Source organism: Fistularia commersonii, chromosome 15, assembly GCF_037954325.1.
Source record: "Fistularia commersonii isolate RoL2024-O1a breed Wild chromosome 15, RoL_Fcom_v1.0, whole genome shotgun sequence".
Taxonomy (NCBI): Eukaryota; Metazoa; Chordata; class Actinopteri; order Syngnathiformes; family Fistulariidae; genus Fistularia; species Fistularia commersonii.
In genome coordinates this window covers 17,361,715-17,472,280 of record NC_141298.1, presented here as the reverse complement: position 1 = coordinate 17,472,280, position 110,566 = coordinate 17,361,715, and the positions used below count along the sequence as shown (strand labels likewise).

The 110,566-nt window shown below is 49.9% G+C and overlaps 9 protein-coding genes across 11 annotated transcripts in view; 5 read left to right on the top strand and 4 right to left on the bottom strand.

The window, feature by feature from the left end:
• Positions 1-2,239: 2,239 nt before the first annotated feature.
• dgat2 (diacylglycerol O-acyltransferase 2) lies at positions 2,240-10,983 on the bottom strand. Its single transcript, XM_086160662.1, has 8 exons — positions 10,686-10,983; positions 9,588-9,716; positions 8,802-8,909; positions 7,979-8,049; positions 5,961-6,165; positions 5,500-5,674; positions 3,717-3,919; positions 2,240-3,526 (listed from the first exon to the last, which is right to left on the bottom strand). The coding sequence occupies exons 1-8, from the start codon at positions 10,723-10,725 to the stop codon at positions 3,372-3,374; spliced, it is 1,086 nt and encodes a 361-aa protein (XP_086016788.1). The 5' UTR covers positions 10,726-10,983; the 3' UTR covers positions 2,240-3,371.
• A 5,644-nt stretch (positions 10,984-16,627) lies between these two features.
• Positions 16,628-28,842, bottom strand: mogat2 (monoacylglycerol O-acyltransferase 2). The gene is made up of 6 exons (XM_086160489.1): positions 28,596-28,842; positions 27,597-27,775; positions 19,654-19,858; positions 18,729-18,903; positions 18,347-18,546; positions 16,628-17,123 (listed from the first exon to the last, which is right to left on the bottom strand). The coding sequence occupies exons 1-6, from the start codon at positions 28,687-28,689 to the stop codon at positions 16,969-16,971; spliced, it is 1,008 nt and encodes a 335-aa protein (XP_086016615.1). The 5' UTR covers positions 28,690-28,842; the 3' UTR covers positions 16,628-16,968.
• Positions 28,843-30,203: 1,361 nt separating this feature from the next.
• map6a (microtubule-associated protein 6a) lies at positions 30,204-46,169 on the top strand. The gene is made up of 5 exons (XM_086161032.1): positions 30,204-31,143; positions 40,256-40,469; positions 40,633-40,850; positions 44,135-44,245; positions 45,728-46,169. The coding sequence occupies exons 1-5, from the start codon at positions 30,494-30,496 to the stop codon at positions 45,867-45,869; spliced, it is 1,335 nt and encodes a 444-aa protein (XP_086017158.1). The 5' UTR covers positions 30,204-30,493; the 3' UTR covers positions 45,870-46,169.
• Positions 46,170-49,939: 3,770 nt separating this feature from the next.
• umodl1 (uromodulin-like 1) lies at positions 49,940-65,792 on the bottom strand. The gene is made up of 17 exons (XM_086160404.1): positions 65,778-65,792; positions 65,322-65,484; positions 64,952-65,110; positions 62,482-62,609; positions 62,223-62,406; positions 60,578-60,718; positions 59,616-59,738; positions 58,602-58,859; positions 57,790-57,902; positions 57,505-57,724; positions 54,821-54,958; positions 53,790-54,658; positions 53,581-53,723; positions 53,278-53,514; positions 52,536-52,695; positions 52,383-52,467; positions 49,940-50,567 (listed from the first exon to the last, which is right to left on the bottom strand). The coding sequence occupies exons 1-17, from the start codon at positions 65,790-65,792 to the stop codon at positions 50,380-50,382; spliced, it is 3,324 nt and encodes a 1,107-aa protein (XP_086016530.1). The 3' UTR covers positions 49,940-50,379.
• Positions 65,793-68,709: 2,917 nt separating this feature from the next.
• On the top strand, positions 68,710-78,252 carry zbtb21 (zinc finger and BTB domain containing 21). Its single transcript, XM_086161029.1, has 2 exons — positions 68,710-68,823; positions 72,553-78,252. Exons 1-2 carry the CDS (start codon positions 68,712-68,714, stop codon positions 75,624-75,626), a joined length of 3,186 nt encoding a protein of 1,061 aa, XP_086017155.1. The 5' UTR covers positions 68,710-68,711; the 3' UTR covers positions 75,627-78,252.
• atg101 (autophagy related 101) lies at positions 76,980-80,239 on the bottom strand. Its single transcript, XM_086161033.1, has 2 exons — positions 79,509-80,239; positions 76,980-79,437 (listed from the first exon to the last, which is right to left on the bottom strand). The coding sequence occupies exons 1-2, from the start codon at positions 79,758-79,760 to the stop codon at positions 79,033-79,035; spliced, it is 657 nt and encodes a 218-aa protein (XP_086017159.1). The 5' UTR covers positions 79,761-80,239; the 3' UTR covers positions 76,980-79,032.
• An 87-nt stretch (positions 80,240-80,326) lies between these two features.
• Positions 80,327-92,337, top strand: c2cd2 (C2 calcium dependent domain containing 2). Of its 2 annotated transcripts, XM_086161031.1 has the most exons (14): positions 80,327-81,106; positions 82,049-82,144; positions 83,051-83,164; positions 84,730-84,831; positions 85,007-85,123; positions 86,891-86,999; positions 87,893-88,001; positions 88,091-88,155; positions 88,227-88,342; positions 88,424-88,592; positions 88,665-88,906; positions 88,977-89,244; positions 89,395-89,422; positions 89,983-92,337. In XM_086161031.1, exons 1-14 carry the CDS (start codon positions 80,816-80,818, stop codon positions 90,065-90,067), a joined length of 1,911 nt encoding a protein of 636 aa, XP_086017157.1. In that variant the 5' UTR covers positions 80,327-80,815; the 3' UTR covers positions 90,068-92,337. The 2 variants fall into 2 exon arrangements, with proteins under 2 accessions (XP_086017157.1, XP_086017156.1); XM_086161030.1 differs by lacking the exon at positions 89,395-89,422.
• A 539-nt stretch (positions 92,338-92,876) lies between these two features.
• prdm15 (PR domain containing 15) lies at positions 92,877-102,497 on the top strand. The gene is made up of 24 exons (XM_086160280.1): positions 92,877-93,138; positions 93,638-93,677; positions 93,761-93,854; positions 93,986-94,139; positions 94,578-94,730; positions 94,799-94,907; positions 95,267-95,335; positions 95,426-95,596; positions 95,696-95,926; positions 96,006-96,100; positions 96,179-96,266; positions 96,341-96,508; positions 97,834-97,928; positions 98,035-98,166; positions 98,359-98,508; positions 98,597-98,760; positions 99,083-99,162; positions 99,236-99,355; positions 99,443-99,574; positions 99,666-99,749; positions 99,837-100,012; positions 100,074-100,154; positions 100,236-100,457; positions 101,601-102,497. Exons 1-24 carry the CDS (start codon positions 93,040-93,042, stop codon positions 102,150-102,152), a joined length of 3,459 nt encoding a protein of 1,152 aa, XP_086016406.1. The 5' UTR covers positions 92,877-93,039; the 3' UTR covers positions 102,153-102,497.
• Positions 102,498-108,344: 5,847 nt separating this feature from the next.
• The window catches only part of ripk4 (receptor-interacting serine-threonine kinase 4), a 7,920-nt gene continuing 5,698 nt past the window's right edge, over positions 108,345-110,566 (top strand). The window contains exon 1 of one of the 2 annotated variants that reach the window (XM_086160142.1): positions 108,345-108,632. In XM_086160142.1, the coding sequence (XP_086016268.1) occupies positions 108,451-108,632 (182 nt within the window). In that variant the 5' untranslated portion in view covers positions 108,345-108,450. The remainder of the gene's footprint in view (positions 108,633-110,566) is intronic. The other variant, XM_086160141.1, reaches the window with a different exon arrangement.

Here is a 110,566-nt window from a genome sequence, read left to right as displayed (position 1 = left end):
AACAAATCTCTATTCTACAAGGAATGGTTTGAGAAAGGTATATGGTTGATAATTGACTCGATGGGTGACAATGGCAGTCCTCTAGACTATGACAGTTCTGTACTAATCACAGCTTTAACACTCCCACATTAGAGTTCATTAAGTTACGTAACGCACTGCCTCGACAATTTGTATTCCTGACCAGAAATATAATGACGCACCAAACCGTACAACCACAGTTACACCCACTATCACCCAATTCTGGATAGAAAGTGCAGCAACTCCTTTACTGGGAAATGTTTTACTGAAAACTTATTCCCTGGATGTCAAAACAAAAATAGTATTTTAAATAAATTCAATAAGGAATCGATCGCCACGCTGCCAACTATGTATCTGAATCTACCCATAATCCCCAAGGCAAAAGAGACCCACTTCAAAATGATGACATCTACCCATCTAAGGAATTATTGAGGGTACGCTTTAATATTGACGACAATATTTGTACCTTTTGTGAGGAAAACATTGAAACCACTGACCATATATTTTTCTCATGCGAAAAAGTGCAGGGCTTTTGGGCTAAAACTCAAAATGGGTTGAGGACAATTTTTCATCGTCACCAGTTTCCTTCTCAAGAGATGACATAACATTTGGTTTACTTTTAAGCAACAAAAGAGATGAACTATGTGTCAATGTTATTTTAGGCCTGGACAAGTTCTTCATTCACAAAAACAGAATGCAAAAATGTTCCCCCAATTTTACGTTCTTTATAAACGATTTTGAATTATATAAAAAAATCCTTAAAAGTTATTGAAAAATCAAAAAAACAAAAAATATACAGTTTGATGTCTGAGATTTCTTGTGAACCACCAATGTAAATATATGTTATATTCCCCTTGCGAGTTTTTTTTTTTTATTATTAATTGATTTATTTTTTTCTTTTATTTATCGATCTATTTATTTAATTATTTTCTTTTACTTTCTTTTTTGTCTAACATTTCTCACAAACCTTTAACACTGTTAACTTCTGATTACACACAGAACCAATGTCCTTCTGTCCGGTTGTTTCATTGATATTTGATTCAACCTTGCCATGTTTATTCTTACATATGTATATTTGTTTATACTGTTTATGTTCAATAAAGAAAAAAAAAAAACTTACAGTTGGACGCTGGTCTGCGGGCTCTTTCTAATTGACTTTCTCCATGAAATGAAAGCTGTGCACACGCAAAAAAAAAGTTCACACTTAAAATAAAATCTGTTACTTTTGTATGGTGTGAATACACACGTATAAACAATGAGGAGTAGCCTCTAGGTGGTGTTCAATAACAGTATATGGGAACCATCTGACAGTCAGTAAAACCACACCTGGCCAGTAAAACCACACCACAAAATTATATTTTACAGGATCTGGTGCAGCTTTTGAGAAAAGAAAAAAAAAAAAACACTCAGTCTGCAATGGGAACGCCCAAGTACGACTGCATACTAAGCAAAGTAATGACACTTTGCATTCAAAGAATTGCAATACTTGTTAAAGTAAAATCAAAACTGATAATTCACGTATGAGATAATTGAACTTGCTCCTGCAATAATACTATGTGTTATTAATCATATCGACCAATATTTGTTGTCATTCTATAAATCTGTAAAATCTGTGCAATTTACATTACTGTGATACCACCATATATTGTGAATGGTGTTGGACGTTAAGTCAGCAACAATGCATTCAATTTGTTAAAAATACGGTGATGTGTTTCATATATTGTTATGTAAATCCAACCATATTCTCGAATTGTTGTTGTTAGACTTTTCAATGGCAGCTTGAGAAGAACGCGGGGTGTAATTGCGTACTTCTACCGCTAGAGGGCGCTACTGCCGACTTTTCAAGCACCGCAAGAGAAAGGTGGCTGCAATGCGCCGAGCCGCCGCTAGGGGGCAGCACACTAGCACGACTTTTCACTCATTGCCATATTTGCTTTGCACTTCATGCTTTTAGAAATTAAAAAAAAAAAAAGGTTTAAAATAAGCGACGAGAAAGATTTTCTGTGGATAAAACATGAAAAATTGCTCTTTTTTTGGATGGACATGGACTTGTCATTTTTTGCAGGAAAAGCCACATCCATCAAATAATATCGATAAAATGCCGTAATTATTTAACTTCAATAATAACCGACGATACGCGTGTTCGAGATTGACTGTTGCGCAACTTTTTTTTTTTGCTTTCTCTTTGATGGCAAGACACACACCACACGCAAACATATCCTTCTGAAAATATACAAAAGTTTAATTTAAATACTCACAGGCTGACGTTGTCATACATCATACGGATTTCACTGTTTATTGCAAATTTATTGCACAGGGATCACTGCCGCTTACAGTCGCAATGGTCAAACCACAATTCACCGATTCGCCGTTCTCTCTCATGATTCACACCGCCGGGCATCTTTCTGTGAAATACAACGCTCGCTGAAAGGGACGCCCTCCGACGCGAGCCTCGCTTCATTATCTTGTAAGCTGGAACGATAAAACCGATACGACCGCTGGAATCAACAGGCGGCCACAAAACTACCGTCCTCTTGTCAGCGGCAGCAGACTCATAAGACTCGAGGTTCGCTTTTAGTCCGTGCGGACCTGGACGAGAGATGAAAATCTCTCTGGGAGGCGGGAGGGGAACCCAATCAAAAGCAAATTTTTCACTTTTGCCTGGAAACAAGAACCTCAAAAGGTAAATTAGCGCTAAAACAAAGTGCATCAGAGATATTCATTCAGAGACGAGCCTCGGTTTCCTCTCCGCAGAGCAAGAATTAATACTTAATGGCATTATGGGATTGCAGGCACGCATGGATTGTTCATTCATCGCATGAATCCGGGGGAGAATTCCTCTGTCGCCGTTGCCGCGTGCACGTCCGAGGACGACGTTCTGCAGATCTTTGGCTCAATTAACCTTTGGGCTGATCATCACCCGGCGTCAACGTGGGACCTTCCATTTGCATTGCTTGTGCTCGTAGCATATCTTGGGATCAGGCTCAGTTTAAGGGGGAGAATTACACGGGCGCGTGAAGTGTTACGCAAAAGTCGGCACTTGTTCGGAAGTCCGTCGTGTCGTGGGCCGGTCCCCTGCAGGAAAGCCGTCCAACCTTGATACCTGTACTGAGAAGATGTGGATGAGTTCAAAGAAAGGCACATGTATTGACGTGGGACTCGAAAGTATCTGCTGTGATGGTCCGGTCACCGGCGGCGACGGCGGCGGCAGGAGATGTCGCTCTTGCGTAAGATGGCGTGGCGTCGCGGGTCGCTTTAACCGACTTGCTGGTGTGAGGAGGGAAGTAGAGTCCAGAGATAACCAAAGACAGGCACCAAGATTGGACCGGCACTGATGTCCACGATGGGCTCTTTCACTCGATGTACAGGACGTCGCTCTCCTTCAGCCCGAATCGGGTTTTGTACTTGTCGAAAAGGCTCTGCAGGGACTTGACGTACATGGCGTGGTACAAATTGACGATATCGTTGTCCGGGTTCTCGATTTTTGGCACGGTGATCGGCTCTCCGACTGTAAGGAAAAGGCGATTGGAAGAAAGCGTCGGTCAGACCGACGGGAGGGACTCGGCGTTAAACATTAATGCGCTCAAGGTTGTGCAAAGCAAATATACATTGGAGTGTTGTCCCGTAGTAAACAGAGTATTTCTGGCATTTCAACCCCTATTCTGCGCTTCTAAGCAAACACACGTGCACAAACTTGCCTATGGTGGTGATGGGTTTGCTGTAAGGCACGATGCCCCAAGAGTTGCCGAAGAAGAGGCCGCATCCGTGGAAAAGGCACGGAGCGAAGCCCAACAGCTTCTGGAGCTTCTTCTGGAGAGCTCTCCAGTAGGTCCCCTCCTCCAGGATCACCTGCTTGTAGGCGTCGTTCTCCCCGAAGGAATAGACGGGAACCAGGTCGGACCTGAGGGAGCGACGGGCGGAGGGTCAGTCTTCACCATCACCCGACTCCACACCTTCTTCTTTTATGGGTTTACAGCAACCGCGTCATAAAACGGCAGAGTAAAGACGCGACAGAGGCGATGCTAACGCCGGCTAACGCCATGGCTCGTACCAACGGCGCTGACCTTATCACCGAACCGTGTGGCTCACGGTGTGCAGTGTGCCAACCGCCCGTAATCGCCAACCTGTTGCGTCATTTCTAGGTCAATAGTCTTCTTCTTCTTCTTTCGGCTTTTCCCGTCAGGTGTCGCCACAGCGAGTCAACTTTCTCCATCTCACCCTATTCTCTGGATCCTCCTCTCTCACACCAACTACCTTCATATCTTCTCTCACTACGTCCATAAATCTTCTCTTTGGTCTTCCTCCAGACCTCTTGCCTGGCAGCTCCAACTCCAGCATCCGTCTACCAATATATTCACTATCCCTCCTCTGTCCGTGACCCAACCATCTCAGTCTGGCTTCTCTGAGCTTCTCTCCAAAACATAACTTCTCTCCCATAGCTTCATTGTATGGCTCATCAACTTTATCCCTCTATAGTTGCCACAATTTTGCACATCCCCTTTATTCTTAAAAATAGGCACCATCACACTTTGTCTCCATTCTTCAGGCATCTTCTCACTCTCTAAGATCCTGTTGAATAGTCTAGTCAGTCATTTCTAGTTTCTAGTTTCTAGTCATTTCTAGGTCAATAGTAAACTTTGAATATTTATCTTGATGAGGCAACATATATATTTCTGCTACCCAAATATTGTACTCAAGTCACCTCTTTCTTGAACTGCCTTTAACCCGGGATTAAAAATGTAAAATGATCGTTTTTCCAAACAGGGACATTAAATACAAGTTTTTAATCTACAGCTGGACTTTGACGTTCCCCGTCACGTCAATTGAAACGCCCTGTTTGGATTGAGATTAATGAAAGGTTGAGAAAGCCTTTCGTATCCAACGACAATCCTCCGAAAAAATAAAGGGAACACCAAAATAACACGTCCTAGATGTGAACCAATGAAATATTCTCATGAAATACTTTGTACTTTGCATAGCTGAATGTGCTGACAACAAAATTACACAAAAATGATCAATGGAAATCAAATGGAGGTCTGGATTTGGAGTCACGTTCCAACTAAAAGTGTAAAAACACACTCCAGGTTGATCCCACATTGACGTAATGTCCAAGTCCAAGTGAATCAGTGTCGCTTCCTAAGTGGACACTTTGATTTCACACAAGTGTGATTGACTTGGAGCTCCATTGTGTCGTTTAGGTGCTCCCTTTATTTTTTTTGAGCAGTATATATACTCAGCTGTATTTCTAACCCAGTTGTTGTGGCTAGCGCGCTACATGAGCGCACGTCTTTTCCAGCTTTAAGCCTCTTTGGACGGTGTGAACCCTGAGCTAATCCCCCGGTGATATTTAAGGAGGAAAACAAGCTGGTTTGAGGTTGCAGCTCCAGAAGGTCAGCAGGACCTGGCGAGGCTCTAAGGGTGGAATCGCCGACCTTTCCGCTAGCGCTGATCTGGGGTCCCGGTCGCAGCACGTGCGCTCACCCTTTCTGCAGGGCCAGCCTCACGAAGCCCTTGCGGTTCTTCAGGATGACGGAGTTCATGCCCGGCGCGCAGCTCAGGGACTCCGCAGCGCCGCCAACCACGATGACCACGGCGTTCCCGGTGCCGTTACAGGACAGCAGGTAGTCGATGGAGTTCTTGTTCACCGGGCAGATACCTAAAAGCGACAAAACACAGTTTGGTTTTCCCTTCGAGTGCAAGGCTGCCTCTGTTTTGATGCCGTGAAATCCAATCAAGTGAGGATCGCGGTCGTCAGTGCTTCTGAAGTGAGGTGTACTTTATCTGCGCTGAGCAAACAGCTCATCTGTACAGAACGACCAACTTTCTGCGCTCAGATCAGCAGATCTAGGTAAACAGAAGCTATTTTAGCTCCGCGAGAGGACAAAGGTCCGGTCCCGCAAACAGACCTAGAAGGGCCGCGAGATGTCCCGAGTCCCCCTCACCTCCAGACATCAGGTAGTCCCGGAGCACCGGCAGGCGAAAGTTCCCCGCCAGGGTGGCCAGCGAGGGTCTGATGCCCGGGAATTTCTTGGAGAAGCCCGTGGCCTCCGTGCCGAAGTTGCAGAAGGCGCCGAAACAAAAGATGCCATGGGGATGGTAGCCGAAGATGTAGTTCCGGTTGGGCGGCAGGTTGTGGGTTTTAATTAGCTGCCGGACAAAAACACAGAGAGGCCCAGTGAGGCCGATTTCCATAATAAGGGGTTTTGGATGAGGGGGGGCAGGACTGCTGGAAAGCGTGAGGGCAGAAGATCTGCCTCAGATGAGGCTTTCTTCATTTGAACATGAAAACCATCTGTGCATCAGCGCCAACCGTTGCTCGACTAGTTGAGCGATGATTCTCGATGCGCCTTCTATTCATGTGTAACTATTGATATATAACAAGTCCTTCTTCTAAAAGAAATGCAGAAAAACTATTAAAATCAAGGCCCGGTGTGATTTCGCCTCGTCACCATGGCCGTATTTCAACGTTAAAGAATAAGAGTAAGAATAAGAACAACTTTATTTATCCCGAAGGAAATTGTTGTGCCAGAGTTTCAAGTAAAACATAACAATAATAGATAAAAGTAGGAAGGAGGGAGAATAAGAAATACAAATGAAATATAAAGTGTCAAAGTTAAGGCTAAAACGTTTTTTCCGACATTATTATTATTATTATTATTATTATTATTATTATTATTATTATTATTATCATTTTCCGATAATATCGATCCTCTTATATCCTCCGAGGGCCTCGTTCGGATGGATCGTATCTGAGGCATCTTATCGGCTCGAGCTCTGCATGTCTGTGCTGAAGGAGCTGTAAAATAACAGAGTCCGTAAAGCACAAGCATTGAAAAAATATATAATCGGAAGCCCGTCCGAGTCCGTCTGATCCATTAGCAAAAAAAAAAAAAAAAACAAGGTAAACACAGCGGCCGCCGGAGCTAATCAAACAACATCGTTGCATAACAGCATAAGTAAATGAGATCACTTTCAAGATCCCCATAGTAGCGCTGGGCTTCACCTGGGAAGCGTGACATTACGGGACGCTTCCCGCCGGCGGGGAGGGGGTGCGTCGCTCCTCCGTGGGTAACCTTTTCGTAACAGCCTCTCCTGAGGGCCCGACGCTGCTTTGGACTTTGTCCCGACCCTGCCAGCTCATATTAATAAGTCAAATGTTCATGCTAGATATGGAGCAGAACCAGCTAATTGCCCCGGAGATAGAGACGGCAAAGTCCGAGCGATGGGAGGACAAATCTGCCTTAACGCTCTGAGATGAGCCTTTTACTTTGACTCACAAACTAAAAGGCGACGCTGATAACGAAGTGCCGGTTTCGAGGGTCTGAGCGTCTGGGAGATGTCGTAATGATCTCATCAGCTTCTCGTCGTCCGAGCACTGAGCGCGGATCAATGTGACGGACAAAGTCCAGCGGCAGGGAGAGGGGTTTCACACCGGAGCTGGAAACCTCACGGACGCCAAAAAGGGATTCCACGAGGGTTAACGTTGGTTTAATAGGTGATATGACCTTCGATATGGTGAGGTTTTGAAGTTCGTTGCCAGATTTGTGAACAAATAGTCAAACAGAGGAGCGTGATCATCAAACTGAGTCGAGGTTCTTCTGTGTTAAAAAAAAAAAATGACAAGAGCAGAAAAAAACAGTGGGCCTATCTGATGGGACAAAGTCTAAAAGTCAGAGTGGAGGCTGCGTTCTGTGATCACGGGCTGGGAACAGAACGCAGCGCAGATCTGACCCTCCTCAGATAAGTTTATCTCCTGGAGACAGACCTTTATACGACAGGAAAGTGATGATCCAGCTGAAAGTCACACAGCGGTGACTCCCCTGGAGAGGGCGGGTAAGGATGTGCTGGTGTCTCGCAGGAACAAAACGTCTTCCACACCTCTAGTTGTTCTGTGAGCGTGTGTGTGTGTGTGTGTGTGTGTGTGTGTGTGTGGGTGGGGGATCTGCAATGATATGCCTACCCTGATGGGGAAATAGTCTCGGAAATACGTCCACACCGTCCAGCTCCTCACCCACGATGACCTCCTGCCACCTGATAAAACCAAAAATGAAAAAACAAAACACCGTTACATCACGGAAAAAGATGTTATTTCAAATTATTCACAAGTTGAGAGAAGAGTTCTGAAGGGAAGGACGGGTTTTTGAATTGCTACTTGACGATGGGATGGTTTTACGCATTATCTCTTGGTTCGTTTAGTTTTTAAGACATTTATTGACTGATAAAGCCACAAGTGGTCAAAAATAAACAGAATCCCTCGATTGAAATTCCCGTGGGGGCGTCGGTGGATTATCTAGGCTTTCATTGGTCGGCGCTCACCAGGCCCCGACTGAGAAACTCCACCTTTGGCCCGAGAGTTACATCAAGAAGAACTTGTGATTTATTCTTATATGGACGGCTCGGCATCACAATGCTGCCATTGTTGGTGCTAATCGTTACAAAAGAAAAAAAAAAAAAAACAGCAAGCTACCCAGGGCTTAGGTAAGAGTCTCAGAGCGTTCATTTGCATAACGTCCACACTGATATCCAGGACAGGACCGAGCTTTCATGCGAGCGGACTGATACTGTAGGCATGAAATGGTGAGTTATTTGTAGATACAACAAAACACGGCAAATTTGAGCGTGAAATGACACCCCCACTTGCTGACACACTCCAACTCCAGTCGAGCTGGACAGATGTTTCCAGAGCCACCGGCTTTGCCTTTCATCACATTAGTGTTTCCACCATTGCAAAAGGGAGGTTTTTTTTTGTCTATTTGTTTGGATAAAAGTGTCTAGTTCATTGCCTTGTTTCGGGGTGTTCCAGTCGAAGATGAGCCACGCTGTGTAAACAGCAGCGATGAACCAGCAGTCGGTCCAGAACATGTAGATGAGCAGGACGGTGCAGACAGCCCCTGCAGAGCAAGAGAGCAGAGAGACGCGTAAATCTACTATGAGGCACAAATAGTCCACCTCCATGCATTTAAAATGGCGTCAAGATTTTAAAGTTCCGCCGACGGGGGCGTGAAATCATTTTGCGTGAAGACTGGGCTTCAGTTTTGTGTCCATGCACTCGGAAGTCTAACTTTCACCTGCAGAAAAATCTCTAAAGCAATTTAAAATGGGAATTTTGGGGCTCTCCAAACATGTGCAAGTATATCACGGTTTAATTGCAAAATAACACAGTCATGCAGGATGAACAAATTTCAAATACAATCAAATAAAGCATCTACTGCTCACATTAGACCCTGGTATCACGAGTGCTGGACTGTCTCACAACATTTGTGGTGTCGCAAAAGTCATTCTCCTGCCTCTTCAACTCCGGGAAAGGATTCAAAGAACATTTAGACGCTGGCGAGTGGATAATTTTATTTTTCAAAAAACGCCTCGTGTGTCAAAATCTGCAGATCCATCACTTCACTTTTTTAACGGCGAGTAAATATGTTTACACACAGACGTCATGATTCTTCTCCGTAGACCCTGAACGGGCACGGCTTAGTGATCTGACCTCCTTATAATGAGACTAATGGGACTAAAGCCTCCTGCACTTAGTTTCCTGACTCTCACAGCTTAAGCGAAATGCAAACACTTACCCAGGGCTAGGAAAGTGACGACCCACTGCAGGACGGAGATGACCTGCAGCTGTTTCTCCATCTTGGATCTGCAGGGCCAAAATGCTGACGGTAGGTCCTGCAGGGCAGAGAGGATGCTGCAGCCGGTGCCTGGACACAAATTTAAAAAAGATATTTTAGATATTGAAATAGCAGGATTGCAGAAGGTACAGAGATCTTGGGGAATTATTCTGATAAGATGCAGCAGTTGCAGACCTCCTGGGGTGATATTATCTCTTCCAAAAAGCAACGACAACCGTCGCTGAAGAGCAACATGTGAAGAGCGAAACCGGTCGGAGTCTCGGAGTCGGAGTTCTCACAGCCAATTAGACCAAGACCTGAACTTCAGTAAATCACTTGGTCTAATCCTATCTGCGCGGACTGAAAATAACCCCTCAGCGAGCCGTCGGAGGTAAAACCCTGACTCCTTGGGACTATTGACGATGGAGTCTGGGCCCGATGGAGCGCAATCGGTTTGTTTGTGGTTGAATTTGACAGTCCTGGTCCTGCTGGGATCCGGATCAAACCGGTCGCCGGACAGAAAAGTAAACAAACGCTGCACGTCCAGCAGATGGAGCAACCTGTTGTCTCTCAATCGATACTTTTATACCTCCTCCAGATGTGGACAGATGGAAGGAGGAGATGAGGCTTCGTAGATTTGCAAATGAAACTTTCATTATTTCACTTTTTTTTTATTTTAAAGCAAAATAGTTTAGCATTGAAAGGTTATAAGACTCAAATAGTTGCATTTCATTTCAACAGGTGAAGTCAAATATTTCAGCTTGTGTATTCTATCTTTATTTCCCAGCAACCAAACATAATAAATAATCATTATATTAATAATCTGTGAATTAAAAAAGAAATGATTTCAATTTATTTTACTGATTTTGACTTCATTGCAGCATCACCTTGACGGCCTGATGCTAGCTTAAAAAATAAGACCACCGACTCTATGTGTGTCACGACTCATGACTTGGCATTTCTGTGGGTGAAGGGAGGAAGAATTAAATAAAATGAGATAAATCGAAATAACGCTTTTTAGGTGACAGGTAACCAAGAAACATCTCCTCCGCTTCTTACCTTTAAGGACGCCGGAGTACGCGGCTAGGATGGTCTTCATAACGGATCCTTCTAGAACGTCGAGTGTCCCGGATGTTAAAGACAACTATTAAATAAAGATAATTATTTTTAAAAAGTGGCGTTCTGGCGTGTGGTCCGTTGCTACAGCTCCCGCGTCATGACTGACTGTGACTGCGACGAGTTCCCCGGGCCGAGCGGCATTTAAGGAGCCGTGGGAGGAGTCCCGCGGGGCGGAGGGGAGGCTCCGGAGCGGACCGGGGGCTCGGAGGGAAACACCTGCCGGGAGGAGCGATGTGGCGCCGCAGGGGGCTTCCCTCACACAATTTATACGGCCGAGTCACGTGGGAGGGGGGATCGATCGAGTGCACCAATCAGGACTGCCCCTCTCCGCGCGCGCCCCTCCGTCAGGTGCAGTCCGAGAGTTGAGGCTCGTCGATCTCGCGAGATTCGTAATTTCTTTTTTGGGAGGGGGGGCCGGAATTAACACTACTTGTTATTGTGACGTAATAGAATACTGACGTTATTCGGTCAGTTTAGTTATTTTAGTATTTTTTAAATGTACTATTTTTTATTTACTGAAGTTATAGAATAGAATAGAATAGAATAGAATAGAATAGAATAGAATAGAATAGAATAGAATAGAATAGGGGTGGCCTCGACCTCACTCACAAGAAGGTCCCTGGTTGGATTCCCACAGATGGCTTTTGTATGTGGAGTCTCCATGTTCTCCTGATGTCTGCATGGGGTTCCCCAGGGTTACCCTTGTTCCTCCAACAGTCCAAACACCTGCAGGAGGTTCACTGGAGACCCTTCATCGTCCAGACGAGTGAATGTCTCCATACGCAACCCTGCGATCGGCCAGTTCACAGTGAACCCCCTCACTCGCCCGTGACAACAAGGATAGGCTGCAGCACCGACCCGCAACCCTGAGTGAAGGATAGGCAATGTACAAAATGAATGAATGAATAAATGAATAGAACTGCTGCATCATTTGTGCAATATACAGAGCAATATAAGAAAATGTAAAAGCATAAGTACAAAGTGTTTACAGTATGAAGATATCATGTAAGCATACATGTCATTTGTTCCCTTCCTTCTAGTTGGATGCTGGCTTGGGCTCTGCACCGAGAAACGGGTCTCCGCCTCGGTTTCCATGACAACGACGAAGGTTCAGGCATTGTTCGGGCTCGTGACAAATTTTTTGATTTTTCAGCTGTTATGGCCGGATAAGTACGTCATTCAACCCTTCGCTTCATGTTGCCAATTCCAGTGGTTCCACGGTGTCATTTTTCTCATTATATAATTCTCTGTTTCTTACATCAGACCAAAAGATAAATCAGGATTCGTTTCTGTCTGGCAGAACCAAGTAAACCCTGTTTGACTCCTGGATTCTCTGCGTGCCGAAGTGCCCTTGGGCAAGAAACCAAACTCCCCCCTTATAGCTCCTGATGGTTTGATTCATCCATCAGTGTGTGTGTGTGTGTGTGTGTGTGTGTGTGTGTGTGTGTGTGTGTGTGTGTGTGTGTGTGTGAATGCAATCCTGCATAAAGTGTTATATGAGTGGGACCGTTTACTGAAATGAAAATTCAACCAACACCTGTATAACGCCATGATTAGCTAAAGGTTAGCTTTGCTAGTTAGCACAAAGCTAATCGTGGATGTGTAAGGAAGTAGTTCCGCTTGCATAAAACTGTAGATATTCCACAGAATTGTGCGATATCCACTCCTGGCAAGTAACCATCTGCAGACTTCAAGTCTGCGTTGGAAAGTAGAGAAGAAAATATTGATAGCGCGAAAGAGGCGTGACTGGCCGGTAGCTAGTAGCTAAGGAGCACGTTGGAAATCAGATTCAGAGGCGTGAGCTTTTGCAGAACTTTTCATGACACAACTCAGAGGTTATTATAGGTTTTGTAAATGTCTCGGAAAAAGGATCTAGGATGACACGAGCTCATTGGATCGCATACAAATTGTTTTGAAAGGGCCATCAAATCCCCGGAGGCCCCGAGGGGACGAACTCGGACCCAAATCCGAGATCATCAAGTCTATGAGCAACGAGTTTCATACCCTGTCTTTCTTCACACAGGAGCTTTTTATGAAAAGTCAGACAACTCGCTCTGAGGTTTGTGTTCAGAACACAGCGAGGAAAAGGTCAATGAACTTCAAGCGGAGAAAAGCCTTATTAAAACACAGACCCGTTTTACTAACGCATTGGGTTTTTTTTTTAGAAAATACAATAAATAATTATGTGTTGCTTTTTGACCCAAATAAAAAATGTTTTTTGACTGTATGTTATTTCCAGTTATGATTAGTTCTCCTCAATTTGTTTTCTGAGTATTATTCATTTTTTACATTTTATTTTTGCTCATTTCTGCACCACGTGTTTGTAGAAATAATCATGACTTTCTTTCCTGCCGCTTTTTTGTTTTAATATTAAGGTCCAGTTTATCCAGATATTTCCATTTTATCGAATAAATGGATTTCGCGACACGGAATACCGATATTCAAATCCCACCGGAGTGGTAGCTATCACGGCTAACAACAAGGACGTGCTACGCATCTCCATCTCCTTGACAACACGGTCCTGGACCCTCGCTACTTCGCAGTTCAGCTTGGGCGCCCTCGCGACTTATTTGTTATTCAGTTCTCACAATTTAGCATTCTTTAGCATTTTTATGCAGTATTTGATTTTTTTTTCGTAACAAAATAGTCATATGTTAACCTAAGAAGGAAAAACAGTGAAAAATATAGTAAAATTAAACTTGTAAAATGTAGCAGGAACTATTGCTGAAAAGATAAAACTTCTCGATAGGTTTGGAAGGCGGAAGTTTTGCTGAAGTTGGCCGCCATAATAGCATTAACGAATCTACGGTTCGTTACATTAAGAAAGACGAAGCGAACAAAAGGAAGACGGCGACCTTAAGCGTCAGTAAAACGGCAAAACGGGCGGTGACAAGACAAAATTAATTGTAAAAATGGAAATCGGAAGAAGAGCGAGACGAGGGAGACGACAGCAGGGACAAACCGCAACTAACGCACAGCAAATTCATCATCATTCAAGTTTCGGCGCAGCAAAGTATTTTCAATGTTGAGTTTCCCATAAAATGATTTATTAAAAATTCAAAATTCGATTTCTTTCCATTTATAATGTCTATTGTGTTTCTATATGTTGTTGTTGTTGTTGTTGTTGTTTATTCGTGGATGTCTTTGCTATCTTCTGTCTTCTAACTGTCTCTCTATTTGTATTTATATTCATATTTATTTTAACATTATAACTGTTACTGTGAGAAAATAATTTCCTCTATGGGGGTCAATGAAATTCATCCTATTTACTTTACTTTTGATATAATTTTTAATGTACTCATTTACTGTATATTTTGTATTGTATTTCAATATTTGCGGGAGGTCGATAAAGGGGCAAGTGAGGTACGTTGAGGGTTAATATATCTGTAAATACCATCCATACGATCTCTACAGTTCTTCACCCGCCGAGGCGTGTGACTCGCTGCGCGTTGAGAAAGCGGCGTGTTGAGTCACCCGCTGTGAAATTACAGTTTGAAGTAACTTCTTACCCACGTTGTGCGACTACGTGCCCGTCGTCAGGTCGCGCTGAGTCAGCTTTTACGACTTGAAATTGATATTAGATATCAGCCACCCCAAATTGCGCAAATGTCATTTGTAAGTACATGGCAGCACATTTGCTACATGACGCTGGAAGCGCTTTTATTCCCGATTGACAGAAAAAGCTGAATAAATATGAGTTGGCGCCGGTAAAAGGGTTCAAATCTGCTCACTATTTACAGAAAGAAACATCAATTATTGAGCCCGTCGGGTCAACGCTCATGTGTTCATCTGATTTAGCGCCCGCTTCCAGACCGTCTGCACGGCCGCCTATGATTTCATCACGTTAAATATTACCGGGCCTTGACACCGGTTGAGAAACCGCCCCGTTTCACAGTTTGGAGCCATTACATTACATTACATTACATTGCATTTGGGGGATAGAGGACAATGGAGGACATAGGGACAGCAAATACACTTGCAAATACACGATGCACCGGAAATATACAGAACAGTAAGCTTGGGTTAGTGAGGGTTTTTTTTTTTTTTTTTAAATGGACAGACACACACAAACGTACACACACACACACACACACACACACTGCATAGCCTAACTTGCTGCCAACCTGATGTGGGGCATCAGCGCAGTAAAAAGTCCTGAAAAAGAACAGTTTTTACCTGTTTCTTGAAGGTTGAGAGAGATGATGCTAGTCTTGTTGCTTCCGGAAGTTTGTTCCACCACTGAGGTAGTAGAACTGAGAACAGTTTTGCCTGAGATCGCTTAGAGCGAGCAGAAGGTACTGCTAGTAGGTTCGTATTAGAGGAACGCAGCTCTCTGCCGGGAACATAAGGTCTTGTCATTTCGGTCAGATATGCTGGACCTATTTGCTTTACTTTTGATATGATTTTTAATGATTTTTAATGTACTCATTTACTGAGCCACGGTTCGATACGGTTTAAAACCAGAGAGAAGGGAACCGGGGATCCCACGAGCGTACCCCGTGTGCGAGCGCTCGTTTCCCCGTGTTATTTCACGTTGTCGTATCCACGGCGGCGTGTTTTCGTCTTCCATCGGGATTGAACTCAGATAACGTAATACCGCAACGACGGTCGCTTTTGCACTTTGAGACCCTTCGTGGATAATGTCCGTGTTCGTGTCATACATTCATATAATTTCTCCATCCATTTTTTTTTTGCATCACAAAATTGCTCCACGGTTTTTCCTGTAGTCAGCATTTCTATGAGCATCTAACACACACACACACACACACACACACACACATAGGCCAGGTTGTGTGGCAAGGGTCGGGTCATGGTCCAGCCAGTCGCACCATTTGGAAATATCATGCCTGCTGGCATCTCTCGCCGCGAGGTGTCTGCCAGGGTTCACGGTCTTATCGAACCGTGCCGTGGACCAGATTTGCGTGTTGGATTTACAGTGAATAAAACAATAAATTAGCTTTTACGGGGAGAGGATTGAAGAGCCAGGCCTGGTTCAAATAAAGCCGGACAGACGGTTAATATCTCAGACAGGCGTTATCAAATGTCTGATCGCCTAAAGGGTAATAAACCCCGTCTGGGGAGATGTTTATTTAATTTTATTAGTGAATATCCTGGTCCTAAATGCACATATGCATAAACCTGCTGTAGATGCTAAGTCACGCAGAGACGAGGTGGACCAGGAACAAATATCTCACGCTTGTCTTTTTATATCGCAGGCTGGACGTGGACGCACACATCTGAGGTGCTTCCATTTTAAACCTTGACTAGATGGTTTGGTCATTGTGTGTTGAAACTATGGGGACATTTGTCAAAGCGAGAAGGTCCACACTTTCTGTGTGGAGTCTCCTTGTTCTCCGAGTGTCTGCATGAGGTTCCTCCAACAGTCCAAACACATCTTCAGTGGTGACCCTACATTGTCCAGATGTGTGAAGGAGAGGGTGAACGGTCAGATGTGGTTGGTCAGATGTGGTCCTGGATCTACAGGTCCAGGGTGAACCAAACCTCTTGCCCGGTGACATCCTCCAGGCTCACCACCACCTGAAGGTCAAGGGTTGCCTGAAGGTCAAGGGTTCAAGACATTAGAATGTCCCCAAAAATCAGTTGGGTAGCTGGGACACCGGTCCGATCTTCAACAAAGTTTGCTTCTGAGATGAAGCTCCTGGGTCTGTGGTCCAGTGACCTTCTGCTTCAGGCCTTTGGCTCCCACTTTTTGGGGGAAAAGTCATTTCGGACGCTTCTTTAAAGCACCTTGGGAATACCAGGGGTCTTAAGACCGAGGCCGCTGACGGCACGAGTTCGATGACGATCAAAGTGACAAGAATAAACCCTTTGAAGACGTCAACCTTATCATCACGACGTATGAAATTAAGAGCACAAGATGATTATCTTTTCCCACAAAAGCATTCTTTAATATCCCCCGGGCGCGTTATCCAAGTCAAAGGATACAAGACAGTGTGGTCCGGTGATGCAAGAGGGTTGTCTGCGCGCACGACCTCGTCGGCCTTTGGAAAAAGCCCAGACAGATGCAACGGCGCGCTGCCAAAGTGAGGAAACCTTGACTCGTCAACTCCGCGCTACTTTCCCAACAGGCGGCGGGGTTGGAGGAGGACGAGTTTCAGTTTCCAGGATTGTGCCGCGTTGCGCCCAGACTACCGTTTTTCATTTCCGTTAAAGTGACGAAACCAGCGGCGTTGAGCGGCCGCTCGGGTCGACCGCGTCAGGTTCAGACGAAGTTCAGTTGCACGTCCTTGTCCACGCCGTAGTCGCACTTGTGCTCGTCGAAGAGCTCGCCGAGTTTGTCCATGTAGAGCTGATGAAGAGCGTCCAGCTCCTCGGCGGTGGGCCTCTCCTTCCTCTCAACCCGGATGGGCCGTCCCACTGTAAGGGCACAAGGTGCGGGAGTCACTCGAGTTGGGTGAGTTCACCTGAGACCCCGTCCACTAATACAGTAAGTGGTCTTTATCAATTTTTTGGGCTCGTTTGCCCCTGTCGGACTAACAAACCCCAGACTAAAGTCAGTCACGTGCACGGAAAGCAGCCCTGGATGGCCCACCAATGTCTGCCAAGATAAACATCTGGTGATGAAACTCCAAGGGTTCAGCTGCTATGTACAGTACCTCAGGCGTTAGCTTGCACGCTACTTCATGTTCACCTCGCTTTAAATTAAATGTATTTTGATTTCCTACAAAATAAAGCGGACACTCCGGATACTGCAAGGTAATTGAAGATGCCTCATAACTGTAGTGTTCTTTTAAAAACCTCTGTAACAAGTCTCCAAATAAAACATGCAAATCTCTGGTTGGAAATAATGTTATAAATGAAGCCCTATATAAATATACATTTATCTTTTTCTCTTTTTATAATAAAACGGAAGCTTCATATGCTCCTCTTCTGTTCTTCAACAAACCAGTGATGTGCGTTGAGGTTCATGGCCGGTGAGGCACGGCTACCATGAGGCAGGTGAACTGCGTGCCTCACTTAGTGGCTCTTGTTAGCGGTTTTATGATCCTTCAGCACAAGAAACTAGTCACACACATATATTTGTTGACAAAATGGAAAAGTAGTTCATATCTTGCAAAAGTGTTTAAACATTTTAATAGCGACATACAGAGAGACAGCAATGCGGTCTCAATGCAGAGCATGCCGGCAGTCGGCCGTCATTGAGGCTCAACAGTCGGCTGCCTCACCGCAGTTTCAGTATTTGAACAGTAAATGTGAAAATTCCAGCCATTTTTAATCTAAACCTTGCAAAGTTAAACAAAGAATACCTAAATAGTGCAAATCACTGACAAATATAATCATTTCATTCTTTTTTATTTTAACATTTTTTCCTTTCCCAGATTGGCAAGTGAGGCACAACCTCTCCTGCCTCCCCTGACTACAAACATGTTGCGCTAATAGAACCATCATCTATCAATCTATTTATCTAAAAGTAGTACAAGTCATAGTGGCCATAGTAGTACCTCTGTGGTGGCTCCATGCAGGTACTTGCCTACTATAGTCATAAAATGAATCCCCGTTGATGCTTCAGTGTTGCTGATTAACTTGAATCGATGACACAAACTGAAATATACTGTTTTCACTGTGAGAGGGGGACTCACCCACGGTGGTGATGGGCTTCCTGTAAGGCATCAGCCCGAAGGTGTACTGGAAGACGCCTCGGGCATGGAAGAGAGGCAGGGAGATGCCCATGATGCTCTGCAGACGTTCCTGAGCCCAGCGCAACCAGGTCCCGCGGGGGTTCCCCACCTGGTCGAACAACTCGTTTTCCCCGAAGGAGAACACCGGCACAAGATGGGCCCTGGACACGGTTACATAACGCCGTTTTATGGATTAGCACGTGTTCTTCTGCACCTTCTCTACAACGTGAAGGCCTTCAATGAGGCTCTGTTCCAGGCAGATGACTAGATCTGACGCACAAAACCTCGGAAATTGAGCCCGGCCGCCGCCGCCGCCGCCAAGCCCTCGGCGGCGCGCTCTCACCCGTGCTCCATGGCCATTTTGACGAAGCCTTTCTTCTGGGCCAGGAGAACATTGTATGTTCCAGGATGGGCGTCCAGGGCCTCCGGGGCTCCTCCCACCGCGATCACGACGGCATTGCCGCCCCCCCTCTGGCGAAGCGGGAAACTGGCGCTCTCCTTGTCGGACGGGATCAAACCTGCAAAGCGACGGCGGCGAGAAAGGTGACGTAACATCTCCGGAGACCTCTGGAGGTCCATGGACGCGAGGAGAACCTGCACACGCTCGTTGCGTGCAGCGGGACGAACCAAGGAAATCAAAGTTTGTATCCTTTCTCTGTGAGGGTTGGCAACCGCAAACCTCCCGCATCAACCCGGACATAAAGCAGCTCCTTTGTCCAGCACCTTCAGAGGAACATTCCTACCATCTTCTGTCATTTTATGGACCAGAGACTAATCGATTGGAGAAAGGACGTCTTATCAGCCACCGCGTGACCGGCAGGCTGCGCGTACACTTTGTTTAGGACGGCGGCTCGGGAATACCGCCGTCTGGGAAACTCTGGCTCTGGGTTTTCCCTGCGTTGAGCCTCGGGGCGAAGCCGTCTCCGGTTCAACGTGGACCTGACCCAGGATCTGGAGGACGTGAGGCCGTCGATCGGTCTGATTGACAACGACCGAGACCTGAGGGCTACATGCCCTCGATATCGATTGATAAATACATGATAAGTGATAAGTGACCAGTCTTCGTGTTCTCCACAAGTGTCTGCTTGGGGTTCAACAAACACATGCAGGAGCTGCACTAAAATTTCCAGTTGACAGATTGCAGGGTTCAATACTTGTATGCTTCTATATGATTTGAGAATGAAGGAGTGAATACTTCGCTCTATATAGCATGTGAATGCTTGCATGTCTGTCAATAACATATGAATGAGGGAGGTGAATGGTTGCACCTGCACACATGATGTAGTCCCTGAAGAAGGGTGCTCTGAACCACAGGGGCAGCATGAGCATGTAGCTGGTGATGCCCGGGAACATCTGCCTGAAGCCCGTGGAGTACGTGCAGAAGTTGGTGAAGGCTCCGGCCACCAGCACGCCGTGGGGGTGGAAGCCCAGGACGTAGTTGTGCCGGGGGTCCAGGTCGGCGGTCTTCACCAGCTGTGAGGAGGTCAAGGGGGGGGCAGGACATCGAGAACGTTCTCAACAGCAAATTAAAGTGGATGATTGGACCGCAGGACCAGCAGGTTCCACGAGTCCACGAGGACGATTGACTTGAGAAACAAAACAATGAAAGGGTTAAACCTCCTGGATGAATACAGGGTCACGCTCTGTGACAGGTGAATGAGTGAATGGTTGTTCTTGTCTACACCACATGAGAGTGAGAGGGTGAACACTTGCATGGAGGCTCCAGACCCTTCATGACCTTGAGTACTACATGTGAATGAACGGGTGAGTGAGAGTGTGAATGAGAGGGTGAATGGTGGGTGATATAGACGCACTCCCTCCCCCTACGACCTTTGGAGTAGACATATAGACTTTGAACGAATGAACGAACAAACAACAGAACGAACGAATCAGTAAACGAATCTTTTAGGGTCAGCTGTGTCTAAGCTGGCTTCCCTCCAAGCAGAATAAGAATAAGAATGAAAACAACTTTATTTATCCTGAAGGAAATTGTTGTTCTTATTCTTATTCTTATTCTTATTCTGCTTGGAGGGAAGCCAGCTTAGCCACAGCTGACCCTAAAAGATTTGTTTACTGATTCGTTCGTTTGTTTGTTTGTTTCATAAGGTTGTTGGTTCAATTTCCTCTGCGTCCGAAGTGCCCTCAGGCAAGACCGCCCCAACTTTATTTATAAATAAAGTTGTTTTTAATCTTATTCTTATCCTGCTTGGAGGGAAGCCAGCTTAGCCACAGCTGTCCTTAAAAGATTCGTTTACTGATTCGTTTGTTCGTTTGTTCGTTTGTTCGTTTGTTCGTTTGTTCGTTTGTTCGTTTCAGAAGGTTGTTAGTTCAATTGGGCAAGACGGCCCCAGCTGTGAACGGGCGAAGGTGACCCCGGTGTTATAAGAGCGGAGATCGGTGACGGTTCACCAGTTACCGGCACGTACTCGACATACTTGCGCCCGAAAAGAGTCGAACTTCTGCTCGGAGAGCCTCGGCCGGGTTTACGTGAGCCGGTGAAGCAACAGGAGGACGGCTTTGCACTGTTTTGATCATCACAGCACGCAGTCCAGATAAGATATCTCAACTGTACGACAATGTTTTCGTGTCCCCACAGGCCCGGGAAGGGTCAGCGGTGCCAAAGGTCAGGAGTGAAGAGGTTTGTTTTGCGGCGTACAGTGTATCGTTGTGCCCTCTGATTGGCTCAGCTCGCAATCTCACGCATCTCCGCCGCTCGCGAATGTTTTCTTCTTCGTCATATCTACATTTACAGTTTGTTCTGGGTGGGAACTGTAAGGCGCCATGTTGGACCTTGATATCGCCGCTGTGTTTTGTTTTTGTTCCTCGTCGGCCCCCGCCTGCAGCCCCCGGCCGGGTTACTCATTAGCCGGATTCCATTAATAGGTGTTTGTAAACACCGACTGTCCGTCGGCGGCCAATCAGAGAGCTCACCCGTGGGGTCGTCGGTGCGACGCAACGTGATGGGCCGGAGCGATGTGCGGCGCAAAGCTAACGGCTACAACAACACGGCCATAATCAATACCGTGCACGCATAAACCCCCCGGCCTTTCTCCTGATCATCAGCTGACAGGGAGGGTTTTACGCTAAAAGCCTGGAAACACAAAGTTATATTTAAACAAGACGAACCAAGTAGTTGTAAAAAATTGTTGTTAATTTAATGCCAAATCGGGCAGGATACATGTCTGGATGCTGACAAGTATGAAAAGGCTGCTGTCATGCAACTATATCACTTAATAAACTAGCATTAGCATCCAGCGGTCCGATTAGCACAGAGCGGTTGAAGCTAGCACCGTAGCTGACGGTGTGGCGGGCGCCGTCCAGTGACGCTGACAGGGATTGGACGCGATTGAGCGTTACCGCCGGTTTTAACATGCTAATACTGCATGCACGAGTTTGCGCTCGTGCTAAAAGGGCTAAACGTGATGACATCAGTAAACTTCTTCAGCTCTGAGAGACGCAGCTTGTTCTGATCGATCTTCCTGTTCAACGACTATTTAAAGTGATAATTAGCGATGATTGGAGTTAGCGAGCACTTGGAGCTAGCGTCAACAGTACCTTCCTTTCCTGGAAGGATTGTTTAAGGTATTTTACTACATTTCACGACATGGCTGTGGAGGTTCTCGGTGAATTTAGTGCCGAAATCTTCTTGTCTTGGCATCTGGACTTGAGTTTCTTCACTTGAAGATGTTTCACCCCTCATCCCAGAGGTTTCTTCAGTTCTAATGTTTCTAATGAGTTTCTGAATCTAAGGACTATATAGGAAATATATGGGGAAGCCTTGAGATCATGAAACTATCCCAAGTGGGCCTCGGGAAACCACGAGATGCAGGAACGTAGAACAGGAGGAAGACGACAACAAACGAAAGAACATTGTCATACCGTTTGTTGCCGGTGTTTCGGACACTCCGAAGGGTGCTCAACAAGCGCCATATACCGGTACCTTTTAAACTCCAAACAACCAGGAAAGACCCACGACCAGAAGCAACCCCTGGAAACTTCCACCTGGGCCTCAGTTCATGAGATCCAACAGGTTTCACTCCTCTGTTTAGCTTTACCTTTTCACAGTCCAGTCCAGGTAATCCCACAAAGTTGCACATTTGTCCCAACGAACGACACCTCCATTAGCATAACAACCCCCTTACGCCTAGTCCAGGGGTCGGCAACCCGTGTGGCCCTTCCATCTTTACACTGCGGCTCCGAGCATTGGGAAAATAAATTATAATATTTATTTGAAGTGTATTTCATTTGTGTTAATCCTTGATTTAACTTTTAGTTCTAAGTTGGAAGATTATTTTGATCTTAAAATATGAAATAAAATTATATTTATTATTTTTCGCCGCTCAAAATAACGTCACACTGGCGGAAGCCGGTATACCCGCCAGCCGGTAAAGTCCCATAAACCAGGTAAAATAAATATTTATGAAGATATTTTGCAAATACTTATTTTTTATTGTTTACTGACAGTGATTTTTTCCGGATTTATTTTTAAAATTCAGGTCAAGGCTCCGCTACACGCTCTGAAAGCCCAAAATGAGTTCATTACATAAATAAAAATTAATTTTCTCCGTAATACTTTGTGAATTTCAGAGGCAACACACTACACACTTGTTTATACAAAGTGTAAAGGTAATAAAAAGCAATATATACAGTGGTACCTTTATTTTAGACGTCAAAAAGTAATTGCGGCTCTCAGCGTTTTCTTTTCCGAGGAAACCGGGTCCAAACGGCTCTTTGGGTGTTACGGGTTGCCGACCCCTGAACTAGTCTCTGCAGATCAACTCTTCCATTTACACAACAAGCCAGCGTAACCTAGACCCGCCCAAAACCCTGGCAGCTATATTCAGAAACTCTCCATAGGCCATTAGAACTGAAGAAGCCTCTAGGAAGAGGGTTGGAACGTCTTCAAGACGTTCTCCGAGGCCTTTAGGAGTTTTGCCGAACTCCTGAGCCTCTTCGGGTCTTTCTTGGAAAAGACTCCTGGACTCGCCGGCACGTTTCTCGACGGGGAAACGCCGGCAAAAGCCCAACTGAGACTTTCCCAGAACTCAGCAGATCATCCAGCCACTCGATTGTCAGCGATCATGTGTTCATCTGCATGGAGTCATTTGTGATTTATCCGCTGAGTGTAATGTACTGCCTCTTTGTGCGGTCTGCCCCTATGGAGATTGTCCGTGCCCTCCTTCCACCACCTGACGGCGGTCGGGATTAGGGACGGTGGGTGGAATCGCACCAACGCCGGTGATTCGTCTCTGAGGAACACTGGTCCCCTTCACCCTGACATTGACTCTTTGTCTGAACGCTAATGGGGCGTACAGTCAGATGACGGCAGCCATGACTCGCGGTGAGCTGGATACGTGAAACCGGTTTGAAGTTGGCAACGACTTCGATCCCGCCGCTTTCCTTTCCCCGCTGCTATCTTATCTCCGTGAGCTAGTTTTATGACGAATGTCCGTGTTTTGAAAGTTATCTTATTTTTACCGGTGAAAAACACAAACACGCCGAGGTTATCTGGGAAACGCCGGCGTAATCCGGAAACCCCGAGGGGCCCGAAACGCTGCAGCTTGTGGTTTGGAGTGATACGCAGGGTGTCAATACACTATATCCCGTTGGGAAATTTCCTCGCTCCTAAATATTTCAGTCAACCGTCAGCTGGATTATCAGAATAATGTTTGGGGACGACACCACAAAGTGAAGGAGCGAGTCGGCGGATGCTGAGGCCGCCAACTTTCTGCAGATCCAATGGCCCCAAAGTTCATGTGGCCTTCAGATGAGATGAAGAGCAATGTGCAGAGAGCGTCACCAAGTGCAATGGGATTCGTCGGATGCAGCGCCGACACTGGACTCCAGAGAAGGTGAGATGCCTTCTCTGGAGGGACCGATCATGCTGCTACATCTTGCAATCTGATGGACGAGTCTGGGTTTGGCAGTCGCCAGGAGAAGGATACTTGTCTGACGGCATTGTGCCAAGTGTGAAGTTTGGTGGAGCTGTTGTTTTTCAGCAGCTGGTCTTGGCCTCTTAGCTTCAGTGAAAGGAACTCTGAAAGCTTCAGCATACCAACACATTTTGGACAATTCCATGCTCCCAACTTTGTGGGAAGAGTTTCCAACATGACTGTGCACCAGTGCACAAAGCAACCTCCATAAGGACATGGCTGATGGAGTCTGGCTGTCCTGCACAGAGTCCTGACCTCAACCCCATTGAACACCTTTGGGATGAATCAGAGCAAAGACCAAGAGCCAGACCTTCTCGTCAAACATCGCAAATGCACTTGTGAAAGAACCGTCAAAAATTGCCATCAAGACACTCGTGAACCTTGTGGACGGCCTTCTCAGAAGAGCCGAAGTTGTTCCAGCTGCAAAGGGTGGACCCAGGTCATATCGAACCCCTTGGATCAGGAATGGGATGTCACTTAAGTTCTCATGCGAGTCAAGGCAGGTGAGCCAATCCTTCTGGCCATATAGAGAAGATAGAAACCCATAGCGCCTTGTTAGCGCCACTGGGTTCCTGGAGGAAACTCCCGTCCTAGGACACCTCAAACGACAAGGTGACCTCCTTGCGATTTGGATCCAACCTCCAGATTCTGAACGTCCACTAGCCGCTTTATTTCTGTCCTTCTCTGATAGAGATGATCTCCTCCGGGCGAGGGTGCGTTTCTAAAGCATCCATCACTTCTGAAGCGTGCGTCGATGCTTCTCTGGTGCTGCAACGGCCTCGTCTTTGGAGACGTTTGATTTGATTTATCATCCAAGAACACCTGCTTGAGAACACGGTAACCTCGGTTTAATCGGGAAAGTCTGATCGGTGGAGGCGAGGAGGACAACGGGCGCTTTGTCCTCCTTGCTAAGTTCTTCAGAAGGAATCAGGATCAGGGGACTTTGTGGAAAAGGCCACAAGACTGTGGAATTCCACCGGCGCTGCTCAGGTTTCAACACAAGGGGGCAACAAAAGCCAGGAAGAGAGAGTGGCACTGGTTGGAAAACACATCTCCGAAGGTCTGAGCATCTTCTGAAAAGACATCCAGATCATCTGGAACACACAGTAACGCCAAACAATACCATGTAATCAGATTACTCTCTCGAAAAGACTGGGAGAGGTAAGGTGGAGGAGATGGAGGTGAAGAGCAACCATGGCGTTTGGTTTGGAGACACTTAGGAGAAGAGCTGGAGGCAGCAGGGATGAAGATGTGGAGATGGTGGGAGAAGATCAGGAGGGAGTCCATCAGAGGGACGGCACATGGTAGATCTTCTGGAGATAAAGTCATACCGAGATGTTTTGGACATGGACAAAGAAGGGATGGGGAAGATCAGGGTAGAAGGAGGACCGGAGAGTTAGTTGGTGTGAGAGGAGAGGGTTAGATGGAGGGAGATGATTTGTTTGGTGACCCCTGAAGGGAGCAGCTTCTGAGATGGTTTGACAGGGTCTCCAAAAAGCAACGTGATGGAACGGGATGAGAAGAAACCGCTGCTCCCAAAGCTGAATCATGGTGGACGTCATCATCGTCACCTTCTGCTGAAAGAAAAGCTTTTTATTCTAATTAAAGCGATGCAGAAAAATGCCACTAGATGAAGCTTGCTGACGACACCTCGCTGAGCGTCCGCCTTCAGCGAGGAGGATCTGCACCAGCCTCCAGCAAGCTGGTCCTGGACACCAACAACACCAAGGAGATCATGGTGGACTTCGGATGACTCTTTCCACATCCTTGGGATTGCTGGAGATCCACATCTAGGAACAACTCTGTTCTGGTCAAGAAGGCTCACCGGCATCTCTCCTGGACACTGGAGAAACAACGTCGGTCTCCAGCCAACCTGGGGAACATCTACGCTGGTGAACTCAGAACGCTGCCAGCGGGAGGTGGGACCCACTGAGGTCCTCCAGAGGATCAGTATCTGCACCCTGCCTGGAGACCATTTACCCCATGTCTTCCAGCGGCAGTTCAGGAGCCTCTGAGGACCAGCAGACTGAGGAGCAGCTTCTTCTCCAGCGCTGCCTCCTCAGTGGACCCTGGCTCCCCTGAACCCCCAGGTAAAGGCTGAGCCACAAGGACAAGGCAAAGTCCACAAACATGCAGGAGGACATTGGAGACACTGAACTGTCCAGATGCGTGAATGACAGGGTGAATAGTTGCATGTCTATATATACATATGAATGAATGAATGAATGACAGGGTGAGTAGTTGTATGTCTATACATATATATATGAATGAATGACAGGGTGAATGGTTGTTTGTTTATATATGATGTATGAATGTTGGTGAATGTTGCATGTCTCAAGATGGCATGTTAATGGTGAATATATGTAAATGACAGGGTGAGTGGTTGTATGTCTATATATATATATATATATATATATATATGAATGAATGAATGACAGGGTGAATGGTTGTATGTTTATATATATATATATATTTGAATGAATGAATGACAGGGTGAGTAGTTGTATGTCTATACATATATATATGAATGAATGACAGGGTGAATGGTTGTTTGTTTATATATGATGTATGAATGTTGGTGAATGTTGCATGTCTCAAGATGGCATGTTAATTGTGAATATATGTAAATGACAGGGTGAGTGGTTGTATGTCTATATATATATATATATATATATATGAATGAATGAATGAATGACAGGGTGAATGGTTGTATGTTTATATATATATATATTTGAATGAATGAATGACAGGGTGAATGGTTGTATGTCTATATATATACATATATATATGAATGAATGAATGAATGACAGGGTGAATGGTTGTATGTCTATATATATATATTTGAATGAATGAATGACAGGGTGAATGGTTGTATGTCTATATATATACATATATATATGAATGAATGAATGACAGGGTGAATGGTTGTATGTCTATATATATATATATATGAATGAATGACAGGGTGAATGGTTGTATGTCTATATATAGAGAGAGATTTATACATACATTCATTCATTCATATCTATCTATCTATATATATAAATATTTATATATATGAAGTACTGGGTGAATGGTTGTATGTCTCTGGGCAGGGATAGGCTGCACCGCTGAGGTACCCGTAAAGAAAATGAATGAATGAATGAATGAATGAAAGCTATTTTGACCGTGAAGATGGTTCTCTAGGAGGTGAGCTACCGGTCCTGTGAGGACCTTAGCGCCCGTTTCGAAGGCGGTGCAGGAACGACCCTCCGGAACCCGAGCGCCTCCGCCCTCACCTTGACGGGGAAGTAGTCCCGCATGTAGTCCCACAGCCTGAGGCCGCACAGGAAGGGAACCCTGCGGCCGCCGCGAGCCGGAGTGTCAAAGTCCAGGAACCACCAGACAGCGTAGCAAACGCTGAGCAGCCAGAAACGGCCGAAGAGCAGGTACACAAACAGGAAGATGCAGGTCGGAGCTGCAGAGAGAGAGAGAGAGAGAGAGAGGAGATATCTGAGATGCTGTCGGATGTTATACTCTCATCCCTTCTGCAAAAACAAAGGAGAAATGACAGGAAGCGTTACAAGACCCTCATGTGTTCAGCTAACATACATGGATGGAGGGATAGATAGATAGATAGATAGATAGATAGATGGATGGATGGATGGATGGATGGATGGATGGATGGATGGATGGATGGATAGATAGATAGATAGATAGATAGATAGATAGATAGATAGATAGATAGATAGATAGATAGATAGATAGATAGATAGATAGATAGATAGATAGATGGATGGATGGATGGATGGATGGATGGATGGATGGATGGATGGATGGATGGATTGATGGATGGATGGATTGATGGATGGATGGATGGATGGACGGGTGTAGAGCCGTGCTATGATGTAACAGGCTGTGTCTGATCTGGATTATATAACAACACTCAAAGCATATAAACCTGTTAGAGCTTCAAAAATAAAATACCATAAAGTTGCGGGCGCAGTCCTGTGCATGTGTGTGTGTGTGCATGCGCGTGTGTGTGTGTGTGTGTGTGTGTGTGTGTGTGTGTGTGTGTGTGTGTGTCTCCCTCTCCTGGCCAAACCATTTCTCCACCCCCCCCCCCCTTTCTGACATCTCCTTCCTCTCTGAAGGTCTCCAGCTTTTCAGCTGAACACCCGAAATCTTCACACACACACACACACACACACACACACACACACACACACACACACACTGTCCTTTACTCTCTTTACAAGTTATAACAAGCATACACACACACACACACGTACACTCACCGAGCGCCAGGAAGGAGAAGACCCACTGCAGCACGACGGCGGTCTGCAGCCTCCGCTGGAGGGGCAGGTTCAGGGGCGCAAAGTCGATCTTCATGTTCCTCCAGGCGAGAAGAAGACGAGCCGAGGAGCTGCAGGCGGCGGCGGCGTTGGCGGCGGCGGCGAGGAAGACCAGCCTCGGCCCAGGAGAAGGTCCAAAGTTCGACGTTCACACCTCCCCACCATCACCTCCCGCAGAGAGCCTTATCTCCTCACTCATGAGGCCTTGATTTGTCAAGACCTTTGACCAACACACACACACACACACACACACATACACATACAAGAGCGAGAAGACACAATGTGAAAAAAAGTTCTGATTGAAACATCTGGATGCTAAAACGAAGCAAAGCAAAAGCGAGGCTCCCGGTGAGCTCCTCATCTCCTCTCGGCCTCGTGGGGTTCCTTCAGAGGAACGTCTGAAGCTCCTCTCCGACGTCTCCTTGGATTCCCATGGATTATTCATGGAGTATTGACGCGAGAAGAATCCCACCCAGTGTGTGAAGCACTAAAAGACCTCTGGCTGCTTTGTTTGTCCATCAGTGACGGACGTGAAGGACGAAGCTTCTCCTCCAGGGTGGAAGCCCCAGTAAACCTGACATCATTCAATGCCAAGAAGAAATAAGCAGCTGGAGCTGTGATGGTTAAATGTCTTCATGTATGTGCATATGAGAGGGTGAATTTCATTGTATATCTATATGAATAAAAGAATTAATGGGTTTATGTCTGTATGTCATGTGAATGAGGGGGTGCATGTTCGTATATCTATCTGGTGCATGAATGAATCTATCTATATTACATGAAAATGAGAAGGTGAATATTTTTGTGCCTATGTTTGTATATGAAAAGGTTAAATGTCTCCATATAATGCATAAATGAGATGGTGAAAGTTGCATATCTCTATCATCTTTGTATATCTACATGGTGCCTGAATGAAAGAATGGATGTGTTTATATCTATATGACATGTAAATGAAAAGGTAAATGGTTAAATGTCTCCATGTATGTGTGAATGAGATGGTGATTTTTTGAATATCTATATGCATGATATAGGAATGAATGCGTTTGTCTATATAACATATAAATGAGAGGGTGAATGTATATCTCTATATAAGAGGGCAAATGTTTGTATATTTCTATATAATGTGTGAATGAAAGGGTAAATCTTTAAATATCTCTATATAACTTGTGAATGAGAGGGTGAATGTTTGTATATCTCTATATAAGAGGGCGAATAATTCGATATCTGCATATAATGTGTGAATGACAGGGTAAATGCTCGTATATCTCTATATTAGAGGATGAATATTTACATATCTCTACATAAGAGGGTGAGTGTTTGTATATCTCTATATAAGATGGTGAATGTTTTTCTATCTCTATATAAGAGGGTGAATGCACACACACACACACACATAAAGAACGGAAAAAAGAAACAAACATATCAACTCGAGGTGAAACAAACAAAGAAAAACGGACAAATAATCAGTCCAAGTACGCGAAATGTCATCCTCGGGTTCGCTGGGGTTGTTATTGTTGTTCTCGTCGTAGTACCGGAAGTCACGTGACGCGCACAATGACTCGCCTGCCGCACGGCTCGCGCTCTCCCGGTGTCTCCGGGACGCACGCGGGAGGGGCGGGGCGGCCGCGCGCTGATGCTGTCGGGGCGGCGCGGAGCGAAACACACCGGAGACGGAGCTCGCGGCTCCGCAGCCCCACCGAAGCCCCGACTGCCGCACCGCCATGGCGCCGCTGCGCGTCCACGCCTGACGCCCCGCTCCCACGGTACCCACGGCGCGCGTCCCCGCATCCGCGGAACACCGATTTTCCCCCACGTCCGCGCACGTCGGATCCCGCGCGAGCATGGCGTGGCCCTGCATCAGCCGCGCGTGCTGCATGGCGCGCTTCTGGAACCAGCTGGACAAGGCGGACATCGCGGTCCCGCTCGTGCTCACGCGACACGCGGACGCGCCCGACGTGCACCGCGTGCAGCCGCAGCCCCCGCAGCCGCCGCAACCGCAGCCGCAGCCGCCCCGCGTCGCCATAGAAACGCAGCCGCCCCGCAACGCCTCGCGGCAGGCGCGCGGGCCGCCGCGCCGCTGCGCGTCCGAGGAGCGCGTGTGCAGCTCGGTGACGCGCGAGGACTTCCGGCGCTGGAACGTGCGTCCGGAGCCCAGCTGCAAGCCCAAGCACGAGTACCACGGACCGGAAGCGCCCTTCAGCAGCCAGACGCAGTACCAGAAGGACTTCCGGGCCTGGCCGCTGCCCCGGAAGCACGACCACCCGTGGATACCCCGGACGGCCGCCAAACCGGAAGCGGAAACGGACGGCGGCGCGGAGAAGAGCGCCGTCGCCGACAAGGTGCAGGAGAAGGAGCTGCTGCAGGGCGGTGACGGGAAGAAGAGGCGGGCCGCGGCGGCGGCGGCGGCGGACGCCGACGGCCGGGGGCGGGCCGCCGCCGACGCCCTCAACCGCCAGATCAAGGAGGAGATTTCCGGCGGAAGCTCCTACAAGTGAGTCCCGAAAGTGCATGTCATGGCGGGGAAGGAGGTCAAAGGTCATTATATGTGTGTGTGTGTGTGTGTGTGTGTGTGTGTGTGTGTGTGTGTGTGTGTGGAGGTTGGAGCCAAAATGACACACACATTTGAAATCCTCCACCCTGTATGCTAACTCATGCTAATTGCAGATAGCACCCCTGCTGTCATGTTCAATACCTTATATGGGCATCACTTCCTGTACAAATATAAGCTCAAAAGGTGTAAAGCTGGAGAACGTTGAGCCTCCAGAACCTTAAAGGATGTTTCTCATCACTCCATCAATGATTGTAAGGGCACACACACACACACACACACACACACTCATCATGTTTACTGTTTCTTCTGGTCCACAAATCCCTGGAGATGCAGTTTTGGACCTGCTCCTCCTCCCTGGGCCGTGGTCATGTGATCCCCTGCTGCAGGATGGATGATCCGTGATGGATCTTCTGAAATTAGAGGTCACTTATTGGGTTGTTACCCTTTTCACGCAAACGTGCGGGAAAACAGGCGAGTGTTTTTCCTGCGGCGGCCATCGTGGAGGTCAAGGTGGCATCTTTGCCAGAGCGGGATAATCTCTGCCCTGTTATGCAATTTTTAGCGGGGATGATGATGGAAAGCGTTTGCATGGATGAGCATCAAGTCAAGCATATGACATGTGTGTGTGTGTGTGTGTGTGTGTGTGTGTGTGTGTGTGTGTGTGTGTGTGTGTGTGTGTCGGGCAGGTGGCTGTCAGGTCCCGTGGAGGTTTGTTTAGGCCGCCAGCCGGTGTTTGCGCTTTTAATACCTAAAAGTGTGTCACGGAGGAGGTAAGTGTCTGTTTGATTGACGCTGCAAGTGCTTGGATGCAGTTGGTGTGTCAGCACAGCTGTAAGGTGTGTGTGAGTGTGTGTGAGTGTGTGAGTGTGTGTGTGTGAGTGTGTGTGGTCGCCACGGTGACGCCCCCGGCACGCTCCCTCCACATGGCAGCAGCTCGTCCATCCTCGCTCTGCCAGTCAAAGCGGGTCAGCTGTGGGTTAATAACGTGGACGATGGGCTCACACACACACACACACACACACACACACACACACACACACACACACATGCTAAAAATAGCTCTGTGCTAATTTTAAAGTTCCATTTCAATGCAAACCCTTCCCATTCCCTGGAGTCGGATCACAGCTGCTGTTTTGTCTTTAAGGGCTGATCAGATTTTCCTGCTTTGCCATCCATCCATCCATCCATCCATCCATCCATCCATCCATCCTTCTATCCATCCATCCATCCATCCATCCATCCATCCATCCATCCATCCATCCTTCTATCCATCCATCCATCCATCCATCCATCCATCCATCCTTCTATCCATCCATCCATCATCCATCCATCCTTCTATCCATCCATCCATCCATCCATCTGTCCATCCATCCATCACACAGAGAGAACATGGAGACCCCACACAGAAAGCAACCCTGTGGGAATCCAAGAATCCAACCGGGGACCTTCTGGCACTCAGAAGCACTCACTGAATATTATTTGTGTGTGTGTGTGTGTGTGTGTGTGTGTGTGTGTGTGTGTGTGTGTGTGTGTGTGTGTGTGTGTTTAAAACTAAATAACTCCATCTCCATCCATCACGAGTCATCCTTCGTCATCCCCGTGGCTCCGAGGAGACAAAAGCTCATTCTCCACCTCGTTGCTGTCGCCTGTTCTGCAGCGGCTGACGTCGCATCCAAAGCTAAGCAGCTGTCAATCATCAGGGGCTGTGGGAGTCTGATGGGGAGGCGGAGCCTTATGTTGGAGGCGGGGTCTAATGGGGAGGCGGGGCCTTATGTTTGAGGTGGGGTCTGATGTTGGAGGCGGAGTGTGATGGGAAGGCGGAGTCTCATGTTGGAGGCAGGGTCTGATGAGGAGGCGGAGCCTTATGTTGGAGGCGGGGTCTGATGGGGAGGTGGAGCCTTATGTTGGTGGCGGAGCCTTATGGTAGAGGCAGGGTCTGATGGGGAGGCGGAGTCTGATGTGGAGGCGGAGCCTTATTTTCGAGGTGGGGTCTGATGGGTAGGCGAAGCCTTATGTTGGAGGCGGGGTCTGATGTTGGAGGCGGGGTCTCATGTTGGAGGCGGAGCCTTATGTCAGAGACAGGGTCTGATGGGGAGGCGGAGCCTTATGTTGGAGGCGAAGTCTGATGGGGAGGCGGAGCCGTATGTTGGAGCTAGGATCTGATGAGGAGGCGGGGTCTTATGTCAGAGGCGGAGTCTAATGTTGGAGGCGGAGTCTTTTGGAGGTGGGGATGTGACCTTCTGAGGCGGGACAGTTGCTGTAGCTCCGCCTCTTGATCCCATGGAAACACCTAATCCTCCTGCTGGATCTGCTTCTTGGACCAATGAGGATCCGGGGGGTCTGCAGGGTCCACTGAGGATGGGAGGCTGGAAGACCTGATGGAAGCTGTGAGGAGGAGGAGGAGGAGGAGGAGGAGGAGGACCTCCACCAACGCTCCGAGAAGAGCCGGCCCAAGAGCCGCCTGCACTCGTATGCTATCAGACCAGGGTGGAGATGAAGCCTGCTGAGCTCCTGTGTTTCATTGCAGTCGCATGGAGGAGCAGGTCGGCGTGGAGGAGAACATCTAACGGCTTTAGTTTCAGACCTGAGACGGAGATTTAAAGAGATTTTGGTCCTGAATGTCCCACAGCCAATCATCTACCTCCATCTCACCCTTTCCTCTCACACCATCCAACTTCCTGTCTTCCTCCCCTCCATCCATAAACCTCCTCTCTGGTCCTCCTTCTACCCAGATCTTCTCCATCCCTCCATGTCCAAAACATCTCCGTGTGACTTCATCTCCACAACATCTACCATGTGCCGTCCCCCTGATGGCCTCCTTCCTGATCCTCTCCATCCTCCTTCCTCCCAAAGAGGAACCACCATATCTTCATCCCTGTCTTCTCCTCAGTATCTCCAACACCATAGCTGTTCTCACCTCCATCTTCTCCACCTTTCCTTCATACTTCTGTCCGTTCCAACCTGCTTGTTCCTCCTTTTCTTCTCCCTGTGCTCCTCCTTCTTCATCTCCACCGTTCCTCTCGGGTTCCTCTCGGGTTCCTCTCGGGTTCCTCTCGGGTTCCTCTCATTCACCCACATGTATTCTGTGTTGCCGCGGCCAACCTTCATACCTCCACCCTGGTTCTTCATGGTGTCCGGAATTCCTGCCGCCGTCGGCGCCGACGTTGAGCCGTTGCCGCGAAGCCTCGGCTCTCGGCTCGCCTTCCGCCGCGGGGTCAGACGTCCAGAATCATCTCCGTCACATGGTGGAGACCAAAAGCTGGACGAGCAAAGCCTGCAGCCAGGGTGACTCAATGGGCCGGACGTCTTCCAAAGGACAGGAGGTTCTATGAAATAGAGCTAATAGTGAGGAAAAATAAGTAGCTGTGATTTATTCTCAGCTCAAATAACATCATGTTTATTACTATGTAATAGGCCTGTTATTACTATGTAATAGGCCTGTTATTACTATGTAATACGCCTGTTATTACTATGTAATAGGCCTGTTATTACTATGTAATAGGCCTGTTTTTACTGTGTAATATTCATACAGTGGATCAGCTTTTGCGCCCTTTTTTGTAATTCAGTTCTTGTGATTTATCATTATTTAGCTTTTTTTTGCAGTATTTGATTTTTTTTTCTTGATGAAATAGCCATATTTAAGCCTAAGAAGAAAAAAACAGGAAAAAATATAGTAAAATCATACTAAAATTCATGTTATAGAATAAATAAAATACAAGCTCTGCTGGAACGCATCCTTGGAGTCCTGAAGACATGGACGGCTTAATAGACCGCCGGTCGGATCGGTTGACGGACGAGGACCTCGCCGAGATGATGCAAGCGAGGAGAAGGAAGAGAAGCGACAAGAAGAGGAAGAAACCGAAGAGACAACTTGCAGCTACGACCAACGCTGCAAAAGCCCTGCAAAATATGGACGACGACACGATTGGGGCCGTCCACTTTTGTACTTTTTGGAACGTAACTCCCGCGAAAAGTGAGGTTTCACTGTACCTCTCGGGCCGTCTGTCATCGAATCTTTCCATTTCGCTCGGAAGATCTTCTCCGATCGCCTCGTCCTCCTCCGACCTTGTCGCTTCCTCCGGTTGTCCTTGGCAACCGTACACCGCGGCCTTCATCTCGCCGTCGGCTCGCACCCGCAGCGAAAAAGGTGCAGGTCATCGATCGGGCGAGCATCTTCTTTTTCGTCCAGGAAGGTCGGGGTGGGTTTTTTCCTGAAAAGGTCCAAGAAGTGTCTCATCTACTTCCTGGATTTCATTCCAGGAAGCGCTCGCCTCCTGGGGAACCTTCGAGTTCTGCGTTCCCATGTGCAGTGAGGGACCATGGTAGAGTTCCACCTTCAAAAAGAAGAAGATGATGTGGACAACATGGAGGTGGAAGCATCCGGTAGTGTTTTTTGCTTCTCCCAGCACGGCTTTGACCTGTAAAGAACCCCGTTAGCTGTTAGCCATTAGCTATCTCCCTTCTTATTGTGGCTAACATGTCGATGTTCCTCTGCAAGCCCTGGAAACCCGTCTGAGGCATTGCAGGCCAGAAGAGCTCGGCTCTTTTGGACACTCCGTTTCTTTCTAACATCTAACTGGTGACCGCCATAGATTTGGCGCTCCATAGTCTACCTGGTAATGCGTGTAGCTTATGAGCTCCACCAATCACCAAGCACCCATGAGTTCCTATGGAAACCCAAGAAGAAACCGCGGTCTAAGATGCTTCCAGGAGCCAAGATACCAGCTAGTTCCTGAAAAAGGTTGGAGGAACCGCAAGAAGTTCCTCCAGTGAGAAAGATGTCAGTAAGACTCGTTGCTTCCTGGTAAAATGGCTACTGTTCGGTTAGCGCTTTTCAATTAGCACGTCTATTAGCACGGCCATCGCTGACGGTGGCACAAGAGTAAACTACAAACTAGTGATCTACATCAGGTATATTTCTACCCCATACATCACATGCTGCAGTTATGTCTTAAGATTTTGTATTTTTATTGTTAATAGTTGCTATTTGTGCTAGCTGGTTAGCAAAGACAGAATTGGCTCCATTGGAAACAACACGGACGAGTCTACGGGATCCAGAAATGGTTTTGTTTTCACGCTCGCCCGTGACCTTTGGAGTGTTTGTCAGCGGCCCCGAGGAGGAAGATAAGGACGGTAGACGCGGTCCATCGCTAAATAAGCTATTTTTATTACTGGTGTGCTTTCTACTGCCCGAGGCCGACTTTGGAGCAGGAAACAGGAAGACAGGAATCAGATGCTCAGTCGTAGATGTTTCTCAACAATATCACCGTTTGATACGAATTTAATCTGTTCCAGAAGTGGGTTCGTATGCTGAATTTTTTCGTATCTGAAATTAATTTTACCCGTTTAATATAAACGGCCATAATAGGAACGCCCTTGGAAGGCTTCATTGATTCCTTTTGCTTTAGGATGGTACGTACCTTGTATGCATTGCTATTTTATTCACGTGCAATGTCAATCACACGTACCCCAGGTTTGTGCTTCGCTATTAATTCGGTATTAATTTCATAGAAAGCATCTTCTGTCTGAGTTCAACGCTTGCATAAATAATAATACATAAATAAGATGCTATACTAGAGAGATATGCGTACCAACTATCTAGACCAAGTGACCGAGGGATGCTGGACAAAGGGTATTCGAGTTGCGGTAGCTCGCTAGCCGCGTACCGCGCCAATTTCGCATTTCCATTTTCACGGGCTTGTATGCGTATCATGAATTTTTTTTGTATTTCAAGGACAATATTTGCCGCAATTGTGCTGCGCGTCTTAAAAAAATCATATATAAAGTGATTGGTATTTTAAGGTGCCACTGTTTGCGCTTTGAAACACAAACTCCAAACAGCTGCTTATTACACATTAATAAAACCTGGAAAGAGTTATAACATTGTAACTAGCATGCTATTACCGTCACATCGGCGCGGCAGAAGAAGCAAAAATGCTAAATAATGGATTTTGCAATTTTGTGCATCCATTAATATTTGATGAATAAAGTGTCCGTTGCTGGAGCCAATCACAGCTTGGCAAGGGGCACGTTCACCGACCAATAACTTATTAACGGTACATCCGACCGTTCACGCATCTGGCTAACGTAGGGTCTCCGCTGGAACCTCCTGCATGCGTTTGGACTGTGAGAGGAACCCGGAGAACCCTGAGGAACCCCACGCAGACGTGGAGAACACGGAGGCTCCACACAGAAAAGGAGAATTGATATTTTCCCCGCCGTGTGGTGGCCTTTATATATGTTCCGTAATTTCACGACTATAAGGCGCACCACACTAAAAGGCGCAGTCTCAGTTATGTGTGTCATTATTGTATTTAACACACATATAAGGCGCACCTGATTATAAGGCGCACCTGATTATAAGGCGCGGGTTTTATATACAATCCACGCCCACACTTCCCCCTTTAACGTTCTCATGGTGTCCTCTACTTACAACAACACACACACACAAGCATACAAGTGCGTATTTAAAAACAGAGCGGGAGCTAAACTGAGTTTGGTATTCACATTTTTTTACCGGTAATCGTCATCAATCAAACCCATCGAAGTCCACATCCTCTCTTTCTGATTTCAACAGCTGCGCTAAATCTCCATCCAACATGCCAGGTTCACTTTCTTCACTGTCAGAGTCGCTTTCCGTGCCGCGCGGCTCTTCGGAAATGATGCCGGCTTTTGCGAAAGCTCGAACAACAGCGCCGGCGGACACGTTAGCCCGAGCGTCTACGATCCATCCGCAAATTGTGGCGTAGCTCGCCCGGCGCTGCCTTCCACTCTTAGTGAAACTGTGGTCTCCAAGAAGACTTTTGTACCCCGTTTTCCGTATCGCTACCGTGCTGGCCCCCTTCTTCTGCACAGTGACTCACCGGGATGTCGAAAGTGAGCCGCACCTCGTCCATGTTGTTGACGTGGCTGGGATGGATGTGTTTGTCGGCGATGTTTTCAGGGTTGTTAAAACAACAATATTCTGCATAATTCACAAACCTGTTCTTCTATATACAATCAACTCCCACACTTCCCCCCTTTAACGTTCTCATGGTGTTCTCTACTACGTCCGCCTTACAACAACCACACACACAGGGCGCGCTGCACATTTTGAAGCAAATCTAAGACTTTTATGTGCGCCTTATAGTCGTGAAAATACGGTATATGTAATCCATTTGTGTTGAGGCTGTGGATGAAACGGCGGTGTGGGTTTTTTGCCGGCGCCATCAATAATGCACCACCTACCGTCGCGTCATTCTGCACAAAACCCTGGTCGGGGATGACGCTTCCACGCCACGAGTGGCGGCGGCAAGTGCGTGCCGTCTGCCTGCGAGCGGACATAACACTGTTGTTGTTACACGATAATAATCCATGAATAGCGGCTATGTGTTTCTGACTGCGACCCCCACTCTTCCCCGTCCGCACCCACAATCTGTCTCTTTCTGCAGCCGCACGTGCACGCTCACGCACATGCACGCTCCCTTACTCTCCTTGTACAGCCCCGGCCGTGGACGTTCTTGTGTAACGCGCCTCGGTCAGACGTCGGGGTTGGACTTTGTCCACTGTTACGTAACCGACCACTTTTCCGACACCTCTTTCTCGACCTGTGGGGCGGCGGCGGCGAATGAGAGGGTGAATGGATGGATGCCTCCATGACCCGGATGGCAGTGAAGCGATTTAGATAATGAATGAACAATTGAGCTTCTAAATCTTTCACATCACATCTGCACAACAGCCGTCGCGCACGTTTCCCGTCCCGTCAGGTATTTTCAGAAAAAACAGCGAGCTCTCCTGCAGCTCCAGCTTGGTCACTAAGTGGCTCCTCCTCATCCCTGCTAGTCTCTGAAGGTCATCACGATCGGTCGACGCCTCGGTTTTGGTTTAAGCGTCGATATTTGGTTGTTTTTTCTTTCCTACATTTCAGTGTCTCGGCTCCCACTGCTTCTGGTAGCGTGCAATGCTACTGCGGCGGATGCGGTCACTGTGGGATGAATGTTTACTGTCCCGGGCTCGGGCGTCGTGCTCGGCCCGGCTCGGAGCACTCCCACCTCCTCTGTCTGCACTTAGTGTTTCCTTGAGAGGCGGGCAGGACAAAGGGTGGGGTGGGGGGGGGTTGCGTGACGGCTTGTTATGTGCTTAGGACTCGGCGGAGCCACAGGGGACGGGTGAAGGGTGTCGCCTGGCCGGCTTCCTTTCTCCTCTGCGAGCAGCTGCTGCAGGAGGAGGAGGAGGAGGAGGAGGAGGAGGAGGAGGAGGAGGAGGACACCAGCGCGTTGCGCGAAGGAGGCCAAGCCCAGGGAGTCTCTGGGCTTTTCCGAAAAAAGGGGGGGACGCACTTTTAGTTCAACAAACTCGACTGTATGTTTACGATAGCGTGCAATGCTACGACTGCAGAATTGATAAAGAGGTCGCAGCGTCTCATTACGGAGTTCTGCAGCGCAAACAAAACTGCGCCTGAAATCCCTTCATCCTCCCGTTGGAAGCGGCTGCGTGGCCAGAAAGCCGACCTTGAGAAAGAAGCTCCTGTTAGCAGAGCTAGCGCCGTCGTAGTTCTACAAGCACCGGTTTGCATGTCTTCCCTTCATCTGTGCCGTTGCGTCACCGGGTCAGTCGGGCACATGTACAGTCGGTGTGGGTGTAACATACGGCGCCTTGCTGTCAGCGGAGGGGCGGACGTATCTCCGGGGGAAGCGGTGACGCATTCCGGTAAACCGCGACGATGCGTACCTGGCATCTGTGCGAATGTGCTCGTCCTCTGGGGTGAGTTATTCATAGATCTGCGAGTGCAGGCGGAGGGTTTATCGCACCGTCAGGCTGCGGTGCAGACCTCCTCCCCTCCGACTGCTCCACTCTGACTTTGCACCACTGGCCTCAACCCTTCTCTCAAAAGATGGCCGCCAGTCAGCGCCTCGGCTTCGGCGACGTTCTCGTGCCGGTCCGTGACGACTTGCCGTGACCTCGAACTTCTCAGAGCCGGCGTCGGTGCCGAAACGTCATGGCGGTCACCCTCGCTGATGACGCCTCGCTACCAGCCACTGCGCCTCAGTGAGGTCCTGTGTTTGTCTCGCAGGACGGAATTCAAGGCCTACAGAGACGTGAGGCCGGCGAAGATGATCCGGGCCAAGTCCCAGTACCTCCCGCCGGACGAGAAGACCAGCCTGGAGACCAGCTACAGCGCAACCTTCAAGGCGCAAGCGCCGCTGCAGCCGGCCGACAACAAGGCCCTGGAGAGGAGGCGAATACGCAGCTTGTACAGCGAGCCGTACATCGAGCCCGGCAAACAGGTGAGCCTCGCGGTCGGCGGGTCCAGGGAGGGAGGCGCGCACGTACTCATCATCCTGTTGTTGTGAAATAACTGCCGAGCTTGTGTCGTTGCACGGCACAGTCGCAGAAGTAAACGGCCGCGACCGAGGCCACAATCTCATCTCCCGTGTCCGACGTCCTTAGGTTGACAGGTATAGTGTCCCTCGCTCTAAGACCAAAAAGTCTGGAGGTGCCGCCGCAGCGGGCCAGGGAAAGCCGGCGAGGAAAGCCAAAGATAAGCAGAGCGGCGCCGCCAGGGGCTCCAAGAAGACGACTTCGGAGAACCAGCCCGTGAGCCGGCAGGCGGCCGGGGACAAGGAGAAAAGTAAAGAGATGAACAACAAACTGGCTGAGGCGAAAGAGTAAACTCATTTAGCACTACTTCTCCTTTCATTTCATTTTTTTTTTCCTTTGGGGTCGGGAGGGGGTGGGTGGGGGTGGGGGGGCAACTCAGAGGCTGCAAAATCCCTTCAGAATTGTCACCTTCTCTCTTTCGCCTCCTTCCTCTGCTAGCTCCTTCCTCTTTTTCCCCTCCCACCATCAGTCATAACAGAACTGGGCGACGTACCCCCCAACCCGTCGCCTGGTGTTTTTTTCAGTTGCCATAGAAACCAGTGGGCGTGAGCGTCCTCCTCCTCCTCCTCCGCCATTTGATGCCGCCCCCACTCTTCTTGCCTCCATCTCCAGGTTGCCATGGCTACGGCGCGCCTGACTAGCCAATGGGGCGACCCCGAAAGGTTGCCCCCGAAGGGCCGAGCAGATCGTTTCATCGACTTTACCGAGGGCGGGTGTTGATACCGGAGCATACCGTGGCGTCGGCTCCTCGGATCTCCCGAACCCTTCCGCCGTAGCGCTCGCAAACGTCAAAACCGTCGTCTTCCCCCTCCCCGCCGCTCAGACCCTGACTGATTCACTCAGACGCATTTTCGCTCGTCTCATCCCCCCACGTGCCGTCGCCGAGGAACAATCCGGGTCACTGTAAACTCATTATGCATCCGGCGCCGTTCGCACGCAGAGCGGAGTATTCCCTTGCAATTAGCTCCCGCCGTCCGGATGACATTTTAGCATCGCGGCGGTTTTGAGTTTCAGAAGCAAAATAACCTCTTCAAACAGTATATGCTTCTCATTTCTTGGCTCACGACGAGCGGCATAATCCGCCGAATAATGAAAACGTCATTAACTGGTGGTTCTTAAAACGAGTCGATGTCCCCCGAGGTGGTATCTTTTAATTAGTTGTTTGATACCGAGCGTAATTAGATTTGTTTGACTACAAATCGGGCAACTACGCTCGCCAAGATTTTTTTTTTCCTCCATTGCTGGACAAGAGAGCGTTTATATCCTGCCAAGCTCGCGGCACGCCGCTCTCGCTAGCCATAACTCAACGTAATCACCTCGTACGCGGTCGAACGGCGTGGCCGCCGTCCTTCGCTGAAGTACCGTCATTATGCAACACGCGTGTCCGTTTCGGGTTGTTCCTCTCGTCAGGGGGCGTCGGGGGACTCAAGTTTGTTTTGCGCCGATTAACAGCACTTTTTCGCCATCACCTTTAAACGGGAGGCCGACGGGCGATTCACGGTAAAGTACGGTTCGTTCAGTTGAGCGGCGACGATGATAAAGAAGGTTTTAGGAATAAGCTGCTAATACCTCTCACACAACGAGGGCAGGGACGACGATAGCTGCTTCTGTTCTTGATTATGGGACTTTTTGTTTCTTTGTTTATGAACTTGTACTTGTTTTGTCCTCAGCTTGGAGGTTATCTCGTCAGGGTTAGGCGGACGTGCCAGCATGCGGGTCCGGTTGATTTATTTTAATGCTCTTTCCCCGCCACGGACGAGGCTTTAAACCGTTTCCCACCGCTAGCAAGATTAGCTATCAATCTGTCATTTCGCTAATACTGAAATAAGTATAGGGCCGGCGCAGTCCTGAGGGGGATTCCAAGTTAGCCTGTTCTAATTACATTAGCCCAAGTCCAAATGAGCTTGTGCTAAAAGCATTAGCCGTGCTTGCTAACAATCTAATAAGAACTGAAGCAGAAAATCTCTGCCTTTGTGAATGGGTTTAGCCCACGTGTGTTCACACCAAAACACCCCAGCTAGCTACGCCTGCTAACACTTATGGAAAACATGACACGGCGCCAAAGGGTCGCGGTCAGAAGTGCGACATTAGCTGCCACCGTTAGCTACCGGCTACCCCTCACGTCCGACCCCACTGGATTTCAAGCTGTTATTAGCCGATAGCAAACTAGCACAAACGGACCGGTAGCTCGGTCCCGATGCCGAGCATTTATAAAACGTGAGTCACGTGACGGCGGGAAAGAGCTGCCGAATGTTGCTTTGGTGATTCGGACACGGAGGAGCCATCTTGATGTGTGAGAGGTTTCCAGGGAAACGAAGCGGCTTCGCCTCTGGTCCAAGTTTTCTCAGTGAAGGGTTTTTGCAGGAAAAAGGGAACGTGAAGTAAGTTGTACTGTAAGTGTTTATATCTTCTCTAGTTATAACCTCACCCGTGTATATAGCTTCCATTTGGTTATATATAGCATAGCAGGGCTTAGGATGAGAGTCAGCTGCATTACCAGCCTACACACACACACACACACACACACAGAAGCGCCATTTTTCAGGCTTCGCTTTGTGGATTAGAAACGCACTGTACTGTTACGCCATTGGTCGGTGTATCAATGCGCTACAGCCAAACACACACACACACACACACACAACTCACTGTTCTGCTGCTTGGCAACCTCCCCTCCATTCTGAGCGGATGACTGCGCTGTCTCCGAGACGGCGACCGTCATCGCCGCCGCTCGCCGTGGCGCCGGGCTCCTCCCGTATCAGGTTGCTGCAGACCCGCGGGCCGGAGGTTCGGGAGCCGCGCCACTAGCATTGCTCGTTTACGAATTACGACCCGCAACTAGCGAGCCCTCGGTAACGACGGCTTCGACCAACGCCTGCTGGTCTGCGGCAAGTTAATACTGGGCTAATTAGCATTTTGCAGCCTTTGGTTGGGGGATGCTTCGGCATGTAACCCGAGGGAGGGGGGGGGGTTTAAGGGCAGTAAATGTAAAACAGTGCTTAGCACGCCACACACCCGGTGCTATCTTTGTGACTTTCAGGCTAATAAGGATAGAAAGTATGTGTTGGGCAAAAAAATAATCGTTGTGCTTGTGTTTCTATCTGCTTGCTCCTATTTGATGAAACATTACTAATAAATGCAAGAAAAGAAAGAAATGGATTCTGGATTCTTTCCGTCAAGAAGATTAGCGGTTGCCCCCCCGTGCTTCGTCTTCCCCGTTTTAAAAATCCACATGGAAGAGAACGTCCTCTCCCGGCTTTCCACGCCTTTCCAAGACGGCGCGGCGTTCTGGCCTGAGCTCCCACTTCCTCCCGCCGCCGCCGGCGCCGCATGCTGCCCTGCCCCGACTGGCGAATATATTGTCGTTCTTTTCCGGCATCGTGCTTCTCCCAATATATTCCGAGAATGTGACTTTCGGAGCGCCGCGCGGGCGGAGAGGAACTCACGCCAGAACGGGGAAACGCCGCTAACGTTCTCCGGCCGTCACGCGCCCGGTGTGGTGGCTGTTCTGAGGCTGATGCTGTTTCCCGTCGTCGGCGGCGTGCTAACCACTGACATTCTGATTCATTTGAAGGGTCGCGCTAAAACAGCACCACTACGTGCAGCTCTGCCAGCCAATCCGAGACATTGGCTGGGTGCAGACGCTAAAGCAACACCTGTGGGGCTGCGCGCTACCCGATCCCAGGTAAAGTCCGGAGTCGCGGACAGACCGCCAACGCCGCCCATCCCCGCTCATACATGCTCATGGGGTTTCTTTACTTTTACCGCAGCACCCTTTTCTTTTTATTTCTACTCAACCGCCGCTCGGCGAGCCGTAGCGCCTCCGTCTTTCTCTTCCATATGGACTAGGGGGCGCCGTCCGCCCGCCCGCACCTAAAACGCCTTTTCACGAACGATAACTCCGGTATTTTTCAACCCCGGCGCTGTTTTCCCTTGCGTTTGCGTCGCCCCGGAAGGTCGGCGTCGCCCCGCACAAGCCACAAGCTGAGATAAGTCTTGATCTGCGACGGGACCAATCAGAGAACAGCGGTGGACTCGCTCGTGTCCATGTTTCCATGACAACATTGTAACAAACACCTTCGCCATGAATGGCATTTTGCATAAATCGCATGTCAAACTCAATGTGGAACGTCTCAAAAGGTCTTCAAATAAATATGTCAAACACGTGCATTGACCATAAACTACATTTCGCACAAGTCATGCCGATCATGTTACCTGCCAAGTGACGGCATTCCGCCGTTAGATCGCTGTGAATCCACATCAGTGCCATTTCAACAAGTGGAATTTAGAAATACAAATGATCCCTAAATGTCCAGGGAGAGAAAAGTCACTGCAGATGGAAGGCTGTTTCAAGAAAGATGGGAAAACATGTTTGCGCTTCAAGGAGAAAACGCGGTATGTCTTTTGTGTTATGAGGCAGCGTCGGTTGTCAAAGAGAACAATCTACGTCGGCATTTTGACACCGAACGTGGAGCTAAGTATGCTAAAGTTAGCTTTCTACAAAAACAACAAATTGTCCAAGAATTAAAAGCCGATACGGCAGCAGAATGTGTTCACAAAAGTCCAAAAACACTGCAGCGGTGAAAGCTTGCTTATAACAGAGCAACTAGGAAACATCATTTTCTGCCAAAGCTTAAGTAACATTTTGGATTTGAACACGTTATTGAACATTAAGAAGCAGTTACAGTTATGTTACATAACTATTATCCTGTTAGCGTTCCTCGTGGCCCTTTGAGAGCGACCATCACGCCGACGCTGAAAACGAGTTTGGCATAAATGCCCGACGTCTCCGGCGTCCAAACGCGAGGGAAAACGAAGGTTGAGGAATACCCGGATTATCTTCTCAGGATCCCCCAGGGGTGGTCCAGCCATCACCACCCCCTCACCCCCCCCCCCCCCCCCCCTCATTTTACAGTCAGCTTCTGCAGCATGCCGCCGCTGTTTTCTGTCGGACCCGCGATCCGGTGTAGCCTTTGCGCAGCCCGAGGCGGCCTACCGTCCCAGGTAAGGTAAGTGTGAAGGCGGAGATGTTCCCTCTGCATGCTCCCCCCCGGGCTTATTTACCCCCATGTTTTAAGTTTTGCCCGTCGCCGGAGAAGAAACCAAAAGAACCTCACCGCGAGTTTCCTCTTTGTGTCCGGCGCCTGAACCCTGTGCTGCCTCCTAGGGACGCTCAGGACGAGTTTCTCCGAGCCGGTCATCGTCATCCCCGTGGCGCCGCCGGAGGAGAGCCGCTGCTGGACGGAGCCGAGCGGCGGCGGAGCGGCGGCGTGGTGCGCTTCGCCCTGGAGAGGAACCACACCGACTAATCCTGCCGGCGTGGGCGGAAGCTGCCGCGCCTCTGTAAATATCTAGCGTTGGAAAACAGTCATTTCCACACACACACACACACACACACACACGACGCATGTTTGAGACAGTCCCCGGCTACGAGGTCACGACCCCCCCCCCCGCCCTGCCCCTCGGCATTACCACGAAGGTGCTACGACCCGCCCTCCCGCCACGCAGCCACGCCGCCGCGACATCAAGTGCTTCTCCACGGACCAATGACAGGACAGCCTGCACGGCGCTCCGGGCCTTTGAGTGGAAATAAAAAAGAAAAGCACAAACCGTCTGAGTTTGACCTGTCGATGGCGAACGCGAGATTCGAGATCGGGAGACAAAAATAAAAAACGGTTCAGGATCTGTTATAGTTCGCAGTCGTAACCGGGTTTCAGAATCGGAAAAAAAGTGGTTTTGTCTCCGAGGGGCAATTGGGGGGGGCAGCATCAAATTGTGAACGTTAAATAATAAAATATTTTTTAATATTATTATTATTATGAATATTATATAATAATAATAATAATATATATTTTATATTATTTTAAAAAAATATTTAATTGAAAAAATAAATAAATAAAAAATCATAATAAATGTATATACACGGCTCAAAAAAGTGAAAACCTTCTCCATGTAACCCTGTTCTCTGGATCCTGGTCTCACACCAACCACCTTCATATCTTCTCTCACTACGTCCATCAATCTTCTCTTTGGTCTTCCTCTAGATTTCCTGTCTACCAATATCTTCACTCTCCCTCCTCTGTCCATGACCCAACCATCTCTGACCTTCTCTCCAGAACATCTACCATCCCTCTGATGGACTCATTCCTGATCCTCTCCATCCTGGTCGCTCCCAAAGAGAACCTCAACATCTTCATCTCAGCCACCTCCAGCTCTGCCTTCTGTCTTTTGGTCATTGTCAGTGTTTGTAGATCATCTCACCACCGTCTCCTCCACCTTTCCTTTCCTTCTGGCTGATGGTCTTCCATCTCATAGCACCACTGACACTTTTCTTCACCCATTCCAAGTTGATGAGGTTGGTTTGCTGATATTTGAGGAGATGGAAGATGAAGACAAAGGTCGCCCTTCTGCTCCGGGTTTTGCAGACGCAGAATGGCCACCTTCATCTTCATCTTCCATCTCCTCCGGTTTTTATCTGAATTAGGAAGGAGCTTCAGGAGGAGCTGGAGGAGATCCAGGCGCCGGCTCCTCCGAGACGTCTGGAGCCGAGGAGGAGCGGCACCAGGCTGGAGCTTCAGGTGACAGCTTCTGAAGGTTCATTCATTCATTCATAGGCTGGAGACGATCCCTGCTGTGATTGGACGAGAGGTTCACGCATCATGTAGAGACACGCAACCATTCACCCTTTCCTTCAGACGTGGTGGACCTCCCAGGTTCAGGGTGAAGAGCAGAGAGGTCTCTCCTGGACCAGCTCTGGTCTTTGGGGTTTTCGGGAAATCTGTAGTTTGGTCCGTGCGTGGACATTCTGCGGTGTTGCATTATGCATGTTAGCGTGTTGCCCCGCGGCGGCGGAGGATCCGGTACCTCCTGGAGGGGCGTGGCTTCTCTGCACCGGCTCCTTCCTGTCCAGTAGGTCGGACGCCTCCGTGAAATATTCACCAGCAGCGCGCTGAACGGAGCGAGGAGGAGCTGGAGAAGCCCGAGGAGCCGCCAGCTCCAGGCGGCCTGGGGGGTAAATAAACACTGGGAGGTCACATGATCCTGGAGCCCATTAATGCTGTGATTGGACCAGAGGAGGAGATGCATATAAGCATGCAAACATTCACATGTCGTACAGTTCAGCACCAGGATTCACCCTTTCATTCGTTTTCATGGTGACATACACTCTTATAGTGAGGCAACATTCACCCTTTCATTCACATGTCACTTAAATATAACCATTCACCCTTTCATTCACGAGTCATATAAGGACATCATTCACCCGTTCACTCAAATGTCATATAGTGACATTCAACCATTCACCTGCTCATTCATGCATCATGTAGAGACCAACCATTGAAACGAACAACATTCACCCTTTCATTCACGTCACAGTGACATTCAACCATTCATGCACCATGTAGACAAACATTCACCCTTTCATTCACATGTCTTATAAAGGTGTACAACCATTCATCCTTTCATTCATGCATTGTGTGAAGACTAACAATCATTCACTCATTCATTCACAATTCACATGAAACCATTCACCCTTTCATTTAAATGTCACCGTGACACAAAACTATTCGCTCTTTCATTCACGTCTCATAAAGACGTGCAACAATTCATATGGAGACAAAATTCACCCTTTCCTTTAAATTCATAGTCATAAAGCTGAACAACTCACCCTGTCATTCATGCATCGTCTAGAGACTAAATTGTTCACCCTTTCATTCACAACTCCTATCAGGACAACATTCACCCTTTCATTTAAATGTCACAGTGACACACAACTATCCTCTCTTTCATTCACGTCTCATAAAGACGAACAATTCATATGGAGACAACATTCACCCTTTCATTTAAATTCATATAGTCATAAAGCTGATCTAGAGACGAAATCATTCACCCTTTCATTCACAACTTCTATCAGGATAACATTCACCCTTTCATTCACATGTCACATAGGACCATTCATTCACTCATTCACATAAAGACGTCCCACCATTCATGCTTTCACAATTCATACAGTGACAACATTCACCCTTTCATTCATGCATCCTGTAGAGACGTCACCCTTTCATTCACAACTTCTATCAGGACAACATTCACCCTTTCATTCACATGTCACATCGTGACATTCAACCATGTACAAGATGTACCACCATTCACCCTGTCATTCACGCATCATGTGGAGACAACAATCATTCACCCTCTCATTCACATGTCTGAACAATGTCCGGTCTCCATGAAGCTCCTGCATGGGTTTGGGCTGTGGGAGGAACCCCGAGGAACCCCGAGGAACCCTGAGGAACCCCACGCAGACATGGAGAACCTGGAAGGGCGGGGATCCAACCAGGGACCTTCAGGCTGCGAGGAGGAGAAAACAGGAGGAGCCCACAAACATCGCAAAGGCGTTCAATTAGTAATGACCAGGGGAGGGAAGCCTTTGGAGACCCCATCCCCGCACACACACACACACACGCACACGCACACACACACACACACACAATGTAAAGTAAGATGAATGACAGTCTCCTTAACCTGAATGAGAAGATAAGGAGGAGGAGGAGGAGGGAGGCTTCAAGAGGGATGTGACCTCGCTGCTGCTGCTGCTGGAATAATAAATGAGACTGTACGCAAGGACAACTCCATCATCATGCTTCCTGTGGGCAGAGAAGAGCCCCTCAACACACACACACACACACACACACACACACACACACACACACACCCCAGCAGGAGAAAGAAGAAGTCATGTATTTGTCCCGATAAATTATAAAGACGAATTTCAGTTCATTTCATGCTTTTCAGCTGTAACAGCTCCCGGCTCATTGTCTCTCCTTTGATCACTGTTGCACACACACACACACACACACACACACACACACACACCCCTCCATCCCCTGCACTGGGCCGTTGCCATAGACACGGGTTGCCAGGTCTCAGACGGTGAGGCTGAATGGGTTGGCGAGGAGGCGGGGCGTTAGCGGCGTTAGCCCCAGATGGTTGCGAGCCCTCCCTCGCCGCAGGTCCCCGGGGACCTCGGCTACAAGAAAAGGCCTCTCCTGCTTAGCATTCTGCACCCGTTCAGATCCAGAAGCTGGATTTATGACCGCCGGAGGCGACAACGGGACCCGGGAGGAGGCGCGCAGGACCCCCTCTTCGGTTCTGCTCGTCCGAAAACTGTTATTTCTCATCTCGGAACAACCCGCGACTGGATTTGGAGCTCTGCTCCCCCTTCAGCCCTCACCGCCCGGAGATAGACGCCATAAAAACAAGTTAAACCATCGCGCACACACTGTAAACATGTTATTGCAGTGCAGGCTGGTGTGTGTGTGTAAGAGGAGCGCCCTCTAGCGTCCATTAAAAGAATTACAACCCCACTTTCAGGAATCACTGGATTATTAAGTTTAATGTAGAAAAGTGGCAGCTTAGAGATAATCGCGTATATTTTGAGCATCTGGCGAGATAAGCCGTACAGGGGTTTGATATTATGGGGTGTAACAACTCATGTTTCAGTGTAACAGGTGACGGAATCCGTGCAGCTGGCTCAGATGTTGCCATCGGTGATTGATTTTCCTCCCCGCCTCATCACAATCCAGGCAAGACCGTCGCGCTGCTACGAAGGCGAAATATTCAAAGTCAACTCGGGTTTTGGGACATCGACGTTCCTCCGTTCGTCTCGGGACATTCAAAGCACAAATTTCGTCACACATTAGCTCATTGTCTCTATCAGGTAGGCGTCATCTGCGAGGGATTCACGGTGCGAAGGCTTGCGAGGTCTAAGAGCGAACGGGCGACGGAGAACCGGCGCCATCCGGTGGCCGCGGCAAGGCCTCAGGTGTTGAACACCAGGTAGGAGAAGTTCTCCTGCCTGGGCTTGATGGCGAAGTTGTAGTGGCCGATGCGGTTCCTCTGGTAGTAGAAGAGGCAGACGAAGCCGACGATGAAGAAGAGCCCCAGGCCGACCCCGAGGCAGGACAGGCCGATGAGCTGCAGGTTGTTCAGCTTCTCCACAAGGGACTCTGAGGAACACGCGGGAGGGAACAAATCAGCGCGTTTCACGCCGCCTTTTCTCGCTCGAAACGCTTTCCTGATATTCTGATATATGAAGCCCATCAGCATCAGCGCCGCTTCCTCGTTCTCTCTTCACAGGAAGCGAGTGCGTTTTTAACTACCGTAATTCGGTGCATCGGGACGGCGGGGAAACCCGGGGATCGTGGACCTCCGGCTCCTGGAAGCCGAGTTCGTCTTTCTAAAACCCTCCTGGTCACCGGTCGCATGTTTTCTCGGGACCAAATGGACGGAGGCGGCGAGAAAAACGGAGCGGCAAAGAGGTCCGAGCTCTTCTGGTCTGCTGGCCTCTGAGGGGTTTCATAGAGGAACGTCTACATTTTGGCCAGAATTAGCACGGAGCTAGCTAACGGCTAACAACATTCCTCAATGCATGGAGAAGATAAAAAAACGTCAACCATCTGATAGTCCATGTTATTATTCCATAAACGACGTGGCAGCTTCCAAATCAGTGACGTCTTGCTCTTTTTTTCTTCTTCGGCAGGAACGCAAAAAATAAAAAGTTCCCCTTTTGAGGAAGCTACCGTAATTTACGGACGATAAGCCGCGACTTTTTTCACGTGAACAACGCTGCGGCTGATATATGGACTTTTTTGGGGGTGGGCTAACCAGCTTCACGCCGCTAAAACATTTATCCTCGTCACATCGGAGCGATGAAATGACCGGGAAATTCTGAGACACCGAAGAAGATGACTTTGACGGTTTTAGTGCGCAGGAGGAAGCTAAAGATAGCGACCGGCTAGCCCAGAGGTCGGCGACCCTTAACACCCAAAGAGCCATTTGGACCCGGTGTCCTCAGAAAAGAAAACACTGGGAGCCGCAATTACTTTTTGACGTCTAAAATAAAGGTACCACTGTATATATTGCTTTTTATTACCTTTACACTTTGTATAAACAAGTGTGTAGTGTGTTGCTTATGAAATTCACAAAGTATTACAGAGAAAATTAAATTTTATTTATGTAACGAACTCATTTTGAGCTTTGGGCTTTCAGAGCGTTTAGCGGAGCCTTGACCTGAATTTTAAAAATAAATTGGGAAAAAAAAAATCACTTTGTCAGTAAACAATAAAAAATAAATATTTGGAAAATATCTTCATAAATATTTATTTTACCTGGTTTATGGGACTTCTGCTCCTGAACTTCTGCGCACAGCATCTGCAAATCGGGACTTTACCGGCTGGCGGGTATACCGGCTTCCGCCAGTGTGACGTTATTTAAGCGGCGAAAAATAATAAATATAATTTTATTTCATATTTCAAGATAACTTCCAACTTAGAACAAAAAGTTGAAAAAAGGAATTAACACAAATGAAATACACTTCAATTAAATACTTATAATTTATTTTCCCAAGCCACTCGGAGCCGCAGTGTAAAGATGGAAGAGGAGCCGCGGGTTGCCGACCCCTGAACTAGCCGACCGCTATCTTTAGCTTCCTCCTGCGCACTAAAACCGTCAAAGTCGTCTTCTTCGGTGTCGGAGTTGAACGGACTCAGAATTTCCCGGTCATTTCATCGCTCCGATGTGACGAGGATAAATGTTTTAGCGGCGTGAAGCTCGTTAGCATCCCAAACCCCAAAAAGTCCATATATTAGCCGCAGTGTTGTTTACATGAAAAAAGTTGCTGCTTACGGTACTTGCTATTAGCAAACACAGGAATTATCCACGCCTGCTGATTGTTTTGCTCATTCGCCGATTAACTGATGCAATAAGTTTCCGACCGTGGTTCAGCAGAGTTTGGAGGGAATCAAATTTTAAATGTAGCTCACCGTTCTCAGCCTTGAGCAGCGGCCCCGAGGAACCCAGAGCAGATCCGATGTTGGCGGCGGCCCGGGCCGTCCTCTGAGCGCAGTCCTGCGGGAGGAGCGGTCGGTAAACGCGGCGGCGCGGCGGCGCCGACGGGCCGGACGGCGTTTACTCACGGGCACGCAGGTGTCGGTTCCTCCGTCCTGCAGGCAGATCTTCACCCGGCAGTGCAGGTAGATCATGCTGGCGCTGACGAAGGAGAAGATCTGCACCGACACGCGGGACGCGCTGGAGTTGCCGTTCTCCAAGATTCTGGTGTAAATATTGAGGGCGCACCTGCGGGGCGGACGGAGAGGAGGACGAATGAGCTTCAGGCAGAAGGTCCGGATCGGTTCTCCAGCTCCTCTGTGGGTTATCATGTCCTCCTGGCTGCAGGAGTTACGGTGATGCCATAGTAGTGTGACTTTTAGCTGCATTAGCTTTTGTTGAAAAAGGTGCAATTAACCCTTGTGCGAGCTTAGCATTGTGTTTACTCCCCTTATCCTATGGGGAAAAAATGACCCATGAGACAATCTTTGTACCCTAGTGGTGTAAAGCCCACATGGAAACATATCACTTTTTCAAATTATTTAGTTTTTTTAGGAAAAGTCATAAAATTTCAAGTTGGAAAAAATTAGGTTTAGGTGTTTTTTCTACAGCTAAACATGGCAGTGGGTCACTTTTGACCCGCAAGACAACACAAGGGTTAAAAGAGTATCAGGCTGAAGGACAGGAAAGAGCAGCTGTGGCGTCCAGTCTGGAGACACTGAGGAGCATCGAGAAGGAGTCGGCACGTGTTAGATGTTCGGATATGGAGACAGGAGGGTTGGAGAAGATCTGGCGGGAGGGAGGTTTTCTTGAAAGAAAAAGGAAACAAACCTATCGTCCAGAAAGACGTAGCGGTCGACGTCCCCGGGGTCGTGCGACGGCGTGGCCCAGCACGACTGGATGACCACCCGGATCTGCTCGGCGGAGGTGTTCATGCTGACCTCCACCACCACGGCCTCCTCGGGGGCCAGGCTGTAGTTGTGCGGCAGAGGCGACGTGCCGCTGAGCAGCTGCACCGTCACCCGGAAAACCCCCGAGCCCGTCACCACGTCCTGGATCAAGGCGTGCCTGCGCGGAGGAGAAGGTGAGGACGGCGGTGGACCTCAACTCCACGTCCAGGAAGTGGACACCTACCCCGCCGAGGTGGAGTCAGCGGACATGAGCATGGTCCTCATGTAGGTGCACACGACGGGGACCTCCAGGCGAACCCTGGGTTTCTCCGCCGACGGCTCCAGGCTGCTGAACAGGGTCACCGCCGCCGTGTAGTAGGTGTCATTCTGGAAGGACACGCGTGGTTACCTTCAGGAGGACGACCCTCGCGGCGCCGAAAGTGCAACGCTCACGTTCACGAGACGTGTGAGGCACTCGTTCCACGTCACGGTCAGCTGAGCGTGGGTGGCGTTGCCCCCGTTGACGCCGCATTCTTCCAGGCCCAGATACAGATCGCTGTCCCTGATGTTGCGGCTCAGCAGGAAGTCTCTGGTGACCGTCACCGTGATGGCGGGAACCCTGCACTGGACGGAGATGGTTCCAGGGACGATAGCGGCGGTGATGGCGGTCGTCAGCGTAGAAGACACGGTTTGCATTGCAAGAGTGGAAGCTGGAGGGGCAGCACTGTAGGTGGTTGCTAATGCAGCACTAGCGCCTGTTGAAGCAGCACTAGCGCCTGTTGAAGCAGCACTAGCGCCTGTTGACGCAGCACTAGCGCCTGTTGACGCAGCACTAGCGCCTGTTGACGCAGCACTAGCGCCTGTTGACGCAGCACTAGCGCCTGTTGACGCAGCACTAGCGCCTGTTGACGCAGCACTAGCGCCTGCTGTTTCAGTACTAGCGCCTGTTGATGGCGCAGTAGCGCCTGTTGATGCAGTACTGGCCTTTGTTAACACAGCAGTAGCGGTCGCCGTTGCAGCTGAGGCCACTGCTAGCGGCGCCGGCGTGCTTGCCGGCGCGGCAGAAGTGGCTGCCGGTGTCTTGGAGATGGTTGCAGGGGAAGTAGAAGGGGTTGCTAGGGCTGAAGGAGCGGTTGCTAGGGCAGTGGAAGGGGTTGGTGAGTCAGTAAAGTCTGTTGCAAGGACCGAGGAGGTGGTTTCAGGGGTGGATGCCGTTGCAGTCGTTGAAGCAGCGGACATGGAAGCGGTTTGAGAGAAGGGTGCGGGGCTAACGGAGGGGAATACCGTCGCTACGAGGGTTGCTGTTGTTGACGTCATGGCGGCTGCGCAGAACAAGACAGATCCACAATTAGACAAAATGGAGAGCATAACAACATTGCGCAACCGGCCAACCTCTCCGTCCAAAGCCGCAGACCTCGTCGCATCATCGGTCTTGGGGTTTCGGTACGACCGCTGCGAGAGGCCGCCGAATAATGACACCTTACCTTCGCAGTCTCTGCCGGGCCTTTGCGGGTGAACGTCCACGAAGCCATCCAGGCAAGCGCAGGTGTAGGAGGCCCAGGTGTTTTCGCAGAACGCCCACGGGGAGCAGTCGTTTTCCCCCGGCGCGCATTCGTCGAAGTCTGCAACACAATGTGAAGATTCCTCGTGAACGGGGAAAAACAAACTTGCCAAATAGTGAGCTGGACGCTGCCATCATGGAATGTGATGGTGACGCCTGGTTTCACCGGCAGAAACACAAAAAGTTTTACACAAGATAAGCAGCATCCAATTATGAACATCAATAAATAAATGGGTGAATATAAACCGTACATATACCAAATTTTTCGGACTATAAGCCGCACTGGACGGAGGTGCGACTTATACTCTGGAGCGACTTATGTGTGAAATAATAGAGCTCTATTGCTCTGACGTGTGTGTGTCTTTAATATAACAGCAATCGTCACACACACACACACGCCAACCAATCAAAATTCAGCGGGGGCGGGTCATGGCAGAAGTGCGTTATGAAAAAAGATGCTATCTGCTACTTCTGTACCGATGAAAATTGATCATTTCAACATTCGCGCTAACTCATAAAAACATCTGAGAAGAGCTGAACAAAATGGCACCGAAAAGAAAATCATATTCATAAGATCTTCCTGGTGTTACCGCTTCGTGCAACACCATCGCCTCTATCAGAGCAAGGACGCCGTCCTGTCGGGATCCAGAAAGGCTGGAATAATTGGAACTGCGACTGACGATGACTCCGACGTTAGCGACGTACCGGTAGAAGAGGAAGCGGAGTGTTGTCTACCTTCGGAGTTGGCGGAGTTGTTCAGAAGTGACACCAAAGAAGAAGATTTCGTTGGATTTAGCGATTAAGAGTGACAGAGATTGTTTGGTTGTAGCATGTGCTATATGCTATCGTTATTTGAATGACTCTTACCCTAATATGTTACGTTAGCATAGCCTAGTAGGCACGTTCTCAGTTCGTTGTTTTTGCGTCATATAGGCTATACTTCAGTTGGTGAAAAGCCCTAATAAATAATCATGCACCACCATGATGTTTTTCCATATGAGATCTTGCGTGGGTACAATGGTAGGAGCGAGAGTTCGCGATGCCGGGTGTCTTTGAAGATCTCATTTCTTATATCTTATAAAAAGAATTTTAGTGTAATTTTACAATGTTTTTTTCTTCTCAGGCTAGAATTTCATCACCTAATAACGGCAAAAGAACGATAAATCGCAAAAAAAAAAAACCAATTACAAAAAAAAAAATCTGCGAAGTAGCGACGGCGCTAAAGCCGAACTGCAAAGTAGCGAGGGGTTATTCTGGAGCGGACCAAGGCGGTTCCAGTGGTCCTGGGTGAAGACAACGATCAAACACAACCTTTCACAAAAGTACAACGCCATACTGGGATCAATACCAAGATGGACCAGACCCGTCTGCACCCTCCAAACAACCACGGAAGATCCACCACCAGAACCAGCCCCTGGAAGCTTCCAGTCCATGTGATCCAACAGGTTTTTTTTTAGCTTTACCTTTCCAGTCCAGATAATCCCACAAAGTTGTTCTTTAGTCCCAACGAACGACAACTCCGTTAGCATAACAACCCCCCCTTACACCTGGTCTCTGCAGATCAACTCTTCCACTTACGCAACACTTCCAAAAACCTGGCAGTTCCAGTATATTCAGAAACTCCCCATAGGTCATAAGAACTGAAGAAGCCTCTGGGAAGAGAAGAAACTCGAGTCCAGCTGCCAAGACAAGAGGATTTGGACAAGAAGGTCCTTCCGTTCTCAATGAAGGCGTTCTAGCATGGTTAGCATTGTGCTAACCTCAACCTTCTGAGCAGGTGCTGCCACTGGTGACATTTCCCGATGTAGAGGCCTGCAGGGGACGAAGAGCAGGGGAGACGGGAAACCGGTGGAGGTGAAGAGGACGTTGTTCACCAGCACCTTCTGGGATCTGCTGGTGAGGAAGCTGATGATCCACTGGATGAGCCGGTGGTTGAGGTGGAAACGGGTCAACGTACGGTTGCAGGGTCTTTAAAGCTGAGAAGAAGTCTGCAAAAAAAGACCCTGGCTGTGTCAAGGGGGGTTCCAGGAGTCTATTTATGGAACCAGCAAGGAAGATCTCGCTACCCCTTTGTAGGCAAATTGGAGAGGCAGCAACCCTGGCTAACCCTTCACCCAAAACCAAAACAAACGTCCAGCTCGGCAGAACTAATCCAGCATGGCTGCTTCTTCACTCGGAGGTGACCTCCGCACCATCACACACACCCAGGAGAAGCAGCTCCATGTTTCCAAACTAGATCAGTCAGATGGATACATTTCTTTCTGTGTGGAGTCTCCATGTTCCTCAGAGTTCTCCAGGTTCCACCAACAGTCCACAGACATGTGGATAGGCTCAAGCAATAGCAGGCTAATTAGCATATGTAGTGAATGAATGAATGGGAAGCAAAAATGTCATGCAGAAGATCAGCTCCCCCCTGGAAGAATATCAACACTGCTGCTAAGCCTGATGCTAATAGCTAGCTAGCTAGCTTTTTCAGGCACTAAGTCAAGTCAGACGCTGCTCGGACGCAAGAGGGTCCACTAAGGAACCAGAAGACACCGGAACCCCTCACACACCCGTAAAGTGAGACCTCTCAGCCGTTCCGGCCGAGGAGGTAAACGAACGTACCGGTTACAAAGGTGCTGTTTTCATCCACGCTGTATCTGGAGCTGTTGAGCAGGGAAAGCAGCAGAGCGTCCGACGTGTCCCCGATGTCGCCGCTTTCAGTCGGGATGGAGATGATGGTGAATTCGACCACCACGCTGCCCGGGGAGAAGTTCCTCACCTCGATTCTCAGAAGGCCTGAATCCACCATGGCCTTCTTCTCCGCAGGCAGAGACCTGTAGATCTGAGGCGGCCACGTTCAGGAGAGCGTACCGGATTTCGGGGTAGCGGTTTTGGAATTCAACCAACCTCGTCCGCTATGTCGGCGGCGAGGCTCCTGAACGCCGGGCTGCTGGCGTCCTGCAGGTCGGCGGTGAAGGGGACGTTGGTGAGTCGGGTGGTGGCGTCCAGGGTTCGGGCATCTGCAAAGAAACGTCACCCAGGACAAGGAATGTTTTCTCCTCATGGCGGCGGAGGTTCTTGATATTGTCCTTCATGTTCTCTCAAGAGGTTGACCCTCAAGACGTTCCCAGCTGTGATTGGGCAAGAGGCGGGGCTCACCCTTGACCAATCACAGGACAACATATGGAGACATGCAACCATTCACCCTCTCATTCACATGTCATACAGAGACACAGACATTCACAATATATAAAATAATCAACCACTCGTTTACACATCATATACACATACAACCATTGTTAATAATACATATTCAGATAGAAAACCTTTCACCTTCTCATTTAGCCTTTATATAGAGACATGTAACCATTGTGTGTTACCAACACATTCAGACATAAAACCATTCACCCTCTCATTCACATGTCATACAGGGACACAGCCATTCACAATATATAAAACCAATCAACCACTCGTTTACACATCATAGAGACATGCAACCATCGTTAATAACACATATTCAGATATAAAACCTTTCACCTTTTCATTTAGCCTTCATATCGAGACCATTGTCTGTTACCAACACATTCAGACATAAAACCATTCACCCTCTCATTCACATCATATCTAGATTAAAACCCTCTCATTGCCTCCACGCTGCCCTTGTTTCTACACTGATACACCTTAAATTTAAGTGACAGAAATATGACCTTCTTCCTCACCTGTCCGGACGGCTACATGAAGTTCCCGCCCCCGTATGCCTGAGGAGAAAGGTATGACCTCCACGGTGTAGACCACCCCGGGGTCCAGCCCCGCCACCTCAGTCGCCATCCCACGGGTCTCCCAAACATGGATGACCTCCGCCCCCCTCCTCAGAACCACGTGGTAGGTTTGGTTCTCCTGGGACGTGGAGGTCCAGCGCACGAAGAAGGAGGTCCCGCTGATGTTGGCCGACTGCAGGCTGGAGATGCTGGGAAGGGCTGGGCGGGGGGGCAGGAGGTGAACTTCATCCATCTTAGCAGATTCTGCTTTAGCTACATCATTTAGCAATGCTGGGTTGGAGTAAACTATGCAGAGTCTGCTTTAGCTTAGCAATTTATCAATGCTATAGAAGTATGTTGCCCCTACTTTAGCTTAGCAATGTTATACTAGCATATTGTTATACAGCAATATTGTGTCAGACCTCACATAGCAGCTTCTGCTTTAGCTTAGCAATTCTATGATGTAGTATGACACTTAAACCAGTAGATAATACTTTAGTTTAGCAATATTATATCACCCTGAACCTAGCAATTTCTGCCTTAGCTTACCAGTTTAGCAATATTATAGTAGTCTGAACCAAGCAGATTTTGCATCAGTTTAGCAATTCAGGAATGTTGTATCAACCTGAAGCTAGGAATTTCTGCTTTAGCTTAGCAGTCCAATAACGTTGTGTCAGGCCCAACCTACCAGCTTCTGCTTTAGCTTAGCTATGCTATATGAGTCTGAGCCCAGCCTCTACTTTAGGTTAGTGATGCAGTTACTAATGTTGTTTCACCTTGCACCTTGGAATTTTTGCTTTAGCTTAGCAATTTAGTACTCTTGAATCAGTCTGAACCAAGAAGCTTCTGCTTCAGCTTGCCACTTCAGCACTGTTTTATCAGACTTAAGCTAGCAGATTCTGCTTAGCAATAGCAATTTAGCAACGTTCAGATGATGGGAATCACATGCACGGCCGCTGGTTGTCCGACACACACCTGAGCCCGTGCTGGAGATGGTGCTGCTCAACGTCGCCACCGCGCTGCTGGAGGTGGAGTCCACGAGAAGGGCGGACGTGGGTTGGGGTGGCGGGCCGTCCGTGGAGGGCGGCGTCCCGGCAGCTGGGACAGAATCACAGGAGTTGGAAAGTAACGATGGGGTTGTGTTTGAAGACGTTCTCATAGATATAACGGGACAATCGTGTGTGTGTGTGTGTGAGACTGTGTCCTCTTTACCATTGGTGTTAAAGCAAACCGTGACTTCCTGTTTGACACGCCGCTGCTTCCCACAACCTGCACGTTCAGCCACAAGTTCATTCTTTAACACACTTTGTTTTTAAAATTCTTTTTAAAGCCGTCTGACATTTGATATATATATATATTTTTTAAATTGTATCTCCTATATTTACACCTTTCTGACCACAACGGCTTTTCGCTATGATGTAATCCTATCATATGTCTAATCCCTGTCTTGATCCAATGCTTTAGCCTGGGTTCGCTAACTGGAATAACTAGCTGCTGGAATCCCCCCGTGACAATCGGCATTGTTTTTAGTCACACACACACACACACACACACACACACACAGGGCAGCCCTTGTTACTAACGTGCAACGTGTTCTCACATATATCGTCTTTCCGCCGTTGGCTGGCGGGTGGCTGTTTGTTTCCATAACATTTGTTTCAAATGACACACCGGTATTTTTGCGGCGCTGAAAAATGCAAAGGGTGCGATGCAAATCTAAAACTCATGAGCGCATGTGCGGTAAATCAAAAAAAAAAAAAAAAAAAAAAAAAAGGGAAATAGATATAATGATGATGTGACAGAAAAACAAGTGAAACTGGAAAAAGGGGAAATAAACATGCATGCAAAAATTGCATCTGTGTTTTCATGAAGCCATAAGAGATAATGATGGCATCAAGTTACTCAGGTGGAAAACAAACGTGCGCTGCGAGCCTCACCTGTGCAGCGAGCTCCGGGGTTGCCGGGCTCCACGTCCAGGTATCCCGGGCGGCAGGAACACCGGTAGGATCCCGCGGTGTTGCTGCACGCCGCATTCGCAGAGCAGCGGCGGAGAGCGGCGTGCTCGCACTCGTCCACGTCTGCGGGTTCAAACGCACACAGGTGACGGTTTCCAGTTTATTTTAGATTTACGAACATATGAACCCGACAGAGCGGCTTCTTCGCCATTTTGATTGGCGGCAGTTATCGGCTTCTTCACTCATACAAAGCGTAGCACGCAAAAAAGCTATTATGATCTTACCTTTGCTTATAAATGAAGTCCAATTTAGAAAATTTCTAAGTTTTGAGGAAAGGAAAAAATAAATGGATGGCTTCGCTTGACTTGCTAACTCTAGCCTGCTGTTGCTGTTTTCTGCAGCCGAGGAGTCTCGAGAGGAATCCCTGGAATCGGGAGCGTCCCCTAGTGAGGCACAAGAACTGCCTGCCTCACTTAGTGGCTCTTGGCAGCTGTTTTATCAAACCAGTAACACACACACAGCTGTTGACTAAAAACCACTGTACATTGGAAATGTAGTTCAAATAGCAAAAGCATAACTTGTCGTTGTTCTGTGACAAATGATTTATAATTTTTGGTATTCTTGCACCGTGGGTCTTGGAGCTATACACAGAGCTATTTCAATGCTCTGTATATGTGAACGTATGGCAGTATTTGCAACAAAGTTCACTTTGACTTTGGAAAAAAAAAAAAAAAAAAGTATTTAAACATTTTAATAGCCACCTATAGAGAGACAGCAATGTGGTCTTAGTGCAGAACATGCCAGCAGTCAGCAGTCATTGCGCAAACTATGTTGGGCTCAACGGTCGGCTGCCTCACCGCACTTCTCTTCTCAGTATTTGAACAGTAAATGTGAAAATCCATCCATTTTGAATTAAAAAAAAATAAAACTGGTGAAGTTGAATGAAAAATACCTTGTTAGTGCAAATCACTGATAGAAATAACCATTTAATCATTTGACATTTTTTGCCAAGTGAGGCACAGGCTCTCCTGCCTCCCCTGCCGCTGTCCTTGAACGAGAGTCCATCACAGGACCACATATAGAGACGGACAAGCATTCACCCCGTTATTAACACATCATTTCAGGACATACAAGCATTCACCCTCTCCCTTCTGGAGAGGCTCTGGACTGGGGGAGGAACCCGAAGGAGCCCCGGGCTATTTAGAAATATGTTGTCTTCCATGTCTCCGAAATGCATGGTGCACCGTCATTATCGGTCCTTACATCAACGGTCCCTGACCTGCCGGCAGTGTGTGTTGTGCAAATATAACCGGTATGACGGTTTAACTCATTTCACTCGTGATAGCGTGCATGTTACCTTGTATGTGTGTTTGGGGGGCGAGTTTTGTGTACATGTATGCGCGGCTGTTATTTTCCGCTGTTGCAGGAAACTTCCCACAGATGACTGTCACTCAGATAGAAGTGGTGGGAGAGGGAAACTGTGGTGCGACTGAGTCACTCTTTCCCGAACGCCGTGTTCTCTGAGATGAATCATACCCTGATCTATACAAAAATGTCACTTCGCCACAGAGAAAAAAAAAAAAGCCCACGGAGTCCCTGGGCTAATAGCGGGGCGCCGTCCGCTCACCTTCCACGACCACGGACGACACCTCCGGGATGCGCTTGAGGAGAAGGTGCAGCTCCGACGTGACGCCGTGCAGGGAGAGGACGGCGTGCTGATGGATCAGCAGCGAGCTGGCGGTTCTGTACGGGTGCACGGGGCCGACGGCGAGATGGTGGACCGAAACGTTGGCGCCCAGCGCTCCGGTCACCTGTCCAGACGGGATGAAGCTACAAATGGGAGTACATCTTCCAGAGGGGGGGGGTTAGGGTTGCAGGTTAGCTACCATGGCGTGAAGTAACCGCGTGTGATTCAGAAGACCGTCCTCCCTGGACATCAGCTGCTGGAAGTCGGTCTTCACCGTCACCGTCACATTGAAACGATATCCTCCGTTGTCGGGGTAATCCTCCGAGCCTGCGGCGTTGAAACGTTTTAGAAAGGGTCAGTAAATCGGATCCTCACGTGCGCTCGGTGCCGACCGGCGTGGGGAAACCTCTGAAATAGACGGAAATTGACGCAAAGCTACAATCAAAAGCATGACCACATTCCACTCCATGTGCTTCAGATCTTCCTCCTCGGCAGTTTTCCGAAGCAGACGGCGTGAAGTCAGTGGAGTCTATTTAAAGAACTTTGAGTCAGACCCAGTTAGAGAGTGGAATCGAAAGAAAGAGGGGAAAAAAGGCAAAATCTGCAACTGAAATATAAATATGTGAATTGAGCGGCTCAGCGAGGAGGCCCACGGGAAAGCCTGCGCTCTGCATGCACAGCAGAAATATCAAAATAAAGCAGAACTTTAATGCTAATGGTGGTGTGACGCGTGTAGAATTGGACCAGTAAAAAAAAAAAAAAAAAGCATTAAAACATCTACCGAGGCTTGGGAGAAAGGTATGGCTTCCCACGAATGCAATAAAAAGGAGTATTTGACAAAATGAATCAGGAAAAACAACGAAAAATTAGAGCTCTTCAAAGCAACAACAAAAATAATTTGGTCCTTATTCAAAAAAAATAAATTCCAAAAGGTATCCCAAAAATGTGTGTGTTTTCCAACGGTGTCGAAGTTCCTCTGAGGAAGTCACACGGTTTGCCACGCCGCTTTCTTGACCGTCCTCGGTCTTCAGCGGGCCGGGATCGAAAATCCGTCGCTCACCGTAAAACCAATCTGAGTTCTCGATATGATAAAACTCGATGTCACTGTCTCGCTTTCTTCAAGATAACTTAAAAGACTGACTGGATGGAAAATAATCCGTTTTAAAAGTGTACCTTCCTCTAACCATCGGGTTCGCCGTTTCGCCCGAGGACACTTGGGCGCGCAGACGGGAGGAGCGAATCGAACCGCCGACTTTCAGGCTGGAGAGACGCCAGCTGAGATCCAACGCCATAGATTGGAAAGAAAAGGACAACTGGGATTTTTAACAAAAACAGTGATGTTTTTCCTGAATCGGCGGTAACGGGGGGGCCGCCGGAGCTGCTGTCATTGGACGAGAGGGCGGGTTCGCGGTGGATCCATCACAAATGGAGACACGCAAGCATTCACAGCTCAATTTTAAGGTCACCGGTGAACCTCCTGACACCTGAAGGACCCCATGCAGAAACGGGGAGAACATGGAGACCTCGCTCAGAAAGGCCCCATGCAGAAATCCAAGCGTGGACCTTCTGGCTACGAGGCGGAGGCTCTAAACTCCGAATGACGTACGAGTAAAGTGTGTATTATGTAATGTGCTGCATCCCAGAACCAGGGTGATGGACATGTTGGAAAAGGCTGTGTAAATGTTTTTCTTCTAATTATTATCATTATTATTATTATCCCGTCACCGCATTTCCATCATTAACAACTTCAACCCACAGGAGCAGCAGCACCCATGTGAGCAAACTTCTATTTCTGTCCGACTGCTTTACTTCCTTCCTCTATAGATGGAAAAATGGCCGGTGGCCTGGAGCCCACACACACACACACACACACACAGAACCGTGCATCTATGTCCTTACACACACACACAGTTTTTTTTTTTGCTAAATAAAGTGTTGATTTGACTCCTTTAATGAGTAAATCCGAATTAGCACCATCAGCTAATGTTGCTAATGTTCACTTCCACGACAATCTGTGAGACACAAACATGGGAATAGCGAGCGTTTACGGACAATGTCAGGGGTCCCCGATCCCGGGGCCGCAAAGAAAATCTTCCCTGGTCCGAATGTTAGTTTTATCATTCAACCTTTAGGATCTTATTTTGAAAAAAATCTGTTTCCGCCTTCGCCTTGCTGCCGCACCGAACTCTGTCGCGTTATTTCACACATCGGCTTCCACAAGCTAGCACTTGAAAAAAAATGTAATTGTGGGAGGAAACGAGCAAAGGATGATACCACAGAAGCGTCGAAGCAAAAAGAAAATATCAAGATTCGTACCGTAATTACGAGCAACGTTCCCTCTAAGTTGCACGATTACACAATCGTGCACGGCTCCAGCGTTCTCAGCGCTCAGCAAATATCAGCGCTGGAGCAGTTGAGCGGGAACGTTGGTTGCGAGTTCATCGCAACAGATGATACAGAAGCTCCGCGCCTGCAATGCGTTATTTGCTAATGAAGCCATGAAACCCCTTTATGGTGAGTTGATATTATAGTGCAAAGCTAGTGGTGTGATGGTTGTATTCAGATAAAATACTGTGACCTAACAAAGGTGAAACATTCCCATGCACCAAACTGGCTCCTGGTTCCGTGTTTTTATTATCATGGGGAAAAATAAACCAAGGTGTACTAACTTGCCGGTTCCCTGCAGAGAGATCCACCAGACACGCGACAGCATTTCTGCCAGCCCGGGCAGTCCAGGTCCCGCTTGCAGCCCTCGCAGCTGGAATACGATCCGCCCGCGTCTGGACAGGAGCCCGGTTTGGTCGCCAACTCCCCGCTCCTGTTTACGGCTTGATTCAAAGGAAATAACATGTCGCGGGCCGCATATGAGCGGGGAGATATTCGTGGCGGCGCATCTTGTGCATCCATCTGGTGCGTTGTACACATGGAGAAGTCACGCTGAGGCGGCTTCTGATGCCGCGGCATCATATGGAGCGCAGAGACGTGCAATCCTACCGCGAATAACTTGCAGAATAGATACAAGAGAGGCGGGACACTTACGGAGCGCACAGTAACGGCCGACTCGCACGAAACCGTCGCAGCAACCGGTCACCTCTTCGGTGGACTGCCGGTACTCGGTCCGATGGACCAGCTTGTAGAGCGTGACGGCGCAGGTTTTCCACAGGAGCCAGCCGCCGCAAGGCCGGCTCGCGGCGTAGGGGACCTTGCGAACGGCGAGGAACGTGACCGTTATGGTCCGGTTGCGAGCGCAGAGGTGGTATCCCCGCGGAGACAAGCTTCTCCCTGGAAGGAAACACTGTTAGTCCATCCTGCCGTGGAGGAAGCTTCCGCTCGGAAAACCGGAGTCCCCAAACATCTCCGTCGGCGACGGCTGGAGTCAAACCTTCGTTTTCCGCGTCCTGCCCCCGTCCGAGGAGCGCCAAGGCCGCCGCCGCCGCACACACCCGGAGCGCCCAACCCATTTCTTTTCTACCGTCCTCACAATTTCACCCGTACGTTGCACGGCCACATTGTCGGTGCACGTCTCCTCAGAAAGTGCAAACCCTCCACTGGGCGTATTCACGGCCCCAAATTCTCTGTGGACGGCTCTTCCCCACCCCTCGTTAGAAACAAACAAACCCCCCCGGGATGCAAATGCTCGCCAGCTAGCAGCTGTTTTAACATATACTCAAATTTGTAGTAAAGAGTTTCCAAAAATAGGGTCAACGTGCATGGAATCTGAAAGCTGTTATCGCCTTTGGCGTGGCGGCGAGCCCACAAGCAAGGCAGCGCAGCGGCTTTCCATCCGAAAGGCAGAGGCAAGGACTTGCTTTCAGGGCAGATATGAAGTTCATTTTTCTTGTTTTTGTGACGGCGTCGCGATCCATAAACATGTTTATGATGCCGGGAAGAGGACGGAGGGGCGGGAGAAGGCAAAGTCCCCCGACGGCTCGGTCTCCACGCAGGTAACCATGGCAGTGCTCGCTGTGCCGCCGGCATGAACCACCCGTGTTAGCGGTTAATGTCAAGCGAAGGCGACGGAGAACATCCCCGCTATTTTCCCCGCTCATCATCACGCGAGGGGGCACAGCGGGGCGGGATTCCCGTCAAAGATGCGCCACAAACAAGAGCGGACTCATCGACGCGGGTTGATTTTACGTTTCCCCCGAGCGCCCAGCTCAATGTCTAATTCCCCCTTCACGGTAATGAAGTGAGAGATGACATCTGATTAAACCCGCGCCGGTCATTACGAGATGATGAGCGGCTGCAGAGACGACGGGGAGCGCGTGGATACGGGCAGATGGCTGGGCCGGATCTACAAAAGAGCAACAGATTAAAAAAAATGTGTGAATCTGCTGCAGGAGGAAGATGAAAATCATAAAAGCGAGGCGTCGGGAGGGGGGAGGTCACCACGCCGCTCCGGGCCGGACGACTGTTGCCAAGTACCGCGGGTGACGGGGTGTTCTGGGAAGACCAAATAAACACAGTTCCATTTCCCCGCTGGATTCAAGTTAATGACACGAGGCCCGCTGTCAAGCTGCTGTGACCTCCACTGATTGAAGGAGATCATTAGTTTAATTGGGAGAAGGGGGTGTGTTTTCTATCTCACACACACATGGATCTGCAATGAAGAGGCAGAAAATCTGCCTTTGGCTGCATAAAAATAAATCATTTTGAAACTTTAAAATAAGATATGTTCCAGATAAGAGTGTTTAACATATTCAAATATCACATTTGTCATCTTCATACGTATGTTATCAGAAAATAATCCATTTTGTTTCGTGAAAATATATAGATTTTTCCTACACTGATACCGTTCTTGTTTTTTTTTATTATACTTTATTAATCCCTTGCGGGAAATTCGTTCTCGTCTAGCAGCACCAGGGGAGCAGTCAGGGGTTCGGCGTCTTGCTCAACAACACTTCGACACATTAGGAGGAGGCGGGAATCGGACCGGTTCAGCTCTACCTCCTGCGCCGCGTCACAGATCGCTAACTTTATAATGTAAGAACCAACCTTGCTGCTGCGGTGGCGAATTAATTTCCCTGCAGGAACGATGAAGTCGATTATCTCTAGCAAGAGGCCTCACGGACCCTCTAACCCGCAGTAACACGGGCCGTAAGCGGAAGACAAATCAAATTGCAATTTGACAGAATCCAATATGGTTTTATTTTTCGACGCAAACATGTTACCAGAGCCTGGGATGTGTGTCTCCACATCCTCCGGTGTGGCACAGACTGGATGGGAATGGGAAACGTGTGAAGCGTCGCCTGGAAAAAAACAAACAACAACAACAACAAAAAGAAAACAATCCAAATGATGGATTTCCTGTGGAGGCACAAATATCAATAATTAAAAAGACTAAGTAAGCACAACAGTCTGGATATAGGCTCAGAATTAAAGACATTAAATATTCATTTATGGGCAATATAGGTAGCTTGAATGGTGAGCATGATATGTTTTAGCATCCAGCCAAGAGAATGCGATGATGTATGGGTGAAAATGAATGGAAAACAAACATTTCTGGGTTCGGCACTGAGAGAACGTGTCGTCTCCTTTTGGCGCCGGCGCGGTTAAAATGTGAAGGAAGACGAGAAGCGCTTTGTCTTTAAGGGGACTGAGAGAGGGGGTGTTAAAGTCTGTTATTATCTTCTTTACAACTACAGCACGAGAAAGGACAGACAAGAAAAGGTGTCCAGGGGTCATTACACAGGATGCATGGATTGATTTATTATTTTCAATCAGGAAATACGGCCTCTGCAGACCAGTGGACCCCGCGGAGAGCGATTACCTTAAATCTACCTGCGCGGCGTCAAAGCCGAGACACGGGTGGCATGTGTTTTTGTGTTGCGGTTTGTTGTGCGCGTCGCTGCCGTGACTTTGTGAGCTGGAAGTGACATGAGAATAAAGTAATTGTTCTGCTGGCCGAGGGCTAATGTGCTGGGATGGTCCAAATGTGGCTTCCAGTGCTGGAAGCTCCATTTCAGGTGACCTGCGCAGGGAGCTGGGTATGGGGATTGTGTTTTACCATGTCTGTGCATGTGCACACACACACACATGCACGGGGTGAAAGGTGAAAACAACATCAGCCACATGTTGTCGCAGCTGGTGAGAGAAAAAGCAGGCACTTTGGGTGTCCCTGGGCAAAAACAAGTTCGCCCGGTGACAGTTTATGGTAAAGCACACTCACCGTGCACAAACCACGGTGCAGCGCACATGGAAATTACAGGCGAGGACTGAAAACCTCAGCTCCTCTTCCTCAGTTGTCATGAGAACCGCGGCGGAAAACAACACAACACGGTCTGAATGAAAAACAAGGCCTGTCCCTTTAAATCGGCCGCCATGTTGGCCCTCCTCGGCTGGCCCCGCCCCCTCCCGGCTCCCGGCGGCCAATCAGAACGCGGCGCACGTGACGAGCGCTCCCTGCGATGACCTCATCCCTGGTGTGGGATGACGTCAAATTCAAGATGGATGGAATCACGACCAGTGCGCAGAAACCCCGCACAACGCCGAATTAGAGACGCGGCCGTGTGGAGGAGAGCCCGCAGCCGGAGCCGGCAGGGTAAGTGAAGCCGAGTTAGCTTACGGACAGCACCCCCGTCACCCTCTCCCTCCCCGGGGGTGAGGGGGGGGGGGGGTTACTTGGCGGCATGTTTGGGGGGGAAACCATTTTCCCCCCCTGACGTAACTCGAGCGGCGGGGGATTGTGCCGTGAAACCCGACCGGCTCCAACCTGTTTTCCGGCGTGTGTGTGTGTGTTTGTGTAATTCGGGGGAAGCTAAACACACATACACACACACACACACACACACACACGAGGGGGGAGTGTGTGTCGGGGTGGAGGGGGAGCTAGTCCGCCAGGTGTGGACGTGATAACCTTCCGCCGTCTTCCTCCGCCGTCACCGTCAATTAAAAAGGCGCTCAACTCCCTCCCCTCGTTCTTTTCCTCCTCCTTCGGTCGGGTTTTAGGCATTCCGACACCCCGAGACTTGTTCTTTTTTTTTTTTACCGTCCGACCCCCCCCCTACTAGCGGAATGAAGAAACGGAAGAGCCGCGACGCTGACACTGTGGTGGGGAAGTTGTTTGTCATGAGGGACTGCGCCACGTCTCAGCGATGATCTCATGGACGAAACCTCGCGGGATTTCGTCTCAAACAACGCGTGAAGACCGGATCCACATGAATGAATGAATGAATGAATGAATGAAGCATGCTTTCTTGCCACATAAAACCTGCTATATGTTTTGACTGACACTGTGGAACACACACACACACATACACACATATACGCACATACACACACACATACACATATACGCACACACACACTTCAGAGACAGACGTGGATTCCTGTTTTCATTTCCAAGTTAACTGGAAGTGAGCAAAATCACACTTCGGATAAGGGTGGCCGTGTGTGTGTGTGTGTGTGTGTGTGTGTGTGTGTGTGTGTGTGTGTGTGTGTGTGTGTGTGTGTGTAAGATAAGATACATTTTATTGATCCCCCATAGGGTAAATTCTTTAGTCACAGCGGCGTTAGCAGTTTTAGTGTCATTAAATGTGAATATAAATATGAATAGAGAGGCGGCACGGTGCGGTGGAGCAGTGGTTAGCGCTTCAGCCTCACAGCCCGATGGAGTTTGCATGTTCTCCCCTTGTCTGCGTGGGTTTCCTCCAGTTCTATGGTTTCCTCTCATGCAAGTTAATTGGAAAATTGAATGTATGTTTGTCTGTCTGTATATGTGGCCTTGCGATTGACTGGCGACCAGTCCAGGGTGTACCCCGCCTCTCGCTCGATGACAGCTGGGATAGGTTCCAGCATCCCTGAGTGCAGGATAAGCGGCAGAAGATGGATGGATGGATGGATATAAATAGAGAGACTATTAGAAGAAACTTAGAAAATAGCAATAGACATCCTTAAATAAATAGACAACGGAGGGAGTAACAACAACATTAAGGATAAGAATGGACAACCGAAAGGAGGAGGGTGAAAGTAGACAACCAAAACATAGGAACATAAGCAGGGTGATAATAGTAATGCAAAACAAAAACAAGCATGGGCTGAGACCAACAAGATAAAATACACAACAGTTATGGCATGACACGTGTGAATGGGTGCTGGAGTGAGGTTGTGGTGGCACAGATGCACCTCAGGCCGGTCAGAGTTGTGAGACGCTCCACAAAGGAGCGTCTGAAGCGTTCGGTTCCGCACCGACGAGCTACCCGTTAGCCACAGCTTTAACATAATTTGAGAGAAAGTGTTAAATGCCGAGTTGTTTGTGCCCTCTTTCCCCTCCCCGCCTGGAGGCACGCTTGAAAGCTGAGTCCGGCGTCCAGGTTTGCAGGAAAAGTGCAGACCTCCAGTGAGGTCTCCTGAACGCCGCTGATTTCCTCGTCGTGTTTGAGTGTACCTTCGTACAGAATGGTGTTTTCATGTAAACACTTCCCTTCCCGCCTCATTTCAGCAGAAAGCGATGACAAAGCGGAAGCCGGTCTTCACTCAGAGCGCGCCAGGAAATACGTTTTTCCACATTTTGATGTGGGACCGCGTCCTGAAAAGCCCCCCTCCTCTTCAAATACAAACCCTTTTAAACATCCTGCCCCGGCGGTTGTCACGGTGACCCCGACGGAGATGCGTTTCCTGCTGGTTTTTCTTTTTTTTTTTGACTGCTGACGTGACGTCTTGCCAGGGAACTCGCTCTTTGTGTGTGTGTGTGTGTGTGTGTGTGTCATTCGGAGCAAATAAGGAGAATACACTGCTACCCCTCAAGCGATGATCGGCGTCCTCGTAAACAGGTGCCGGCGTAAAACATAGTGGCTGAGTAATACATCTCATCCCAAAATAGAAGAATTACATTAACATTCCCATGGTTTATAGCTTTAGTAGTATTAGCCAATGACTCGAAGGAAAGATATTTCAGATGCTTGCAGAGAAGTTGTGTGTCATGGCCAGAACAGACAGTAAAACCTTGACTCAGAAGCAGAATAGGTCCTGTGACGGAGCTCGGAGTTCAATTTGCTTGTCTATTGAATTTAATTTTGCCATTAAAATGAATAGAAACGCTATTGATCCATGTCAGAACCCTCGGTTTTGTTGCGTGTTTTTAAATAAGAAAAATGCACTTTATATATAGCAAATAATCATATATAATCCAAGAGAATGTGAAGAAAGGGGGTTTTAATTCAGTGTATTAACCTTGAAGGTCGGACAAAGACGGCCGTGGAGACATTTGTTGCTCTCACCTTAACTTCCTGGCTGCACAGCGAATGCTACAATGTGCTGCTAAATGTAACTTTACTACACTTATCATTTGTTCATGGGCAGAATGAAGCCGCTCCTTTTTCTAGAACCATCAAACCGTCCTCGACCGGCTTTGAACGCCTCGTCCGTCCACGTTCCCGCCTTCTCACAGACGATGCTCTCCGTCATCGTATCGGAATCAGAATCAGAATCAGATTACTTTATTGATCCCCCAGGGGTAAAACCACTGTTTGTTGGGAGCAGCTCCTGCTACAGAGTCAAGTGGGGAAGAATCAGAATAAAACTCTACAAAAATAACAAATTAGAACAAGGAAAATAAAAAGAACAGTAAATATCAAAAGAGAGTAAGAAAAATATAGTTAAAGGTATGTAAAAATATATAAATCCATGCATCGTGATGGGATCAGTCTGGAGCTGAAAGTATCTCACTGTCTTCTCCGTCTCTTCACGGACGAGTCCACGATGCACACACACACACACACACACACACACACACACACACACACACGCATGCACACCTCGCTCTTATATTTCCATGATTTTCTCTGGGCTAGCTAGCAACGCGTCGCGCTGTCTTTAAACGCCACTTCACGGACAGCGGCGGCCATGTCGGTGTCAAACGCTCATCCCGCTCGCACAAAGCTAAACATCTACTGAAGGACGGCTCGGAAAACTCCTGAGCTGAAGTCAATCCTATCGATCCTATTTTGGTCATCATTGGCAAAAGGTTTCTGATAAATGATGGATGTGACCAGGTAGGGGAAATCAAGATGTAAGCGGGGGTCTTATGATATTAGCAACAAGACGTTTTGAGTGAGTTTTCAAAAATTAAAGTCCAACCGCGGCAGGTTTCTTTGAAAAAAATAAAATTAAAGCCCAGCGTGGTGGTATTGGACAGCTTTTTGAAGCGGTGATCACTAAAAGGCTAGGCGAGAGAGCAAATACCTGCGCTGGGAAGTCCTCGAAGATGCATTATGTGTGCACGTGGCGCCCGTTGCTCTGTGCATTGAAATCTCACCCTCTTGTCTTTCAGCCATGGAGAGCCTCGTACATTACAGCAATGCTTCCCACGCCCTCTCCATGCTGGGGCTGCTCAACGAGCAGCGCCTGCGGGGCCAGATGTGCGACGTCGTCCTGGTGGTGGCGGACCAGCGGTACCAGGCCCACAGGAGCGTCCTGGCCGCCAGCAGTGAATATTTCCAGTCCCTGTTCACGCGGATGGACGCCGACTCGCTGAAAGTCGTGAACCTGGACTTCTGCGAGCCCGATGCCTTCGAGATTGTCCTGAATTACATTTACTCCTCCTCGCTCTTTGTCGACAAAGGCAGCCTGTCGGCGATCCAGGAGCTGGGCTACAGCCTGGGGATCCCTTTCCTCACGAACATCGTGTCGGCCAGACCGCACGCGTCCTACTGCGTGTCCAGGAAAAGGCTTTCCTTCACGGAAGGGGACGAGAACGACGGCCAGACGAGAAGCGTCATCGTGTGCCGCGTTCGGAACGACGCCTCCGATCCGGCGCATTATCAGAGGAAGCCCGCGGAGAGGTCGCCGCCCCGCTCCCCGCCGCCGCCGCCGCCGCACCGGCCCCGCGAGGCGGCTCGCCCCCCGTCGGAACTCGGGTCCGGCGAGTCGGCCGGGAGCTCGGAATCCGTCGCCGGGAAGTCCCGCGAGCGGGGCGGGACGCCGGAGAGGAAGTCCACCTATCCGTACAGCACCATCTTGAAAGGGAATCCGTCGAGCATCATGTCGGTTCGGCCGCAGCTGACGTCCTCGGTGTCCTTCAGCGAGACCGAAGTGCAGCACATCAGGCCGTCCACTTCCGAGCAGGAAATCAAAGAGGAGGGCGAGGAGCAGGAGCCCCAGTATCATACCAAAGTGTCCTTCCGCGGTCAAACCTGCGAGCCGAGCCAGACCATCGACCGGAGCGGGCCGCTGATAAAAAGCCTACTCCGAAGATCCCTCTCCATGGACAGCCCCGTTCCGGTCTTCTCGCCCACGCTGGAGCTCAAGGAGCTGCAGAACCACGAACAGTCGGTCGTCAAGATGGCGTCCAAGTCGGCCGGGGCGGAAACGTCCGCTCACAACGGCAACCCCAAAGCCAAGTCCCCTCTGGTTCTCAGGTCAAAGTACCCCGGCAAGTACGACGAGGATACTCAGGTCGAAAGGGGGGTCAGCGTGAAAACCGAGCCCAGCAGTCCGCTCGCCGACCCCATGGACATTATCCGAATCACCGTCGGGGACTCGCTGCCCGTCAGTCTCAAAGACCTGCAGTCCAACTACGACGCGGGTTCCAGGCCCGACTTCGGCAAGCGGAAGGACAGGCCGGACAACAGGAGGTACCCCTTCAAGAAGAGCAAAATATTTAAGGAACACGCCGTCTCGCTGGATGAGAACGTGCCGGAAATGGTAACGCAGGCGGCCGGCGGCGACGCTCGCGAGAACAACGAAGAGCCGGCCCAGAACAAGATCTTCAAATGCTGGAACTGTCTGAAGGTGTTCAGGTCCAGCGCCGGACTCCACCGCCATGTAAATATGTATCACAATCCCGAAAAGCCCTACGCTTGCGACATTTGCCACAAGCGCTTCCACACGAACTTCAAGGTGTGGACGCACTGCCAAACCCAGCACGGCGTGGTGCAGAACCCGGCTTCCTCCTCCAGCTCCTCGCTGCTGGACGAGAAGTTTCAAAAGAAGCTGATAGATATCGTGCGCGAGAGGGAAATCAAGAAAGCTCTGCTGTGGAAGCTGAAGAGGAACAAGCAGGGCCTGCAGTCGCCGGCGCTGTCCAAGAAGCGATCGAGAGCCAGCTTCGTCTGCCCCTACTGCGGGAAGGTTTTCGTCTTCCAGTCTCAGTACAGGCAGCATCTGAGGACGCATCCGGCCGAGAAGGCGGACAGCGACGCGGCGGAGGAGGACGCCCTCTACCAGGAGCGGGACGACATCGGTCAGCAGAAGAACGTGGAAGCCGGCGTTTTCGCCTGCAGACTCTGCAACATGAAGTTGTCCTCGCTCTTCGAGCAGGGCGACCACGAGCGGGGCTGCCGGTACGCCACCGTGTGCCCGTACTGTGGCCTCCGCTTCTCCAGTCCCGCCGTCAAGAAGGACCACGAGGCCCACTGCAAGTACAAGAAGCTCACGTGTCTGGAGTGCATGAGGACCTTCAAGTCCTCCTTCAGCATTTGGCGCCACCAGGTGGAGGTCCACAACAACAATATGATGACCGCGGAGGACCACAATCACCTGAGGCAGCAAGAAGGCGAGGAAAGCCTGTCCGAGATGCCGCCGGAGCGGCGCTACGCCGAGGAGCCTCTGGCGACGGGAACCTCCGGAGACGCCGTGGGTTACGGCGACGGCTCGGCCCCGCTGATGTACGACTCGGAGGACTCCTCGTCCTACGTGCCCGAAGACCTCAGCGCCGGCCACCAAGGGAAGCTGGTGGTGAAGGAGGAGCCGCTGGAGGAGGCGGTGTGCGAGAGGGAGAGCGTGGAGAGCGGGAAAGGCGTGCCGGAGGAGCCCGGCGTGTGGCCGTGCGAGAAATGCGGGAATCTTTTCAGCTCCCGCAAAGACCTGGAGCGACACCAGGAGCTGCTATGCCATATCAAACCCTTCATCTGTCACATCTGCAACAAAGCCTTCAGGACCAACTTTCGCCTTTGGAGCCACTTCCAGTCCCACATGTCCGCCCCGACCGAACCCGGAGCCAAAGAGAGCGAGAGGCACCCCGCGACCCCGACCCCGTCCCCTCCCATGACCCCCCAAAACTCCGAGCGACCCTCGCCGCAGGCCTCGGTGTTAAAATCCACTCAGGCAGCCCCCCTCGCCGCGGCCACGGCCGAGGAGTCCAGCAGCCCGGAGCCCTGCGGCTCGTCCGTCAAGGCCAAGACCCCCGAGCCCGAGCCGCAGCCCGGCGGCCGCAGCCCTCTGTCCAGGTCCAACAGCATGGAGAACCCTCAGGGGGGTCCTCAGGAATCAGACATACTCTTTTACCACGCGCCGTCGCTCTCCGCCCTGACGTTTAAGAGGCAGTACATGTGCAAGCTCTGCCACAGGACCTTCAAGACGGCCTTCAGTCTCTGGAGCCACGAGCAGAGCCACGGTCACATCTAGGCGTCGGAGCGGGTCGTCCGTTTCCCCGGAGTGATCGTACCTGCGATCGGAAAACAACACCTCAGCCTACACCATGGAAGACTTTGAATGTATAGCTTTTTTGCTCGCCTCCGATGTTAATGTGCTCATGTTCATTAGAGGTGTATTTGTGAATGTGCAATCAAGTGCTAGATTCCTCAGTGAGGTGAGACGGCGAGAAGACCGCTTTATTTTCCTCCCCAAAAAGCTACCGGCTTATTTTAACCCTCTTGCTTTAACCCCCCCACCCTCCCGCGCCTTCCCGCCCGGTTTCGGCGTCTCGAGAAAACAGCGCAGAGTTGCGTTTGGCTCGGAGCGCCGGCCGCCGTACGCGAGCTGTTTTCTCCGAGGGCGGACAAAAAGTGCTTTGCAAAGATTCCTGCTTCTCGGTGTCCACCGGTGCGATGGCCCTCGGCGTGAACCGTCTACTCGTTTTGCACATCGATAACAGTCGGACTCTTGCGGCGTGATCGCGGAGATCTCGGTCCAACACGTGTTCCTTCAGTGCCCAGAGGATTTGTAATTCATTAACACCAGTGACGGAAATACTACTAGCGGGTTTCTGTATCCTTAGCATTCCTCCGAGGAATATATATATTCCGTGACATTTGGATTTATGATTTTGTCCGTAGTGAGCTGGTTGAAAATGACCTTTTTTTTTTTTTTTTTTAGGAGAAAAATAAAAACAAAACATCAAATTGTATCAGATATTATAAGCCAAACATTCTCAGGTACCTCTTAGTTTCAGCGAAGCATGCAGGGTCCTCGTCTGGACGGATTCTCCGACCGATTCCCAATTTTTCTGTCATAAAACACAATCGGTGACACGCCTTGGAGTGGAGCGAGTCGTATTCCGCGCTCACCTCGGGGTCGTCGCGATTTTTGTTTTTCTTAAATTCCCCGCCGTAAAGTGACCATGTTCCGGTTGCTCTCGGAGCGGAGGTCTCACCCGGCTTCGCCTTTGCACGAGGCGCGTCGGATCGGACGCTTCTTTATTTCGGCGATCAAGTTTCCATGGATACGCGTTGACTGATGACACCGCCACTCGCGCCACTCGTTAATCGATCAAACTTTATTGAAGGAAGAAGAAAATGAAAGTGTAATATTTTCAGCCCCAAAGAGGCCGTGTTCTTCCGCGCCGTCCACGGTCAGTATCTCGAATATTTCGAGGTTTTCCCGCGAGGAATCGATTACGAGAGTATCTCCGAGCGGCCCCCAGCCTCCCCCTTCTGCAAACACAGGGGACATTGTGCGGACGCCACGCTCGGGTTTCTCGGTGTCTGGAATCGCTACGTACTCGGCTAATCACTTTAGCTACGACAACTTAACGCGACGTGTTCACATGGAGACTTTTTTTTGGATCCAAAAGATACCGCGGTGTACTGTTCAAAGAAAAATGATTGTTGTACTTCCCACTTTGAACAATGATTTGTATTTCTCACTTTTTGTCTGATTGATCACAGTGCCCCCTCCCCCCCCCAACACACACACACACACACACCTGCACGGGATAAGAGAGGTGTTTAGCCAACGCTCACACAATACTCGATAGACGGTCCCGGTTGAACGCTAACGGAAACGACCCGGCTCTAGAATCGCTTCGATGGCCTTATGCAACTCGAGATTTATTTTTTCCGGGGTTATTTTACGTGAGCTCGCGAGAGAGTTTCTGGTGAAGTGACTCAGGCATTTGGAGGCGGGAACCACGAGAACAGGGAGGCTCGTGAAGGCAAACGGCGTGCTCCTGATGACTAAAGACTTATTAGTGATTGTGTTTGGATTGTATTCCAGTTGTTTCACAATTGTATTCTCGTCAAAGTATATAAACTTCTGCTTTCGCTTTGTACAAAGTCTGATGGCCACCCTTTGGAAAGGCGTTGACTTCAACGTGCGCTCTGCGGGAACCCCTTTTCCGGTGACGAGCAACACGAGCTGCATTGTGCCGCGTTGGATTCCCTCGAGGGGAAAAAAAAAAGAAGATCTGTATTGATAATAGTGCTCTTAATTTCTTGTGAGATACTTTCTGTACATTTCACGGAAATAATTAGAAAATGTGTACATGGAAGTGTTTGTATTCTGAATTTTGTACCAATTTTGTTAGGTGAGAGAACTTTTTAGTATTCCCGTGCCCGACCTGCAATAACAAATATTTGTATCAGCATTGGTTTGCATTATTGTTGCTTTTGGATACTCGCGGCTATTTTGTGTTTAGGTTTTTCTACAGTTTTTGTGCTTCATTTCTGTAATAAAGAGTAACAATGGAGTATATAATATAATATGTGGTCATCGATTCCGGGTCTCGGCCTCGAGGTATTTTTCGCAAATTTCCCCGGATTTTATGTCTCTCTCGGAAACACGTCGCCAAATCTTCTCTGACTGTATCTTGCCTTCCCTGTACCCCGAATCTGAACTGAATAGATGTGCAGTATTTCAACGATCGTACTGTCGGCCCTGGACTGGCCTGATGTGAGGTAAAAGGTCATTTGGGCCGCGTATTACTAAATATATACTTCAATCAATAGTTTTTCAATGAAATAACTCCTGACACGTTTTATGAAAAAAAGCAAAAACCCAAACGGTTCTATCGAAATAAAATCTTGAAATGATACCCAGTGCCTGTGTCTCATTGACGAGTAGAGAATACATTTTTGGCCGCAAACGTCGGTTAGCGTACGACCGTCGTACGCGTACGATTTTGACAAAGCCGCCCGCCCCCGTGTTTTCATCCTGTCACGAATTTCTGAAAATCCCGTCTGCCGCCGACCTTGAATCGGGGATGTGTTCCAAACCTCCGGTGGCCGCGACGAAATTCGGCTGGAAAACAGGGAGTGAGCTCAGGAAGCGCCCGCTTCAGTTTTGGAAAATGGCAAAGTGGAAATCCTGTCCAGCTCAAGTGTCGGGTCACTCTTTCCATGAAATTATGTGTTGAGGAAGTTTTCCTGTGCATGAGGAAATCTGTTCCCCGAATCGCCCCTTTCTTCTCTGAAAGGTTAGGCCGCTCTCACACCAGCGAGCCGCTGCGTTCAAAAGAGCCGGCCGATTGAAAGAGCCACCGCCGATGATGAACGTTTATTGTCACGCACAATAAATACACGTCAGTACTGTTCAGCGAGGCCTCGTTTACAGAAACGGCCTCGTATGGAATTTGTGTCGAACTTGCGTTGCGGGATGGCGGGATAAATTAGAAAGATGGAGGAAAGACGAAAATATATTAGAAATAATCAACACAGTCAAGATTTTAAGGTACAAGCAAAACCGGAAAAGTGAACGCGCGGAGGCGCTTACAGCGACGCCGCTTCACTCCGATAACATTGGCGGCGTCGCGGAAGGTAGGGACACATTTTGTCAGCCGTGGCTATAGATGCGGTGACGAATGAAGCGATCGCCCTCACAGTGCCAGGGTGTCCTTAATCAGCCTTCTCATGGTGGTGCTGACGGAGGTGCCCAGCGAGTCCGTGATCTGGTACGTGATTTTGTAGAGGTAGGGCTGGACATCTTTGAGGCTGGTGTCAAACACATTGTCCACTTCAGACTGGGTGGGCATCTTTGGCAAATACTCGTGTCGGTTTATGACCTCCACCACGTTGATCACCTTCTCGCCGAGTTTCTCGCCCACTTTCTCCCTGCAAATCTGTCTCTCCTGCTCGTTGGCCAGGTTGACCACGTTGACCTTGATGCTCCACACCTCCCACGGGATGCACTCGTCCGAGAAGGGCCAGCGAGACTTCTTCTTCTGGTAGAACTCCAGGGAGATTTGGCCCATCCCGTCGCTGCCGGAGTTGCTCAAAGCATCCTGTTGACGAACAAGCAATGTTAACGAGATGACAAAGGACTCTGTCCGAAGGGTCCCGTGCAAGTGCAAACCTTAAATTCAGCGACCGCCTTCCTGATCACCCTGTCCAGCTCCTCCGAGGAAACCCTGACGAAGCTAAAATCGATGAAGTCGCAGTCAATGTCCAGTGTGCCCACGGTGCCTATGGAGTAGGTGCCTTCCTTCTTGTAGTGAAATTTCCCGGTGCTGCGGTGCAGTAGGATGGTATGCAGCAAAGACAGCATCGCCTCCTCCACCTGCCTCGCCTCCACGGTCACTTCCAGCACTTCCGAGCGACAATTCATCGCCAAACGTCAGATATCTCAATATGCAAGTGACGAGTCCAATGTGGGCGATGATGGCGACTATGCGCAGTCTCGTTAGCTTGCGAGTAAACAACCGACGCTTCTTTGATTACCTCTGTAGGTGGACCAGGATTGCGCTGCGCTGTGCATTAAGGTAGAATCAAACACATAGTAGTGTTTTTTCCTAGTCAAAGAGAGCCTTTTCCCCGGTGTAGTTTCTGCGCGACGACTGTGGGGACGGCATAGCTAGACCGCGTTAGCTAAATGTTTACAACGAACAAGAAACCGGAAGTTATGGTAACGATGACAGTGGGAATATCTACGGCAAGCCGCGAGGGTCAAAATTAATATTTCGCGCAAGATTAAGCGAACAACTTTTTTTTTTGTTTGTTTTCATTTGCCGAATTCAACGAATCGAAATTGTATGGCGTATATGAAATTTATTAAGGGGTTTTATACATTCGCGGCTCGGAAGGAGAGGGGAAATAAACGGATTCGCTTTCGCCGCGGTGCATTCTGGGAGTTACAGTTTGTGCCACATATCTCATTCGAAACGGCAACTTCGTACAACCGGACCGCGCCGCGGAGCTCGTCCGGCGGCCGGGACTCCCCTCACCGCTCCCTACACCACCTCCACCGCGTCCTCCCGGAACTTGTCGTTCTCTCCTCGAACACGGATTTTGGATTAAACTCTCTTTTTTTTGCCCGCGGGAGGGGGGGGGGAAGAGGAGAAGAACTTTGGCACCCCCGCGGCTAACAGTGATACTTGACGGAATATTAGCTAAAGTAAGCTAGCGGAGTCATTGAGTGCGGGCGGGATGAGGGAGCGGCGGCGGTCGGGCGCCTTTAGCCGCCGGAGGAGCTCCTAGCCGGGGGGGGACGAGCTCGCCAACTCCCGGGTGTTTTACATGGCGGTTTACGGAGCGCCGGGGGTCGGTTTGTTTTGGTGGGTCGAGACCAGCCGGGTCACCGCTGTCGCCGAACCCCCGTTGTCTCGCAGGATGCCCGAGTTTCCCCCGGAGCCCTAGAAGTCAAGCGCTTTCACTCGGCGAAGGATGTCCGACCCTGGAAGTTCCGGCTCGTACTTCGGTCTGCAGGATCCGCAGTGGCTGTGCATGGTCACCCTGTTCGCCGCGTCGCTGGTCACCCTCGTCCTGTATTTCGTGCAGTATTTCCAGCAGAAGTCCGCTGGGCCGCCGCGGCGGACGGAGGAGGTGGACGATGACGGTGCGGCGGCGGAGGAAGCCGCGGCTCTGCTGGGATGGGCGCTGTCGCTCGGCAGCTGGAGGAGGCGGTGGCGGGGAGCCTGGTGCGGGGCTCTCAATGACGAGTCGGGGAAGTGCGGGGTGAGTTTCACGAAAGCCGGTCCCCCCACCACCCTCCGCAGGGACAGGTGATTTCTGCAGAAAAATCACAAAAATGCAACCTTTGCTTTGCAGAAACACACTGCAACTACTCAGTCCAGGCCTTTGACAGAGATGCAAGGCTCTATCCTGACTTAACCGAGGAAAGAAATCCCCTCAGATCTTACTTTCTGTTTATTCCTCCTTACACACGTCAAGAAAAAAAAAAGATCAGAGTGACTTATTCCACGCTTCCTCCTTTTGCTCACAAATGCACAATTCATTATTTGCTTTGTAGCAGAACGGTGCATCACAGGGTGGGCCGTGGGTGTCAGCAGACTGTTTCACGGTGTGTTATGACGGATAAACTGCGGGGATTTTCCTGCTGAGCTCCAGGTGATCTGATTGATACCCATTGCGTTCATCATTTAATGCAAGGCGGAAGTTTTAAGGAGGGATTCCGGTACGAACTCATCAATTTCCAGCTTCCTTTTTGAAACCAAAACTCCGGCCTCTCGTGCAGGTCGTCCATAAATCATGTGATTTTCTGTGTCCGCTTAACTTAGCGGCATCAGGTACGTTTCAGGTCACCTCCAGGTCCAATCAGATCAGTGAGCTAAGTGTTACCGGTGTAATTGGATGTTTTTCACAATGCAATCTGTGTGTTTTGATGCTGCCCGGTCAGGCAGCGAGGCCCCGGGCGCAGGACCTCCATCCCGGAGGTCAAGGCAGTTTACCTGCGATGCGCCACAAAAGCCCTGTAGGTAAAAGAAAGATTGACAGGTGACGTGGATCGGACAGCTGAGATGAAATAACACCCTTCAACGGCGGCTGCTTTACGCGGAATAAAAAGCTCGTCACGCGGGTGACGTCGATCCAATACTCTTTGCATTTCGCCCGTCCATATTTTCACGAGCGGTTGTTTCCGCCCTGCTCTCCCACCAGAGTCCTCTTCTCCTGACGTTCGAGGAGGACGACGTGGAGGCCCCGGAGCTCGCCGTCAGTCGGGTGTCCCGCTTCAAGAAGTCCAACGGGAAGAAGGTGCGTCCGCCAGCCGGGAAGCCTTCCCTTCTTTTGTATGTAACTGGAATTGATTTGGTTTGTGGAGGAAACGTGCGGCCTGCTGTCTCATCGGTGTTCTCCCAGGAGACGCAGATCTCTCATATCCTCATTGACACAGCCGGGGCCTTAAATCGATCTCCCCACCCCTAATTCTGCAGAGAAGCAGCTAATGTCTGACCGGCGCTGCAGCGGCCGCCCACTGACTCATCCTTCGCTCTGCCTTCGCCAGCCGTGGCACATTCAGACGTTTCCCCGCGCCGACCGGCCTCGCGAATTCAACTCGACGAAACCCAAAAACACACAATCCGGGAGCTATCGCAACCCGAGCTCGTCCGAACCCGGGATTCATAATCCCGTGATGCGCCCGGACCGCGCGGGATTTTTCGGAGAGAACGTCCCGACGCGCGGCGGACTGTGACCGAAAAACAAACAGCCACTGGAGGGCTTTTATTTTTGTTTTTTTAGCGGGGTCACATGGGGACAAACAGCCCGTTGTGTCGCCGGCCTGCTCTGCCTTTCCTTTGTGCAAGCTCAGCCTTTCCTTTGTCACCGCCGCCGCGTGGACCAGAATGCCAGGTGCTCCACCGGCAGAGTGGGGAATTTAATGAACACGGGCTTATTTTTACCCACACACTGCACCGTGTGGGTGTGTATGTGTGTGTGTAAGAAGCTTACATAGCTGTAAAGCTCAGAAGGAGTTCCATCAGCACCTATGTTTAGACTGAGGTTTCCCTTCTCAGCGATCTAATACTGTTCTGAACGCACACACAAACACACACCTGCGGCAATGAAATCCGCAATAAATACCTTCCCGTTAAACAGGCTGATTTTGAACGTCTTCTCGGGGGATTCACATTAACGGCTCCCTCGTCATCCCTCCCACAGGCCGCCGGCTGCACGGTGGTCGGGGAGAAGCTCCGGTTCTCCGTGGCCGCCGCCTCGACGGCCACGTCTCCGGCCCACAAATATACCGTCTGCATATCTCCGCTGCAGCTGCAGGTAAACGCCCCCCTTCTACGTCGGCCCCTTTAATCGGAAGGCGCTATAAAAACAGAGGTACGTCATTTCGAATCACCGTTTCGCTTTAATTGGAGATCTCCGTGAACACGATTGGCTGGATTACGCGGTCGAGGTGTCTTTTCTGGACTTGGCAAACGTCCCCAAGGCTTCATTAGAACGGCTGTCGGCCGCGTTCCCGCTAAAGCCGGCCCACTTTTGTTTCCCGGTCCCCTTCGGCCCGATGAGATCCCAGAGGCTGCGGCGCCACCTGATGAAGATTTTTTTTTTTTTTTTTTTCCCTCGACCTGGAAACGATTTCACCTTTTTTTCCTTGTATTTGCAAAGCAAGGAAATTGAATGGCGTTAGACTCCTGGCCCCTCTCAAATCTTCCCCGGTGTCCTAATGCAAAGCCGTATGCAAGCTAACCCATGTGTATTAAAGGCTATTTTTGAACCAATAAGGTGCTTGTCAACCCTCGGCGCTCTTGAGCTGGTCGTGCCATAAATACAGCCCGCGGTGACGGGCGGCAAAGCGAGGATTAGCGCTGGCGGTGTTGTGTTTTGGTTCTCTGTTGGCGCCCGAGCGTGGATGACGCCCCCTCCCGTCTGTCTTTGGCTCCGGCCGTTCGCTTTCAGCCGAGGGCCGAGCGACGGCGGCCCGCGGCCGGGAAACTGAAGCGGGGCCAAGACAGCTGAATAAGGGCTCCAGAGGGCGACATGCCGCCGCGCCACATGACCCCGCGGCATGTGATGACACCCTTGTGACACGCCGGCCGGGGTTTTTTTTTTTTTTTTTTTTTTTTTTTTTTCTTTTTACGGACGTCTCCGAAAGCGCTTCGCTTCAATTGCGGGCCGGCACACGGTGCCAGGCGCCGAATCCACAGGCGGTCAGGTGATTCCTGAGAAAATACTCCCGCCGTCAGAATAATAATAATACATAGGTTTTCTATCGCGCTTTTCATGATACTCAAAGACGCTTTACAAGTGAGAGACAAATGAAACAGTACAAACACACAGTTATCGGGAAAGGCTGTGTGGGGGTAAGAGGAGACGACAATACACGTAAATATAAAGGGGAAAACACAAGTGTTCATTGTCTTTTTATTTTTTGACCTCCGACAGAGGTGCTTGTATGGAAGGGAAAAATAAAGGCCGGTTCTTCTGGACCCGACCCGCGGCCCGTCCTTTTCTTCTGGATTTTTCTGCATCCTCATCGCGATGTGACGAGGCCTTTGTTTGGCATCGCAGAGGCGGCTGTCGGGTCCGACACAGGATTCCGGGCGTGCTGGGACAGGATGACCAGTCTGTTTTCTCTTTCTCTTCTCTCTCTTTCGCTTCCTCTCTCGGCCCGAGCGCACCTCGGAGAACCCCTTTCCTGTTTTTCAGGATGATGAGGGGTGTGTGTGTGTGTTGCTGTCACAGTCATTTGTTCCTCATTTCAGAGGAAAGTCAAAAGTAGGATTATCTCAAGAGGAAATGTGGCTGATCTGATTGATGCTGAATTAATCACAGAAAAGCGCCCGTTCGCCCGACGCCGTTCACCGCCTCTCCGTCGCGTCCCCCAGGTGGACCTGCAGATGCGGGAGGCGGAGGAGGAGGTCCAGGTGAGCTGGGGACTGTCTCACCTGGAGGAGGCCGAGCTGCAGGTGAACCCCGGCTCCACCCAGGCAAGTCCGGGCCGGTTCTCCCAAATCGGACAAAACGTACAAGAAGTTAATTATCACGTCGTCCAAAAATGAGCCGGGAGAAGGGAGATACGGGTGTTTCACAACCAGCCAGGAGAGTGGGGGAACGCTTTGGTTTTAACCAAAATTAAATGTGGACCTCCCTCTCTCACCCCAGGACAACGCCGGCGCTCACCTTGCGGCAGCAGTGAAGAAGCAGCTGAGGCGGCTGTTGTGCGCGGCGCGTCCCTCCGTGTCGCTGAGCTGCCGGCCCGCTCAGGCCGGCGAGGTCAAGGTGAGCTCCACGCACGGCCGGGAGGTCTTTCTTCTCCGGGGTTCTTGTTCCACGCACCAAATAACTCCATTCAACCACAGGAATGAATCAATGAATCGTTATTTCCGCACGATGAGGCGCGCTTGAAATCTTTGACGTTTTCTCAAAAATCAGCCGCGCGCCTTACGCATCGCCGTCTTGGATCGGAATCCGTCTCGCCACAAAACCAATCGGAGTGGTGCGTTATGTCGGAATTCTCGTGCTCCATTAAGTCTGTGTGGTACAAAATGATTTTGTGCAACTTCGGGAAGCGATAAAGCCGCTCCGCTCGATTGTCGGACCGTTGACGCCTGACGCGCTGACGTCTTATCAAGTGGTTGAATATGGGTCGCATCTTCAGATTACCAATTAATTAATAACTAACCTGGAATACAACGTTGTTCCAACCTCATGCTAACCTCAGGTGTCCGCTAACGCTAGCAACCATAAACTAATCAGAGAACAGTACGCTTACCTCCGCCACTTTTTGTAAGAGCGCTACGTGCTTCGCTTCAACAGAATGTTACTGTACATTTGTGTGTACGACGTCATTCACGCAGCGGACGACGGGAATAGAGCGGAACATGAATGAATCAATGGGACGCAAGCGGATCAACGGCGCCGAGTGAAGAAAAGTTTCCCAGGGAAAAAAGCAAGATGAGGAAAGATCGGCTACACTGATTGTTTTGTTTTGCTTTACATACCGTACGTTTTATCGCGCTCCTTATAAAATAGACCCATTTGTTGATATCGCGCCTTATCGTCCGCAAACTACGGTATTATTTTAAAGTGCTCCTTTTTGATAGTGACTGTTCGCGCTGTGAACAGTTTACAAGTACTCGATAGTTGATGGACGGCATTCATATCGTGCTTTTCTCTGCTCCTGAGCACTTAAAGTAACACACACACACACACACACACACAGCCGCCTCTCATTTATTGATGAGGAAGCAATTAAAGGTTGTTGCTGGAGGAGGCAGAGGTCAGCCAGAGGTCACGCCAGCAGAGTCACCTCGGTGTGCAGGAAGTGGCAGGAAGCCCGGCTTCCTGGAAACGACCACGAGGCGCGCCGGGTTTCGGGCGGCTGAAAGTCCCTCCGGAGGCTCACAAGTCTACCTTTCCTCTTCTGGATTTCGCTTTCCCTCCTCAGGGGAAATCCCCCGCCGTCAGCCGTCCCTCGCGTCGGCTACGACGGCAGGCTGGGGAAAATCGCGATGCGTTTCGCGTAAAAGCCGCAGAGAAAGAAAGTTATCATATTTTCCCCCCGAGGCGGATAGATTTCTCAATCGGGCTGAAAGTGAAAGCAGCAGGTGGTTGACTCTTATTTTCATTTTGGGCTAATGGGCTATTAGCATGTTAGCATATGACTATGCACATGTTTGGAATATTCCTGCGGGAGTCGAAATGGAAAAAAAGTAAACGATAAAAGCCCCGATTCCGCACCGGCCGAGCGCCACCGCTCGCAGTTTCACTCTGATTCGCCGGCGCCTCAGAGCTCCTTTCACACTGAAAGGTCAGACAGTCTCGAGAGGAGCGGCGGCGGCAGCAACAAGTGCAGGCGTGAAAAACGCCCCCTCGTGTGTGTGTGTGTGTGTGCGCTGAGCTGATTTCCTCACCTATATCTTAAGTTTCGCTTTGATCACCATGTTCTCAACCTGGTAGTTTCAGTTTGTTGCAGATGATCAGCTCACATGCCCCCCCCCCCCCCTTGTGTGTGTGTGTGTGTGTGTGTGTGTGTGTGTGTCCTAGGAGGCCCTCAGCCAAGTGGTTTCGCCCCCCAAGCCCCCCCGAGCCCATGACTGGAAGCTTCTGGTGAAGAATATCCGGGCGGCAGTGGGTGCGGAGGAAGATGCCGCAGGTGGGTTGCTCCGTCCTGGACGTCTTAAAAAGGCTCTGAAATCCCGTCGGGTTTTTCGCGAGGCGGGAGCCGACCCTCCTCCTCCTCCTCGCCTCTGACCTTCTCAAACGCCGCCACGGCTCGAGAAGCTCCGAGGCTCCGCGGTAAACAAGTTTTGATGGCGGCGGCGAGACCCGCCTAAGGAAAACAGTCCTCCGACCCTCGGGAAGGCGGGGGTTCTGTCAGGATTAAACTGCATTAGTTTGATTTAAGTGCACCTCATAAACCGGCTCTTTTACTGGGAGGAAAAATCCCCCCGTGCAGGAATGTGACCGTAAAATGTCAACAGCCCGAACCTCGTCTGACGTCTGTTGACATTTGCCTCCTTTTTTTTTTTTTTCTTTTTTGAATTCCACAGAAATGCTAAATTAGCGGGTTGCCGGTGGCCGGCTGCCGCACCCGAGACGGGACGGAAACAAACAAACAGGCGTCCATTCATGACTCTTTCTTCTACCTTCTCATTTTCAAGTTTCTGGGAATAAGAGAATCTGGTCCAGTGGCGTCGGGAGGGTTGTGTGTGTGTGTGTGTGTGTGTGTGTGTGAGGCAGCTGCGCAGGAACAAGGTCGCGACGTTATCGCCTCTTCACACAAGGATTTGGCAGAAGCCGCGTTGGGTCATGTTCTAAATGTCCGGCGTCCTCCTCCAGCTTCTGGTCACCAGGTCTTCTGGCTCGGTGACAGCCAGGAAGTGGACGCGGCGGAAGCCCGACGCTATCTCGCAACGGCACATGGTGTTATTTATCAGCGGCGGGACAAGTTTGCGAACGGCGCGGTCCGCCGGTCTGGCGAGTCGAGACCTTCTCCGATGTTCTCCCCGCGTGTTTTGTTTGTGACTGTCGTGCTCTCTCCCGCAGGCGGCGTGAATCCTCTGTGCGTGCTGCAGCTGGACGACCCTCCGCAGAGGTTCAGCACTTCTGCGGTGAAGAACACGAGCGTCCCCGCGTGGGACCAGCCATTCATCTTGTGGGTTTGATCCGCCCTGTCCTTCAAGCACCCGTCCACGTTATGGAGGTCTAATAATCCTTGACGGTACCTCTTGTTCGCCCCTCCAGTGAGTTGAATGGACGATCCAAAGTTCTGAATATCCAGCTGATTAATGACGGACGGCCTCTAGAAGGTAGGACTTTGAAGGAAACCCATTGCCGTTCAAGCCGGCGTGATCCGTAAACGTCCCTCCCGTGTCTTCAGATTCCCTGCTCGGCGAGGTGTCGGTGCCTTTCGACCTGGTGAAGAAGCAGCCCAGAGGACCGCAAACGTTTGCACTCTCCGCCAAAGACGTCGTGACGGGATCACTAACTACTGATGTGAGCCCGTCGGCACGGTAACCGCCGGACGTCAGACGTTCACGTCCGCGCCCGTCCGCTGAGGCCAACTCTGCTCCTCAGTTTACCTACCTGGAGCCCAGCGAGGTGAGGTCCTGGCAGCCGCCGACGCCGGCCTCCGCCAAGAGGGTGGAGATGGACCGGACGGTCATGCCCTGCGGCACGGTGGTCACCACCATCACGGCGGTGAAGAGCAAGCCCGGCCGCGCGCTCCCGTCCTCGCTCAGCATAGGTACGGACGCCGGGCGGTATCCGGGAGCGGCGTTCGTATCGCCGCTGACTCCGCCGACGTTGCCGTCCGCAGATTCCTCCCAGAAAGCGGCGTCCAGCAAGCCCAAGCTGTCGGAGCGCCGCGTGTCGGAGCAGGCGTCCATGCTGGGCGCCACGGTCAGCAAGGCGCTGTCCTCCTCGGACACGGAGCTGCTGATGCTCAACGGCGCCGACCCGGTGGCCGAGGCCGCCATCCGGCAGCTGCACCAGTCGGCCAAGCAGAAGCTCAAGTCCCCGGTGAAGAAGAGCACCATCATCATCTCCGGCATCGCCAAGGTAAGGAGGAGCCGGCGGCGCCGGGGGTTCCGGCGGCGCTCGTGCGTGACTTTCCCGAACTTCTCCCCAGACGCCGGTGTCCCAGGACGACGAGCTGGCGCTGATGGCCGACTACGCCGCCGCGATGGACGCCTCCATGTCGGAGGGCAGCTCCACCCAAGACGTGACCACGGCCATCATATCGGGGACCAGCAGCCCCCCGAACGCCTCGGAGCCCCACGAAGGCCCCGGCGGGGTCGGCCGGCCCCCAGAGGACTGGGAGAGCCCGGCGGGGGAGGAGCTGAATCACACCTCGCTGTCCATGTGCGTGTCGGAGGCCAGCTGCAAGAAGAGCCGAGGTGAGTCCGCGCGGCGCCGCGCCGGCGGGAAAGGAAGAACCCCCGAAAGGCGGCGCCGTGGCGTTCCGCCGCCCCTCGGTGACGTCATCTCGTGTTCTTCTCTCTCTCTGCCCCCCCGTCCTTTTCGATCCGTCCTCACTGCCGACTCAGAGGAGCGCAGTGCTCGGCGTCCGGACCAGTAAGTCACCTCTTAGCGTGTCTGTGGCGTAGATTAGAAGATCCCCCTCCCCGCAGCGTCACCGTGCAGCTAGCGTTAGCGTAGCGTAGGTTTGCTTCGTACGAAACCGCTTTGTGTTGATGTGGCGCATTTACCCTCCACGTGCGCAGATCTAACATCCGCTATCTCGTCTCCGGTCGCTCGCTACTTATCATCGTTAACTAACCGTGGCTCTCGGAGGCTCCAAACCCCCCGCGGGTCTGAATGACGGTTGCGTCGGAGCGGCGGGGGAATCTCGATGGAATCGGCGCACCGGGACATGAGGAAGGGAATCCGTCAGCAGAAGGGGGTCGAGTCCGTTAACCGATCCGGCCCGCTGGTAATCTTCACCCGAGCGCGCTCTCCTTTGACCTCCTTTGTCTTCCGGACGGCCGGGACAAAGGAACCCCCTCCCCCTCCTCAACTCATTCCCGGCAGGCCGACGCCACAGACGTCACCGAACCCCGGATACGCCGGCGAACGTCTGCAGAGGCGACGGGAATCTCGCTTCACGTGAACTTAACCTCCGCCTCTCCCCGCAGGAAGCTTCCTGCAGAAGAGCGCCAAGCTGTTCTTCCGCCGCCGCCACCAGCGCAAAGACCCGGGGATGAGCCAGTCCCACAATGACCTGGTGTACCTGGAGTCCCCGGCCGCCGTGGAGCGAGCCAGTCGCACCGCCACGCTCAGCCGGATGCTCAACCGCAAGAGTAAGAACAAGAGCAAAGCCAACGGCTCTACCTCCACGGGGGAGCCGCAGGCGTGACCCCCGACCCCACCGACTCCACCTCACCCCCGGCATCGTGTTCACCTCGAACCTGCACTGGCGACCCCCCCCCCCCCCCCCTCCCCTCCCCTGCCCTCCCCACGCCGCCGCTTGCTGTGCAAACCGGAACCCGGAGCAAACGAGCAAAAAAAAAAAAGAAAAGAAAGACGAGTCTGCTTTTTAACAGCCCGGGCCGGTTCGGAAACCAAATAAAACAATCGGCCCTCCGCCGGGAGGAGGAGGAGGAGGAGGAGGAGGAGGAGGACGACGACGACCGTGCCGTGGATTCATGGCATTTCGCAAGAGAATATTTTTTTTCCACGTTTCCTTTTTATTTGATTTTATGCAACGTTTTGAAAACCTAAAGCTCTTTTGTGGCCTTGTAACGGACTAAAGGGACCGACGGGGCCGTGACCCGACCCCGACCCCCCGACCCCGGCTGTGAACGGTAGACGGATCCCCAAAGACCAAGACGAGAGCGGCGTTTGTATGATTTGCACAGTCCTCGCACCTCGGAGTTCAGAGAAAAGGGAGACGGTTTTCTTCTTCTTCTTCTTCGCCGAGCGGCCAGTGAACGCGGGAGGCGGGAACACGACTACTCGACACTAATGCTATGAAAATGTGGGATTTACATCCATTTAGTTTATGTTTTTTTTTTTCATTTAAACTTTGTAAGTGGGTTCCAGCAGAGGCGAGGCGGAGCGGGGCGAGGCCACGGGTCACGACTCCCGGCGCCGACGGCATTACGACGAAAACAAATAAACAGAAGAAACCTCCGGAAAAGCAGCGACATTGTAGCCGACGTGGAAGTCAAGCGGCGTGTGAGGATTTTATTTTATTTTTTTTTTTATTTTATGTTTACTACTTCTTTGCTGAGGTTTTAAAGGATACGCAGCTTCCGCGGCGGGTCTTCCTGGGGCTCCTCTCCTGCACACTACTGTTCTGATCAGGGTTTGTCCACGTGTCAAAAGGGAATCTCCGATCCAGGGACTGCGCCGTCACACTCAGCCATACTAATGAAAGCCCTTCTGCTTCGCAGCGCTGCATTTCATCCCCCTTAAATGTAGCTTTGAACACCTGAATTAAGAAAGTTAAAGCGTGAACACTCTTTAAAGAAAGAAAAAAAAAAATCCAGCTAATGATTGTAATTTTTTTTTTTTTTTAATAAGCAGCTCGTATCGGAGATGTTCTTGCAAACGGCGTTGAACTACTGTTTTCTTCATGCTACGGATTCTCGCCTCCACACACACACATTGAAACCTCCATCGAGGTTAACAAGAGGGACGGACGCTATTAAAATAAAAGGCTTCTCTGTGTTTCCTCCCTCCGTCTGCTGCAGACGGTCAGACTTCCCCCCCCTTGCAGGGATCGCGACTAACGAAAATATTGAGTTATTTCATATCCAGCAATAAATATTGATTGGACAACTGGGGTCGTGTCGCCGCTTTGAATACTTTGCGTTACCGCCCCGGGAAACCCACGCGTGTCAGAAAAGCCTTTGTGCGGCACGCGATCTGATATATGTCGCGTTTGCGTACCAGCACCGGGAATATAGTGGGGTTTTCTCAGAATCGGAGAAACTTTATTTGTCCCCGAGGGGCAATTGGAGGGAACAAGGGCTAGCATAGCAACCTACAGCGGATCCCACGTCTATAAATATAAGAGATAAAAATATACAAAGGTCAAATTAAAATAGAGGGAAGTGACTGCAACATCTGTGAATGCGTCTATTTGGTCGGGCTATATTCAATAAACATCTAGAATTCTCAGCGGCACAGCGGCTCGGCTCCAGATATTGTGAGAACGGCGCAAGTCTCTGCAGCTTCACGTCTTGAGTTGGAGTCAAATATGTGACGTAGAAGCGTGTCGCGACAGGTAGACCTCAACCTGTCCATGCAAATCACTAATATCGCTTTCGAAACGGGTCGAAACGAGCCTCCAGACTCGTCGGCGGTGGCCGGAGAACGCCGATTTAAAACCGATTTGCAGCTCAACTCCCTCGACATATTACAACGTTAGCATTTCCCGTCACTTCTAATCCAGATCATTCACAGGACTGTGAAAAGGGTCTCGTCCTGTCTGACTCAGGACCAAAGCGCAAAATATGTCAAAGAAATAAACAGCTTCGAAGGTTTCTTAGGTGTAATGAGTTTTTTCTTTGTGTGCCAGGAGAATCCATGTGTATTTTATCTCTATTTTCAAGAACTGAAGAAGCCTGTGGGATGACGGGGTTGAAACTTCAATCCAAGAAAATCAAGTCAAGTGACCACAAAGAGAAGATTTTGACCACGACCTGGACGACAGAGAACCTCCGCAGATATATACTGCACGAAAAAATAAAGGGAACACTCCAACAACACACTGTAACTCACAGAAGTCAATCCCGCTTGCGTGAAATCAAAAGTTTCCACTGAGGAAGCGACACCGATTCATTTTGACTTGTTTGAAGGGCATTACATCAACGTTGGCTCAGCCTTCGGTGTGTTTTTACACTTTCATTTTGAGTGTGACTCCAAATCCAGACCACCATGGGTTCACACAATTGATTTCCATTAATCATTTTTGTCTGATTTTGTTGTCAGTAAAGAGCAAAGAATTTAATTAGAATATTTCATTCAATCAGATCTGGGATGTTATTTTAGTTTTTTTGAGTATTTTCAAGAGTAGTCGTTTTGGATTAAACTATTTCGGATGACATCTGTGGAGTAAAGCTGGATAAAGCATCAGAAACGATTTAATCATGAATTATTGACCCTTTGATAAACTTTTCAAACGGAATCCGATAGGCTAACCGTGGCTAGCCGCGCGGAGGCGGAAAGGGACTACATTTCCCAGAATGCACCGCGCGCCGCTCGCTTCCGGTCCTGCGCCGTTTCTGGAGCGGATTGGAACCCGGAGTCAGGACTCGATAAATGAAGGGTCTCTTGCAGAAAAGGTAAGGTGTTTTCCGTCGAAACCGCGCCGAATTCGGAGCTGTTATCCCCGCGGCCGTGTAGGAAAGGTGCAGCCGGTTCTTCCGGCCCGTCCGCGGCTCCCGCCGACCGCCTCGTCCGCTGCCAGCCGGCCGCCGAACAGCATCGACTCCGGTCTGGGGCTTTGCGTCTCCGGTCCATCCGCCATGCCGACTGTTCTTTGTTACATTTTCTCAAAGACGAGATCGGAGTTAAAACCCGGCTGGAGTTTCGGAGCCGCAGAAATCCCGGATCCCGTTTCCCGGCCGGACTACGGGCGTCCGCACGGGAGCCTGGAGCCCCGACGCGGGCTCAGGGTTGGACTGTTGGCCCGGAGCTGCACGGAGCTCCGGGTCCTGCAGAAGTCACACACACAGACACACACACACACATACACACACATACACCGAGAAGTCACCGTCTCATGCAAATGGACATTTATGATGAGAGTGTGTCTGAGCTCACCCTGTCTCACCCCTGCAGGCCGGCATGATGGCGGAGCAGGCGCCGGATGAGTTCATCTGTGAGTAGGGGGTCCGTGGAGGGGTGTGTGTGTGTGGAGGGGGGCTTCTGGAGGTTGTAATAACAAGTGTGTGTGTGTGACAGGGTGTGAGGACTGTGGCCAGTACCATGACTCGGAGTGTCCGGAGCTGGGGCCCCTGGTGACCGTGCAGGACTCCTTCGTCCTCAGCCGGGCTCGGTGAGTCCAGACCCGCGGAGGTGTTTGCACCCGTTTGGAAAACCGCCTGCAACTTCGATGACCCCATGATGGACGCGGAGAGTCCAGAAGATAGAAAAAGCTTAACGCGCTTCTCCGCGTTTAATTCCCAGGTCCTCCCTGCCGGGCAGCCTGGAGATCCGGCAGGCGTCCGAGGGCGCGGAGGGGGTGTTCGTCCAGCGGCGTCTGGTGAAGAGGACCCGCTTCGGGCCCTACGAGGCCAAGCGGGTGGCCGTCCTGGAGAGGGAGGGGGCGTTCCCCTTGAAGGTACGTCCCGGCGTTGGTCTCCTCGGGATCAGGTGGAGAACCGCGAGATCTTTAGCTCACGTGTCGCAGACGTTCAACTCACGCTCTTGTGGATTTCCGGTTTAACCGCGACCTCTGGCAACTCAACAGTCTGGCTTGCTGGAGGAAGGTGGCTGCCTTAGCAAGTGTGTGTGTGTGTGTGTGTGTGTGTGTGTGTGTGTGTGTGTTGAGACCAAAACTTTCACAACCACTCAGGATGCGGCTGTAGAAGTGAGATTAGATCATGATATGTCTGTCCGACATGTAAATGAGAGGGTGAATATGCGCCGCTATGATTGGTCCAGGGCGAAACCTCTCAGCCAATCACAGCGGCCCTCTGAGAATGACCAATTTTTGCGTGGCGGATGTCAGATGTCGTGATGGCGTTCCTCTATGTGACCTCCTTCTCCTCCCTGGCAGATCTTCCAGAAGGACGGCGTGGTGGTTTGCTTCGACTCCAGCAGCGAAGACGACTGCAACTGGATGATGCTGGTCCGACCCGCCACCGACTACCAGCACCAGAACCTGACCGCGTACCAGCAGGACGACGAGGTGTTCTTCAACACCTCACAGGTGTGTGTGTGTGCGTGTGTCCTCCGCATCCTCTTCTATCCACACCTTCACCCGACCTTCTCCTGCAGGACGTGCCTCCTGGGACGGAGCTCCGGGTCTGGTACGGGGCCTTCTACGCCAAGAAGATGGAGAGGCCCGTGCTGAAGCCTCCTCTCCAGGCCCCGCCTCCTCCACCAGGTAGCTGGATGGTTACCATAGCAACCGCGGTGAAGCCACGTCCGCTCAGATTCCACGTCTTCTGTCTTGAAGCTCTTTCAGTCGTAGATTGATCCCACCAAGGAGCTCCGCTGGAGGTCTCTCCTACCTGAGGCTGTCAGACTTTTTAATTCCTCTTCCTTCAGCCGAAGGGAATCTTCAAATCTTTGTACTTTTTAAGACCTTAAAACACTTGATACCCTTAACTTTGACACTTTATATTCGATTTGTATTTCTTATTCTCCCTCCTTCCTACTATTATCTATTATTGTTATGTTTTACTTGAAACTCTGGCACAACAATTTCCTTCGGGATGAACAAAGTTATTCTTATTCTTAAAGCAGAGACGCCGGAGAAAGCCGCCGCCGCCGCCGCCGCCCCAGTGGCGCCCGCCGCTGAGGACCGCCCAGGTGACCTCATCCAGACCTTCTCACGTAGCTCAGATGTCGTCCATCACGGCTACAGGTGTTGACATTCCGTCCTCCCGCCGCCGATCACAGGTCACGCCGCTAGCGGCGCCACGGAGGGGAAGGCGGCGCCGGAGCTCCTGGCGCTCCAGGAGGAGGACCTCCAGCCCGCTCCTCCTCAGCCGGCGCCCAGAAGAGGCCAGCAGGGCCGCGGGAGGAGAGCCAAGGGCCGCAGGCCCGGAGCTTCGTCCAACAAGAGCAAAGGTGGGGTGAAGGTCCCGGCGTAGGAAGGAGAAGACGAAGATGGCGTTCCTCCCGCAAAGAGATGAACAGACGCTCTTTCCCCTCGCGCTCCCGCCGCAGATGTGAAGCCCCCGGTGGAGAGCCGGGACCAGGAGGCCCCGGAGGAGATCCCCACGGCGCCGGCGGAGAGGAGCGGCGGCAGAGACGTCCTGGGATCTTCAGACGGCGGCGGCGGCGGCGGCGTGCTGAAGAGACACAAAGCCAGAGAGCACAAGAGGGTCCACCGCTGCTCCCTCTGCAACAAGGTCTTCCAGAACAGCAGCAACCTCAACAGACACATCCGCTCGCACGGTAAGCACACCAGTGTGTGTGTGTGTGTGTGTGTGTGTGTGTGTGTGTGTGAAGGTCACGGCGTCCCTCCGTCTTCCAGGCGACAAGCTCTTCAAGTGCGACGAATGCGACAAGTTGTTCAGCCGCAAGGAGAGCCTGAAGCAGCACATCTCCTACAAGCACAGCAAGAACATGGTGGGTGGAGGCCGCGGGCCGCCGACGCCTCCCGCCTCCTCCTGCTCATCAGATGTCTTCTCCTTGTCCAACCAACAGCCCGACCTGGAGTACAAGTATAAGTGCAACACCTGTGAGAAATCCTTCCGCCTGGAAAATGCCTTAAAGTTCCACAACTGCCGGACAGGTGGGTATTTTTTCCTTCGCCTTCCTTCGCCGTCTCTTGGCCCCTCACAGGCTCCGCCTCCTCCTCCTCTCCAGACGACAAGACGTTCCAGTGCGACATCTGCTCGCGGTTCTTCTCCACCAACAGCAACCTGTCCAAGCACAAGAAGAAGCACGGCGAGAAGCTGTACTCGTGCGAAATCTGCAACAAGATGTTCTACCGCAAGGACGTGATGCAGGAGCACCACAGGAGGCACGGCGTGGGTGAGGAGCCCGTTGGCGAGGCGGGGGCGCCGGGGGCGGAGCCTAACCCGGCGTTCGGTCGACCGGGAGGCGGGGCTTACCCCGGACCTGTCAATCACGGGGCATCAACAAACATTCACACATGTAGAAACGTTCATTGTTTTTGAAACATACAAGTGTTCACCCTCTCATTCACATGTAAACAAACCTTCACTCGTTCATCACGCAGACATACAACCTTTCACACGTTCTTCATTTTGAAACATTCATTGTCCCGGACAAATATTCACTCATTCATCACATGGAGATGTAAATTCATTCAGTCATTCATGGTTTTTGCAACCTAAAACCGTTCACTCACTCGTTAACGGGCCGCCTGTCCAATCTGATACAAAAACATTCATTCGTTCATCACCCGAGCGGAGACGTGCAGCGATTCACCCTCTCATTCACATGTCACGGAAACAAACCTTCACGCGTTCGTCACACATCATGTAGAGATGTACAACCTGGACGATTCACGTCATGGAGACGCTCAACCGTTCGCTCACCCATTCATCCTCGCGTTGAGAAAAACAACGATTCACCCTCTCATTCACTCACTCATTCATTCATTCCTCATCCAGAGATCTACAGGCGTCCACGTGTCACATTCACTCATTCATCACACTTCATGCAGACATGCAACCGTGAAACATTCACCCTCTCATTCTCATTGTCCCGGACGAATATTCACTCATTCATCACACGGAGATGTAAAGCCATTCGCTCGTTCTTGGTTTTTGCAACCGACAATTGTTCATTCACTTGTTCGCACGTAAACGTGCCACCTGTCCACTCGTACAAAAACATTCATCCATTCATTCATCACCCAAGCGGAGACATTCAAAGATTCACCCTTTCATTCATGCTTCGTTTCCAGATGCACTCGTTGGTCACACATCATGTTGAGATGTACAACCTGGACGATCAACGTCATGGAGACGCTCAACCGTTCGCTCACCCATTCATCCTCGCGTCGAGAAAACCAACGATTCACCCTCTCATTCACTCACTCATTCATTCATTCCTCATCCAGAGATCTACAGGCGCACGTTAACGTGCCACCTGTCCACTCGTACAAAAACATTCATTCATTCATCACCCAAGCGGAGACGTGCAGCGATTCACCCTTTCATTCACGCTTGGTTTCCAGACGCACTCGTTCATCGCGCGCTCACGTGACGTTATACGTCACGAAGATAATCGTCGGCCGGTCGGTCGTGCGGTGGGACGTGGGCGTGAGCGGGCGGCCGGGTTGTGTGTGTGTGTGTGTGTGTGTGGAGCTGAAGCAGATGTTTGAACAGGACCCAAGCACATGAAGAGGGAGGAGCTGGAGGCCAACGGAGAAGAAGGCACCAAGTACAGGAAGGAGCCCTCGCCGTGCCCCATCTGCGGGAAGGTGAGCCTCCGGCGGCGCTCGGTTTCAGCCGGGACCGCACACACACCTTAGCGGCAACCCGTGTGTGTGTGTGTGTGTGTGTGTGTGTGTGTGTGTGTGTGAGCAGGTGTTCTCCTGCAGGAGCAACATGAACAAGCACCTGTTGACTCACGGCGATAAGAAGTACACCTGCGAGATCTGCGGACGCAAGTTCTTCCGCGTGGACGTCCTGAGGGACCACATTCACGTTCACTTCAAGGTGAGACGTGGTGATTTCATGAAGGTCATCTCCACTTCTGTGTCCTCCTCGCACCCGCTCAGGTCCTCCTGGATCTTCTCATCCGGGTGTTTGTTTTTTTTTTTGTCATTTTAATTCCCTCCTCCGCCCGCCTTCAGGATGAGATGTTTGTTGTGGCGTTCCTCGCTAGCTAGCGGTTCCTCTGCTCCTCAGGACATAGCCTTGATGGACGAGCAGGAGAGGGAGGACTTCATCAGGAAGATCGGCATCTCGGCGGCCGACAGCGACGAGAAGGAAGACGACGAGGACGAGGAGGAGGACGACGACCCGGAGCGCCACAAGTACAACTGCAAGAAGTGTCAGGTGAGCTCCGCGAGGAACCAGGATGCCGATTCGAGGATCTTCTGCAGGAGGTCCTCAAAACCACTCGTTCCTCGCTGTCCGTGTCCAGCTGTCCTTCGCCAAGGGCCGCGAGTACCTGAAGCACATCATGGAGCAGCACAAGGAGCGCGGCTACGGCTGCGGGATCTGCAACCGCCGCTTCGCCCTGAAGGCCACGTACAACGCCCACCTGGTGATCCACCGGGAGCAGCTGCCCGACCCCGCGGTGCAGAAGTAAGGTTTGTCCGGCCCGGTCCGGGTCCGAGACCTGAAGCCGCCTCTGCTTCTCATGGAGATGGCGGAGAAGGTCGGGGTCGAAGGAGCTGCCGGAGACGGAGGTGAGGAACCAGGAACCGGGAAGCTCGTAGGCTTCGGAGGTCTGGAGAGTCCGTAGGTGGGATGAAGAAGTCCTCCCTCTTCCCGGGCTGGTGCTTCCTCCTCGGTTTCCATGACAACAGAGCGACTGACAGCCCCGGACCCGGACCTCGGGAGCAGGTTGTCTCGGCGACAGGCTCCGCCCCCTGAGTCCTAACCCCCTCCGCTCCGCCCCCGTCAGGTACATCCACCCCTGCGAGGTCTGTGGAAGGATCTTCAACAGCATCGGGAACCTGGAGAGACACAAGATCATCCACACCGGTGAGGGCGCCTCGCCTCGGACGGCGGCCGGGACGGCGCGGACCTTCTCACCTTCTCCCGTTGGTCCACGCAGGTGTGAAGAGCCACAGCTGCGACAAATGCGGCAAGTCGTTCGCCCGGAAGGACATGCTGAAGGAGCACCTCAGGGTCCACGACGACATCCGGGATTTCCTGTGCGCCGAGTGCGGCAAAGGTCCTCGCATCTCCGCGAAGAGCTCCTCGGGGTTCCCCGGGTTCCTTCACGTGCCGGAACCCTGACGGAGATGTTTCTCCACCGCAGGGATGAAGACCAAGCACGCCCTGAGGCACCACATGAAGCTGCACAAGGGCATCAAGGAGTACGAGTGCAAGGAGTGCAACCGCAAGTTTGCCCAGAAGGTCAACATGCTCAAGCACTACAAGAGACACACAGGTGTGTGTGTGTGTGTGTGTGAGATGTTTGCTCCACCCTCAGCAGATGTTAGGTGGAGGTGACACGTGTGTGTTTCTTCTCTCACCTGCAGGTATCAAGGACTTCATGTGCGAGCTGTGCGGGAAGACCTTCAGTGAAAGAACCACGCTGGAGACGCACAAGCTCATCCACACAGGTGAGCCGCCGCCGACCTTCTGGGATCTTCTCCGCCCCGGTCCTCCTGGACTCACCGCCCCCATCGTCCGTTGCGTTCCTCCCTCAGTGGGGAAGACGTGGACGTGCGCCACCTGCGACAAGAAGTACCTGACGGAGTACATGCTGCAGAAGCACGTCCACCTGACCCACGAGAAGGTGGAGGCCCAGTCCTGCCACCTGTGTGGGACCAAGGTCTCCACCCGCGCCTCCATGAACCGCCACCTCCGCCGCAAACACCCCGAGGTGAGTTCGGCCGCCGTCCGCGAACGCCGGAGGTGGACTCGCTGATCCAGATCTCCTCTAGGTGGTCTCGTCCAGACTCGACGAGTTCGACGATCTCCAGGAAGCCTCGGCGATCAACGACTCGTCCATCAGCATCGTGCAGGTTCGGACCCGCGTCCTTCAGATGGACGTTTCTTCTGCGACCCCCCCCCCCCCCCGACGCTGAGATGTTTCTCCTCCCCAGCCGAGCCTCACCCTGGAGAAGGACGGCGCGCCCCACGAGCGGCCCGGCCGGCCGGCCCGCCAGGCCAAGAAGAAGCCCAGAGTCCAGGCGGAGCCGGAGCTCTCCGAGTCCGACGAGTACGTGGACTTCCCCGAGGCCAGGCAGGAGAACATGGAGGAGTACAACACCGTCATCGTGGGAGAGGAGACGGAGACCAGCTCTGCCGTGCAGAGCATCCAGCAGGTAGACCCCGACTTTTGAGATCATCTCCAGAGGACCTCCCGCTAGGAGGCTCCACAAAGACCAGATGTTTGACTGGCGGCTTTGTGGAGCAGAGATCGTGTTTGAGGAACAGGGCGGCACGTCTCCTCGGCGAGAAGGTCCAACTATCTGTGTGGAGGCTCCACGTTCTCCCCGTGTCTGCGCGGGGTTCCTCGGGGTTCCTCGGGGGTTCCTCACACAGTCCAAACCCCTGCAGGAGCTTCACTGGAGACCCTGCATTGTCCAGGCGTGTGAATGGATTAATGTTTTTTTATGAACAAGTGAATTTTTGATTTGACACATAAAATGAGAGGGTGAATGCTCGCAAGTCTACATGGGGACGAGTGAATTGTCTCAAAATGAAGAATCAATAAGTGAACGGTTGAACGTCTCTATGTGATGAATGAGTGAATTGTTGCATCTCAAAATGAACGAATGACAATGAACGGTTGCATGTCATGTTAGCGATGAATGAGTGAATATTCGTCTCAATGACGGGTGAATGAGAGGATGAACGCTTGTATGTCGCAACCACGTGAATGAGTGAATGTTTGTACGTCTCTATATGTGATGAATGAGTGAATGTTTACATGTCGTGTGATGAGTGAACGTTTGTATGTTTCTATATGTGATGAATGAGTGAATGTTTACATGTCGTGTGAATGAGTGGATGCACGTCTGATGAGTGAGTGAATGTTTGTACGTTTCTATATGTAATGAATGAGTGAATGTTTACATGTCGTGTGATGAGTGAATGTTTGTACGTCTCTATATGTGATGAATGAGTGAATGTTTACATGTCGTGTGATGAGTGAATGTTTGTATGTTTCTATATGTGATGAATGAGTGAATGTTTGTACGTTTGTACGTTTCTATATGTGATGAATGAATGAATGAATGAATGTTTCCATGTGGTGTGAATGAGTGGATGCACATCGGATGAATGAGTGAATATGAGAGGGTGAATGCTTGTCGTCTACATGTGGCCCTGTGATTGATAGGTCCACGGTAAGCCCCGCCTCTGCTTCTTTAGGCTCCGCCCCCCCCAACCCGGCACGCGATTTAGGAATGAATGTAAGACGTCGCGTTTCCCGGCTCTCTAACGGCCCCTGCGCTCCCCCTCAGGTGGTGGTCCTCACCGACCCCGGCGCCCCGTCGGCCCCGTCTCCCAGCAGCTCCGTGGGTCTGACCAACATCACGGTGGCTCCCATCACCAGCCACGCGCCGGCCCAGTTCACCAACCTGCAGCCGGTGGCCGTGGGCCACCTGACGGCCGGCGACCGGCCGCTCACGTTGGACAACTCCATCCTCACCGTCACCTTCGACACGGTCAGCGGCGCCGCCATGCTGCACAACAGGCCCCCCGAGCTCGTCCCCGAGACGGTGGGGCCCGGCGGGGGCGCCGCCGCCGCCGCGCAGTCGGTGGCCCACTTCATCAACCTCACCACGCTGGTCAACCCCATGAGCCACCAGCTGGACGCGCCCACGCTAACCTGGAGGCCCGTGCCGGCCGACGGCGGCCCGGCGGCCCCCGCGGCGGAGGGGAACGCCGGGGACGGCCAGGAGCCGCCGGGTCAAGGGCCAGAGGCGGGAAGGCCCGGCCAGAACCAGCCCGCCGCCGCCGCCGCGCAGCAACAGCAGCAGAGCGGCGCCGCGCAGCAGATGTTCAGCTACTAGCGCGGAGAGGAGGCGCCGGTCGCCTCGCGCCGCGGACGGCGCCGAGTAAAATCACTGTCACGGACTCTCCTCCTCAAACCTGCTGATGAAGATCCACACGTCAAACCAAAGCAACGCGCACGGCCGACGGCTGCCTTACCCCGAATCGCGCACGTGTCCGAGACCGAGCCGTCGGCCGAAGCGAGAAGAGCCGAGCGTTCCACGGCGTGGAATCATGTGATGACTGGAACGGGGCGTCTCCCCTCCTCAGATCTTATTTTTGAACGCTGTAATTATGAAACCGTCTCTCGGGGGGAAAAATACTGGAAGCCTTTTGTATTATTTTTAAACAAAGTACCTCTTAAACCTGCGTCTCTTGTTTGTCTGCACGGGACAGTCGTGTGTGTGTGTGTGTGCGCGCGTGTGTGTGTGTGAAGGAAGGGTTTCCGTCGGACGCCACCTGGAGCGTCTTGAACATCTGCTCCACATCTCCTCACCTTCCAAGGAGGACCAACGTTTCCAGACGTGAGTGGATGCCTGGATCTCAGCGTCACACACACACACACACACACTGAAGCTGTGATGTCCTGTAGATCTGAAGATGGATCCTCTGTTCCAGCCATGAAGGTTACATGGAGCATGGAGGAAAAGAGGTTTCATAAATGTCTCCATCTGGTGGTCTCCAAGAGACCTGACCACCAGAAGAACCTGGAAGAAGCAGAACTTCATTCATTCAGGCTGGTTCTCGTTAGAGACGTCCAACCATTCACACGTCCGGACGATGTAGGTTCTCCACTGGAGCTCCTGCATGTGTTTGAGCTTGGAGGAACCCTGAGGAACTTCACGCAGACGTTGGAGAACACGGCGGATCCAACCAGATGAAGAGAAATATCTCCTCCAGGTAAGAGGGGCCGTGTCGGGAAATCAAAACAACGGGACTCTGAGCTGCACGGGGAACGTGAGGTTCTAGGTGTTTGTCACCACGGCGGTCCGACCTGTGGAACCGGTTTGGAGAAGAAACGTGAACGTCACCAGGCACCGCATGCAGGAGGACGCCTGCAGAAGAACAGGCTGCTTGGATGTGAACGTGCAAAAACAAAGCGATCGATGGGGAAATATCGTGTGTGTGTGTGTGTGTGTGTGTGCGAACCAATGAGAAGGTGATGAAAGACCTGCAGCGTGGAGGCCGTTTCCCACCGAGGTTTCACCTTCAGCTGTGGAAGGACGACCTTCAGCCGACCTTATCTGAACCTCCGTTTAAAGCAGGGGGTCAAACTGGTTAAATCAGAGCGTCATTACCGAGAAGTAACACAAAGTCCAAATGTTTCCTTTGTTTTAGTGTGAAGGAGAACGAATAAATGATAAATATCTTTCTATTTCATGAATCGTTCCTTTAAAAATACATAACAAACAATGTGAGATTCTTGAGGAAAAGTAAGTGAGTCTCATCGTGGCGGCGAAACGTCCAGGTTTCTCATTAACCTCAACCAACAAATAAGAAGTGGTCCGTTTTTCTTGGAAAACCCTTCACTCCCATTTCCACTTTTCTTATTTTTGTAAAAATGCTATTTACAGACCTGGAAGCCGCATTGCTGCCACCTGCTGGAAGTTGTGAGTCACATCGTGTTGTGCCGTGTCGCTAACACTGACTAAACAATTTAGGAACTGTATTTTTATTTTTAAAAAGCAACTCATGATTTTTATGTATTTTTTTTAGGTATTTTTTTTAATGTATTTTTATGTATTTTTTTATTTTTTATGTATTTTTTTCAAATTGTGGATTTCATCCACGGGCCGGTGGGCTGCTAGCGGCCCGCGGGCCGTACGTTTGACAACCCTGGTTTTAAAGACTTCATGGACTTCAGCATAAACTGAAACCGTCCGTAAATTGAATCTGAAGCTCCTGGTTGGACCTGAGAAAGGAGAAGGCAGGAGAACAAACGAACACAAAAGTCTCACGATCAACATTTGTTGCTCGTCGCTCTGCAAGTATGATCATCTCAACGGCGTACAGCTGATATCACGGATCCCGTCGATCTTCGAGATTTTCAAGATCGACGGGATCTTCGGAGGTGATGCAAGAGGCTGCAATTCCCAGTTTGACCAGTAGATGTCACTAAATCCCATTTCTCACTCTCCATTGTGCAAATGTTCATCGTGATCCTCGGTGACCTTCCTGATTTTGTTGTCCACATAGAAAAAGCGGTATGTCTTTTGTATTATGAGGCGGCGTCGGCTGTCAAAGAGGACAATCTAGATCCAAACACGGAGCTAAGAATGCTAAAGTTAGCCTTCCAGAAAAACAACAAATTGATATTATTTTTCTTTATTCACTGGGATAGTTTGATCATTGCTTAGGTTTCTTATCCTGACAATATAAAAGGATTTATGCTGTAACAGAGCAACAAGTAAACATCATTTTTTTGTACATTTTGTGTTTAAATGAGACGTAAATTCAGACTTATTAAAAAGGAGTAGTTACATTTATTTTACATTTATACCGTTACCGTTCCGTGCGGCCCTTTGAGGGCAACATGATGCTCTGGGCCTCCTCAGACCTCAGCAAAGTTTCTTCCAAGACTTTACGGCCAAAAATTAAGACGATGCTTTATCGTTATGCCGTGTAGCAAAAAAAAAATGCCGAAAACGGATTTTGTTTCTGTATGCAATAGAAAAAAAAAAAAACATTTTAAAATGTTTCAAACTTAAAATTTCCACCAAAATTTTGCATTCAATTCAAACTGAATTGAAAAAAAAAAATCACTGAATACTGTAATGGCAAATGAAAACAGCCAATTAAAATATCTATTTATATGGGTCGATGTGATTTTGACGCTACAAGACATAAATCAAATTTTACGAAAAATATGGCAAATTAAAATGGAACAGAGATGGAACAGGGGGACAGAAGAGCCACACGTCGGTATATTTAGAGTTTAACTGGATTATTTAAACCGGATTCGTTGAACTGGATTTTTTTAACTGGACTATTTGAATTGGATTAGTTTAACTGGATCATTTAAACCGGGTTAGTTAAACTGGATTCATTTAACTGGATTATTTAAACTGGATAAGTTTAACTGGATAATTCAAACCGGGTTTGTTAAACTGGATGAGTTTAACTGGATTATTTAAACTGGATTTCTTAAAGTGGATTATTTCAACCGGGTTTATTAAACTGGATTAGTTTAACTGGATTGTTTAAACCGGACTTGTTCATCTGGATTAGTTTAACTGAATTATTTAAACCGGATTTTAAACTGGATTAGTTTAACTAGATTATCTAAACTTGATTAGTTCAACTGCATTATTTAAACCTGATTCGTTAACCTGGATTTGTTAAACTGGATGAGTTTAACTAGATTATTTAAACCGGATTTGTTAAACTGGATTAGTTTAACTAGATTATCTGAACTTGATTAGTTCAACTGGATTATTTAAACCTGATTCGTTAACCTGGATTTGTTTAACTGGATTATTTGAACTGGATTATTTAAACCTGATTTGTTAAACTGCACTTGTTTAACTGGATCACATTAACTGGATTATTTAAACCGGATTTGTTCATCTGGATTAGTACAACTGGATTACTTAAACCGGATTTGTTAAACTGGATTAGTTTAACTAGATTATTTAAACTTGATTAGTTTAACTGGATTATTTAAACCTGATTCGTTAAACTGGATTTGTTTAACTGGATTAGATTAACTGGATTATTTAAACAGCATTTGTTGAACAGCAGATGAACTCTGGCTCGGGCTCGGCCTCCTTCCTGAGCTTCTCGGGCCTGAGGAGTTAAATGTGGAACAAAAGAGCGCCGTTTCTCCGCACAATGGCGGTGAGGAGGAGGAGGTTCCCCGTTAATCTCCCGGCGCCACATCAAGGAGGTTGAACAGATAAAAAAAGCAGGTTCCGCCTGATAACGAATCCTCTCTTATTCTAATGCCGGAGGAGGACGGGTTCGTCCGCAGACGGGCGTGCACGTCCTTTCGGCCGATCCCAAACAATCCCCCCCCCCGGTCGTCTCCGAGGAGCCGCCGCCGTGTCGCAATCGTCCCTTCCAACCCCGTCCGGCCGGTGTTTCTAAATAAACCGGGGGGGAGCGGGGTGATGTCACGGCGGCGGAGCGGAAGCAGGAATCCGCACGGTCAAAAACAACCCGGCGGAGGAAGAGCGGCGAGCCTTTGCGGAGGAATTAATGAATTATTCAGCCTCCCGAATGGGTTGCACCTTCCCCCGGACTCGTCCTGTGGCTTTTAACGTCTCCGTGTTCACGGCCCGGCGCCCGAGACCGGCCCGCCATCTTCTACCGCACCGGAAAGCGTCTGCGGAGAAAGGAAAAGTTTCCTGAAGAGGGCCTGCGGTCGCAGCGTGAGGAGGCGGAGGTCACGGACGGGGGAGGCGCTCGCATTCTTTCCTCCTGAACGAAGGGAGGAACCGCACGTCGCTTCAACCCTTGTCAGATTCCTGCTCGCGGGGGGGAGAAGGTTTGACTCGGGTCAGAAGGTTCTGCTCCGCCCACAGATGTCCAGAGTTCCAGATGTCCAGAGCTGCACCGTCCAAAGCCCGCACCAACCAAACCTGTAGGATTCATCAAAATATGCAGTGCATTTTAAATTTTTTATTTCCAAATCTATAGGATTCATCAAAATAAACAGTTCAATTTTTGCTTTTTTATTTCAAAATCTATAGGATTCATCCAGATGTGTAGTTTATTTTTTACTTTTTATTTCCAAATCTGTAGGATTCATCAAAATAAATGATTACATTTTCGCTTTTTATTTCCAAATCTATAAGATTCATCAAAATAAACGGTTACATTTTTGCTTTTTTATTTCCAAATCTGTAGGATTCATTAAAATATGCGGTGCAATTTTTACTTTTTTATTTTCAAATCTGTAGGATTCATCAAAATAAACAGTTAAATTTTTGCTTTTTTATTTCCAAATCTAGAAGATTCATCCATATATGCAGTTCAATTTTTACTTTTTTATTTCCAAATCTGTAGGATTCTTCAAAATAAACAGTTCTTTTTTTTTTAATTCCAAATCTGTAGGATTCATCAAAATAAACAGTTACATTTTTGCTTTTTTATTTCCAAATCTAGAAGATTCATTAAAATAAACAGTTTAATATTTACCTTTTTATGTCCAAATCTGTAGGATTCGTCAAAATATGCAGTGCAATTTTTACTTTTTTATTTTCAAATCTGTAGGATTCATCAAAATAAACAGTTAAATTTTTGCTTTTTTATTTCCAAATCTAGAAGATTCATCCATATATGCAGTTCAATTTTTACTTTTTTGTTTCCAAATCTGTAGGATTCATCAAAATAAACAGTTAAATCTTTACTTTTTTTATTTCCAAATCTGTAGGATTCATCAAAATAATCAGTTAAATTTTTGCTTTTTTATATCCGAATCGAGAAGATTCATCAAAATAAACAGTTAAATCTTTGCTTTTTTATTTCCAAATCTGTAGGATTCATCCAAATATGCAATGCAATTTTTACTTTTTCATTTCTACATGTTTATTCTTCTCATTGTTACTTATATTTTGTGTCTTATATATTTTTCTGTCTTCTATCTCAAACCCAGAGATGTCGTATTGTTGTGTTTGTCCTGCTTTTTCAGGCTGTTGTTTCGATTCCACTGAACTCAAAAGCTGCTATTTCTAAATTTAGTCAGACTCTGCGTGATGACGATTAAAATCCTGAAACCCTTGAATAGGATTTTCTGTTTCCTTCGACACATTTGTCAACAAATGAAGAACCTGTTTGCAGCAGCAGCAGCGTGCAGACGGCCATTTTGAAATAAACACACACACACACACACACACACACACGAGATAATAAGAGCAAACTGGCTCAAACACATTCCAACAAAGCACCTGGCCTTTATCACGTAACACACATATGGTGGGATTGCATTCCTGCCCCTCCCCCTCCCCAGTGTGTGTGTGTGTGTGTGTGTGTGTGTGTGTGTGTGTGTCCTGCGGACAGACAAAGGTGTGTTTATGAACCGTCTCATTCCTGTGTCCGGGCCGGTCGCAGAGCTCTGACCCCCTGCCGGAGCGTTCCGCCCCCGCACGCCTTCAGAACCAGGAAGTGACGTTGCCACGGCGGCCGGAGGCTCCGCCCACCGCGGTCACCTGGAGAGGGGGCGGAGCCACGCCGGAGTAGATGAGGAGGAAAAAAAAACAAGGAAGAGCTCAGAAGCAAGCAAGGGGAGCTCAAGCGATCACCTCCGCCGCTGGTTCCCTGGGAGACGAACAGGAGAGGACTTCCCCCCCCCTCGTCGGCGGGCTCCTCGGCGCCGACATGGACGCCCCAGACCCCCCCCGCGGGAACATGGGGCTTTTAAAGACCTTCGACTCCTCCGAGTTCGGCGGCTGGGAGAAGATCGGCTCGGGCGGCTTCGGACAAGTGTACAAGGTCCGGCACGTCCAGTGGAAAACATGGCTGGCCATCAAGTGTCCTCCCTGCCTCCACATGGACGCCAAGTAAGTCTCAGACCTTCTCAGACTTTTTTTTTTTTGGGAGGACAATGTAGGAAGGAGAGCTCTTGCGTCTGACGTTTGTGATCTGCCCGGGGCTGTGCGTGTGTGTGTGTGTGTGTGTGTGTGTGTGTGTGACTCACCGCCAGCTGTGGTGTCTCAGCAGGGAAAAGGTCACCTTTAAGGATAGAAAGCTCCTCGGTCTCTCGGACCCTCACGCGGGTCCTGGTCCTCTCCGGACCCGGATGCGTCTCCAACTTGACCCGGAACGTTGACACCTTCTCACCCAATCCGCGTTGATCTTTATCTACGAGGGGTTCGTTTGAATCTGAAGAGGCCGTTCGCGCCTCCCGGCCGGAGATTATGCAGCTATTTTCAGCTCTTCACCGTGCAATGCTTTGCTAGGAGCTGATTCGTGACCCCTGGGCACGTCACACACAGGTGTGTGTGTGTGTGATCTGAAGAAGACCACTTCTTTGTGTGTGTTCAGATGATTCCTCTTGTAGCTGCTGCAGAGTTCAGCGAGCCGTCCTCCCCCCCCGCTAACCACCTGAAGTTGTGGAGCATTTAATAAACCCAGGAGCAGAGATCTTATCACGTCCAAACATCTGCAGAGTACACAAGCAGCCATTTGCGCTGCGCCTGCGGTGACCCGCGCATAGCAGCTCCTCGCTGGGGCTGAAAGGCACCTTTGTGCACGAGGGGGCCGCCGCTTCCGCAGCCGCCGCTGCACACACACACACACACACACACACACACACACACACACACACAACAGGAAGCCGTCCGACCGGTCCTACCGGGGGCCTCTTTCCATCTCAAGCGGGGACATTGTTTGGTTCTGCAGAACGGCTGAGGAGCTTCTTGGATGAGCCGAAGGGGGTTGCTAGCGGGTTGCTAACGCGTTCGGTTCTCCACGCCCGGGAGATTTCCACGTCTGAGGATCGCGAACGGGACCGACGGGGACCCCGAGCCGTGCAAACCCGCTTAAAGCGGCGCGGGGCCGTGCACGGCGCGCTGATAACAGGGGCCGTGCGAAGGTCGAGCGGCAGAAAACAAGGGCTCCCTATCTGGCCCGGCTGGAAGATCCTCGCTGACGTTTCTGCCGGTGAAGGAGCCGATGCTAATGAGGCTAATGTTTTAGATGATAAACATTATAATAATAATAATAATGCATAGGATTTGTGTAGGGCTTTTCATGGCACTCAAAGACGCTTTACAAGTGTAAGACAGAAGACACAGGACATACACACAATTATTGGGAAAGGCTGTAGGTGTTGGAAGAGGTGGGTCTTGAGGTTTTGTTTAAAGGATGACAGGGAATCGGACTCAACTTTAATATTAAATGTTCTTTTGTCACAGCGGCGTCACAATTCTAATCCAAATATAAAAACACTGCTCCAAAAAACTACAAAACACTACAATAACACATCCTAGATCTGAATGAATGAAATATTCTTCTTCTTTACATAGTTGAATGTGTTGACAACAAATTCACTCAAAAATGATCGATGGGAATCGAATTGGAATCGCACTCCGAATGAAAGTGGAAAAACACACCGACGTTGATTTCATGTCCTTAAAACATGTCCAAATGAATCTGTGTTGCTGATCAGTTTGATTACATTGTGTTGTTAAAGTGCTCCCTTTATTTTTTGGAGCGGTGAATAAATAGACCATTAGAAAAAAACCACAAGACATCCATAAAGAAATAGAAAGCAAAAACAAACAGTGACAGTAGCAATGACAGGAATAAAATAAACAAACCAGGCAGGAAGTGAGTGGGCTGAGACTGACGCGTCAACCAATGGGTGACTCCGATTCCGGCGTCTCCCCGTCCTCTCGGTACCGTCCCGATCGGGTTCCTCCCGGTCGTCCGGCGCCGAACGGTAAATAGATAGAATCCGCCCGGCTGCGTTTGTGACCAAATATGGTCTGCT

Coding starts and splice junctions, on each gene's coding strand:
- dgat2 (XM_086160662.1), bottom strand. CDS start 10,725: ATGAAGACCATCCTAGCCGCGTACTCCGGCGTCCTTAAAG. Junction 9,717..10,685: donor GTACTCCGGCGTCCTTAAAG/GTAAGAAGCGGA, acceptor ATTTGTGTCCAG/GCACCGGCTGCAGCATCCTC. Junction 3,920..5,499: donor AGGCTGGCCCTGCAGAAAGG/GTGAGCGCACGT, acceptor TCGCTCCCTCAG/GTCCGACCTGGTTCCCGTCT.
- mogat2 (XM_086160489.1), bottom strand. CDS start 28,689: ATGAAGATCGACTTTGCGCCCCTGAACCTGCCCCTCCAGCGGAGGCTG. Junction 27,776..28,595: donor CTTCTCCTTCCTGGCGCTCG/GTGAGTGTACGT, acceptor CTCTCTCTGCAG/CTCCGACCTGCATCTTCCTG. Junction 18,904..19,653: donor GGACTACATCATGTGTGCAG/GTGCAACCATTC, acceptor GTCGCTTTGCAG/GTTTGATCCCGTCCGACAAG.
- map6a (XM_086161032.1), top strand. CDS start 30,494: ATGGCGTGGCCCTGCATCAGCCGCGCGTGCTGCATGGCGCGCTTCTGG. Junction 31,144..40,255: donor TCCGGCGGAAGCTCCTACAA/GTGAGTCCCGAA, acceptor TTTGTCTCGCAG/GACGGAATTCAAGGCCTACA. Junction 44,246..45,727: donor TGCGCGCTACCCGATCCCAG/GTAAAGTCCGGA, acceptor GCTGCCTCCTAG/GGACGCTCAGGACGAGTTTC.
- umodl1 (XM_086160404.1), bottom strand. Junction 65,111..65,321: donor CGGCCGTTACTGTGCGCTCC/GTAAGTGTCCCG, acceptor CTTTGAATCAAG/CCGTAAACAGGAGCGGGGAG. Junction 53,724..53,789: donor GCCTCACACGTCTCGTGAAC/GTGAGCGTTGCA, acceptor GTGTCCTTCCAG/AATGACACCTACTACACGGC.
- zbtb21 (XM_086161029.1), top strand. CDS start 68,712: ATGACGTCAAATTCAAGATGGATGGAATCACGACCAGTGCGCAGAAAC. Junction 68,824..72,552: donor CCGCAGCCGGAGCCGGCAGG/GTAAGTGAAGCC, acceptor CTTGTCTTTCAG/CCATGGAGAGCCTCGTACAT.
- atg101 (XM_086161033.1), bottom strand. CDS start 79,760: ATGAATTGTCGCTCGGAAGTGCTGGAAGTGACCGTGGAGGCGAGGCAG. Junction 79,438..79,508: donor AGGCGGTCGCTGAATTTAAG/GTTTGCACTTGC, acceptor GTTCGTCAACAG/GATGCTTTGAGCAACTCCGG.
- c2cd2 (XM_086161030.1), top strand. CDS start 80,816: ATGTCCGACCCTGGAAGTTCCGGCTCGTACTTCGGTCTGCAGGATCCG. Junction 84,832..85,006: donor TGAACCCCGGCTCCACCCAG/GCAAGTCCGGGC, acceptor CTCTCACCCCAG/GACAACGCCGGCGCTCACCT. Junction 88,907..88,976: donor TCATCTCCGGCATCGCCAAG/GTAAGGAGGAGC, acceptor ACTTCTCCCCAG/ACGCCGGTGTCCCAGGACGA.
- prdm15 (XM_086160280.1), top strand. CDS start 93,040: ATGCACCGCGCGCCGCTCGCTTCCGGTCCTGCGCCGTTTCTGGAGCGG. Junction 94,731..94,798: donor TGTTCTTCAACACCTCACAG/GTGTGTGTGTGT, acceptor CTTCTCCTGCAG/GACGTGCCTCCTGGGACGGA. Junction 98,761..99,082: donor CCCGACCCCGCGGTGCAGAA/GTAAGGTTTGTC, acceptor CGCCCCCGTCAG/GTACATCCACCCCTGCGAGG.